This window comes from Ictidomys tridecemlineatus, chromosome Y (genome assembly GCF_052094955.1).
Source record: "Ictidomys tridecemlineatus isolate mIctTri1 chromosome Y, mIctTri1.hap1, whole genome shotgun sequence".
Lineage (NCBI taxonomy): Eukaryota > Metazoa > Chordata > Mammalia > Rodentia > Sciuridae > Ictidomys > Ictidomys tridecemlineatus.
This window is the reverse complement of record NC_135494.1, coordinates 15230503-15371957: the sequence shown is the minus strand read 5'-3', so window position 1 is coordinate 15371957 and position 141455 is coordinate 15230503. Positions and strand designations below refer to the sequence as shown.

The window sequence follows — 141455 nt, the reverse complement described above, 5'->3', positions numbered from 1 at the left end:
AGCCCTTGCCTGGCAGGCACTGGCCACCTATTTCCCAGGGAAACTTGGTGCTGTCTGGCGCTGGCCTCTGCGGACAGCTGCAGCACCGTGGTCAGCATCCAGGTGAAGTACGGAAAGTGGGCAGTGGCTGAGGGGAAGCACGGGGGCAGCACGCTTGATAAACCTTCTGCCTTGGGCTAGGAACGGACGCGAATGACCGAGCTGTCCACAAGCCGGCAGCCCCAGGAGCCGCCACCCACTCCTCAGGATGGGTCCTGTCCGTGGTCACTGCGGTGCAACCCTCCAGGCATGGACAGAAGCTTCAGGCTGCTCAGCGGCACCGCCGAGCCAGACGGCCTGTCTGGATGAGACGCGAGGGCCATGCTCCTCCGTGGCCCCATGCTCTTCATAACCAGCTCCTTGCAGAAAGGAGCTGCGGTGGTGGCCACTGGCTGTGGCTGTGCTGGAGAACGGCATCGTTGCCAGGATGGCTCCGTTGAGCTGCCCCCTCTGGCACCCAGCCCAGGCCCTGGGCTCCCCTGGCCCTTGGCCAGCACCCCACACTGGGGACAGGCCCCTGCCCAGGGCTCCTGCCTTCCTGCCAGCACCTGGTCGGGGCGGAAGCCCGCACACTGCCTCCCCACCCACCTGCTGAGCCCCTGCCTTCCCTGTCCCCATCGCTGTGTACCTGGGGCTGACAGGCACAGAGGGAAGGAGCAGGAGCCCTGATGCCAGAGCAGCTGGCCACACCCAACCCCAGGTGTCCCACGGGGAGCCAGGCAGGTAGCCCTCCCCTCGGGGAAACACTCTGCATCCCAAAGCAGCCAGGCTTTCGCCTGTGGAAGGAGGGGGAGGCTGCTCTCCAGAGGTGGCAATGACACCAAATGTCCCACTCAACGCTATTTCAACTCTGTCTCAAGCTGTTTTTTATTAAGCTCTTTAACATTTAAAATGTTCCCTATTTAAAATCAAGGAAAGGGCTCTGTGGACTGGGCAGCTGGTGATGCTCACCCACGGGACGCAGCTGGGCTCAGTGGGAAGGGTGGCTGGCTCCAGCCGGGTGCCTGTCCCTGGCCTGAGGTGCACAGTCTGCGTCCCACACACTCCTCTGCTCTCCTGGCTCGTCTGGCTCAGAGGTCACCAACCGTGGCTGCTGCCAAGCCCAGCTCACTGCCTGTGTTGTTGGACGGGCTGCCAACTAAGAACAGCTTTTACATTTTTAAAAGGTTGAAAAAGACATCCAAAGAAGGAAAATAGTTTACGACATGTGAAATGACACGAGCATTGAATTTCAGGTCCACAGAGTGTCCTTGGGTTTGCAGCCGCACTTGCACACACATGCATGGCCTGCGGCTGGATTTCAGAACCAGGCAGAAGCATCTGTGGCTGTGATCGAGGCTGCACAGCACAAGGCCTGACACCTGCACCAGCCTGACTTGCCCTGACCGCGGCTTTAGCAAGGGTCCTCTATGGGAGGAGAGTGGTGGGAGGAGGAGCCAGGGCCTGGCAGGAAGGCTGCTGGAGGTCTTGGTTTATCGCCTCACAGCTCCGGAGCCCAGGGGCCAATGGCGGGTGACTGCAGGGTCCCCTCCAAAGTCTCAGTACATCGCGCCACCTCTTCCAGCTTCAGGTAGCTATAGGTGTCCTTGGCTGGTAGCTGCATTGCTCCAGTCTCTGCCTCCTGGCCATAGGGCTGTCCCCTCTGCAACTCCATATTCTCCTGTCTTCTCCTAGGGGATGGGACATGGGCTCCAGGACCCTCGTGGATACCCAAATCCAAAGATGCCCTAGCCCCTTGCACACTATGGTGCAGGGTCTGCATGTAACCTGCGGACAGCCGCCGTGTTCTGGAAACCATCTCCAGATTACTTAGCACAATGCACATGCCGCGTGAGTAGCTGCTACACTGTGCGCGAGGGGAGTAGTGACAAGAGAGGAGTCTGAACCTGTTCAGAGCGGCTGCAGTTTTTTCCAGCACATTTTCAATCTGTGGTTGGCTGGATCCACAGCTGTGGGAGGCCAGCTGTACTGTCATTGGATTGGGGACCTGCCCTCTCTCCAGGATGATCACACTTCAAGATCTTTACTTAATTCTCCCTGCAGAAACTTTTATCTCCAACAGAAGTCGCCTTCACAGTCCTGGGTGGAGGGCTTGGGCCTCTCTTGTTGGGGCCATGGGGCTCGGGGTGGACAGCGTAGTGCCAGCAGCTCTTGGGAGCTTCTCCTTCAAGTCGGTGTGCAGGCACATTCTCCCAGGCACAGCCCTTCCGCTGTGGCCGTCCGTGGCCCTCCATTGCTTCTGTGACTGAGGACCACACTCCATCCTGGGTACCAGTGCCCACTAGGATAGAGACCTGTGGGCCAAGTCCCACCAACACCTTCTCTCTGAGTCCACTGCACATGACACTCCCACATTTTCCAAGCCCAGAATGGCCCTGGACTTCCTGCTCTCAGCACCCAATGGCACCATTTCCTCCTGGCACCATGAGGTGCAGCAGAGACACCCAGGTAGAAAGGGAAGCTCTCCCAAGGCTAATGCCTACCTGTCCACTACACACCTGGCCACAGCTCTTCTGGGGCCAGTGAAGCTGACAATGAGGACATACTGACCTGGGAACTGTCACAGAGGGGGGCAGATCTGAGTCCCAACCTGCCCTCCAGGGTCCCGCCCCGTGTGTGAGTGCACACACACAGACACACACACACACAGACGCACACAGACACACAGAGAGACACACAGCACACCCCAGATCTTGGGACAGCCCCCAACCCCTCATTTGGAGAGCATCACAGAGGTTCCAGTTTAGACCCATTTCCCCAAGGCAATGCCCACCCAGGACAGACACCAAGCCCTCTGCTCTGGTCACCCCAGAGCACACAGGCAGCAGGAGCAGCCCTGCCTCGATGGGGAGGGAGGGGCAGATTCTGTTTTATCCACTCTTCCAGAAGGAGCCACCCTGCTACCCGAGAGGCCAGCCCAAGCCAGGCCCAGCGTGTGCAGAGGGCCCTCCTGCAGCCTTGCTGGAGCCCGGCCCGCATCCCGGGCAGCGGGCAGTGGGTCCGACACCTCACACTAACAGCTCAGGCCGCTGAGATCTTAGAGATGCCTCCCCATGTCCTGGCGGCCACGTCCAAGGTCAAGGTGTGGCCGGGTGGTTCCTTCCAGGCCTCTCCTTGGCTTGGGCCCTCTTCCCTTGTGAGTCTGTGTCCTGATCTCTCCTTCTAAGGACACGCTGGGATGGCGTTAGGACCCCCTATAGTCCCCCTTCTGCAAATGACAGCCTAAAAGGCCCTTTCTCTGCCTGGAGCCCCGTTCTGAGCATATGAACTGGGGGGACACGGGCCAGCCCTAACAACTTGTGGATGGCTGTGGCTTGCACTGATTACTGCCCAGGTGGCCGCAGAGCCCTCCTGTCCTGACGCGCTTCTCCTGGCAGTCTTTGCTCCCCAGGGGCAGTCCCTCTGCCACCCCACTGGGCACTTTTGGGAACCACCGATGGACATTTGGATTGTCTAGTGGCAGCACCGTCACCCTCACCACCACTATTCCTCCTCACGCACCTGCCCACACGGGCCAGCAGGGCTCCCCAGGCTGGTCCCCGTGTCCCTCCCACTTGCCTCGTTCTCTTACTCCCTGGAAAAGCAAGGTGATGGGGTCCCTCTGCCTTTGCCCTCCGTGCCCTGGGCCTGGAATCCGCTCTCTCCAAAGAGCCTGGTGCTGTTAGTGGGAAACAGTATTCAGAAGCCTGCCCCTGGGAATGGGTCTGTTTGCTTGGATTTACTTATTCATCTTTGCTTCTGGGGCCATCCGGGGCCACACGGTTTTGAGAATCGGTGGAGAGAATCTAGACCTGCTCGGCTCTTTCAACTGGGTTTGTAACAAGGCTGTCACAACAGAATTAAAATGTCCTTGAGGCATCGTTCTGTCACACACAGAGAATCACTTTCAGGCAGAAGAGAAGCCATCTCTGCGGAGAAGAGCCGAACTCTGGCCTCCCAGGGCTCGAATGAGACTAAGAGGATTCAGAACTTCACACGTTTCCCCAAACAGCCGCTGCTCGGCAACCTCTTCTGTTTAGAAGTGACTACACATTTGTCTTGAAGGGCGACCTCCAAGTCCGCCGGGCGAGCAGAGAGAAGGTTTCACCAGGGGACCTGTGGCGGAGAAGGACCTGGATTTAGGTGTGGGGAGCGCGAGGCCCACTTCCGGGGAAAGCAACCCCAGGGCAGTGGGCGACTGTAGAGCATGAGGCAGGGCCAAGACAGTGAGGCAGAGGGGCTGCAAGGACCCCCCCACTCGGGTGAGGCTGGAGCTGGGGTCAGGCAGGAAGGTAAGGACCAGGGATGCAAGGCCACTAGAAGGCACTGGTGGCTCTGGGCCTCTGCCTGGCTGTGGGGACCCCGCCTGGAGAACCCCAGGGTGGGCTGTCGCTCCTCCCAGTGGCCCGTCCTGCTCGTCTGCCTGACGGGGGACCTGTGCCTGTCAGGGGTCCACTTCCTGTTGTGAATTAGCACTGGTGCTATTTGCTGCTCAAGCACTGGCGGCTATTTTGAAACCAGTGTTTTTCTCCCTCCCCCTTCCCCCCTCCCCTAACAGTGGGGGAAACAGGACCCACCTGCTCCCCATCCCAGGATAAGGGACCGTGGCCCTCACTGCCCGCTAGAGGAAAGGCACCCCAAACCTGGAGCTGGTGCAGGGCTCCCTCCAGGACACAGTGGGACCTTGGCCACACCCATGGGTAATGATACTTGGAGTCCAGCCTTATGTCCCCTTTTGGAAGCCCTCTGTCCCCCCTGGGAGCTAGGATCCCAGGCTGTGGCTTTAGGCTGCTGCTTTTCTTATCTGCCAGCAAGTCAGTTAAACCTCTTTCTTCCTGCAAACCTGCCCTGGCTCTTGAGCTCCCAGGCCCTGCTGTGGGCAGGGTGCTGGGAGCACGGTGCGAGGACACTTGTGTGGCCTTCTCCTGGAGAGGACACATAGAAAACAGGAGCGAGTCAGGAGGCAACCTGGCCCCGGCGCCAGCCACTGTTTGGTGGGACAGCAAAGGCCAGTCTGCGTCTGCACGTGCGGAGCCTACCTGAGGAACCCTTGTGGCCCAGGGGAGGCCAGGCCCCGCCTGCAGGTCGTGGCTGTCCTTCACTGGCCAGACTCGCTGAGTTCGGGGCAGAGTCAACCAGGTGAGGGCAGCCTTCCTGGAGGGGACCCATCACCAAGGAAGCGACACCCCGGACACAGCCCAGTTACAAGGACGTCTTCTTCAGAGGGGTCGAGGGCAGTTAGGACGCCAAGGGAGGAGACTTTGTGCATTCTCTCTGGTCACTCTACATGGAGGGCATGGACCCATGCTCCTCTGCAGGAAGACAGGGGGACTTTGCTTTGTCCTTTGTGCATGGTTTCCCTGAAGGACCCTCTGGGTCAAGAAGGAGGGTGGGAGTCGGAGCTGGTGCTCCTCTCCCCTGCAGCGGAGAGCCACAGGAACGCACAGTCACGGGGCGCTAGGTCTTCAAAAATTGACTTGTAAAATTGACATGCGAGACGGCGGTCATTGTCCTGATTTCCAGGTGGGAAACGGAGGTGCCGAGACAGGAAGTGGCTTGCTGGGGTGGCTCACCTGGCAGGAGGGAGTCCTGGGACACCCTGTTTCAGCCGGTGGCTGCAGAGCCCTCACTGTCCCTCATCCTGCTTCTCTAAACACCAAGCCGCTGACCACGACCTTGGCTTGAGCACCGAGGTCACCGAGGACACCGCCCTGCCCCTGCCGCCCCAAAGCCTGTCAGCTTCCTGCTCACGGCCCTCCCTCGTGGGGCCCCAGGCCGCTCATGACCTTGGAGGTGCACCTGCTGGCCCCCACTTGGCTGGCTCGGAAGGTGAGGAGAGCTCTGGCATCGAGACCTGGGGAGGCGGCGCTGCGTGTGTTCCACCCTGGGTTGCATGCCCAGGTGTGGCGTCTGCAGTGGGTTTTCCTAATGGTCTCCGTTTTCTCACACGTCCCCTGGACTTTCCAGCTGGGTCAGAATGAAGGCCAGGGCCTTCCCGAGGGCTTTCTGAGCACCACGAGTTTGGAGGACAGCCACACTTTCTAACAAAGCCCTCACCTAACAAGTTCTCCTGGGATGTCACGAAAGGCCGACTTCCCATCTCTGCCCATCGCCTGGCTAGGAGCTGACGCCTGGGGTCGCTCCTTCATGCAGCACAGGTGACAGCAGCGATCTGAGTAGCGTGTAGCTGCACCGGCTGCAGCAGAGGCCACCAGAAGCAAAGCAAGCAGAGCTGAGCTCGGGCCACTTCTGCTCCACGTGGGGGCTGGTGGCACCAGTTAGAGGCCCATGGTGACCAAGGCCTAGAAAGAGAGGAGCCTGCTGGGGTGGTGGGCACAGGGTGGCGTGGTGAGCACAGGGTGGCATGGCAGGCACGGGGCTGTTCAGGCGAGGAAGGTCATCCTGTGGGCATGCCTGACATCGAACACGCACCCCTGAGCTCTGTGGATGCTTCCAGGTTCCTGGAGGCCGTGTGTGTGCTGAGGTCAGTGAGTGGTGGGGCGGGGGGGGGGCTGTGATGGGAAGGGGAGCACCCAGGAGGCTGTGGAGGAGAAACTGAGTCAAGCCTGCTCCTAGTACCTCTGCCCGAAGGCGGTGACCGCAGTGGTGACCGTGGGGGTGACCGTGGTGGTGACCACAGTGGTGGGTGGCATTCCTTTCAGTGGACCCCTGCAGAAGCAGCCAGACTGTGAGACATCACCTTGGGTGGTGACCCCCACTTCTTTGAGTCCTCCTGCCACTTGGGGCTGAGGGATCGAGTGTGGCGCATCTCAGGACGGGGTGGGTCTGCTACTGAACAGGTCAGGCTGGATAAGACGCTCGGGGAGTGGATTTGGTGGATGTGTCGCACAGTTTCCAAACACTGTTTCCATGTTAAGTGTTGAGTTCGTCAGTCGTGTTCCTAACAAGGTCATAAAAACATGGGCTGTCCTTGTCCCTGGCTCCTGAGGGAGCCCCTGAGGCCTTGGAGCACCCCGTAATGGCTTCTGTTATTCACGAGCCTCTGGGCTGCAGCTTATGCTAACAAGAGGGCAGACTCAGGAGGGGGCTGAAGGTGGGGATGGGGGGATTCTGGTCTGTGGTCAGTGGTCGCACTCCAGGTGCAGCTTCAGGGACCCCCACATAGACTCTGCTGTGCAGGGAGGGCATGGAGCTGCCTGGACTCCTCCCAGCCTTGTCCTCCGTGACTGCCTGCTGCAGCTCCCGAGCGCCTTGATTCTAAAGCTGCCTTTGGAGCCTGGAGCTTTGAGTTCTGAGATTCATTCTGTGAACAGCGGAGCTGTAGGCGGTATGGGGACTGCTGAGTCTGTGGCCACTGGGCCAGAAGGGCAGCAGCTGGGGGCCCCTAAGGTGCAGCATCGTCCAACGCGAGGGCAGTCCTCTGAGCTCTGCCCCTCCCCACCGTGGGTCTGTGGTCAGAGCACCGGGGTGGACACAGGATCGGGGCGGCGTGTGGCAGCCAGCTGCGGGTCCTGCTGTCTGGGTTGTGATTTAGTCCTTGGGCCAACTTCGTCCAAGGGCTGGCTAGGCTCCAGGCTCGTGATGGAGCGATGATGGTGAGCAGGGCATCAGAGAAGAGCAATCACCTCCAAATCAGAGCCAATTCATCTTGTCATCATCAAGGCCGCGGCAGGACAGGGCCGTCACAGCGGGCAGTCACAGCGTGCCACGACATCCCAGGACAGAAATGGGACACGCCTGGTGAGCCACGTCCCAGCTGTGGGAGGGCACAAACCTACCAGGGGAGTGGCCCCCACACAGGGGGCTGGGAGGACTTTGTTGGGGGGCCTGGCCTCTCCTTTGCATCAGCATCTCTGTGTGGACCTGGCTCGGGTGGTCACTAAGCCCAGGGGCCAGCAGAGCCACCTCCAGGTCCCTCTGCACACCACAGGCAGAGTTGTGAGATCTCAGAGCACGTCAATGCACATCTGCAGCTGGAGGGTGTGGAAGGGTGGGCGTGAGAGAGCACGTGCAGCCTTCTAGTGAGTGTGCGTGGCATTGTGTGAGCACATGCATGCATGTGTGGATCTGCTGTGTGTGTGTGAGCCCGTGTGGGAGTGCACGTGTTTGGTACACACGTGTTTGGTACACACGTGTTAGAGTTTGTAGTGTGGGTGTGACTGTGTGTGATCACGTGAGCCATTTGTCTTAGATGTGAGTGTATGTGTGTGTGATGTGTGTGCACGTGTGTGCCTATGTGTGCGAGTGTGCACACTGGTGTCTCACCCCAGGGCAGCCCTCCTCTCTGCAGTGCGGAGCACAGGGCCGCTCCTCATCTTGCTCGGGGGACACCTTCCCCCAGGTACCCTCTGGAGCCTTGTTCCGACAGCGCAGGGTGGAAGTGCCCCTGCCTGGCAGGTGTGGAGACGAGCTTCCACTGGGGACGCTGTCCCACCTGCGCAGTCTGGCCCAGAGACGCAGCCCTGCTCCGGGTGGAGGCAGCTCTGTGAGCGAAGCGTCCCCTGCTCACCATCCAGGTGGCTTTCCACACATCCACATTCTCTCAATGTCCCTGCAGCTGCCAGGCACAGATCCGGTGAGTGACAAGTCCCGGCAATTTATCATGAGTTCTGTGACCTCCAGAGCAATCCATCAGCCACCAAGGAAGTCAGCAGAGTGGTGGCAATTTGCTGTTTACCCACACTGTCTGTTTGATCACCTTCCCAGTGTCTGGCCCCAATATCAACATCCACTTTTGTTCATGCATCTCATTTAAAAGGTGTTTGTTGAGTATCCAGCGCATGAGCACGCACTTATGATGAGGTATAGCCGCTGTGTTCTCTCTTAGAACAGAAGCCATCTTCTCTTGCTTTACATGTACAATATATCCCAATTATACGAAAGTGTGTGTAGGTATAGCCATCCCTTAGTGTCCTTCAGGGTGCTGGGCCCAGGAGCTCCTGGGATGCCAAAGTCCACAGTGCTTGAGTTGCTCATAAAACAGTGGTGATTTGCAGATGGCCGTGCATGGCCTCCCGATGCTTTGAACCTTCTCTGGATTCTTTACAAGCCCCAATGTGTGTAAACGCTACGTAAATAGTCCCTGCCCTGGGTTCTGCTTAGGGAGAGACAAGATGTTTTTCTGAGTACTTTCCGTCTGCGGTTTTGAAGTCCATGAAAGAGGACCTGCAGAGGTGGAGAGGGGCTGCCAGGGACCACGAGCATCCCTCTCAGGGCACTGGTTGGTTAGGGGCACACACACTGACTACACCCTCTCCTTTCCCCTGGGTTCTCCCACCATCATGGAGCACCCCACCACCAGGACAGGAGGAGGAAAAGGTGCCTACGGCCTTGCCCCGCCTGCCCCGCGAGGAGCCCGAGCAGGGAGCGGCAGGGACTCTCTTGGGCTTTGTGCATGGACAGGCATTCATTCCCAGTGGGCAGAAGCAGGCAAGGGTCACCCACTCTCACTGGAAGGCTGGAGAGGGGCAGGAGCCCAGGGATGGGGCTGCCCGAGCGGGAGGCGAGAAGGAGCTCCGAGCAGAGACAGCGTGCATGGGTGCTGCCCCCGGCTCCTGCCCCCAGCCTCCCACCTTCATCCTTGGAGTTGAGGTGTCTCCCGTGGCAGAGGCAAGGAAGGGAGAAGGAAACCTGAGTCACCCATCTTGGTGTCACGCCTGCTGTGTCCCCAAACTGAGCAGAGAAGGAATGAGACGCTGGGGAGGGGCGGATGGGGCACCCCAAGGGCTCCATCGCCACCTGGTGCTGGGTGCTCCCCCTGGCCCAGTTCTGACTGCCCCAGAGGCCCAGGAGAGCTCTCCTGCCTGTTGGACAAGGAGGCCAGCGTTGGGCCTGAAAGGACAGACATCCCATCCTCTGGATGTCAGACCCTGGACACGGAGGACGGGGGGAGCTGTCACAAAGGCCAGGGCTGCTGGATGCCCACCACCAGGGTGGGACCTGCAATGTCCCCCACCCCCAGCCCACCAGGACGCGGGGACTCCCAGCATGAGATGTCATGACCCCCGACCCCTGCAACCCCACGTTACCTGTGTTGGTGGCAGACTGGGTGGCCCCAGGCACCGGCCGGGCTGCCTCTGTGGGGCATTCTGTGGCCATCCTCAACAAGCCAGCAGACCACCATGCAGAGGGCATCAAGGGCAGCAAATGCCACCAACTGGCATTGGAACAAACCTGTACAGGAACACGACCCCTGGTCAGTGGTCACAGGGCACTGGGTCCCCTCCCACCAGCATGAGGCCTGAGCCCCCTACCCCACCCACAGGAGCCCACACCCCAGGGACACTTCCAGGCTCCAAGCAGACCCTCCCCTTGAGCCCTGGTCTGGGTGCCCAGCGCTGTCCTGTGCTTTCTTGTCCACCTCTGCCCGCTGCCCGGGCCCCTTCCCAGCTGCCTGTGTGGGTCTCATCTTGGTCAGAAACCACCTCGCTGGACGTGGGAGGGGGACCTCCATTCAGACGGTCCCAGGAGGAATCAGCACATTGCCGTGCCACAGAGAGGGCCACTTCCAGGGTGAGCCTTAGCAGGGACTGGACCAGCAAATCAAGGTGACAGCAGTGTGCCAGCCGGTCCCCAGGAAAAGCTGGTGGGCAGTTCCCCTCCTGGGGCTCTGGCTGGGGCTGATGCTGTGGGAAGGAGGCGAGCCTGAGAGAGCGCAGCCGAGAAATGCTCACTCTACAGAAATGCTCTCAGGGCCTCCCACAGAGGGGCAGGCAGTGGACCAAGAGGACACTGACACAGGACTGGTGCAGCCCTTGATGGAAATAGTCCAGGAGAGAGGCCAGGGGACCTGTCACAATGGGGAAGGAGAGGGTGAGGCCACAGAAAAGAGAGAAGCAATACAGAGGAGGAGGGGAGGGGCCTAGGATCCGGGCAAGGGGTGCCTGGGCTGGAGCTGCTGGCCGTCCTGGACAGAGTGGGCCGACAGCTCCACCTCACACCTCAGAATGGGCCTCATTGGGAAATAGGTTCTTTGCAGGTGGATTAGTCAAAATGGAGTCATCTTTGATATCGGGGGACGCAGCTGTTCTCACTGCCGTCCTATGAGAAAAGGAGGGACACACAGGGAGGAGGTGGCCTGTGGAGACCGACACAAAGACTGGGGTGAGGTGGCCACAAGCCCAGGGCTACCTGGGCCACGGGGAGCTGCGGGGAGGATGAGCTCTCTCAGCCAGGGTGACCTGTGGCCGCAGAGCTGGGAGGGGACAAACGTGTCTATATGAAGCCACCTGGTGTCTGGTCATGTTTATACAGATGACCCTGCGGGAGGTGTGTGTGGAATGGAAGGTGCGGGGAGGAGCGGAAAACGTGGAGGGGGAGTTGAGGCAGAGGGACCGTTTTGCAGATGAGTCTTGACTGTCAGGGAGACAGAGGGAGAGAGACAGGCCGCGGGGCCCCCAAACATGACCAGGTGAAGGGGACACTGATGCTTTACAGACAGAAAGACTCTCATTCATTCATTCAACAAACAAAGTGCACCTACTAAGTGCCAGAAACTGATCCGGGCTACAGGGGTCAATAAGAACACAAGCCCTGGCCGCCTGGCGTTTATTTTTTGCATTACAGATAGATAATAAATACAAACAAATTCAAAAAGTTAAAACAAGTTAAAGACCAAGGAGCGTTGGGCAGAGGGGAGGAGGGATGGGATGCTGGTGAACTCATGGACTTCGACACAGCACGTCCCAAGGCCCCTTGTCAGCTGCGGCTCCATGGCCCCTGGCCCAGGGTCAGCCTGGTCTCTGAGGTTCTTCCACTTGACACAACATGCCATGGCCACAGGGACTCCTGGTCCTCCCAGGGTCTTGCTGGGCTCTGCTTCCTCCCCACTGAGGACACCAGGGGTCGGGGGCCACCAAGCTGTCCACTGGCCTTGCCAAGGCCCTCAGTCTTCCAGGCTGGTGGCCAGCCTGCCTCTGCCTCCTGGCTCCGTGCTGCACCTCTGAGGCCAAGTGACCACCTGCTCTGGCACCTGGTTCTCCCTGTTCCCTGAGCCAGGAGCATGGCCGCAGGCTGCCCCCCCAGAGGCCGCAGCAGACAGCACCTGGGCACGTGAACACGGGTGAGGACCCAGGCAGCCGAGGTTCCAAGGCCACGGCCCAGGAGTCCCCGAGGTCTTCACCCAACACAGAGCCAGGGTGGTCCCCGCGCCCCAGCACCCGCAGGCAAGAGAACCTGCGCCTCACACCCCACCCAGCAGCTGCCCTGTCCCCAGCTGGCCTGGGGACCCCTCGTCCTGCCTTGTCCTGCCTCGTCCTGCTGCCTGTGCCCAGAAAGGAGGCGGGAGGGCTCCTGGCAGCCACACGCGCTGGGCACTGGACCCCTCCAGCTCGCTGCTGTGCTCCCGTGACCCCTGGGTGTGAGGAGCTGGGCGAGGACACAGAGGGAGGAGGTCTGAGGGCCACCTGGCTGCTCCTGCCCCGTCCTGGCAGCTGCTGGAAGGATCAGTGGATGCGACATGACCTTGAGTGCTGAAGGACACCAGAGGTGGCAGGGGCATCCTCGCTGGGGTGAGCGCTCGGTGGCCCTGGTCCTCACCCACATGAGCCCGTGAGGGTGGACGCCAGCTCCAGGGGCCACATCTCCTGGACAGCCTGCGTTGCCACCAGGCCTTGCCCACTTTGTGTGCCCAGGGGGCTGGGGCAGAGGTGGCCTTGGGAAAAGACCCCACACACAGATGTGTTGGGGGGACAGGAGTGTCGCAGGGCAGGGTCAGTCCAAGGCTCCTGCAGCTCCAGGTCCTCCTACTGAGACCTTCTTCCTGCCTGTCCCCAGGGACCCAAAGCTGGCCCTTCACCCCGGGGACCCCAGCATCATCCTCCCTCCATCCACACGGAGTCCAGTGGACATCCCCCTAGGGCTCTCAGACCTGCCCCATTGCACTGGGTGCTGGGTGGCATCCCTGTGCCCGCTCTCCTGTGATGCCCTCGGCAGCGTCCCCTGCCTCCATGCTGGCCCATTCCTGACCCCACAGCTCCCTACCATGTGGTCCCTCCTCCTGCACCCCACAGCTCCCCACTGTGCACCCCTCCTGCACCCTACAGCTCCCCACTGTGCACCCCCTCCTGCACCCCACAGCACCCCACTTACACCCCCCTCCTGCACCACACAGCTCCCCACTGTGGGAACAGGGACTGCAGAGGTCCCCACACCTGGCCCACAGCCCTGCTCAGAGGCTGGCAGGAGCAACTGTAAGTTCCCATTTGAGTCCAGGCCAAGACCCCGTCCCCTCACTGTCCTTGAGCCTGCCTGGTGCTGCCGTGGGTAAGGGTCCCCCACCAGCCATTGACCAGTTGCACACGTGCAGATCCATGTGGTCTGAGCTCTCTGCAGGGTGACCTCTGCCTCCCAGCACCTCCCTCGCTGCCTGGGCTGACCCCCTCTGGAGACGCAGGGCCATGTGTTGCCATAACAACCCTCCCGCTCCAGGAGGTCCCTGTGCAGCTCTCCTCTGGGGACTCTGCGGAGTGGCTTCCGTGAAGGAGACTGGAGGCCAGACCCTGCCCTCTGTTCTTGGGGTGTGGAGCCCCTGTTCACCCGAGAGAGGGCCAGCAGTGCCCTGGGCCTTCTGGGCACTGGTCAGCACTCAGCTGGGCCACTGGCGCTGGGCTCAGGCATCTGCACGTCCACTCAGGACATTGCGCCATAAAGCCTGGGGGAGAGAAGCGAGCCCAGGGCCCTTTCTCCTGGGAGCCCAAAGCCCCCCAGGGTGGGGTCGTGGCCCTGGGGTGTGGACCCAGGCCTGCTCTTGGTGGTGGTCCTCGGATCTTGGGTGGGCACCCTGCCCGTGGATTAGATGTGACTTGAGCATGTCCCCAAGGGCTCATGTGTCAGGAGTGGCCCTCAGCATGGGGATGTTGGGAGGTGGGATCTGTGGGGGACAAACCAAGGACAATGACAGGAAGAAGCAAGGCCGCTGTCCAGTGAGCCCCTGGTGGTAGGGCAGCCAGTCCCCTGAAGGTCCTCTGACCCCGTCTCAGGAGGCAGCCTCTTCCTCTCTTACATGGCCCCTGTCGTGCCACCGTCTGCCACCGGCTCCTCCCCAGAGGCCCAACTGTTGCCCCCCACTCCATCTCGGATGCGGAACCTCCAGATCCAGGAGCGAAATGAAGCTTGATTCGTCGCGACCTCCGCCTGCCAGGGTGACTCACCCAGGAAACGGTGATGACCAGCTCAGCTCTCCAGGGGCCATAGCCATCCAGCTCCCAGAACCCGGGATCGCTGGGAGAAGCTCACACATCCGCCATATGCCGGGGGAGGCTCAGGGTGTGAGAAAGACTGGGCCTAGGTCAGGAGGGGCCCCAGAGGACCCTCCCCTGCTGCAGCTCAAAGCCCCAGAAAACAGGGGACGATGCTCGGGCTTCCTTGTCCTGCAGAATCCTGTGGACAGGACGCATAACTCTGGACAATCCTAGGGACACAGAAGTCTCTCTCCACGCACGTAGCCTTCCTGCCCCAGGGATAAGGCCCCGGAAATACATTTACTCTGGGAAACCCTCTTTTGGCAGCTGGGTCTAGTCAACCCTGACTTTCAAACAGGGGCTGTTAAATGCCAATCGCTTTGATTTTACATTTAAACCCAGTTGAAAGCTTTCCAGGCTCCTAAGAGAAAACGCTGGTCAGAGGACTTGGCTTTTCAACCGGTTTCTTTCAGAAACTCTTTTAAAACCGTAACCGCCACTCATAAATTATAGATTCTGTCCCTGGCCTCTCATGTTCGGTTACATAACCTTGTTATGTTAACATAAAAATTAAACACGAGAGATGAATCAGCTAAATTGGATTCACTTATATAGATCAAACGCTGAGCCCAACCGGGAGCCAGAGGCCCTAAGTGCAGCCAGGGAGGAATTGGTTCTTGGGTGGGTCTTGATTGGGTGGAGAAGGAGGGGAGGTCTGAGGACTAAGCGCCAGCCTTCAGGGTCGGCCGGTTCTGACCCTGCAGCCTGACAAGTTCTCACAAAGTGAGGAAGGGGCTGCCGGGGTCGACGGGGAGACCTGGGGGGTGTGCCAGGCACCTGGGCAGTTCTGGGTGCCCTCCCTCCCCGCTAGGCCATTTCCAAGCCTCTTTTCGTATATTATCTCCTCTGATGCTCCCAGAGCAGAGCGGGGTGGGGGAAAGCAAGTTCCGTCGTCCCAGTTCTGCTAATTGAAGTGCAGAGGCTGAAAGGCTTCCAGGCCCTCTGTAAACAGGGGCCTCCTCCAACGGAAGAGAATTCAATCAAGCCACCCAATTGTTACTAGTCTAGATGTGGCTTGGCCTGAGTGTCCAAGTCCTGGTCTAGCCCACCGTCTGGATGCCAGTCCCCACACCCATCCACCCCACACTCAGAGCTCCAGCACCCTGGAGCCATCCCTCGTCCATCCCAGGACTCCCTGCTCCTCAGCCCTGTCCTCAGCCTTTGGGGCTCAGGTTGGACACTACCCCAGAGCCCTGGGTTCAGGGTTCTCCTTTGTGCTCAACAAGTCCTTGCCCTCTGCCCCTCGTAGCTCCATCGTTCCATTTGAGCAGCCTGTCTCCCTGCCTGCGACCCCTGGACTCCAGCCCTGGAGGCAGGCGCCTCCGTTTGGGCATCTGCAGGTGGCTGCACAGCAGGACTGTGTGTGTGTCAGCTGCGAGGCCTGGACACACGGCTCAGGCAGGACCTCCGCCACAGGTGTGGTGGTTGTTCCTCAGCAGTGTCCCCAAGACTGTCTGTCCTCTCCGAGCGGCCTTCTCCCTGGGGGCGCACGGTGTGTGCTCGGCTGGACTCGGGCCTCATGGACACTGGCCCACGTGCTCTCCAGAGCCAGCGCCCGAGGCTCCGACCTGACTCCACAGTGTCCCTCTGACCCCTACGGGCACCTGGCACCTTTTGCAGGAGGGGGAAGCACCATTGCCTTGGACGGTGCTGGGGTTCCCAGGAGGGCCAGAGCAGGGGCCAGGCTGGGGAGTCTCCTGGGAGTGCCTCTGGGGACCGTGGCAGTGGGAGGAAGCTCTCCGGGCATCACAGGGTGGGGGCCTGCCACGGTCAACACTGGGGAGTCTACACCAGCTCCGAAGCCCAGTGGTTAGTGTCAGGAGCTCAGGTGGGGGTCGGAGAAGGTCTGATGTGGCATTCCCAGGGGGAGCTTACCAAGTTCTCACGTGCAGAATCCCATCAAAAGCCGCATCAAAGGCAGGGTGCCCTCTGCAGCCAGCACTGCGTGGCCAATCAGCAGGTCGTGCAATGGTTTTAAAGCTACCTGCCAGCGTGGAAATGAGAAGGCAGGCCCAGGGGTTCTCGCAGGTGGCAGGTGACGGGAGGTGGCACGTGAGGGCAGGCCCCACTCTGCCCTCCACACATGGCCGTGGTCTGCAGGAACCTCTGGGAGCCGCCCCTCTGTGGTGGAAAGTAGTGTTCACGTCCCGATAGACTGAAGCTGACCGAGGACTTCGGTGGCTTCGGCTGACCGCAATCTGGTCCCTGCCCTTGGCTCTGGGCAGGCCCTGCTGCCCCACGTGGTGGTTGACACAGCCCCAGGGATACTTTGGGTCTTCCAAGGGAGGGTCATGAGAAGCTCACAGCAGCCACCTGGGCCTTGTGGAAGATGGGCTCTTGGGATTCCTGCTGGGCAGGGAGTCAGACACCCTGTAACAGACCTGACACCCAGGTTCAGCCACACCGTGAAAGCCAAGCCCGGGGAGGATGCTGACCCTGCAGAGAGAGCACATGCAGATCCCAGAGCTGGGGCCCAGTGCCCGAGCCAGCCAGGAAGCCATCATCCAGGAACAAACCCCAATGTCGAGTCTTCCTCACATCTCAAATGCAAAACCAACGAGATCGTGAGCACAAGAACCTGGCTGTTCCCAGCCCGTGAGCTTCAGAGTGGTCTGTGCTACAGCAAGAGATCCCCAGAGCCAGAGCCCAGACTCCCACCGAGTTCAGGATTCGAGCCCGAGTCCTGAAGACAAGCATGATTAGCACCAGCTCCACAAACCCCCCACTTAGTCTCCATTTTTTTTTCCAGTAAATGTCATGCTCTAAGGGAGAATAACCAAGGAAAGTTCAAAGTAATAATATCAAAAATCTGCTTCCATTTTTCTCTTTTGACATTTTATTGTGATATGAAGGCAGATGATGAAGGCCCTGATGGGTATATTTAGTTCCTTTTGTTGGTGAGTGTTCAAAGGTAGGTTCTGTGTTGCCCTGATTAGCACCAAGGATGCAAATACCTGAGCTGCTCCTTCACCACACTGAGTCACGCTGCAGACACGGGGCCCGTCCACCTCCAGGACCAAGCATCTCATTAATGGGTCCCTTTTCATGAGCCCAGGAGCTTGGCTCCATCAGAAACTCCCCTGGCTCTGGCTGGGGCACAGCCCAGATGGCCCCACACCTGCCCCCCAGCAAGTGCGCCATTTTCCTCAAGGTCTCTAGAGCGCAAGGGATTGCCTCCCCAGTCACATGCCACTCTGGGATTCAGTGAGCACTCTCTTCTGTCACATGTCACCTCTGGGAGCCAATGGGGGCTGTCACTTCAGTCACATGTCACTTTCAGGATCCTTGGGAGCCCCTGGGAGGCCCTGCTCTGTCCAAGGGGCGGCATGGCCTGGTCAGGGGCAGGACTACCACCTTCCACCTTGGCAGACACCCTCCTGTCTTGGTCAGTGCCAGCAGGTGGCCCCTGCCCCTGTTGTGCGGCTCAGCCTCTCCCTGGCAGGGCTGCTTGCTCAGCCTCGGGGGCCAGGTGGTCTGCACACCGAGGCCTGGCCCTCTGCTGGTGGCCGTTTGGGTGTTGCTGTTGTTTTTAGGAGCAGGCTCCTTGGTATTACCTCTTCCTTCCTCACACGGGGCTCTCAGGATCCCCGTGCAGAGGGAGTGTGACTGGCCTTCGGATGCTCCACGTCCACCCAGGTGCTGCCCCGCCGCCCAGGAAGCCATTGGGAGCAAACCTGCTTGGGGTCCCCATCCACGCGCGTAATCTCCAGCAGCCCGCTGGTCAGGGGTTTTCCAGATGAGATCCACGGGCATCGCTGGGGCTTGCGCTGGTGGGGAAAGAGAGGAGGTCACCCTCCCGTGTGGCTTAAGTCCTAGGCCAGACAGCCCAAAGCCATCAACCCATGGGCAGGTAAGTGCAGGTACTGAGAGTGACAAGAGGAGACGGGGTGACAGGGTGCCCTGCGTGGGCCAGGGCCTCCGGATGGGGAGGTGGGGAAGGCTCTGCTGGGACAAGGAGGGACCTGGAAATCCAGCCAGAGGGACAGCAAGGGCAAGGACCAGGAAGCAAGGACCTCGGAGCTTCGAGGAGCACCAGGAGGTCAGGATGGAAAGCGCAGGGTGGCCCTCACCCTCCATCAGCCCCCGCGCCATCGGAGGCCAGCTCCCCCCGACCGCTCTGCTAAGAGGTGGCTCCCACTGGGCACCTTTCTGTGTCTAAGCAGCTTTCTGGGCCTCTAGTCCCTCAGCTCCGTCTGCTGGCCACGTCCCCTGCAGGAGCGCAGGGGGGAAGGGTGGTCTCTGCCTTCAGGGCACAGCCCATGCCTCCTGCTGCTCCCGGAGCACGGTGGGTGCCCAAGGAGTCACCGCTGAGTGGCTGAGTGAGCGACTCACCCACATGAGCCACCTCGCCCTCGGGGACTTCGTTCCAAGCTTCCCAGGGACGCCGGGAACTGCAGATGGGACCAAACCCTATAAGTGCTGTGGTTTTCTTTTCCTGCCTGCGCCTGGCTGTGGTGACGTTGAGTTATAAAATAGGCACAGGAAGAGATGAGCGAGGACGGCTGATCATAAAATAGAACAGCTGGGGCAAGAGACGGCCGTGACGCTCCGAGTTGGCACTTCCTCTGTCCCTCCTTCACTGTGCCATGCTGACCACAGGTGACGGCAGGGAGCAGACACCATGGACACTGGGGATCTGCTGCAGCTGGGGAGGATTTAGCACGTGGGTGTCCATCTTCGGGCCTGGAGGACAGGCCTCCTGCTGTCCTCGCACACACCATTGTGACAACAGCACAGCCCCACTTGCTGCGGGCTCCTGTTCACCAGGTTTGTCTGAGAAGTTAGTCACCTCCAGGGTGGGATTGTGGTGGTGTCTGTTCTGTGGATGAGGTGACGAGAGCGTGAGAGGTCACACCTCACCCAGTGTCACGCAGATGCTAAGGGACAGGAATGGGACTCTCTGGAATCTGCAGCCTGCAGAGCTCGGACACCCGGCATGGAGCAGGACTGGGTGCAGGGCCTCTTCCCCCTGGCTTCTGCCTCCTGTCTACACCCTCTCTGTCACCGAGCAGCACATCAGCTTCTGTCCCCCAGGTGGAGTGTCGTGGGGCCGTGAGACCCTCTGGAGCCAAACTGGGCTCTACCTCCCGGGAGCCGCTCATCTCGGGCAAGTGAGTGTGCTTCCCTGTGCCTGGGTCTTGCCATCTGTAAGACAGAAGTCATCAGGACTGCGGCCTCGCATATCTCTCAGGAGGCTGAACACACTCATCCTGGAGAAGCTCCGTGTGACAGTGGGGCCAGCCTTGCTGGCACCCTAGAGACCAGGCAAGGTGGGGAATCCAGCAAGGTCCCACCCTTCCCGGTGGCCATGGGAGTGGGGCAGCCAGACAGCCAGGGAGCTGGGTCCCCAAGGGTGACAGCTCCTCTGCTAAGAGAGGGGACCTGTGAGCTGCCTGTCTGGAGACACACCGGAGGATAAGGTGGCCCCAGGCAGAGAAGGGAGCAGAAAAGCCCTGAACTTTTAGCAAGTTCTGAAGACGGCACGAGGGCAGTGTGGCAAGGCGCTGTGTCCACCCACAGTCACCAGCTCTTCCCAGGTCCTCAGGGAGGACAGTCACAAGACACAACAAACACCAGGGCAGACAGAGACCAGGAGGGCCCCCTTGGTGGCACCCAGCCCCCACTCCACTCCCAGGAGGAAAACTCCCCCAGCCAGTCCAGGGAAGTGCAGAACAGCATGGGGGTCGGGGGACTGAAGCCGTCCACTCTGGGTGGAGGCAGAGAGGCCCCAGGCTGGACCCAGGGTCCAGAAGAGGTAATGAACAGATGCCTGCTGCCCCTAGGGAGTGGGGACGCTCTCCTCTCCCAGGTCCCCATGGAGGGACATGCTGTGCAGGGACTGAGCTAAACCTGCTCGGGACCAGGCTCAGGGGGCCTTGGACAAGGCCACAGCAGGAGACGAGGCATCTCCCACGCCCACACTTTCATAGGGTCAGGTCAGGGTCAGGGTTAGGGTTAGGGTTAGGGTTAGGGTCAGGGTTAGGGTCAGGGTTAGGGTTAGGGTCAGGGGTTATGTTTAGGGTTAGGGTCAGGGTCAGGGTCAGGGTCACAGTTAGGGTCAGGGTCAGGGTCAGGGTCAGGGGTTAGGGTCAGGGTTAGGGTTAGGGTTAGGATTAGGGTCAGGGTCAGGGCCAGGAGTTAGGGTTAGGGTTAGAATCAGGGTCAGGGTAAGGGTCAGGGTTAGGGGTTAGGGTTAGGGTTAGGGCAGCAACCGCCCTCTGTCTTGGGGGGCAGCCAGAGTAGGGAAAGAGACACCCCAGCCCATGACACAGGGGACAGAGGCTGCTGAGGTGGCTGGAGCCCGGGGATGGGGTGTGGAGTCTCTGGTGCACTGTGATGACCTTGGTGGCCCCCACCCCTCCACACCAGATGGGGCTTCCTCTGTCTCTGCCACTCACCTCACAGACAGATAAGGAAGATCACCATTTCTGAGTGTTGGCCCTGTTTACTCTGTTCCTACTTCCTCTCTGGCATTTAATTTACAGGGCCATGAACCACATACAGAGTGAGAATAAGGCAATCTGTTGTCAAGAGGTAAAGGAGTCAACAGAAGAAGGCCCCAGACGTCCGCGCTGTGGACACTGGTGCTGTGGGAAGGTCAGGCTTGAACGATGCCCTGGTCACAGGCTTGTGCTTGATAGAAGGTAGACAGCTGAATGAACAGGAGGAAATGCCAGCAGAGGGTGGACCACAACCATCCAACGGAGTCAGAAGTAGCTGAGACGAGGTCGCGGATGGGCAGCAACTGCTCAGCCTTTGCCCAGTGTCCGCGGCTTTCATCTGTGGCAGGCCCTGCCCTGCCCCACCTCCACAGGCGTTTGGGGGTTCCAGGCTGTGGTCTGTTGGCCCCCTTGTTTCCAGGCCTGTGACAGAGCGAGGCCACTCACCTCACAGACAGGAAGCAAGAGAAGAGGGGGATAGTGTCCACAGTGCACCCCAGGGCACACTCCAAAGACCCGGAGACACCCTGGGCCCCGCCGCCCCCAGGTCCCACCACCTCCAATGCTCCACCTCCAACAGCATCGCCCAGGTACCAAGTCTAGCACACGGGCCTTTGGGTCATTAGGATCCATTTTGGAGGATGAGGACCGTGTGTCTCTTGCTTCCTCTGCTGGGCCCGGCATTCAGGGCAGGACCAGGCTCACAGTAAACCCACAGCCAGGAAGGTGCCCGGGACTTGCTGGTGGGAACATGGGCAGCTGAGTGCACTTCTTCCCTCTAAGTGGCCCTGATAGGACTGCTGGGCTCCTACTTCACACGAGGGGCAGCTTTAGATTCCTCCCAGTGAGGCTGCGTCACTCCCTCGCCTTCTCTGCCTCCCAGGTGGACACTCAGCCACTCCCTCGCCTTCTCTGCCTCCGAGGTGGACACTCAGCTATGGAGACACCGAGGCCACAGCCTGGGGAGAGGCCAGCATGGGCCATCCAAGGCCAGAGAGCCTGCCCTGGCAGCCACATCTCAGCCCCTGCACTGGACCGTGTCCATACCACAAAACAGCAGTCAGTGTGAGTGTCCTGGGGGAGCCCTGCCCTCTCCGGTTGCTGAAGAGCAGAGTCCAGAAGACCCAGCCTGCAGCACCAGTGGGGAGAGAAGGGCCGGCCGCTGTGGGCCTCTAGAGCAGCGCAGGCCCTGCACAGCGCCTCCTGCCCATTAATCCCCCAATTGTGCTGGAGGGAGACCCCACGGTGCCCCTTCATGCTGACGGGAGGCTGAGGCTCAGAGAGGCTGTCAGGGTTTTCTCACAGGCCCCAGTGGAGTGTGGGACAGGTTTCCCGCTCCTACCCTCCTGCTGAGATGAGAGGGCAAGTGCTCCCAGGGAGACACAGCACCCCCACAGGGGAAGGTTGGGGACAGCAGGGACGCAGGCCAAGCAGGGCCACTGCACTGCCGGAGCCTTAAAGCCAGCATCACGGTCCCATGTAAGAGCCCAGACCTCTGAAGAGGTCCCTGCAGCGGCTGCCTGTGGCCCCTGGTCCTCGGCTGGAAACAGAGTGTCCTGAAGGGAGAGGAGGTGCCCTGCCACCGCAGAGGGAGCCTTGGGACGGGAGAAGACTGGCTTCCTGTGTGGGGCCCGTTCCTCCCCAAACCCCGGGGGCTGATCTAACTGTAAAATGAGCCTGCAAGGCTGCCTGCCCTTGTCACTGTGCTTTTGACGTCACCACCATCACCTTGAATTCAGTTTCTAAGTTACGCGTAGAGTCAGTTGGGTCTTTCGTGGCCAGACAACCCTAGAAGGCAGGTCACAAGACAGACATTGAGGGCACTCGGCCTGGGGTCCCTTCCGCAGTTGACTCCAAATCCAGCTGGCCCTGAACCTCACAGGCACTGTTCGCCCGCCCAGTGGTTCCAAGGACGCTTCACCTGGACTGAGAACGGGGGTCCTCTCTTCCTGGAGCAGGTAACGACACCCAGGTTTGAGTTGAACCCCATTTCCCACTTGTCCCCAATGACCTCCCTCCTGGGTAGTCATCTGGCCTCTTGGCTTTGGGTCTTCTCTCTAAGAGGGAAGAGTGAATGGTCCCCACACTTCACAGGGACTGTGAGAGGTGACCGGGGTCTGAGGAGGGTGCTGCCGTCTGGGAGGTCTTGATTTTGGAGGAGGAAAGGGACTGTGTGTGGCTGGATCTGGACTGTCCCCAGAGGCTCATGTGTCAGGTGACACAGCAAGGTTCAGGTGGAATGACTCACCTCATAAGTGGATTAATCCAGTGCATGAGTTAATAGTCTGAATGGACCCCTGGGTTGTAACTGTGGGTGGTGGGTGTGGATGGAAGATAGGTCACTGGGGGCCAGGCCTCTCTTGAGGGTCATGTCTTGTTCCCTGGTGCGCTCTCTCTCTCTCTCTCTCTCTCTCCTTCCATCTGCCTGGAGTTGAGCGCGCCCTCCACCAGGCCCCTCCACCATGCTGGTCTGCTCCCCTCAGACCCTAGGCAAGGGAGCCAGCTGACCATGGACTCCGAAGCTGTGAGCCCAAGTTAACATTTCCTGCTCTCGGCTCTTCTTGCCGGTGACTTGGTCACAGTGGGGACCAGCTGAATAACAGGTTTTCTCAACAAAGCGTCCTGAGCTGAAGCTTGGCAGCTGGCATTTATCTCTCCCTGTAGGAGGCCAGGAGTCCAAGGTCGAGCTGTCAGCGGGGCCATGCACTGTTCAAGGCTCTGGGGAGGGGTCTTCCTGGTCTCTGCCGGCTCCCGGTGGCTCTGCCATCCCGTGTTCCTGGGGTTGGCTGCCTTGCTCTCATCTCTGCTCTGTCTTATCACAGCCTCCTCCCTCCCTGTGTCCTCTCCTCCTTTTACAAGGACAGGATTTGGGGTGCTCCCTGGTCCAGGATGACCCCATCTTCACTTCGTCACATCTGCGGAGACCCTAAGTGAAACCACATTCATGGACTCGGCAGTTACAGCTGAACCACAGCAGCAAGGTGGCCTCGCCAGCACCCTGGAGCAAGAGCTCACCTGGCTGCAGGTGTGCCAGTCACTCGGTCTCAGCACTGGGTCTACAACACCTGGAGGCTCAGAATTAAGGGACCCGTGCCTCCCCTGACCCCACAGGCCCTTCCTGCACTTGAAACACAGCTCCAATTAGGTGACGCGAGTGCGTAGCGGGAGGCTATCCCCAGGGACAGCTGGTCTAACGGGCAGATGAGAATGATGTGCAATAAGTACAGGGATCATGAGCGAGCACGTGGTCTCCCCAGGCTGGAGAAAGTTTCCCCCGCTGACCTGGCCTGCTACACGCCTTGGCTTGGGCGGGCTCTTGCTGCCAACGGAGTACGGACAGATCCTCTCCACGAGGGAGCTACAGAGGCACACCCTTCCCCAGCACGGACCCTCTGTCCACCACATCCATCTTCTTGATGCACAGGCAGGCCCTCGACCCCCCGCAGACCCCCATAGCACCCCATAAAGCATCACGCTTTCCTTGGAAGCCTGCGTGCATTTTCACACCGCGTTGTGGACCGTGAGGGTCGTGAATGGAGGCACCCCTGCCCCCGGGCCTGGCTGGGTGAAGGTGGTGGGCTGTGCCCTCCTGTGCCCCCTGCACTCTCCTACGCGGCTCTAGCCTGGTTTGGGTGTGAATGACTCCACCTGCACTGCCTGAGGAGGCCTAGGGGGAGGTCGTGGGCTGCATGTTTAATTCACAGTGCGAGCGCGAGCAGTGGATTCATAATTCAGACGCTGCTGCCCTAAATTAGGTGCACCTTCTGAGCTGAGTGAGATGGGAGATGGGAGCCCTTTAAAGAAAACCCATAAAGTCCCCGTTTCCCTCCCTCCAACAGAGTTCTGCTCTCCTGGGCGACTCTTCAGCTCCTAGAGAATAGCATCTTGTGAGTAAAAGGAGGCAGTGAAAATGGAAGAAGAAATTTAAATATGAAACTTTAATTAAATCCCTCTTTGATCATTCTCCCCAGAACCAGCCGAGGGGCTGCGCCGGTCAGCCATGAATTCCATCACCCCTCGGGCTAATTAGGGAAGGGATGGCCTGCCGGCTGGGGGCGGGGAGCCTCCTGACCCCACAACAGCTCAGGGAAGCCCTTCTGACGGGGGCGAAGCCAGCCTCCACCATCTGCCCGTCCTTGCGTCCTTGCGAGTCTCACAGATGAAGTGCTCTTTGTGCCCCCTCAGGTCTCCCAGCCCAGGGACTCCCCAGAGAGGGCCAGGCATCCAGGGGTGAAGGTCCCAATACCTCTGGTCCTGATTTTGCAGTTTTTAAAAGTGCTTCTCATTGACATGCACTAATTGTGCGTGTGTCTGAGGCTTGGTGTGATAATGCCATTCGCATGTTTGATGCGTAAAGGTCAGATCAGGGTAATTAAGGATTTTCCTATTTTAAATCAGCTCCCTGCATCCTGTTGCAGGCACCTGCATTCCTGGGGGGGGTGACACAGTGGACAACCAACAGGTCACAAACGGCCCCACAGCCACACCATCTGGTCTGGGACATTAGCCCAGCCCCCATGCTATGTCACCTCATTGGTCTGAGCCTGCTGCCCAACAGACAGAGCTCAGGCTGTTTAGAGGGAGCGCACACATGGGACACACATACACACGTACACATGGGACATGCATATACATGGGACAGGCATACACACGTACACTTGGGACATGCATATGTACTGCACGCGCGCACACACACACACACAGATACATGTGCGTGGATATTTGCACAGAGGTACACACACACCCAGTGACACACGTATACAGATGCCCCACACACATGTGCACCCACCATGGATTAGGTGCCAGCAGCATCTTCAGGAAGTGCCACCAACCCCCCTCGTTTGGGTGTCGTGGTCAACCTCATCGGACGTGACCCTGGGAAGTGTGTGGCTCTGCCTCGGAGAGGGCGGGTCCCCACAGGGGAAGGGAGCTCTGCAGGGCAGGAGCAGTGGGGGAATTGGTGATGTTACCAATTTGTGGGAGACCAAAGACTTTCCTTAAATGATTTAAGAGAAAGTATTTTGCTAAGTAAACCATGTTGCAAAGAATTTCAGGAGCATTGTTTAAATTATTAAAAGAATCCATTGTTTCCCAGCCCTGGAAGCACCATTTGGATATGATTAATAAGACATCACAAATTATTCCACACCATTACTGCAGGGCCCTGTGTTCCTAAGCAATTTTGTTGGACGATGTCTTTGTTCCATTAGTTTGGGGATAAAAAGAATATAACTAGAATTTTTTATTTGAATCCTGGAAGTTCAACTTTCCTCAGGTTGAGGTCTGCTCTCCGTCTTCATCGACTGACTGGAAGAGCTCCCGCCTCCGTCAGCTCTCCGCTGCTGGGACAAAGAGCCTGAGAGAGCAAAGTGAAAGGAGGAAAGGTTTACTTACTGTCGCCACCCCTTGCCCGCAAGGAAGACGCAACTCGGGAATCTTCTTTCAGCGGTTTATTCAGGCCCTTGATATTTCTTCTACTGATCCCTCGGATGCCCCTCCCAGCCTTAATATAGCATCTCAAGCCCCAATGCGAAGCTGACACGTGGAACTTTCTCATAGGGTGCTGAAAAGCCATGTGCCAACTCTCCCAAATAAGGAGTTGTTTGTCACAAACCACAGCGGAGCCAGCGCCATCTTGAAATGGCGACCATAATCTGCATAAGCGGCAGAGGTGGCTCACCACAATTTACCACGGCTCCTGGCTTCTGAGGTTCCGCTGTGGCCGGTTGGGCCTGCGGGTTTCTGCTGCGTGGGGCAGAACATCATGGCTGGAGTGTGCCGTGGAGCAAGGCTGCTGGCCTCACAGGGGCCAGGAAGCCAAGAGACAGAGGGAGCGGCTGGGGCCCCCAAGCCCCCAGAGAGGCGCACCCCAGAGCCTCACTCCTCCCTCCTGCCGGTCCCCACCTCCTTGGACCAGCCACCAGCTGGGACTCTGGCCTCCACACATGGGCCTGGGGGGACGTCTGTGGATCCACTGTAGCCATCTGTGTGCACACCAGCCCCAGAGAGTGGCGTGAAGCTGTGGTGGCTGTATGTCCCTGGGACGCTCTGGGCTGACCAGGCATCCTGGGCTGGCCTTGCTGGCCTCCTGCGGGATGGCTCCTCCAGGGTCAGCAGGGCTGGGCTGGGCTGGGCAGCACCACCTGGGCTTCTTTCTCCAGTCCTCCTGGGCAAGGTGGTCTCAGGAAGCACTCAGGGCGAAGGCCGAGGCTCCTTCCTCGTGGTCACGTCACTGGTCAGCGGGGCTGGGCCACAGTGGCCAGGGGTCTGGCTAAGCCTTCTTTCTGGGTGAACCTGTGGGTGTTTCCAGATGACCTGCCCTGAGCGGGGGAAGGCGCCATCGCTCTCTCGAGGGCTGGAGCTGGACATCAGTCTTCTCCTGGCCTTGGACTGCCAAGACCCAGACTGCAGCTGCCCCCCTAGACCGGGGCACCAGCTCGCAGACAGAGGGGCTCTATCCCCATGGCTCATGTCCACGGCTCCAGGGCTGCAGGGACCGTGACCTCTGCATGCGCATGTGTGTATGTACGTGTGCGTGTGTGTACGTGTGCGTGTACGTGTGTGTACGTGTGCGTGTGTACGTGTGTGTATGTGTGTGTACATGTGGGTGTGTGTATGTGTGTGCGTGTGTGTGTACGTGTGTGTACGTGTGTGTGCGCGTGTGCGTGTATGTGTGCGCGTGTCCTGTGGGTTGTTTTTCTGTGGATCCCCGACTTAGGTAGCTCCTAAATCCACTTGTCATTTCCCCACACCCCCCAGGTTCAAGGTGAGGGGAAACGGACTGCACCTCTTAAAGGGGACTGGTGGTTATATTTAATCCCCCACAAGCATTAGCCCACACCTGCGGTTCCTTGGTGAGCAGAGAGCGCTGTGGTCTCTCCAGACTTGATACTGCCCAAGCTCCTCTTGGAAACCACCACAGAGGAGTCTTTGGATAAGTCCCCCCAGCAGTCCAGAATGTGCAGGTTTGGAAGAAAACTTCAAGGAAAATTACTTTTTTTTTTTAAAGGATCCTTTTTGCATGAAATGAGGCTCTGGTCAGGTTTTGCTCAGAACTCCTTCCCCGGGTGCTGTCAGGTGAGCCCAGAGGACAGAGGAGCCGAGCCCTTACCGCAGCATCTCCTGGCTGTGCGCTGGGCCGGCTGACCTCGAGCCCCAGCTCACCATCTCAGAGCACCGCGGAGGGCCAGGTGGGCTCCCCCGCGGCCTTTGTTAGCACGGCAGCCAGACGGGGTGGTTGGAGCAGCAGAGACTTAGGGCCTCACAGTTCCAGAGGCTGAACCTCAGGATCACAGGCTGGTTCTCCCCCGGCTCCTGTCTGTTGTGGGGTCCCCATCCTGTGAGTGCAGGAACATTCAGAGGCAAAGTGACGGGACTGTGCGGGCTGCACTCTGATCTGTCCACCCAGTCTGAAGGGCCTGACTGGGGCAGGTGGGAGGGGCTGGAGGAGGAGGCTGGCGGGGGCTGCCTTGGAAGTGTCCTCGGCCCCTTCCCCTCTCTGCTTCCCAGTCGCCCTGAGCAGAGAAGAGCTCCTCAGCCTGCCATCCCCCATGATGGGCTGCCTCACCGAGCCCAGGGCAATGGGGCTGCCCTGCTACTAACTGGATCTCTGAAACCTTGGCGCAGAACAAACTTCTCTGAGTCACCCTTGTCCGGACCTGTGGTCCCAGGGACAGACCACGGCTAACACAGCAGCGTCTTCTCCCTGTGTCCTGACTCTGCCGACTACTTTTCTTTTCTTTTACATTTTACACACATTACCGGGGTGCAACCCCCACAGCCCAACACCCCCACGTGCACACACCGCAGAGTAGTTCAACCATCTCCCCATCTTGAACGCTCACTCCCAAACCAGCCTGGCACCCTGGTGGCCACTTCTCCATCCCATCCCCGGCCCCAGCCCAGGCAGCCTCCGGTCCATTTCTGGCCATGTAGACCTGCCTATTCCGGCCACTTCACGTACACACAGCCGCACACCAGGCTGCCGTCCAGGCCCCTGTTTCCTCTAGCTTCCCCCCTGCACTGGGCCAGGACTCCTTCTCTGGATGGCCAAGTGACAGTCCACAGTGCACACTGGGCACAAGGACTCGCAAGCTCCCTGCCCTTTCTGTCACCAACGGGTTCTCCCCTAGCTCCCTCCTTCCCTGCGGGCTGGGACAGTAGACCCCGCATTCCTCCCTGTTCATCATTTTGTCCTCACAGGCCCCGGGCCAGGGTCAAGGACACAGCTATGAACAGCCCAGTCCCTCCTCCAAGCCTGGTTGCCCAGTGGGCAGGAGAAGCCGTGAGGGGCTGTCACAGTGGGCTTGGGAACGCGGGCTTGTGTCCTTGGATCCCATGGGCGAGCTGGGTCCCTCACCCTGGCCTTCCTCCCTGTCCTGGAGGACAGCTGGTGGGCACAGGCTTGCTGTCCATCTCCTTCCTGTCCTGGACAGACTCTCTTCCTGTGCAACAGATCTGACCACCGCCTCCGCTCCAAGCTATTGGTGGGGGCAGGACTCCCACCTGATGCTGGAGTGGCAGTGGGATCAGCAGCTTGTGAGTCACCAGACTCACAGCCAGGGAGGAGCACGGGCTGGCCATGCAGAGCCACACGGGGTGCAGTTGGGGCAGAGTGACCAGGCAGGGCATGGGAGGCAGGCCTCGCAGTGACAGGGAGGTAGGATGTCCCTGGTCTTGGGGGAGCATGTGATTGGCTTGTTGATCAACTTTGAGGGCTCGAGGGGAGGGGGAAGCTCCCTGGCTGAGGACCAGGGAGGTGTAGCTGGTCAGCTGACCAGGGGACCAGCCGGGTGGGAGGGGATCTCAGGTCAGGCCATGGGCTCAGCCTACCAGGCACCTACTGGGGACAGTCCAGCCCCCACCCCAGCCTGCCAGGGAGGGCCTGATTGATGTGGCCGATGGGTGGGAGACAGGACCAAGGAGACCCAAAACTTGAAGATCTCACTCCCTGCAGGTACACCAGAGCTCCGGGCAGCTGGTGGTGGGCATTCCATCCAGCCCTCGAGTCCCCCTTGCTTGGACATTGGTTTTGCAGCCTCTGCGTTCGGCTTGCCGTGGGCTTCGCCCACGGTGCTCATGTGCACCTCCAAAATCCCCAGCTGGCCTCTTCCACCCTGAGGTCAGCACCAAGCCCCAGATCTGGCTGTCCCACCCACGGGGCTGGCTCGGCCTTTCTGATCCCCACCCAACATGGCCCTAGTAGCCCTGGATGTGCAGGAGGTGCCCAGCTGAGTCACAGCAGGGACCTGGGCTAGAAGGGGAGAACCAGGTGCAAGAAGAGGGCTCCCCTTCCCACTAGGCCAGGGCGCAGTCCCCAGAGCCATCCTGAGTCTGCCTGGAGGAGACACTCAGTAGACAGAGCAAGGGGAGTTACTGAAGTGAGAGTACACTGCTTTAGAAAGGGCCAATGGGCTCATCCATGAGAATGGGAGGCCCTGAGGCAAAGAAAAAGCTGGGAAGCTGGCTGTGAGAAATAAAACACACCAGATCTGGGATGCTAAAGTTAGTAATGGGATATGGAATATTGCTCCATAAGAGCAAAGAATGTTGATAGAAATTTTTTTCTGTAGCTTCATTTGGAAACTTTAGAAACTTGAGAGGAAGTTGAAGAGTTTGTTTCTCAACTCATTGTTTCCAGAGTCTCTGTAAAAACTGGTTTTGGTCTGGTTTCAGAAGGGCAGAGCCAAGAAGAGGAGAGATTAAAGGCTTTAGTCACTGCTCATACTTGGAGAAGTTGTCCTAAGGCAAACGTGAAGTAGCAAAGAGAGCAAGCAAACTTCACTTAATAATTATGAAGTACATATCTGATTTTGAGGAGTTATAATGCCAGAACAGTAAGCAGAGGTCTTCAAGAAATTCACAGCACATAGGATGAATTTTTGAAGCTTGTGTGAGCCTGGAATATCTTTAGGATCCTGAGGGAGTGTTTTTGCTGCCCAGTGCAAGCTCTGGGTCACCCATGGGCTCCTACACACGGTCACTCATCAGGAAAAGGGGGCCCCTGCATCCCTTCCTGCACAAACCCGCCAAGTTCGGGCCAAGTTGCTTGAGGCTGAGGCTCGGGCTTTTCCAGAGAGCTCAGGTCAACCAGCTCCAGACTCCACCTTTTCAAGGCGCCATCTGGGAGCTGGGGGTGGGTCCCTGAGAGGCAGGCGGGTGTGGGAACCCAGGACACAGGGGAGCAAGCGCTCACGTCACGGTCATCCTGCACCTACCAAAGGTGAAGAAGAGCAAGGTTAGTGTTGGGAGCGCAAGTCCCAGGGCGTTCAGGACTCTGGGGGAGTTTCTCTCAGCACCTAGTGTGTGCCAGGCACAGTCCTAGGTCCCGGGAAGAAAGAGTTCACGGAAAGACGGGGAGGGGAGGGGAACTGCTGTTCACTCAGAGCTGACATTTTGTCAGGGAGACAGACCACAGCAGAGTAAATGGCTAGAGAATGTCATGTTTAAAAGGTGCTAGGGACAAAGGTGAGGGAGGTGGGGTGGGCGCTGCCATCGTGGAGGCCAGCCCAGGCAGAACCCCAGAAGGGGCTTCTCACAGGAGCCCTGGAGGCCGAAGGAGCAGAGCCCTGTGGTCCTGCCCGCCACAGGACGGTGAGTCCTCTGCCCTTTGCAGTTGGGCTCAGGAGAGGTGGTGCCCCAGCCACCAAAGACACCCTTTCCAGAGACTTCCAGGAGAAGATGGAGGTGGCTGGACTGTGCCCTGTGGCAGGAATGTGTAGGGGACCCTGGCGCTCTCCCTGGCCATAGGAGAAGGAGGGTGCTGGGGGCCAGAGAGTTAAAATACCCAGCATGTCCCGGTCCTGCGCTCATGAGCCCTGTCCCGTGCCTGCCCCCAGGGGGACTGTAGGCTGGGCCACTCCTGCTGTCCCAGGCTGTGGTCACTGTTGCCGAGTCTATGACAAACACACATCTCCCGTACATCTGGGTTGTTTTTCCCCTTCTTGGGGAAAAGAAATTTCTTATTTCTTTTAAAAGTCTATTAATATCGATTTGGTAGTTTTCTCTGTCCCATGTGGAGCGACGCATTTTCTCCCAGGTGTCAACGTGCAAACCCTCGCTCGCCGTGTGTCTGTGGTCTCAGCCTGGCTGACCCACAGCCTCCTCCTGCCTCCCCCTCCTTCCTCCTTCAGGCCGGCTGACTGCAGAGGGCTGGCTCTCAGCAACAGAACTTCCCGGCATCTGGTGCCTGCCCTCGGGAACATTCTGCCCTTCCTGGGAACAGGCCTCTGTGCTTGCCGCAGTCTGCTTTGCCTCCCACACGCCCCGAGGCTCCCCCAGGCTCAGCAGGGTGAGGACCATAGGCCAAGTGGGGCGGCAGCACCTGCCCCTGGCTCCCCAGGTCTGGAAGAGACTTCCCCTGCATGCAGGATGCGGAGACGGCGGACCACACCGGTGAGGGCCGCTCTTCTTGGGAGAGGAAGGTAATTCCTGCCCCTCAGTCAGGTTCACCACCTGTCCTTCCCCTGGTTTCATTTTTCTGAAGCTCTCAATCACATTAAGCTACTAGCTGCAAGCACATTTTAATTTTCCTGCTTTACACTCCGTAATAAATAGTGACAGGGTGATCGTGTGGCCTCGCCCTCGGCCTTCTCCTCCTCCTCGCCTCATTTCTCTTCATCGTGTTGCCAAGTGTCCTGAGGACTTCAATGCAAGCACAAGGCCAGGCGGCAGACTGGAGGGACCTTGCTGCATCCGCTTTGCTGGCCACAGTGTCCCCAGGCAGGGGCGTGGTGGGTGAGAACCCAGGACAGCGATGTCTCCCTGCTGATCTGTGGGCAGGGGCTTACTTGGCCCTGGCTCCTGAGCTCTGCACACCCACGCCTCTTCTCAGGACAGCTCAGTCCAGCTCAGGCCGCCCACAGGGCCAGCTCCCACCCAGTGCAAGCCAGTGGGGGCCCAGGGCCAGGCGCCAAGACCCACTGGGAGGTATGGGGAGCACCCAGGGCTTAGCTGTGGGGAGCACCAGGCTGGGTGTCTGCTTGATGGAAAAGTGTCCCCAGGCCCCGCCTGTGTGGCTTCACCCAACTTGAATCCAACACATTGTGGAAACGTAGCATCGGCAGTGAACACGCATGTCACCCAGACCAGGAGGCCCTGCAGCTGTCGACCCTGCCATCACTTTGAATCAGACACGGTAACCAACTCTGGGAGGTTTTGAAATGCACAGCAGGGGGTCTGTCAGCAGGTGCCACGCAAACATGGCTAACGAGGGGCCAGAGCTCGGTGGACGTGGTGTCCTTGGGGGTCCTGCAGTCTGATCCCCCAGGGATACCGAGGGTGAAGGTCTCACAAAATTAAAATGTCCATTGGAGAACCATTTCTGTATCTCAGGTTTTGCTCCAAACCTCGGAGCTGTCTTCCGTGTTCACCCTCCATAGAGAGGAGACTGAGATGTACACGTTGTCACCTTTTCAAAGGGGCCACATTTGGTGATGCCCTGAGGAACCCCCCAGTGTCCCTGGCAGGTGATGGCAACAGAACTCAGGCACAGGCTTGTGGCATCTGGGTCCTGCTTCCTTCCCCAAGGAGTATTCCAGAAGGACTGTTCTAAAGTGGCCAGGGTTTGGCCAGCCTTCGCATCTGTTTCTCTCTGAAGTTCTGGGCACGAGGCTGGGGGTGAGCAAGCCCCTCCCGGAGTCTGGAGGGGCTCTGCCCGCCCCTGCTTGGTCACGGGCTCTTGGCCTCAGTTACTGGTCTCGGAGGCACATTGTTTTGCTCGGCGAGACCCAAAACTGCACTGAGATGAATGCTTGCCTCTTCTCACCTAACCACACACAGGCAGGTGGCCTCATTCTGTGAGCTCAATGAGACCAGGGTTTCTCCCATGCTGGTTTTTGTAGTGTCCCATCACCGGGAACTGTCCTCTCTGCATGGTGGAGGCCAGCCCGCCATGTCCTCCTCACAATCCAGAGAATGGAGGGCAAGGGGGGGAGTAGAGGGTCTTGAGAACTCACATCCCCTTTCCAGAAGGGTTGGTGACCACTTTGTCCAGCAGCCACTTCCACCAGCAAGGGAAACTGGGACAAGGGTCTCTGACCAGCACAGGCACTGTCCACACACAACAAGGCTGGGCTCTGCTGGGCAAGGCAGGCAGAAGGGACAGGCGGTCTGTGTTGAAGGCCATTCTGCCACCCCCCTGCTTCCTGGGAGGAGCAAATGAGGAGCACAGTAAAGTGCTGAGCGTGTCAGGCTGCCTTACTGTCCACACAGATGTACTGCCGTCACCACCACCTTCGTCATCGTCACCATCTTACTCTCAGATAATCCCCTCTGGACTCTGGCTAACCTGTGAGTCCTGCCGCTGGTTTGTTTTACGACCTGCCGTACCCTCCATTTGTGTTCAGAATTCCAGTGTGAATAGAACCTAACTCCTTGTTCCACGGGGGTTGGCAAATGGTATTTTGATACATTAATTCTCACAGGTTTTAAAAACAGTTTTGATCATCGAAATTCACAAATTCACATTTGCAAATGTGTGTATAGTTTTAAATTGGCAAACTCTGTGGTCCAACCACGTTGCTTTTGAGATTTTTCTGCAGAGGAAACAACCACAGAGAAGGAAGGAGATTTATCTGTGAGGGTGCTTCTCGCAGTGATATTTATAACCATTGAAAAATTGGAAACAACCTAAATGTTGAAGAATGGAGACCTGGTAAGATGAATTACACTCCATCCATGCCATGAAATACTATATGGCTTAAAAATTATGTTGTCGAAGAATATTCAAATATATGGAAAAGTAGTCGTGATGTATCTGTTAAATGAAAACGCAAATTTCAGAACCGTGTGTGAAATTGTAACCATGGTCTGTGGGGGGATCACCACTGTCGGTGAAGAACGTGGCTCTGAAGCCAAGATTCCACCCCTGCTCAGCCTGGCTCCCCGCCTAGGGCCCTGGCCACAGGACTTCCTGCCTCCGTTTGTGCCTTTGCAGAGCATGGACTCTGACACTGCCCTCCTCAGGGGCTCCAGGCCAAACCCCGCCCCCTGCTCACACATGGCACAACTGCCGGGGTGCAGGACCTCCACCCCGACACCTCCTGCATGGGGCCTGGGCGCCTCCTGTGGCTCTCCATGAGGGGGCGCCTCTGAGGCACACCGGGCTTTAAGTGCACTGAGCCCTTTGGGATGAGCAGAGCAGGGGCGGTGGTGATGGGGCCCGTGTGCGGTGGTGGCGGACTGGGTTTCTTGTCTGGATTTCTAGAAGATTCCTGTTCATTGTTTGTGGAGCCCTGCAGTAGGCAGGTGTCTGTCCCAGGATGCAGGGGGCTGGGGGAAATGGGCTCTGCTCATGCAACAGGTGATCTCTGAGCACCTACTGCAGCTGCTGGGCCGACTCCACGCTGCACACTGGGGCTTCAGAGGGGAGGAGAGTCACCTGAGGCCAGGTGTAGCCTAACTGCAGAATTAGGTCATCCCAGAGCAACTTCCTGGGGATCCCTGAGCAGAGCTGGGGTGTCCCTGAGGGGCGGGCTTCCCACAGGGCTACCTGCCAGGCTGCCACTTGAAGGAGGGCAGAGCCCTCACCGCCCACCTCGTCCAAGTCATCCACACCAAGACATGAGGGGAAGGGCCCCTTGTCCTTCCCTAGCCCTCAATCCACATGTGGGTGAAGGCCCTGAGCTGGAGAGTGGACACTGGGGAGCCAGAAGCCAACACTGGAGCTCTCGCAGATCTATGCCACCCGCTGGAGTGCTCCAGGAGACCAGTGAGGAGTGGAGCCCGCAGGCCAGGCCAGCCTCTTCCCCCAGCCGCCATGTCCCTGCTGCATGCCATGAGCCTTTCAAGAGGAGCCAAGGTGCCACCACGGAGACAGGGCAGTCACCTGACCAGGTTGTGCTTCAGGGGGATCCCCCACCCACAGCTGGGTGACAAGTCTGAAGGGGAGGGGTCTGGGCAGGGAGAGCAGCAGCCCCAGAAAGGTGATTTGGGTTTCTGAACAGTGAGAGGCAGGGGCAAGGGGCTGTGGTCAGGAGATACTTGGGAGGAGGGGTCAGCAGGGCCCGGGGTTGGATGACCTGGCTGGGGGAGGCCTGGGAGGGAGGAAGGGGACTTGCCCTGGGCAGGGGACAGGTGGCAAGCCTCTTACTGCGCCGTGGACTCCGAGGCTCAGCAGTGTGGCTGAAGGTACAAAGACCAGTCCGCTCGTGGAGGGAGAGTTCCGACCCACTCAGTGCCCAGGTCACCAGCTGCACCCTCTGTGGCAAGCAGCCTCCAGCAGCCGGGACGTCCTCATCGCTGACACCTGCCCCTTTGTTCCTGCTTCCAACTCAGGAACCCCAGAGACAGTCATGCTCCCAGCCAGCCCCTCAGGACACCCTGTCTCCCTGTGTCACCTCCAGTGGCCCAGGGCAGCAGTCTCCCACGGGGCTCCTCCCCTGCCACCCCTGGGTATCTCCAAATGCCAGTGAGGCCAGTGGCCCCTCCCTGCAAGCTCTGAGCAAATGGCCTCTGCCTCACTCAGTCTGTCAACGTCCACACGGGGCCGTGTCCGAGGTAGGACTGAAGCCTGGGAGTGGTGGGGGCCATGGGCAGCGTGTCACAGAGAATCCTGTAGGTCAGAGCCCCAGGCTGGAACTCCGGGGACCCCTGACCCTGAGCAGGTGGTGAAGGTCCAAAGGAAGGAAGATCAGACTCTGGGGGGAGGCCTGGGCCATGGAGGGTGTGTGGCTGGGGCCCTCCCACTCTTCACCTCGGAGGCCTTGTCAAGCCACATGGCAGCTGGTGGAGGTTGCTGGCAGCTCCAGCTGAGCACTGACCTAAGGGAGCCCCCATTCTCTGCCCACATCCGTCCCCACTGCACACTGATGATGTGAACCTAATTTAATAATCGCCCTGCAAGCATGTGCTTGGTGCCCAGATAGACAGGGTCCAGGCACAAACACAGGACTAAAGACCATGTCCTCCCCTCACCAAGGGCCAGTGGCCTCTCTCTGTACTCTGGACAGCTGGGAACAATGAGAGTTTTTCTTGATTGAAACAAACGTGCCCAGGGAGCATCCATTTCAGTCTTTGGAGGGTTCAGAGTCAGGGCCGCCTGTGCCAGTTGAGGTTGGAGGGTGGTGGGGAGTGTGGGTCATTGTAGTTAGAAGAGCAGGTTCAACAGCATGTGGGGACCACAATGTGTCCTTAACTGAAGCCTCAAATGCAGAGTCAACGCTGCTCACCACCATGCACCTGGTCATCAGTTCACTTGGCCGTCCCTCGTATTTCAAACTCGGCTCCACGTACCATAAACATATATAATTTTTATTTGTCACTTTACAAAAGAAATTTAGAAAAGAGAAATAATGCCACTTGGATTTACAGGAACCAACCAGTGCCTCTCAAAAACACTTTGATCCCGTAGAGACGTAGGATAAAAGCAAATGACCAGAAGGCCAATAGGGTGGCCGGCCCAACAGCAGCACTGCAAGGTCATCACCGAGCTTCCTGAAGGCCTGCGGGGGCGAGGCTCAGGGCTCCAGGGACCCAGGCTGCAGGGCGCCCCCCCGCCCCCCACACCCTCTCATGTTGTGCGAGGGAGGGAACAGGCACAGGGCAGCTGGTAACTCACAAAGCTCTCGTTACCAGGAAGTGGGTTCAAGTCCATGTCGGGTACCCCTAGTCGGGCACACCGGTTCACCCATGGCGCTGGCCCTTGGGGGCCGTGGGAGGAAAGTGTAGTCCACGGGCTTCAAAGAACCTGTCGAGGAGGAGCCGCAAGACCCGGCTGAAGGGAGGCGATGTTCTGTGTGGCTCCACTCTGCGAGTGATCGAGGACCCCCACAGCTGCTCCTGGGCAGGAACCATGGCTGCCATGCGGACAGGGGTCCAGGCCTCAGCGACAGTGCAGGACCCCGGGTGCCCCAGCAGGACTACCGGGATCAGCATCCGAGCAGGGCTCCCGGCTACCCACCGGAGCAGGAATCCCGGCACGACTCCCACACAGGACACCCGCCACTGCCCCTGTGCAGGAACCCTGGCTGCCACCCCCATGTGGACCCCCATCCACCAAAGTGGGGCTCCTCCGGTCACCTCCATCTTGGGACTCTGCAGCCACTACCATAGTCCCCTACACGCTATAGGTTGCCTGCAACTGAGGACATCGCACAGGCACCCACATCTGGAGACAGCCGACAGTCACAACACTGCATGCCACAGAGCCACGTCTATGACACATTGCCCAACACCATGTCCACCACAACCCTCTCCTCATCGCTGAAAGCAGCCACCTCCATCTTGGGACACCTTCATCACCATCTTTAGTTGGGACAACTCCCAGCTTGGAACTCTGGCTGGGCAGGTCCTGACAGTATCCAGCCTCCCCGTCTGCCCGGCACCTGCCACCTGGCACAGTGACTGCCCGATACAAAACAGCTCTCCGGTGACAGGTGCACAGTCCCCAGGGCTCAGCCCACAAGACCTCTAGGAGAGAAAGGTCCCCAGTTAGGAAGTAGAGAGGGAGGGGTGAGTGGGATACAGATTAGAGACTAAACTAGAGACCGGGAACCGTGAGGCCTACAGGTGATATAAGGAGAAAGACCAGGCGCCCACATCAGACCAGCGGGCCCCAGAGGAGATCCTTGGGGTGCCGTCTCCCATCAGGAAGGGCAAGTGCCATCCCCCACCTCCAGGAGCCCCGCACCTGAGACCGGCTCTCCCACCCGAATAACCTGCACCATCCTGAGGGTAGAGAAACCAGCTAAGGACAGACAACCCCCCTGTAGGATGAGAAGGGAAGCGGGAGAGATACTGATTTCCAACAAAAATAATCCTGGTTTCCTCATTCGAGGTTTTTCCTCTTGCTCTTTCTTCTCCTGCCCTCACGTCCCCAACATTTGTGAAACCAACTGCTTTTCATGAACCAGGCTACCGAGGACTGGGAGGTCTGAATAGTGCATTCCGGTGGTGTTGTCTCTTCTTTTATCTCCTATTTTTACATTTTTATTCTTCTTGATATTGGTGTGTGTTTGTTTCATGTGCTCTACTAACCTCCTGCTCACTTGTCTACCCCAATCACTTCCGCTCTCTTCTCCTGCTACTAACCAACTCCCTTAGATTCCTTTTTCAGGCTTTCTAAGATGTAATAACTCTATCCTCACCTCCTTCCCCCTCAACATCTCATCCTAACCCCCACCCCGGGTTCTTTGTTCACATCAGAAACTGTAGACCCTTTTTCAAACCTACTGTTTATATTGAAGATAATAATTGAACTATTTCCGAACATTGTGACCAAACTGTATACGTCTTCATAGCAGCTATTTGGTTTCAGGTTGTACTGGTTGTATTGGGGTCTGTTAAGATTATCCTCCCCCTCAAAGGACAGGTATTAAACCCTGCAAGGACACTATAAGCCTGTAGGGTGAAAACTATAAACCATCAGATTGCAGTACTAGAAGGGAAGGCACACAGACAACATAAAAAAAAAACAAGGGAAGAAAGTGTCCCCAAACCAACCAAGGTTCTACATTATTAGACTCCAGGCCACTTCAGCAGAAGGAATTACAGAGAAGGAGTGCAGGGTTACGGTTACGTGATTAAAATGTTCTGTGAATTAAAGGATGACATAAGAGAGCGAATCCAGGCAGCAAAAGACCATTTTAATAAAGAGCTACATAAGCAAATACAGGAAGCAAAAGATTACTTCAATAAGGAGACAAAGGTTCTGAAAAAACAAAAAACAGACAAATCCTTGAAATGAAAGAAACAATAAACCAAATTAAAAGCTCAATAGACAACACCACCAACAGGTTAGATCACTTGGAAGACAGGAGCTCAGACAATTCTTGTCAAAATATATCATCTTGACAAGAACGTTGACCACACAGAGAGGACAGTAAGAAACCATGAGCAGAACACTCAAGAATTGTGGGGTAACATTAAAAGACCAAAGTTAAGAATCATTGGGATAGAGGAAGGCATAGAGATCCAAACCAAAGGAAGGAGCCATCTATTCGATGAAATAATATTAGAAAATTTCCAAACATGAAGAATAAATTGGAAAATCCAATACAAGATGCTTATAGGATGCCAAATGTACAAAATCACAACAGATCTCTCCTCATACTGTATGTCTTGCATTTTCATTATGATATGCCTTGGGGTGGATCTGTTAGTTCCAAAAACAGCATGGTATTGGCAACAAAATAGATTTATAGACGAGGGGTACAGAATAGAGGACACGGAGACTAACCAATATAATTACAGTTATCTTACATTAGACAAAGGAGCCAAAAGCATACATTGGGGAAAAGACAACCTCTTCAACAAATGGTGCTGGGAAAACTGGAAATCCACATGCAATAAAATGAAATTAAACCCCTGTCTCTCACCATGCACAAAACTCAACTCAAAGTGGATCAAGAACCTAGGAATTAGACCAGAGACCCTGCACCTAACAAAGGAAAAGTAGGCCCAAGTCTCCATTAGGTAGGATTAGACCCTGACTTCCTTAATAAGACTCCTATAGCTCAAGAATTAAAAACAAAAATCAATAAATGGGATGGATTCAAACTTAAAATCTTCTTCTCAGCAAAAGAAACCACCAATGAGGTGAATAGAGAGCCTAAGGATGGGAGCAAAGTTTTACCAACACACATCACACAGAGCACCAATCTCCAGGGTCTATAAAGAACTCAAAAATCTTAACGCCACAAAAACAAACAACCCAATCAACAAATGGACCAAGGACCTGAACAGACACTTCTCAGAAGAGGATATACAATCAACCAACAAATACATGAAAAAATGTTTATCATCTGTGGCAATTAGAGAAATGCAAATCAAAACTACTCTAAGACATCATCTCACTCCAGTCAGAACGGCAGCTATTGTGAGGACAAACAACAGTAAGTGTTGGCGAGGGTGTAGTGGGACCGCAAATTGGTGCAGCCAGTATGGAAAGCAGTAAGGAGATTCCTTGGAAAACTGGGAATGGAACCACCATCTGACCCAGCTATCCCTCTCCTCGGTTTATACCCAAAGGACTTAAGAACAGCATCCTACAGGGACACAGCCACATCAATGTTTATAGCAGCACCATTCACAATAGCTAACCTGTGGAACCAACCTAGATACACCTCAATAGTTGAATGCATAAAGAAAATGTGGTACATATACACAATGGAAAATTACTCAGCATTTAAAAAGAATAAAATCCAGGCATTCGCAGGTAAATGGATGGAGTTGGAGAATATTATGCTAAGAGAAGAAAGTCAATCCCCAAAAAACCAAAAGATGCTGATCCATTAAGGGGATGATTGGAGAGCATGGGGGGATGGAGGAGCTTCAGATAGGGCAAAGGGTAGGGAGGGTAAGGGAGAGGACAGGGTGGTAGGAAAGATGGTGGAATGAGATGGCCATCATTACCCCGAGTACATGCATGAAGACATGGATGGTGACTCTGCGATGTGTACAACCAGAGACGTGAAAAGTTGTGCTTTATATGGGTAATATGAATTATAATGCACTCTGCTGTCAGGTATAACAAATTACAATAAATAAAAAACAACAACAACAACAAAAGAACTTGTGAGGCCCGATTATGTCATGGCCCAGGCTATGTGGGCAGTGACCAAACAGACTCCATTTTGCCCTGAGCCTCCACGTCATGTTAGAAAGCCTTCTCCCAGGGAAAACCCTGCCTCTGCGCCTGTCAACAGTTGCCTAGCATAGCATGTTTGCCAACACAAAATGGCGATTCTTACACAATGTAAAAGTGTTCTCTCTTGGGTTCCCGTCTTCCCTGGACCATGTGCCCTGGCAGAGACTGACTCTCTAGACGTTGGTGACCATTCTGTAACTTGTACACAACTAGGGACCTTTTGGCCACTCCCTTTTCTGCTTATGATTCTAGATCTCATGACGTTTGTTTATGGTTTTGAATCATATCAACAGCCACTTCTACTTTAAGATGGTTTTGGACTATAAAAGGTGTACTCAGACCCCGAGAGGGTCAAAGGGTGTAGAGCTGCAGCCTGACCTTGGCCTGCCTGCTGGTGGATCTGGACCACAGGCTGGTGAATAAAGTTTCCATTCCCGGCTTAGAGATTGACTGAGTGATTTATTGCAATCCCACCTCAACATTTACAGGTCCCTTTGAAAGGATAAAAGAAACTGAATTTAAAATGTAAAGGACCAGGTATTGTAGAGTTTCTAAGCTGCAAAGCCTGAGTTAAAATGTAAAGAACCAGGTATTGTTAAGTTTCTATGCTACACTCAAAGCCTGAAATTCCTGTAGCTGTTAGGACAATTCCCGGGACTGCCCATTAAATAATCCTCCTTGACCACTTAGTTGTTTAACAACTTGGACCCTGTGCAGCTAGGCACGTAGGCACCTCAGGGCCCAAACCAATCAGCTTGAATGTATCCCCCTCCTTAGGAGTGACTTATCACTCCCGCCCTACCTGTTCCCGCCAATGAATGTACTAATCATGTTTGAGAGTCGTTGTTTGATTTTCCCGCACCTCATGATTATTTGCTCTGATGTATGCAAAGCCCCCACCCTCCCCAAAAAGTGTACTTAAGCACTGCTCAACCCCTGCTCCGGGCTCTTGGTCGCTGTCCCTTCTTGAGTGAGCCTGGAGCCTCAGTGCACTGGATCCTCAATAAATCCCCTTTTGCTGTTGCATGAGTCGGTCTCTTGGTGGTCTCTTCCTCCATCGTTCGCCAGACCCTTACACCTTTGTAGGAGTGGGAGTGGGTCACACCTGGTTATGGAAGGGGACAAAGCACCCCACCAGCCAGTGCTTCATTCCAAGGTTCCGAGGTTCTCCACCTTAAACAGAGCTGATGACTTTTTAAAAAATCGAATAAATTAAAAGAGATGGACCAAGGCTTAATCAAGCAACTCATTTCAACCTCTCCAGAAATGGAAGGCACTAGAGTATGCAAATCCAGTGTTAATCTGCGTAAAGCATCATCGGCAGCTTGCTTTCTATGCAAATAGGACCCAGAGTGAACAGAACCGGTGACTTTCCGTGGCTGGGCTTGTTTTCTTTGTAAATTGATTTTTACCTCAAAAGACTTGAAATTTCTCACAAATAGCTCACGTGCACACCCCCGCACTGCAGTATTTTTGGTCTGGATTTATTTCATCCATTTCTGAATCAAGAATTCCCTTTAGACCTGCCCAGGACCCTGGGATGCCAGACATGGCGTCCCCCCAGCCCCAGCATGACCATGGTGGCAGGGTGGGAAATTGCGGGAGATGGCACCAAGAGCCACGGAGGCTTAAAAGCCACCTCCCCAAGAGTACTCAAGCACGAGACTGTACATTTTATATGCAGATCTGCCTCGTCTTTGAGAGTAAGTGGACACTTAACTCCAGAGCCTTTTTGCAATTCCCTGTTACCCGCAGGGAATCAGCCGTCAATAAAGTCAAACCCACTTCCTGAACAAAGAGTTCCGGAAAACTTTGCTTTTAGCAAGGCAGTGGACTCACCAGGCTCCTAAGCGCTGCTGAAAGATTCCAGTTTGGACCCAGCTCTTGGGAGGCTGAGCGCCCCCTCCCTGGGCCCCGCAGGGCTGTGCTGCAGAACCTGGGAAAGCAGGCACACCCTGGCCTCCAGCTCAGCGGCCAGGGGCTGGTGGTGTGAAGGAGGAAAGAACCAAAGGAAAAGGGGGCCATGCTTCCAGACGCTGGTGCAGAAAGAGACCTTCTGGGTAGGACCCAAAGCACAGGCAACAAGCAAAACTCGACAAATGGTGCTATGTCCAACTAAAAGGCTCCCGCACCACACAGGACACAGTCAGCAGTGAGAAGAAATGACCTGGAAAACGAGAGGAAGTCTTGCCTGCCATGATCGGCCAGCGGGTCAGTGACAGAATCTGCAAGGAACCCAGGGCCTCGTGACAGAAACCCAGGCAGTCCCATTTAAAAAAAGGGGAAATGATCTGAGTGGACCTCTTCTCCAAAAAAGAAACACAAACAGCGACTTGTGCACAGAAAAGTGATGGGTGTGGTTGTCCACAGGGAATGCAAAATGAAATTCCAACCAGGACAGGGCCATGGAAATACAGCACCCGAAAAGGCCCTAGGTCCATGTATGAAGGCATGAATGGTGTGGTTGGACTTCGTGTCCAACCAGAGAAATGAAAACTTGGGCTCCGTTTGTGTACTACGAGTTGAAAGACATCCTGTCCTCATGTAGAACCAGCTGGAACAAGTAAATGAATGCATTTTAAAATGTGAATTTTTTTAAAAAAAAAAAAAAACAACAAATACTGGCAAGGGTGTGGAGAAGAGGGACCCTCGGGCACTGCTGATAGGAGTAGCAGTCGGCACAGCCTGGAGTTTCCTGGGAACTCTAAGACAGCCTGCCTCCTGGTTCAGCCAACCCACGCCTGGGTGGGAATCTAAAGGAAAGAAAAATCAGAATGCAAAAGAAACACTTGCCTGTGTTTATGGCAGCCTCATCCGCGGTTGCTAAGTTAAGGAACTGGTCCAGGTTTCCGTCAACAGATGGATAGACAGGAAAATTCAGGGGATACATGCACAATGGAGTACTATTCAGCCACAAAGAAGAACAAAGTCCTGTCATTTACAGCAAACTCGATGGAGCTGGAGGACATTAAGTGAAGTGAGCCATAACAGAAAGGTGAACACTGAAGAAGCGTCGGCCTCCAAGTGGGAAAGTGGTGGCCAGGGCCTGGGAAGGGTGCTAGGGTGGGGTGGAAAGAGTGTGGCTGGCTTTGATCAGTGCACACTGTACACATGTCTGGAAATGTCACCCAGAGCCCCAGTCACCAGAACTCAGTCATCCAGAACCCAGAACCCAGCCATGTAGAACCCCAGTCACCAGAACCCAGTCACCCACAACCCCAGTCACCCAGAACCCCAGTCCACAGAACCCAGTCACCTAGAACCCAGTCACCCAGAACCCAGAACCCAGAACCCAGCCACCAGAACCCAGTCACTTGGTACCCAGAACCAAGCCACGTAGAACCCCAGTCACCCAGAACCCAGTCACCCAGAACTTCAGTCACCAGAACCCAGTCACCCAGAACCCCAGTCACTAGAACCCCAGTCACCCAGAATTTAGTCACCCAGAACCCAGTCACCCAGAACCCAGAACCCAGTCACCCAGAACCAAGAACCCAGTCACCAGAACCCATTCACACAGAACCCAGAACCCAGCCATGTAGAACCCCAGTCACCAGAACCCAGTCACCCAGAACCCAGTCACCCAGAACCCAGTCACCCAGAACCCAATCACCCAGAACCCAGTCACCCAGAATCCCAGTCCACAGAACCCAGTCACCTAGAACCCAGTCACCCAGAACCCAGAACCCAGAACCCAGCCACCAGAACCCAGTCACCTGGAACCCAGAACCAAGCCACGTAGAACCCCAGGCACCCAGAACCCAGTCACCCAGAACCTCAGTCACCAGAACCCAGTCACCCAGAACCTCAGTCACCAGAACCCAGTCACCCAGAACCTCAGTCACCAGAACCCAGTCACCCAGAACCCAGTCACCTAGAACCCAGTCACCCAGAACCCAGAACCCAGAACCCAGCCACCAGAACCCAGTCACCTGGAACCCAGAACCAAGCCACGTAGAACCCCAGGCACCCAGAACCCAGTCACCCAGAACCTCAGTCACCAGAACCCAGTCACCCAGAACCTCAGTCACCAGAACCCAGTCACCCAGAACCTCAGTCACCAGAACCCAGTCACCCAGAACCCAGTCACCTAGAACCCAGTCACCCAGAACCCAGAACCCAGAACCCAGCCACCAGAACCCAGTCACCTGGAACCCAGAACCAAGCCACGTAGAACCACAGGCACTCAGAACCCAGTCACCCAGAACCTCAGTCACCAGAACCCAGTCACCCAGAACCTCAGTCACCAGAACCCAGTCACCCAGAACCCCAGTCACCCAGAACCCCAGTTACCCAGAACCCAGAACCCAGTCACCCAGAACCTAGAACCCAGTCACCCAGAACCCAGTCACCAGAACCCAGAACCCAGTCACCCAGTCACCCAGTCACCCAGAACCCAGAACCCAGTCACCAGAACCCAGTCACACAGAACCCAGAACCCAGTCACCAGAACCCAGTCACCCAGAACCCAGTCACACAGAACCTAGAACCCAGGCACCCAGAACCCAGTCACACAGAACCCAGTCACCCAGAACCCAGAACCCAGTCACCCAGAACCCAGTCACCAGAACCCAGAACCCAGTCACCCAGAATCCCAGTCACCCAGAACCCAGTCACCCAGAACCCAGAACCCAGTCACCAGAACCCAAAACCCAGAACCCAGTCACCCAGAACCCAGAACCCAGTCCACAGAACCCAGTCACAAGAACCCAGTCACCCAGAATCCCAGTCCACAGAACCCAGATCCCAGTCACCCAGAACCCAGTCACCAGAACCCAGTCACACAGAACCCAGAACCCAGTCACCAGAACCCAGTCACCCAGAACCCAGTCACACAGAACCTAGAACCCAGGCACCCAGAACCCAGTCACCCAGAACCCAGTCACCCAGAATCCCAGTCACCCAGAACCCAGTCACCCAGAACCCAGAACCCAGTAACCAGAACCCAGTCACCCAGAACCCAGAACCCAGTCCACAGAACCCAGTCACAAGAACCCAGTCACCCAGAATCCCAGTCCACAGAACCCAGATCCCAGTCACCCAGAACCCAGTCACCCAGAACCCAGTCACCCAGAACCCAGAACCCAGAACCCAGTCACCTAGAACCCAGTCACCCAGAATTCCAGTCCACAGAACCCAGTCACAAGAACTCAGTCACCCAGAATCCCAGTCCACAGAACCCAGAACCCAGTCACCCAGAACCCAGTCACCCAGAACCCAGTCACCCAGAACCCAGAACCCAGAACCCAGTCACCCAGAACCCAGAAGCCAGCCACGTAGAACCTCAGTCACCCAGAACCCAGTCACCCAGAACCCAGCCAGGTAGAACCCCAGTGACCAGAACCTAGTCACCCAGAACCCAGAACCCAGAACCCAGAACCCAGTCACATAGCGCCCCAATTGTGGACACCGCACCGCCCAGCTTCCCGTGCCAGCCTCTGCGCTGTGTGCCACCCGCAGCGCCAGGCTCCGGAGACGCAGGGCCAGGCAGAGGTGCACCGTGCGGGGTGCGGTTGTCTCTGCCTCTGGCCCAGAGTGGAGGTCACAGCCCTGGGCAGGAAGGCTCCTGGGGCAGGAGAGCGGGTCATTGAAGGAGGCAGCCCCTGGGCAGAGCCTTACGGGTGCCGAAGAGGCGGTGAGGAGAGGGAACAGGTCAGGACAGCCCTTGCCAGCAGGGGACGGCAGTGACAGTGTGGGAAGCAGCGCGCGCACAGTGCCAGCTTGCCCGGGCGCTGGGGAGCAGGGCCCCTCCAGGGAGAAATATGCATCATACAGCCCTTCCTCCTGCTCCCGGACTCCTCACAAAGGCCTGACCTGGGCCCTGGGGACGTGGAGGCCAGGGCAACAGGGGCAGAGCTGGGAGAAGGCCGGGTAGGCCGGGGCCAGGGCGATGGAACAGCTCACAGGCCTGGGCAGTCTGAGGGCAGAGCCACGGGACACTGCTGGCAGGAGAAGGGCACAGTCGGACTGTGCTGGACCCATAGTCCTGGAAGGCCTGGCTCCCCCAAATCGTCCCTGACCTGCCAGACATGGTGCCACCAAAGGCTGTGGCAGGCACTCAGCTCCCAGGGAGGGAGGCAGGCCCTGGCCTGACCACGAGAGAGAACTGGGGCTGCCAGAGCCGAGGCTTGGTGAGGTGGGCGGGTGAGGTGGGCAGCTAAGGGAGGCAGGGGAGGCAGGCAGGTGAGTGAGTGGGTGAGTGGAGTGGTGAGGAAGCAGGGAGCTGGCAGGGAGGTGAGTGAGGCTGGCAGGGGAGGCTGGCAGGGGAGGTGAGTGGTGAGGAGGCAGGGAGCTGGCAGGGAGGTGTCAGGGAGCTGGACTTTGCGAGACAACAGCAGGCGTGACAGAACCCACCCAGTGGATAGAGTGTGGCCCTGACGTGGCACACCTGGGGTGGGAGGAGGATGCCCAGCACCATGCTGGGTCTGGGAGAGAAGCATCTGCCTTGGCAACAGGCGCCCACAGTGCACCTCACGTCCTGCAGGTGCACAGCGGGGCCCCTGCTGTCCTCCTGGCCAAGGGACTCCTCTGGATGTGATGGCCACAGACCCAGACCTGCCCTACCCATCAGGGCCCTCCCAGGGAGCAGGAGTGTCCAGTCGTCCCCACCAAGGTAGGAGAGGACGAGGACCGTGAGGGCTCAGGACAGAGGGGACCAGCGGAGCCACGGGAGGCGCCAGGCAGCCCAGCGGATTAAAGTCACGGCTGACGGGAAGGAGCTGATCTGGGCCTCTCCTGCACCCCCCGGGGGCCTGGCGGGAATCTCAAGCTCTGGAGCCCCCAACCCCGACCCAGGGACCCGGAGTCCCCCACCCGGCCTCCCAGCCTTCCCAGCGGGTCCACTCGTGACTGAATCACAACACACTCCCTGGCAGAAGGACTTCCCCAGACCACGAAGCCCAGTTGCTGTGTCCTCAGATCCTGCACCTGGGGCCAAGAGAGGGGACCTCACAGAACTCAGCACATTTCGCAGCAGAGCCGGCGGGCTGGGGCGGAGAGTAGGGCAGTAGGCCAGACATGTCTCCTGTGGCTCCTGTCAGGACACGCGGCAGCGTCTGCTGCTGTCATGCGGCACTGTGTCTTGCTGCGGTGAAGGCCACTGTGGTCATGTCTCTGCTCAGAACATGCGTCAAGCACGACGTTCTGGGGGCCATGGTCATGGTCGAGTCAGGACGGAGAGGGACGTGCTTTCGTCCCCAGCCCTGGCTGGAGGTCTGCCCAGACTGCGCACGGAGAAGCAGACCACCAATGCAGCGTTGGAGAGGCAGCAGCGAAGGTCAGCGCTGTCCATGGTGGCCTGGCAGCCACAGGGAAAGCCCAGGGAAACGGCGGTCAACTCTGGCCCAGATGAGAGGGCCTATCCAGGTAGCGACCCGAGCCCAGCACCGATGCCTTCTGTCCAGAGATGAAGGACACCAAACCCAGCGCTTGGAACACCCATCCTCGGCAACAGGGGACAAGCCCAGGTGCGGACAGTAAGCCCCCAGAGACCGCGACAGGGCCATGCACAGAGCTCCACAGAGACAAAGACGCAGTCTCTGGGCATCGCCCGCCGCGTGCATGGCCAGAGCCCACGCACTTCAGTAAAGACCCAAACAGGGCTCTTCACGGAATCAACGATCCTGCTCTGAGAGCCACGAGGAAGAAGGGAGAGTTGAGAACACGGAGGTCCTCCGAACACCAGGCAACGAAGAGGGGTGCTCCCTGGGACAGGTGGACAGGTGGTCCAGTCCTCAGGCACAGAAGGAACGCAGACCGCCACCCCCAGGACAGGGACTGCCACGGAGCAGCGAGGAGGCCACGGACACACCAGGTCAGGGTGAATGGCGACAATAGAGAAAATGATGGAATTTCATTGACGGGTCACTGCTGCATGTCACCTCCTGGGGACAGAACGAGACAACGAGCCCTTCACTGCCCTGACTCACGTGGATCAGGAAAACAGCCGCAGAACAAAGCTCTGCAAAAGCCAAACGTCACTTTATTTCTGGGGAGCACGGAGCTGGAGGGCCGGCTGGTGTGGCCTGAGGGTGTCCCCAGGACCCCAGGTCCTGGACTCTGGCTTCCTCTCACGCCATGGGATGTCCCTCTGACACACGCTACCCCCATGAAGTCACACACTCCTAAGTCACCTGATGGACTGCCCAGCCTTGGGCTTTCCTCCTCCAAACCTGAGAACGGAATAGACTTTCTTCTCTGATACTTTGTTACAGCTGCAGGAAATGGGCTAAGCCAGCGCAGGAATGAGCAATCCTCTAACGGCCTTCTCAAGGTGGCCGGGCCTCTTGTCCAGTCCCAGATACGCTGGCAGGCAGCCTCCCTCTGGTAGAGCATGGACCACCCTGGAGGACCAGGGAGTGCTCAGAGAGCCGCTCCTGAGAGCAAAGGAAGTTACCAGACAGGGCTGCTCTCCAAACCTGCGATCAGACGGCCCCAAACTTACAGAGGGGACAGGGGTGGCAAAGCGACCCAACCCAGGGGGCAGTGGGCAGAAACAGTGGGAGAAGAGCCCCTCTGTCACATGCACATGTGAGCGCACACACACACGCGCGCGCACACACACACACACACACACACACACACCCCTCAGGCAGATCCCAGAGGTATGAGAGTTGGTAGCAGAATCTCTAGTGAAACACAGAGGGTCATGCCACACAGAGAAGAAGTGTTTTTAAATGAGACGCAAGAGGAAAATCATTGAGAAGAAATGGATACGTTGACGACATTAGAATACGAGGCTTCTGGAAAGATTCTCTTACAAAACGAGACAGTGTAATAAAAAAACCACAGCTTGACCTTTGTCTCTGTCTGTCCACTCCAGCTGCCATGACTGGGGCTGCGGACCCATGCCCAGACCTCAGGCGGTCACAGTCCTGTCTCTTCTCTGTGCTTGACCTGGGGAGACAGGAAGTCCCTCTCGTAAGGACACAGTGCTGTCATGCAGGCCCACTGTCACATCCTCATTCCACTTCAGTCTTTCCTCAGAGGCCTCATCTCCAAACACGGCCATCCTGGAGGTCCCAGCTTCACCATGTGGCCTTGGGGACAGGGGCACTTGGTCCATGACACAGGTAACCATCTCCCAGCCAATATCCAGGCTGAGTAGGAGGCCACGTTGGCAAGGCCTGAAGAGGGGTCCACTCTGGGGCAAGGGAGATACGGGGTCAAGGGAAACCCCAGGTCTCTGGCACAAGCCACTGTGGACGGTGGTGCCCTTCCCCCCACGTGTGCAGTCACACGCTCTTACACACCATGTATATTAAAATACACGTTTACACTCACATGTGCACCACATGTGCACACCTAGATAACACGTGGGTTTCACGCACACCGATATGTGCGTACATGTCACACATGTGCATTCACTCACAGTGCGTGTCCACACACTCATAAGGCATGTTTATACTCGCCCTCCACACACCCCACGTTGACCCACAGTCCACATGTATATACATGTATGTCCTGCACATGGCCACACACACCTTTCCCCTCCCTAGGGACAGAGGCAGGCCTCCTGTGGGGGTGGGGGACGCTGACTGTTTTGGACGTGGTGACATGTTGAGACACAGAGTATCTGTGGGTCACCCTGGAGAGGTTAGGGACAGGCCACAGAGACGCTGGGGGCCAGAAGCCCACCCAGTGCTTTGGAGCTGAGGTCGGGGATGGTCGGCCTCCGGGTATATGACACCATCCAGGAAAGAGGTGGAGGGACTCTGAGGCCCAGGCAGCTGGCAGGGATTCCTTTGTCCCCCAGCCATGTGACCGCTGGCCAGGAATCTCTGTGGGCTGGAGCCCCGGGCAGTGGCTCTTGTTCCCTGTGCTTCCCTGGCTCCAGGCTCCAGGTGCACCCCCTAGGACTCAGCCTCGGCCCACTTGGCTCTGTTCTGGGTGATGTTGGGCACAGTTGGTCACAGGCCTTCCCCCTCTGCTCCCTGCCCCGCGGACCTCCCGAGGCTGCTGTGAAACACGGGAGGACACGGGCAGTGAAAGGCCGACCCTGTCCCGGGCTCAGCCTCCGTATGAGCGCCTGCTGGGGGCAGGGATCTCCCTGGGCCTGAGAGGGGAGGCCCCGGGTGAGGATGGCACTCCAGGCCTCACAGCCCTAAGGGACTGAGGCAGAGCTGTTGGCACCTGTCTACACCTGGGCCAGCGAGTGCCTTGTAAAATGCAGACCCGAGAGCTGTAGTGGTGATTTTATCCCGGGGCTCTCAGATTTCTGACCTCTTTCTCACACCATTCTGTGGACACCGTCCTTTGCTCCTCCCTTGGTGTGCAGACCCCACGGTCACTGGATTCTGTATTCCACCAGAGCTCTCATACCGTCCATCATCCCGCAGACGGTGTGGGTATTAGACTGGGGCTTGGTGGAGGATCCCGGAGCTTCTGAGCAAATGAGTGGTGGGATCCAGGACAATGCAGCAGAACGGGGGGCACTGACGCGTCCCCCTCAGCCTCCAGCTGGCTGGATGCCTGGCAAAGAAGCCGACTCCCACGGGGGCCAGCTGCTCAGGACCCTCCCGTCATCGGGGCCTTACAAAACCACGGTGGCCCAGCTGGCCCCGGGCTGGGCTGGCTGAAGGCTGGACTCGCCAGGACGTCCATGGAAATGAAGCTGGGCGTCCTCACAGCTGGCCTCTTCCACTGAGTCTTCTGTCAACAGAACCTTGACCCTGGGCCTGGGGGTTGGTGGAGGAGGCCACTGGGCCTGGGGGTTGGTGGAGAGGCCACAGGCCCTGGGGACCCGGCCAGAAGGAAGCTGAGCCTGGGCTCACTCTTGTGTTAATGGGCGATTCCACAATTACAGCCACTTCTCCACCTGGTTTGGTTACGGCTGGTGCCACAGAAGCCACAGTCCAGGGGACTTCGACCACGCATCTGGGGGCTGGAGGTTTGGTATCGAGGTGCAGCAGACGGGCGTCTCCGGGGTCCCTCCTGGGCTTGCGGTGCCGTCTTCTCCCTGGGTCCTCACGTGGTCTTTCCCGTGTGTGCTAATCCCGTCTTTTAAGGTCATCGGTCCTGCAGGAGAGGGCCACACCACAGACCTCCTTACCGTTTGTGGCCCTGGCCTCCAAACACAGTCACGTTCTGAGAATAAGGAGAGGGCGCTATGGGGACCAGCTGCCCGGGTCAGAGCTGCTCTCAGAACCAGGGACTCGGGCCTCTCGTCCTCCTCCCCATACCCTGCCCGGCCCCTCCACGTCAATGACTGAAGACATGCTGCGGTGGGGCCGGCCTGCGTGCGCCTCTCCCGGGGCTGGGGCTAAGGGGCAGCTCGGCCATTTCTCTTCCCCTCCGTCCTCTAACCCCAGAGACTGCAGATGCAGCAAGTCTGAAGGTGCTTGGAATATTTGAAAAATGGCCCCCTGGAAGCCATGGGGGGGAAAGGCCAGGGAGTGGCGGGTAGAAGGAGCACAAATTTCGATAGGTCACCCTTCATGCGCTCTGAGTTATTGGGCTGCTCCTTCTGTAATTTCCTCCCTGGCGACAGCCGGAGCCTTTCCCGGGGTGAGGCTTTCCCATAAATCTGGGTGGCGCAGACTCTGGTCCCATCACGCCAGGACCTGGGGCACCACCCTTGCTGGCCGCCTGGAGTCCCGGAGACCTGTCCTAAGACAGGACCCTTGTGGGAGAAGGCAGGAACTGGCCTGCCCCCCAGTTCTCCCAAAGTGAGCCGAGCGCCTGTCGCCACCTCAGCCTGGAAACCCACACGTCACCCACCAGCGACCTGGGAACCCACCAGAATGGTCCTTCCCCTTGATCCAGTGGGCCCCTGATGGCTCCAGGCTTCTAGCCACGGCTGGGCTCTTGTGGTGGCCGGCTACGCCCGGGAGGGCCAGCCAAAGCCCAGGAGCCCAGGAGCCCTGTTTCACGGGGATGGAAAATGTTCCCTGCACTCGGCAACCAGCACGGGGTCGGGAGCTCTGCTGCAGGAACCAGGGCAGAGACCAACTATCCAACAAAAGGCTCGCCTGGCCCCTGACACTCAGGGAGTGACAAGTGAGGTGCAGTGTGACAGGAACTGGGGACAGAGATGTATGCACAGATGCATTTCTTATTTCACAGAGATCTTGTGAGATTAAAAGCTGAAAACCCAACTCGACACCAGACTGCAAAGCTCCCAGTCCCTTCCTGGCTGGTGTCACAATTCTCTGCCAGAGATGATCCCTGGAACGTCCTCAGCCGTCCCCAGGCTGCACGATACAGGCAGGACCTGCTCCTCTAAAGGGTGCACCCAGCACAGAGGGCACAGAGGGCTCAGAGGACTCAGAGGACTCAGAGGGCTCAGAGGGCACAGAGGGTGCAGAGGTGGCCCTGTCTGCAGAGCCGCGCCGTGCACATCCTGACTGCAGAGAGCACAGCATGTCAAGGGGCAGCCCCTGCTCTGCAGCGTGGGGACCGGGCAAGGACCACAGGGCACTCGCCAGTGCACCAGTGCAAAAGGCTGGACTTTTTCAACATAACTAAATAGTACCGAATGTGGACAGTTGGTTTTGCTCACAAGGCACAATTGCTGTGTCTACTGTGAAGTTCCTGGAAACAAAGGCACACGACAGCCCGCGGCTCTCTCAGCATCCAGAGAAGCCACATCAGGACTGCCCAGCCCACCCTGCCACGGGCCCAGCACCGGGCACACAGCACGGAACTCCAGGCACAAGGCTCTCCGGCACCACTGCTCCTCTGCAGGGGCAGGAGTGAGACGTCTGTGCATCGAGCAGCAGGGTCTCCCACACACACCAGGTGTGTGCACAAGTGTATCATGTGGTGTTTACACGTGTGCAGTCACACATACTTACACACCATGTGTATTAAAATACAAGTTTATGCTCATACACACCACGTGTGCACACCTAGATAACACGTGGGTTGCACACACACTGATGTGTGCACACATTTCACACATGTACATTCACACACAGCATGTGCCCACACATGCATAAGGCATGTTTATATGCACACTGCACATACACCCCACGTTTATCCACAGACCACATATGCATACCTGTATATCCTACCCATGGCCACACGCACTGTACGCACCTGTGCACACACGTGTGTAACACAATGCACACACATCGACACCCACACCATGTGCACACTCACACTGCAGGGTATTGTTTTACACACACACATCATGGCAGGATGCACACCATGCTGGGTGAACACTCACCGTGCACGTTGGCACAGTGCACACACCCACCTTACACGCACTTTCACACCTTCCTCACACCTCCATTATCACACCCAGCATCTCTCACTCCTACCGACACACCAGGCTGTCACACACACATACACTGCCTCACACCCACCCACACTTCACTCCACACACGCCCTCATTGACACTTCCCAAGATTGCCGAGACCCAGAGGGCCTGCACACCCGCCTGCTCACCCACAGCCCTCACACCTGGCACTCTCCTCTCCTCCCATTCCTGCTGCACACACTCACGCCGGCTCTCACACATGCTCACGGCCTCTCACCATCACACGTGCAGAGCTGAGCCGTGTGTGCAGATCAAAGAAGTGATCATGGCTGACGGACGGGGTCAGGTGAACAGGGTCACCCTGAGCAGGGGACACGCACTGTCTAGGCTTCGGTTTGGGGGGACAATGATGCCAGAGGCCAATTGGGTAGAGGCCTTTTGGTTCAGGAGCCCAGAGTGTCGATCCCTGTGCCCTTGTTCCTAGGGCTGGTCAGGGGACAGACCCGGGACCAGAGCGGGCCGGCTGCCCTTCTGATAGCAGGGCATCTGCTCTTCTCGTGGACGAAGCTTAGGGCTCTTGGTAAGACCTAAGTCCTCTGGAGCAGCCAGGTCACATCGTCACAGGGTCCTGTCCTCCACTGAGGCCCCCAGGATGGCTTTTCCTGCAGAGGACCTATGAGCAGCTCCCGTGGGTGCCAGCTCTGCTCCAGTCCTTGACCCAGGGCCAAGTCCCCCCACCCCTCCAGGGTGTTCCAGCATGTGCAGAAAATCAGTGCACAGGAGACGGGTGCAAACCACATCTGGGGTGACTCCCGACAGCAGAGAGCTGTGGGATGGAGCTCAGGGAGGCTGTCTCTGAGGGACAATGGACACTGACCAAGCCAACAAGGGAGGAGCCATGGAGCCTTCCGGGGATGGTGCACAGGGAGGAGGGTAGAGCAAGGGCAAAGGCCCAGGGGCAGACCTCAGGAGATACCGCGCTGGAAGGGGGCAGGTGAAGCCTCTGGCTGGCTGGGGGCAACTCGGGTGATCACCGGGGGATTGGTAACTACTAGAGGCTCTAGTCACGGTCACCAGCACAGCCCAACACTGGAGCGGACGGCTCTGGAGGGGAAGGTGTGGGGTCTGCTCAGCAAGGGGTCCCTGCAGGGGTTAAGAGGGGTCCACAGAGCCTTCAGTGGGTTCCTGGCTTGGGACACACAGGAAATGGGGGGTAGACGCACACGTTGAAATATTCTCACTACACAGGACACTCCTGGCTGGGCTTGAGTCCCTGCGGCCAATCGCTGATGTCTGAGTGCCACTTCTCCGTTTTCCTGTGACTTCCCGTAACCCTCTTCCAGAGGCACCCTGCCCAGGACCGTGGCCCCTCAGCCATGAGTCTCGACGCTGAGGTGGCCAGACGCCCAATGGCCCGCGCTGTCGACTTCTTGCCCAATCCTGGGCCAGCAGCATGGAAACAATTCCCTCAACAAAGATCAAATATTCAAAACCAGAGCGAAGGAGGAAAGGCAGGCTTTATTAAAATGCCTCCATCATCCAAACAGGCGCCTGCAGGATCTCTTTAGTAACTCATCCTCCTAGATGGAAATTATCACCCAAGGAAGAAGGCTAATAAAACTGGCGTCCCCATCAGTCAGCTTAATTCACAGCGTAGCGCTTTCCCTGGCCCATCACGGGCCGCGACTGACAGCCAGCTGAGCATCGCCGTTCCCCTGGAGAAGTGCCTCCAAGGGCGGGCAGCGCAGTGCAGCACTGGGCGCTGTCTCTTTCAAGTCGAGGAAGTGCCTTGAGGAGCAGTCGGCAGGGAAGGCACCCTCCCGCCCTTCCTTCCAGACAGACTCGGGCTGCACATGGTTTCTCAAGGTCTCCCCAGGTGAGTGCTCCTCGCACACCTGCAGAGGGGGAGATGGGCTTTATAACGAGGCCCCTCTGCACACAGCCGGCAGCCCCTTCTTCCCAGTGGAGCCCTCCAACAGCCTGGGCTCCCTGAGCATCCTGCTGCCCCCCACCCACATCCTGCGGGGATGCAGCTCTGGGCACTGATGACCCGGGGCTCAGAGTTACCCAAGAAGGGCCAAGGTTGGGAGCCAGGCATGATGCCCGGGATGCACAGGCCAGAAGAAAGACACAGTCCCAGGCTCGAGCAAGAAACAGCAACGTCGACGCCCAGAGAAGCGTCTTCAGGACCAGGCTCAGACCCAGGCCTGGCCTGGGGTGACGTGAGAGTCGGGTGGAACCTGAGGTCTCTGACGAATGGGACCCGAGGCCAGAGCGCGGGTCCCCGGGGGGATAAGAAGGGGGTGTCGTCAACAGCTGCAGAGGGACCCTAAGTAGCCCCAGTCCCACCACAGTGGCACACTGGGCACCGACCTCCTGCTGCGGGGATGGACGGCTCCCAGGACTCCTGTTCAAACCACTCACTCCCCTCCCCATGTGTCAGTTCCTCCACCACCAGCCGAGAGGGAGGCGGCCCCAGTGTTCCCCCCTCCTGTGTCAGCCTTCAATGAAAGTTCTTTCTTTGTGCAGAACCGAGTGCTGCAGGCATCCTGCAGGCGTCTGGTGCCTTGGGCAGCAGGCAAGCCCTGCTCCATATCAAAGGTACCCCAGGCTGGGGGCTTCACCAGAAGAATGGGTCCTCGCCAGGCTCTGGAGCCCTGTGGTCCCTGGTCAAGGTGTAGGCAGGCTGGGCCCTGTGAGCCCACGAGAAAGCGCCTGTCCCCGAGCCCCCCAGCTCTGCGTGTTGCTGGCCCTGCTACCTGTAGGGCTGCCACCCAGCCATGGCTGTCTTTACATGGTGTCCTCCCCGGGTGTGTGAGGGTCCTTCTCCCTCTGTGCCCTTTCCGTGTCAGAGGAGAATTGTGGACAGGAGAGAAGAAGACCCCAGGTGCCCACACAGAGGGGCTGCGCCCCACCCAGGGCAGCAGAACCCTTCAGGGAGGGGGAGCGAGAGGCTCAGGGGGTTGGTGGATGGAGACTTCTAGAAAGCACACAGCAGGGTGGGCGGGCAGGCTGCAGGCAAGGCAGAGCCACGGTCAAGGTCAGGGTGACCAGGACTCATGGAAGGAGTGTGACTGGCGGCTGGTGGAGGATGGAGGCCTTGACCAAGACACTGGGTCCTCCTGGGCTGAGGCCACCCTAGACGGGCCCAACCTGACATTACCAAGACCCTGTTTCCTTCTCCGAACAGCTGCAGGTCCAGGGAGCCAGGACTTCCGCCTCACGGGGGCTGCAAGCCACCCCACCCAAGAGAGAGCTCCTTTACCTTTAAAATACCCATGGGGAGGACCTCTGCAGGTCAGGGCTGGACTCAGTCAGGGGCTGCTGTCCAGGGAAGCCATGCCCTTGTCCTGGGCCAGGGGGACTCAGAGGAGCGTGGCCCTGGCCTGGTCCCAGGGAAAAGCCGGAGCACACCTCTGCAGGGCTGTCCTCCCTGCAAGGAGCGGCTTCCACCAGTGACGGCTGGGCCTGGAGGGATGACCTCATGGCCTGGCTGCTGGGCTCTGCTCCTGTCTGCCGGCCCGGCCCCCCACGCCTGTGCCAAGCACGAGATCCAAGGAAACCAAGGGACAGGGACGAAAGCCCTGGCTCCACGTCTTCCTGACCCTCCAGCTCGACGCCCTGAAGAGGCCTCCGCTGACCAAGCGCAGTTGACCTCAACTGAACTGGGCTGCGCAAGGCAGGGTGCCCCGGGCCGTGAGGGAGCCCCTGCTTCTCCGTGTCACCTGCCTCCCATGACCCATTCAGAGCTGGAGGCCAGGTTCCCTTCCTTGATGGACAGTTTCCCAGTGACCTAACCCGGGCGAGGCCAAGCTCTGAAACGGGAGGAGTGACACATCTCTTCCCATTCTGCCTTCCGAGTCTGGGGAGGGAGAGTTCTATCTCAAAAGGGCTTTTTCCCAGCTCCTGAGGGGTGAGTTGGAAACCTCAGGAAGTGACATTTTGTGGCTCCTCTAAAATGGAACAAAACCAGTGTGTGAGAGTGCAGGAGAAACGGAGAGGACAAGGGCACTTTATCAATTCCTTTTAAAAGACCTTCTGTAAGCAGCCAAGGGTTCTTCCAAATTGTGAGACAGAATGACCCTGAATCTTTGGAGGATAAAATTTTGGGCTCATTTGAGAAAAAATCCTCCACATGTTTGCACTGCCTGGTTTCTATGGGAACCTGCGAGGAGCCCCACGATGCCCGGGAGGGCTATTTTTATATGAAGCCCGCCCTTCACGAAGGAAACGGACAGGGCAGGCGGGAGGCCGGGACGACCCTGGGATGAGGCTGAAAGATGGCGCATCTGCGCTCCAACGAGAGGCCAGCGTCCCGGATCCTGCATGGGCAGGCAGACGGGGCGTCCCTTCTGTTTGCAAGAAGACTCTGAGCTGTGGTCACTGTGTGCCATTGCCCCTCAGGGAGGACCGCAGTGCCTAAGCTGCACCTCCAAACTGGGATCTGCAGGTGGACAGAGACCCTGACTGCGGACAGGGACAGGTGAGGGCAGGAGGTTAGTTGTGGGCTCAGAGCCCTCAGGGAGGGTGCCCAGCTGACTGGGAACAAAGGGTCCCGTTTTAGGAACTGGTGCAACTCTTCCACACACAGCAGCCTGCCCTGGGCCTGCCCTGGTCACCTGACCTGGAGATGTCAACGCAGGCCCTTCCCTCTGAGAAAGGAAGAGAAGGAACTTGTGCAGACAGACAAAGGACACCAGCGGCGGCCAGTGTGTGTGGCCAGCTGCAGCTGGCTCCCTGGTTCCTCCTACCCCCGCCGGGAACACGCCCTCCCGCAGCAGCCCAGCAGCCGCTGGAGTAAATACTGTGGGTCTCTTCCAGGTCACATTTCCTCCAAAATAGACCTATTTTAAAAATAATAAGTGAATCAAACAGTAACAGGAAGCTGATGAGGCTAAATGTGAGCACCTGTTTTTTTTCTCTCCTACACAAGAAACGAAAATAAACTCACTTTAATGAGAATCAAGTGCAGAAAATGGTGCCTCATTAATGGAGTGCCTGGCTGATTAGCCGCGCTCCCTAGATGTCTCTGTGTCTTCTCTACTGATTGACAGCGCAGGGAGAAGAAGGAAGGGGTTCCAGTCAGGGGCGACCGGCCAGGTGCTGGGCTCCATGGAGCACTGCCCCTGCTCAGCTCCCAGCACCCGGGACCCGTGGCCTCCAGCCCCGACTCTGCCCACCTGCTGTGGCCAGCAAGGGAAGGTGGCCGGGTGGGGCCGCAGTGTCTCAGTGACTGCTGCATGGCTGGGACCACAGAAGACTCCCCACGCCCTAATCCAGCACACATCCCTCCCAGATGTCCCACTACGTGCTGGACACGGTCTTCCGGTGGCACCGTGAGCTCCACACAGGCGGGGGCTCAGAGCCTGGCCCCGGCCCCTTCCTCCCACGAATTCAGCAGCTGCTACGGCGGCTGCTATAGCAAGCACTTGGCCAGTTTTGGCTGGACATAGGGAACTTGTGTCAGATTCCCAGTGGGTTCGTGTCTATGGCTGCTGTAACCAAGTGCCCCAAAACAGTGGCACAAAGCAGCCCAAAGCTCTGGAGGTCAGAGGTCAGAGGTGGGTCCTGGTGGGCTACATTAGAGTGGGGCAGGCAGCCTCTCCTGGGGGCTCCGGGGCAGGACACAGCCCCCAGCCCTTGCAACGTCCAGTGGTGCCCACACCCTGGGCTCAGGGCCCTTCCTCCATCCAAAGGCAGCACACCCGCCCGTCTCTCCTGCCGCCCTCTTTCTTAGACTTTCTCCGGTTCCCTATTTCACTGTGAGCACCCTGAGATTCCGCCGGACCACCCAGAGAATCCTGGATCATCTCCAGTTGCCGCATGAGTCAAGGTAGTCCTAGAATTAGGACTTGGGCGTCTTTGGAGGATCATTATCTACCGAGCAAATTTCTATCATCAGACCCAACTGGAGATTTTTGAGAGAAAGAAGAAGAGGACAATGTTGGCTTGGTGGCGTGGGCACCCTGTGCTGTCCCCACGAAGCAGGTATTTTATCAATAAATGTTTGTGACGGAGCCTTCCTCACCAACAGGACCTGCACAAAGTGACAGCACTGTGTCATCCCAGTGACCCCCCGTGGTAGCCGCCACCAGAGCTGCCATCGCCGGCCAGCATTCAGGGACACTGTCAAACCCGCAAGGTGCTCTGCAACCGTGAGCTTCGGGGTCCGTGTTCCCTTTTGCAGAAGAGGAAATGGAAGGTCAAAGACCTGAGGCACACAGTCGAGCTCTACCCTCAATTGCCACGGTGTGTCACATGATCTACAGGGAAAGCCGTACCCGCTCAGCCAGAAGCTCCCAGGGCTCCGAGAGGAGGTCAGCCACCTCGTGCTGCCTGACCCGGACTCAAAGTCTGCAGGTAAGAGCAGCAGCTCTGGTGCATTGGCGGCCCATAGAAGGGCATCGTGCAAAGAAGGGCCAAAGGAGTTACCCATGGGGACAGAGGGTGCGGACTCAAGAATTTCCACCCTCTGTCCCCTGTGCTGTCTCTAAGTCACTCCTTGACATGGCCCGCAGCTGCCACATGCTCTGTCTCACGTCCACTGATGAGACCCCGTCTACCGGAAAGTGCTGTAGAAAGTCCCTCCAGGCCTGGGGCCCTGACTTGCCAGTGGAGGTCAGTGACTGCAGGTACAGGTGGAGGTCAGAGTGCAACCTGGGGCGTCCTCTCCTGCATTGTTCCATCGGGGGCTGATCATCCCCCGGGGGGGGGGAGGGGGAAGGAGAGGGCTGAGCAGGAGCTGCACCGCGCCTTTGGGTCCTGTTCTTCTGAGCCTGATGAGAACAACGGCTGGGCTTCCTGGGAGACGGAGAGAAGCCTTCTCCTCCTGCTTTCTCAGGGGCCCAGATTTTCTGATGGCACCTGCAGGAGGGAGATCAGGGAGGGAACCCCAGATGAGGAAGCCGGCCTGGCTTGCCCACCCCAACATGAGGTGGCACTGCCCGGAACTGGGGGTTTCAGGCACCCACACAGAAGCCGCTATCTCACTGCAGAGGGAGCAACGCACTTCCAAGACAACGGCAGCCTGTGCTGACGCGGGCGTCCAGGGCATCGCAGTGGATGATGACCCACAAGACAGCCCGACCTCGGGAAGTGGCCCCTGCGGGGCAGATCCTGAGGGTACATGAAAGGAGCAGGAGACATTGCAGGTCGATTCCCCAGGGTAATGGCTGAGGTCATTTCAAAGTCACCACCAAACCAGGCAATTGACAACCCACTGATTCATCGATTTGCTCATTTGCAGATGTGACCTGCTGGGGCCAGGCTTGATGCCAAGTGACCAGAGCACCAGCGCGTCAGGCCTGTCGAGCATATCTTAGAACACAGAACCCAGGTTCAGCATCATTTCCTGAGAGGATGAGCTCCAGCTGCAGGTATGCTCCAGGGGACGGGTCCTCGTCCACCAGAGTCGGTGCAGGTAGGACTTCGCAGGGGGCAAGTGGCTGGGCTTTGGCTGAGGCAGCCTCTACCTTTTTCCCTAAGTCAGATTCGCGGCTCAGCACAGCCTAACGCCGTTCAGTTGCCTGCAGAACCTCCCAGGATGGGGTTTGGGTTAAATGAGATTAAACTGATGGGATTTTTAGAAGGCCAAGGTGTGGCCACTGTTTCACTGGCCACTGACTCAGCCTCCGCTTGCTGCACGTATGCCTGTCAGTCCCCTTGGCATGGAGAACGGATGTCACACTGTGCTGAGCATGCATGGTGCAGGTACCTGGTGCCCGTGCTGCTATCCCCCCTCCCACGTCCCCTGAAGTCAGGGCAGCACTGCCCCATGGCAGACTGTCTCCATAGGGCACTCAGCAGGGGCCCCTTGGCACAAATATTTCACCAATTTCCACGAAGTCCTGGGTTTGTCTCTAAGCAGGTGGGACACGCTGATCTGTAACTGCAACCTCTACCAAGAGGGGCAGCATGCCCGGCTTGGGGATCCACCTCTCCCTGCCATGGCGGACACCCTCAGCCATCCGGCCGCTTCTGGCCAGCCCACAGCACTGACAGATCAAGTGTTTCTTTACCAGGCAGCAGCTGATTCGTGGACTTCAAGACGGGAATTGGCTGACCACCTCTTCAGGTCATTGCAGTCGGTCTGGTCAGCTTCACTGTGCCCCATGGGAAAGGCGGCCTGGCTGGCCTGTCCATGCAGCCTCGCTGGGTCCCACTGCAGCAGAGCCTCACACCCCATCTTCATTAGGCTGCCCAGCAGCCTGCTCTCAAGACGCAGGCAGGAAACCCCGTCCTGTACTCCTGGTGGCCTCGGGGTTGGACATGCACCATGCCCTGGTCCCCTCTGGCACCGGAGGCTGGCTCTCTGCAGCCTCAACCTCAGAGGGAGTCGACCCAGAGCCTCTGGAGTCAGGGGCTTGGAGAAGTGGCTCCTCCGCATTCATTCAGCCCAGACACCTCCAGTGAGCAGGCCTAGGGTCATGGGGCTGGACTCCATGACACTCGGCATCCAGTTCAGACTTGGAACTGTGCCTCCTCTCCAACGCTGCTCCCTCCTCGTCTGCACGCCCGTCGCTGCTCTTTGGAACACCTTTCCTTTGCCATATGTTACATGTATATCATTTACACACATCAGGGATTATCGACACTCAGACGGCGAAGACGGCCCTCCCCGGACCGGAAGAAGAAGCACGTGGTGGAGAGGAGACAAGGGCTCCGACAAAAGTCCACCTGAAGCCGAGAGTGACCCAGCACCAGGAGTGAGGGCCAGGGACTGACCGCCCAGTGCGCTTTCTGGATCTCTTCACCCCCACGTCTTGAGGTTTGCCTCCAGGTATTTTATTCAGAATGAGCTTCAGGGGCCGCTTTCCGTTCACAAATTCTTTCACTTCCACTTGGGGTTTAAAAAATGATTTTCCAATGATTCTATTTTTTATTCCTAGGATCCTTAATTTGGCTTCTTAAAATAATGGATCTATATTTAGTTCATATCTAATTGATGATTTTTTTTTTTAACTTCAAATAGAGAAGAGATACAGAAAATGAAATGAGCTTCCAACGTACACACGGAAAAGAATAAGAACATAGCAAAGGAGCGACATTTGAAGACAGGTGGCCAGAAATCCTCAAGGTTGGACAAAGAATCAGGAGCTCTGAGTTAATGAGCAGACCAAGTGCTAGGCAGGAAGTGTGTCGGTCACGATGACAGTTACAGTGCAGAAAGGAGGAAGAAAAGGCATTCCAAAAGAAGAGCAACGAGACTGCAACACAGCGTCCTCAGCTGCGATGTGTGTGTGAGGACAAGGAGTGAGCAGCCTCGACGTGCCAGGAGGACTGTGGATATGGTCCTCGGAGTTCCCTGAAACTGCTGTTCAGGGGCAAGGGCAGAGGAGGTCCTCAGAGTTCAGAGAGGGGAACAAGCTTCCCCCTTGGAGATCATTAAGGAGAAAGCTGCTAGGGGACATAGTCCAGCCAGAAGATAAGTGACCGCAGGGGACAGAGCAGCCTGCTACAGACAATCCCAGGCAGAGGAATGGAGAAAAGGGTTGTGGCCAATCTATTGAACCCCTGACGAGAATTATTTATTTAAGAAAATTGAGTCAAAATATGGGGTGAGAGCAGCGAGAGAAGGAGGTAAAGATGAAATAACTTGAGACTGAATTAGGAAAATAAAACATTGTCATATCAACAGCTTGTGTTTATTGTGGTTTAGGTAAGAGGTGCCCCCCAAAAGCTCATGGAAGAGACAGTGAGGCCGGTTCCCAGGTGAGATGACTGGGTCAGGAGAGCCTTGACCCGTCAGTGGTTGATCCCCCATAGGATGGACTGGGTGTGGCTGAGCGAGGTGGGTCCCTGGGGGTGGCTTTGGGGTTTCTATATGGGTGAGCTGAGCTCAGTCTCTGTTTCCCCATCACCCTGGGAGCACTTCCCTCCGCCCCGCTCTCCGTCATGACGTGCCCAAGCCCTGAGGAGCAGAGCTGGCCACCTGTGGGCGGAACCTCTGAAAAGGCGAGCCTCAAATAGATGTTTCCTCCTCTAAAATGGCCCTTGTCAGAATTCTCAGTCACAGTCGTGAAAACGCTGGGTAGAACCCTGTGTTGTAGTTGACTGAATACACGGGGAGAGGTAGTTCAATGGCTCCCAAACCAGAGCCAGACAGGATCACTAAAACTGCATCCCCGCGGCCAGAGCCATGGCAGGGAGACAACATGAGCAAGTACTGGGTAGAGCAGGGTCAATGCGGCCAAATGACCTTCCAAAGCCTCTGGAGTCTGTGTTACCTACTTAGATAATGCACGAACCTTCTATGTGCCCCTGGAGGGAGAAATGCTGGAATCCAAGTAGCCGAGAAAGTTGACAATAATTAGAAAAAGATTCACTAAACCATACTTCATGGATCACAGAACCAATCAGGGTGTCAATAACCAAATATCTAAAACTGCTGGGATGAAGTGCCACTTGGCATTAGAACTCCTGAGACATAGCTAAAGCAGCCCTTAAAAGTAAACTCATAGCTCTTGATGCATTTTTAAAATAAGGCTATAAAGCCGACCAGTTAATTATTTGATTTCAGAACCTTCTAAAACAGAGTGATCCATTAGAGAGAAAAAGGAAATAATAAATAAGGGCAGAAATTAACAAAACAAAAAGTCAGACAAACTGTGGACGATCCATAAAATCAAAGCTATTTCTTTGGAAACAAATGGAAAAAAAAATCGACTGAGTAGGAAGGTCAAGGTCAAGGGAATAAAATAGGAAGCGCAGGAACAGGAGGAGTATAGAAAGGGTTCACAGACGCATCAGGAACGCTAGGCATCGAGAACGTCATCAGTAGCTGTTTCTGGTAGTAAAATTGAAAACTTACACAGCATTGTAAGCAAAACCAAATTTATAAAAATCATTCGGATGCCAGGTTCTGGTGATTTTTTCAAAGAGAATTTTATGAAAGCTTCAATGAACAGAGAATTGTTTCCCTTACACAGCTTGTACCTGAGAATAGATAAAACAAACAAAATATCTGACTCGGTTCGACACTGGCATGATTTGAGATCAGGATTGAACAAGGACACTGTGAGACTAGAAAATCCCAGACCAACCTCACCAATAATCTAGGTGCAAAAAGACAAAAAAAAGTAAACCCTATTTCACAACGTAGTAACAAGTCCGGAGTCAAGCTTGTTTCTCCAGGTAGGTGACAGAGAACTGAGGGCACTGGGACTCTTGTTGATGAGGAGAATACAGGTGGCAAGTCCTCTGCAGGATTCAGTGTCCAGCACATGTAAGAAGCCAAGCAGGACAACAGCCAGGAACCAGAATCCGCTGGAAAACCCATAACAGAAGGGTGAAACCCTTCACTTAATAAAAAGGAACCAAATTGGCAAAGATGAGCTTGGTGATGGGACGTACATAATTTCTTCTCCTTACTGGATTCTACCTCTCGCCCTGTACAAAAGTAAACTCAAAATGGATCAAAGACCTTCATGTAAGACCTGACACTTTGAAATTGCTGGAAGAAAACAGGGGTAGCCTTTCAAGATGTAGGCACAGTAAACAATTTCCTGACTAGGACTCCAACAGCTCAGGATCTAAAAGCAAGAATTGACAAATGGAATCGTGTCAAATTAAAAAGCTTCTGCAGAGCCAGGGAGACAGTCCAAAGAGTACAGAGAGAGCCTGCACGGGGAGGAAATCTCGCCAGCCCTTCGTCTGACAGAGGGTTGCTATCCAGAGGATACAAAGGATTCAAAAAGGCTGAAAAGAATGAGAGCGTGTAAGTGATCTGAGCGCCCATCTCAAAGGAGTACAAATGGCCAATAAATATCAATCAATCAATCAATCAATCAATTAATCGTGTCCATCTACAACTAAAAAAAAATTTACAAAAGAGACACTTACACACCCATGTCCATTGCAGCACAATTCACAATAGCCAAGATATGGAATCAGCCTAATGCCCATCAACAGATGGATGGCTTTAAAAAAATATGGTATGCCGAGCACAGTGACCCACACCTGTAATCCCAGAGGCTCAGGAGGCTGATGCAGGAGGATCGAAAGTTCAAAACCAGCCTCAGCAACTTAGCGAGGCCCTAAGCAGCTCAGCAAGACCTTGTCTGTAAATAGAATTTTAAAAAGGGTTATGGATGCCACTCCATGGCTAAGCATACCTGGCATCAACTCCCAGTATCATATATATATGTATATGATGGGAATTGAACGAATACACACACACACACACAGTCACACACACACTCACATTTATATATATATGGAAACCTGCTGTTCGGGTCCCCTCTCACCCTGCGAGAGTCTTGCTCCTATTTCTATTCTTAAATAAATCTTACTCTTTTAACTCTTGCAAAAAAAATGGTAAATGTACAAAATAGAGTATGATACAGCCACAAAGAATGAAATCCTGTCATTTTTTCAGAAAAACGGATAGGACTGGAGGAAGTCATATTAAGAAAAATTAACCTGAAACAGCCAAATATCACATATTTTCTCTCATATGTGGGGAAAATAGAAGAGAGAGTCTTGGGGAAGAGTGAGGGGACGGGAGGGGGTGAGAGGGCTGGAGGGAGGGTCATATACAGCTGTGGAAGCCACTGATTTGTGCAATCAATGTGGCTGAATAATTGTAAGAAAAATAAGTATCTGTAAGGGAAAATGCTACTGTGTTTATTTATATTTAAAATCAGATTCACACTGAATCTAATTAAAACTGATTTGTATGGAGAGTTAAATCTTGATAGAAAAATTGTGTGAGAATCGTCGGCGCTAGATATACTAAAGGTTATATTTTGAAATAAAATATCAGAAACTTATCCCAATGTTGTCACAGTGCCAGTAACAGTTGTACCACTAGGAAAATCCATCCTAAAATGAAAAATTATCAGAAATCATTGTGAACTTCTGACTGATGGTGCTTTTTGTTTTATCAGCTAAAATTTTAAATTTAAATTTAAACAGTAGTTAAATTTGAAGAAAAGTGAGCCAGAAAAATCTTAGAATTGAGATTACGTATCTAATATGTTGTGTAAGATCATGACCAAATAGTATTCTGCAGTCTTCAGGGGTATGTCAGTATCAGGCATCATTATTACCCCAGTATGTCATATATGCAATGAAATATTTTAAAAAAGGAAAACTGAAGGATATTTGTTTTGTGAAGATGTTTTCTTAACTTATTTTTTTAAGTCAGACAAATTTAGTTATTTCATATAGAACAGCAATTTCTTATGCAAAGTATTTTATTATATGATCAAATTAAATTCACTATAATATATTGCATAATATATTAATGTTATTAATATATTAATATATTGCATAATATCTTAAATGTGTTGCATATAGATATTAAGTGTTAAGTATTTATTTTATGTGTTCTAACAGATCATCATTTGTAGCAATATTGAAGGTCATTCCTAACCACAGATCTAATAACTGTTTATCATTGTGAAGTTCTTTATTTGCACTTTTTTGAGACGTTTATGTACAACTTAATTGTTTTGCCTCTTTTATCCAAAGCAGAGTTGGGGCTTCAGCTTTGCCAGCTTCCTTTCACTTGGACTCCAACTGCACTAAACTAACGTAAAGCACTAACAGCCCAGCACCCAGCAGCCTGCAGTGGGGAGCAGGCCGGCTGTGGCAGACGGCAACCCGGGGACTGGGCTTGGATTGGCAGGAGGCTGAAAGGCAGGAAGGAGCTGGCTGCTGTGGCCAAGGCCCTGGGCAGGGTCTCCACCCATGGGAAACTCCCTGGAGAGCACCCTTCTAGTCTTGGGGCAGAGCAGCGGGAATTGGGACCTGAGCTGTGGGTCCCCACCGGGGCCAGGGCTCTGTGTCCTCCAGCTCTGCAGAGTCCTGACGTGGTCCAGTAGGTGTGGCCAGTGGGGGCGTCCACTGCGTGGTGTGAGCCAGGGCTCCCTGGTCTCCTGGGCTGCTCTCTGCACGCAGCGGGGACTCCAAGCCTGTGGTTTTGACGGCGGCCAGCACCACCCCGGCTCCACTCTCGGCTCTCGCCTCCTATCCAGTGGCCCTCTCCTCTTGTCCAAACCCTACCCACCCTGGGCCAGCGTGTGCCCTGTGCTGGCAGTGCCAGGAGCCTCTGCTCATCCCCGAGAGCCACCTGGGCCCGCCCTCATCCCTGCCGGGGCTTCCCTCGGCTGACGGTGGAGACAGCCCAGCGACAGCCACCCCTGATGGGAGAGTGAGGGCAGAGGCCACGTCCCGACCCACTTCTGGGGTCTTCAAACCCCACCTACAAAGTGGAGCCAAGTGTCCAAACCTCAGGCCACTTGCCTGTGACAGTGCGGAGCACTGAGTAGCCTCTCCATTAACAGCCGGCTCGTCTCTGGTGTGCTTTAATGGCCTCCCGTCTTCTGCGCACAGACGTGGAGCGGGGCAGAACTGTGCTCACCTCCTTCCACGCCCACCGTGTGCACAACAGGGGCTGGTAGAGTGAACCGCATCACCACGCCCCGTGAGCTCCAATGACTGGATACCTGAGTGGATCCCACAGCCTCCACCAATGCCCTTGATGGGGAGGCAGAAGGGCCCGTGTCCAGGCCAAGCTGGGCCAGCTGGGGTGCTCCAGAAATGACCCCATCCATCACTGACTCCAAGAGCTGCCTTCTGGATGCTGGCTCGTCTCTGTGGGATGGAAGCCCTGTGCCCGCAGCCACATCAAAGGAGGCCCCAAAAATCCCGCAGAAGAAAGCAGCCTGACTGGAGGCAGCACTTACGGTGTCAGAGGTGGCTGACCTGACCTCGTTTGGGCTACCAGTCTGCACATCTGCTCTACATGGAGGTGGGTGCCCAGGGCGGCTGACATCCAGACACTCAGCTTGTGTGGTGAAGGGGGAAATCTCAGCAATTGCCGGGGTCGAAGCCCCCAGGGAGACCTGCAGCATGGGCCTGGCTGACTTTGATGTCTGTTTTCTCTCAGGGCAGTGTGGACAGAGATCGGCCACTCAGGACCTGGACTTCAGGTCCCTCATTAGCTGAAATGCCCTGAAAGGGCCTTTTGTGTCAACTGCTGGGGATTTTTAAAGTCCCAGGTCCTTTCCTGACTCCGGGGACAGATGGAATCGATGGGCCACTGCTGTGGCCTCAAGCAGGACGCAGCTGGCCCAGGGTCCTGCACAGGCCAGAGGCAGGGCCACAAAGATGAGGACTTGTGGCCCTGCCTGCCCTAGAAGCAGCCCAGCAGCCTCTGTCCACCGTCTCTATTCGGGGTTCTGTTTGGAGCTTGCGTGTCCCTCTGAGTCCTATGAGGGGGAAGGAAGCCAGGGCTCAGCGCCCCCCAGGGAGATGGACTTGTGCAGCCCGCAGCCCTGGGTGACGAGGCAGTCCTTAGTGCCAGAGACTGGGCAGTGGCTCCACTGAGCCACCTCGGATGGGCCGTGCCCAGGGGGACGACACTTCTGCAGCTCTTGATGTCCAAGGCCAGGAGAGGACGAGGGCCCCAACTCTGCCATTCCCTTCTATCCCGACCCCAGCAATGGCAGGGCAAGACCCAGGCCCTGCTCAGGGCACAACTTCCGGGCCACCCTCCTGGGGACGCGCCCTCACTGAGGCTCCTGGAAGTAGTGTTCCAACAGCTCTCTGGGTGTCCTCGTGCCCCGAGATGGCCTGCCGTCAACCCCTACCGCCCGCTGGAGCTCCCCTCCTCTTCTTCTCATGCCCACCCCAGCCCCTTCCCCCACCCTGCCCTCTCTGGACCCTCCAAGGACCTCAGGTCCCACCCCGAGCCTGCCCCCAGCAGCCCTCTCTGCCGCTCACCCCGGGAAGGCCCGGCTGGCGGACTGCTGCAGCCTCTGCTGGCCCCACCCCGGCAGGGCTCATCCTGGACCCCAGCGTGGACAGGTGTGGGCTGCAGGGCCAGGAGGGACCTGGGTGTGCTGCCCTGCCAGGTCCTCCTCTGTATCCAGGCCCAGGGAGGACTGGGAGGGGAGAGGAGTTGGACGGGCACAGGGATCGGGCAGAGCTTGCACTTTCTCCTTCCCCTCCCACGTCTGGTGAGACAGGAAAGGGCTTGTTGTCCCTTGCTGAGGGGGACAAGATGGGGAGCAGCTGACAGCCAGGCACCTGAGAAGGGAGATGAGCTTGACCGCCCCAGGTCGCTGCTCTGTGACCTCACCTGGCTGCCCTTGGTGACCCTGCCTTTCAAGCCACAGATCCTGGCAGTCCCGCCTCCCACCCCAAGCACCTGCCCCAGAGCAGAGGAGACCAAGACCTGGACGTGGGTTTTGTGAACATTCCCTGGGAACTTAGGGGTGCCACGCCCAGTCACCACAGGTACACAGTCAGGGACAGAAAGAGCAGTCCTTGCCCCTCAGTGGCTGGGTGAGCCCTGTGTCCTAGGCCACCCCCGAGGCAGCTCCCACCCCTCCCAGTGCACCCAGCCCCATCCCCGCCTGCCCCCAGGCGCTGCCCCTGCTCACTGAAGGCTCCTTGTCACTGGGCTGTTTGTTTAAAGGCACAGAACCCCTGATCACCACCAGCAACATCTCAGGTCTGCATGGCCCTCTGGGGACCAGTCTGAGTCTCCTTTCACTGTTTGGCTGCTTTTTATTGGCTGTGGGGCTGTTGGAAAGACAATGAGGATGAATTATCACACCGGGAGGAAGCCTGCCACCAGCAGTGAACGGCTGTCACCAGAGGGGAGGGGACGTTGGGTGGGAAAGACACCGTGAAAGCAGGAAAGGGAAACTGTGAGGAAAACGGTCTCCGCACTCTGTGGCAGGAATGGAGAGGCCCAGAGCAGAGTCCCCCAGCAGAGTCCCCCCATGAAGGTCCTGAAGAAGCCACCATCAACCACAGGCAGCCACATACCTACCTATTGGATGCTCCGCAGGACACTGGGAGGCTGTGAAGCTGTGGCCAGCAGCAAGTGCAGCACCAGGCTGGGTCCACGGGGTGCTGACCTGCAGACAGGGGTGCAGACACCTGGCCGGCACGTGCCTTCCCAGCACAAGACAGCACTGGATGTAGACGCTCGTTCCTGAGCTGGGCACCCCAAGGACCCCAGGGCTTGGAGGACAGATGCCAGCCAGCGGGTTTCCAGAATAGCCCATAACACAGGGTGGGACTGCAACAGCGGGAGGAAGGAGGGAATTAAAAACCATCAATCACGGCACACACACACACACACACACACACACACACACACACACACACACACGAGTGCAGCAGGCCACCTCGGCCAAGGCTGCCTGCACAGCTCAGCGGCATCCAGCAGGCCCAGCTGCTGTGCCCCGTCCCCACACTCCACCCACAGCACTCCTCCGTCCCCATCAGACCCTAGCTCTCGGTGCCCCTTCCCCAGCCCCTGGCAGCCACTGCCCTACGTCTGCGTCTATGAATTTGAACACTCTAGATAAACGGAGGGAGATTTGTAAGAAACGCTTTATTTCGGAGCAGTCATGAACTTACAGAAAATCTGCACAGTGACCAGCGATTCCCCTGCACCTCACAGCCTGTGTCCCCTGCCGTTAGCATCAGGAGTCGGCTGCCGATCTGCGATACAGAAGGGGCCCTTCAGATGGGATACCATCCACTGAGGCCCAGGCTGAACCGGGACCTCCTCAGGCCTCACCTGATCCTCCCAGGTCCACATGACCTTCGGCTCTCAGACCTCCCTAGGATTCTTGAGGCTGGGACAGTTTCTCAGAGTTTCCTTGTCTCTTGTGACCTTGACAATGTTGAGGAGGGCTGGTCAGGTCCTTGCCGGGCACTGATTTTCCCACCTCAAAAAAAGAATCTCATTTTATTCCTTCCAATTGTTGGCTCTGTTGACACCTTGTCCCTTGCCCCCCACATTTACAGAACCCCCATCTCAAGCACATGTCCAGGGTTCCCCAGAGGAGCAGTGAGTGGACACAAGGAGCAGGCCTGAGGACTGCCCCATGTGTCCACCCTTTCAGCATCCCAGCTACTGGGTTCTGCCCTCTGGCTGCCCTCGAGGGTGCTGTGACTGGACATCTTCCCCTCCACATCTCTTCTCGAGAAGGTGCCCTGAGCCACCAGGGTCCCCTCCCTCCCATTGACCATTCCTACATTCACCTCAGAGGGGCCAGCATCTCTTTTGGGGCTGAGCTCCCGGATTCAACCAGGGACGGGAAGTCACACCAACCTCTCAAGAGCTTGTCAATCCTGCCCGCCTTCTCCCTGCTTAGCCCTCCCATGAGCAAGAGCTGGGTTTTCCCCCTGAGTCCACACAGTTCACACTTCTAAGTTTCCAGTTGGCTATGGCAAAGTGGATGGCTAATTAACCGTGCTGCCCAGCATGCCCTGTCCATGAGCCTGGCTACTGGTGAGCCAAGCCGTGCGTCACCTCACCTACTAAGCAGCAGTAGCCAGTTCTTCGCCTCTGCTCTGCTGAGACTCTAAGAACCAGCATTCCACAGGAAGCCTTGACTCTAGAATGGTTTTGAGATCAGACACAAGAGGGGGGGGATTCCCCTTCTCACGTCTTCTGTAACATCACATGGGAGGCCTACACACTGCAAGGAAACAAGAAAGGGATTAAAGGTACACAGTTTGGAAAGGGAGAAATAAAACTATCCTTGTGTACAGAAGATATGATCATTTATGTAGAAAACCCCAAATAATTGACAAAAGTTCCTGGAGTGAATACTTGATTATATAGAGACATTGCACAACACAAAGTTAATTTGCAAAAGCCAATTGGTTTTCTATATTCCAGCAAAGAACACATGGATTTTAAAATTAAAAACACATTACCATGTATATGAGCACTCGCAAAGGGAAATATTTTGTGATAAATCTAAGCCCATTTTTACATGAGCCGTATGAGGAACGCTATGTGACTCTAGAGAAGGACATCTCCTGAGAACTAAATCAGTGGACATCCCATTTTCATGGATAGGAAGATTCGATGTGGCCAAGACATCAGTTCTTCCCAACTTGATCTACGGATTTGAACAATCACAATTCAAACCTCAGTGTTGTGGCTTGAATCTCTAATGACTCCCAAAGGCTTGGTCCCCAGTGCAGCAGAGTTCAGAAGAGGGGCTTTGGGGAATGATGACATCATGAGGGTTCTAACATCATCAATGAATTGACCCATTGATGGACCCATAACCTGATGGGATACAGGGAGGTGACGGAAGCTACAGGAGGTGGGGCTCAGTGGAGGGGAGAGAGTCCTGGGGACTGTGCCCTTGGGAACCACACTTTGTCCCTGGACACTCCCTTAATCTCTCCTTCTTTTCCTCTCTGTTTCCTAGCTGCCGGGAGGTGAGCTCATCTCTTCTGCTGCACACTCCCCGCCATGAAGTGCTGCTTCCCCAAAGGCCTGCAGCGTGGAGCCAAGTGTGGGCTGAGACCTCTGGAGCTGTGAGCCAACAAACCTTTCTCCTTTAAGATGGTTTTCTCCCGTATTTTTGTCACAGTCATGGAAATGTGATGGCACACTCAGCAAGTTATTTTGTAGTCATCAACACACTGATCCTAGAGTTTAGCTGGAGAGGCAACAGGGACACAGTCTGAGGACTGTCCATACCTAGCTCCAAGGTTGACCATAAAGCTACAAGACGGTGTGGGATTGGAAAAACAAAAGACAAATGATAAATGGAACAGAATAGAGAGTCCACAGTGGACCCCCCATAGATACAGTTAGCTCATCTTTAACAAAAGGGTAGAGTTGAAATAGGAGCAAAGATTGTCTTTTCAAAATGGTGCTGGCACAGCTGGATGTGAACACAGACCTTCCCCCCACAGAAATCAACCCCAAATGGATCAGGGGTCGAGGTGTGCAATGTAAAACTACAGAATTCCCCACAGATAACAGGAGGAGACCCAGGTGACTTGGGTGTGGTGGTAACTTTTTAAACAGCAATATCGAAGGTACGATCCGTGGAAGAGAGAACCGATAAGCTGACTTCATCAAGATTAAAAACCTGTGCAAGATTAAAAACATGTCAAAAAACGAGAAAACCATCTATAGACCGGGAGAAAATGTTTGCAAAAAAATGCATCTGATAAAAGACCGTTACCCACGTCGTGCCCAGGACTCTAATTCAGCAGTAAGAAAATGAGGAGAGAACAAGAAAACTGCACAACGCCTCACCAGACATGCAGGGCACCAAGGAAGTGCCGGTGCGATGCCAGCACAGCCCCATCAGGGCGACCAGATCCAAGACACCGCCGCTCCAGGGCCAGCGAGGATGTGGAGCGGCAGGACCCTCACGCACTGCAGGAGAGAGTGGGAAAGGGGCGGACCCTTGCGTCATCAGGTACCAATCACAAGGCCAGGAGCAGGCCCTGCGAGGCTCACCCTCTGCTCAGCTCAGGCTGGGCCAGTGGACCTGGGTTCCTGGGTCATGGCTGAGCCCAGCTACGCAGACCCTGTGCCCAGGCCTGCGGGAGGGGAATGAGAACCCACTGAGGGATGAGAACCCTCCCAAGGGCGTACGTGGTCTGTGAGTGAACAGCTGCAGCAGTGATCTGTACCCGGGAGCCCCTTTCAGCCTCTGTGCTTGGGGTGTGGAGACGGTGGCTGGACATCTCACCAGGGAGCTCCCGTCGGTAGCACCGCTAAAGACCGTCACTGGGTCTAGACATTGGGCAGCGTATCATCAGTGTTTGTTGCTATAACTAAATACTTGAGGCGGGCTGCTGATAAAAGGAGATTGTTCAGCTCACAGTTTGGGAGGTTCAAATGGGGTTCCTGCGTGGGCCCAGCTCTGGGAGGGCCTTCTTGGCTGTGCCACCTCTCGGCAATGGCAATGGCGGAGCCATCACATCTGGAAATGGGAGGCCTGGGAGGCTGGGTAGGGCCAGGCACAGGCTTCTACCAGTAACCTGGTCTCGCAAGGGTCAAGCACACCACAGCGACCTGAGGACCCCCCACCAGTTCCACATCCACCCGGGGGGCCACTCCATCCAACCCCAACAGGCAGGTTTCACAGGTGACGATACGGGAAGAGCAGACCAGGAGAACAGCAGTGGGCGGGTGTGAGGGCCACTACGGCCCCTCAGCATGTGCAGCCCTGACCCCACGCAGGGGTGAAGCAGGTGGGGCTCTGGGGGTGGCTCAGGAGTCTCACAGGAGGGCTCGGCACCCTGATAAAAGAGGCCCGAGAGACCCTCGTCCTTGCACCACATGAGGAGGCAGCGGGAGCCGGAGGAAGAAGAAAGGGGGCCGCTTGCATGTGGGGTGGACGCAGAGGGCCCCATGGGGAAAGCCAGGAGGTGCTGGAGGGGAAAGAGGGAGCCCTGGGGTGCAGGGCCCCTGCACAGGCCACACGGTGTCCAGAGGCAAGACTGGGTGCCAGGGCAGGGGAGCCAGGGCAGCTGGACTGGGGGAAGTGGTCACCCTGCTGCTGAGCTGCCCTCTGGAAAGCAGGAGCACCTCATTGTGCTTTGGGTCTTCAACCCTCTCGGCTGATGGACTGATGACGGCTGTGCACGGTTGGCAAGGAGAGGCCTGGCTCTCAGGAGCTGAGGTGGCTCCCTGTCTCCGTGGGACCTGGGTTCTCGACTCTTTCACGGGAGTAGAAGATGCCGGCCCGAGACGTTCCGAGGCATCCCCCACTGTGAGCCTCCTCTGCGGGTCCGTGGAGGGCACCCACCCTCGGTCTCCATTGTCCTGACGAAAGCAGGGCTTGCCTTGCCCCAGGCCCTGGGGCCAGCGCAGGGCAGGTGGCAGGCAGCCCGTAGCCCCCACCCCTGCACCCGGCTCCTGGCGCTCCCTCCTTCCCTGTGCAGCGGCGGATGATACTTGACTAGTTGCCAAACATTCTATTTTGGTCTCTGAGCTCATGTGACTGAGCCGTGACAAGGAGGCCGTCTTTCACACCAGCCGAGTCACGGGTAAGGCTCTGATGTGGGTATTTTTGGTGTGGGTCAGAACTGTGCTGTTTCTAAATGTTCTCTTTCTCCTCCCCTAAAACCAGCAGGAGGCCCGGAGGGGAGGCAGCTGAACTTCGGAAAGGGGGTCACAGAGGAGCCTGAGGCAGGGTCTGGGGGCCCCCTGCAGGGTCGGGGCGTCCTGGCTTCCCTCCAGCCCTCCTCCAACACAGGCTCCCCACACACTGACTTTGTGAGCTAAGCGTTCCTCATGCCGCAGTCCCTGGTCTTCTAAGTGACATTGATTGAGAAACCTGAATGGGCGGCGGTGTTTATGAAGGACACTCAGCACTGACCGGGCACTGAGGTTGGGGCTTGCATATTGAGGAGGAGCATCCTGAATAATTAACCTCTGAGGCCTGGGGACCCCAAAATAGTCGGCAGGGAGGCCTCCAGGAAGAGCAGCGAAGTCAATGCGGTCAATTATTTGTCATTTACAATTTAAATAAACCCCCGTGATCCCACTAACATCTCAGTCAGAATCGGGTAAGCTGCTGTGTGAGGTGTGAGGTGTGCAGTTGTTTTTCTGGGACCAGGCCAGCTCCTTCCTGGACTTCACCCGGAAGGACTGGGAGGACTGGGGCTTCTCAGCTGTGGGCTGTGTCCGGAGTGGACTGGACCCGGGAAAGGAATCCAGGAAGTTAGGGTGGAGCGGAGGATGCCAGGGGGTGCAGACAGGGAGGAGGCGGCTCAGGGGGGCAGCTGCAGGGCAGGTGGGGCAGCAGGTGAGGAGGAGGGTGTTAGAGGACCCCCCCTCCCCCCAGCCGGCCAAGCACAGGCCCCAGCAGGAGCGCGTAGGACTCTCCTTTTACCACAGTCCAACCTCCACCTTCTGTCACCTGCCTGGAGTAAGGTGATGAGCCCTGAAGGTGCACTTTGGGCAGGGCGTGGTGAGAGAGGAGTGGCCCCTCATGGGCCACTGATCGGCTTGGGCTGTCCAGGGAAAACTTTCTGAAAAGTCTCATGTGCTTTTTTTTTCATTTTTTTTTCAGTATTATTTTCAAAGGACCAGCTGGCAGTTGACAGCTATTGAAAGGAGAAAAGATGATTACCAAATCAAAGTGGGACGCCAGCCGTGTGCTGTGGGGACCGGAAGAAGGAATCGGAGCCTTTCCACCTCTGTGAGTTGGCATTCCACCCCTCTGTGTGTGTGCATATGGGCGTGTGCATCCGTGTGTGTACGTGTGGGTGTGTGCGTGTGCTCTGGGGACCCACAGCCTCAGGGGTCGAGGAAGGCCTGTTCACACAGAGAGGCTGCTGAGAGGGGCCCCCGCATGGACCCCTTGGGTGGTTTGCACCCCGAGAGGAAAGCCCTGGACAGCGTTTGTGAGCGCTGATGGGGCTGCCCACTGTGCCTCCTGCCCCACCGCCTCTTGGCTGAGCATGTAAGGTCTCAGCTCCATCTGTGGCATCTCCTGACCTCACGTCCAGCTTAGCAGCAGCCTGTGCTCCAGGCAGACCCTCACCCAGCCCGACCTCAAGAGCTTGATAAGCTCTCCATTATTGGACTTCCGGAGCTCTCTTCTGGTGGAGAGGGAAGAGAGAGGCTTACCCCACACAGGGGCCTCTGCTCCCCAACACCTGAGCTGTATTTCTCCCAGGAGGGCTGTGGGACCAGAAGACACCCCTTCAAGTCCACCAAGAGTTGGCAAGAAAGACCCTTGATCACCAAGGGACATAGGGGACTCCCCTCCAGGCTCCCCTGGCCTTCCATCAGGAGTCTGACCTCTTTATCAGGAGTCAGGACTTTTCCAAAGCCTTGCTCTCGTTCTCCATGGTGAGAGTCAGAGATGGCCCAGTAGCTTGGTGCTGACACCCAGGTGTCCCCAGGAGAGTCCTTCCTGGCCTGCCTCTGGGTCACACAGCATGGGGCCAGCTCTGATGGTGCTGGATCTTCCACCTGGGGATGCCCTTGGGTAGCTGGAGATGACCGTGGACTCCCTGGATGGCTACCCAGGAGGGCTACCCCATGCACACTCACAGAATTCTGCAGCTAAGTCAGTGGCACCGTTGGGCCATCCAGGGCTGGGCTGCCCAGTAGAACTTCCTGTGGTGTGGAACCACCTAGGTGGCCACTGTCCAACATGGCGGCACCAGCCACACATGGCTGTGAACACTTGAAGTACAGCCAGTGCAGGTGACCAAAGGCACCCCGAGAAGTCCACTTGGGGAGTCACAGCACATCTGTTAGGACCACAGCATCACGGAGCCTTGTGGCTCCTGGGTGCAGGACACACCCTCTTGTGAGGATTTGTTAGACAACCACCCCCCAGAGAGGGCCAAGCACAGGGCCCAGCAGGAGCGCTGGCGACTCTCCTCTTTCCACAGTCTGTCACCTGCCTGGAGTGAGGTGCTGAGCCCCCTGAAGGCACACTTCGGGAAGGGGGTGGTGAGAGAGGAGTGGCCCTCATGGGCCCACGGGGAGCCCTCGGCTCTAGCTGACCACACAGCTGGAGAGGGGTGGGCTTGGGGGCAGCAGGTGTAGCATGGAATATTCTGGACGAGCTTTGGTCATGGGTAGAAGGAGGCCAGAAGGAGAAAGCAGTCAGGGCGGGTCCCAGGCCGGGGCAGCTCGCACTGGGAGGTGATGAGGAAGGCCACCACCCTCTCCTCCTCCTCCCAGGCACCCACCTGCAGCCCCAGGGCCACCAGATCACGTGGCCTTTCCAGCGTCGGCAGGGGATGGCCTCTTCTGAAGCCAGTCGACTGCCCAGCCTTGCTGTTGGCACTGAGTTCTAGGCTGTACCGGTGACCTGCCCAGCCCAGGTGCAAAGCCATGAACAGCTGGTGGCTCCAGGTGGCCTGCTGGTGGCTGGGCAGGAGGGGCTTCTAGCTGGGGGAGCGAGGAAGCCAAAGCCAACCCCAGCCTTCTCAGAGGCAGGTCCACTTGGAGAGGCCAGGAGCGGCCCCCAGCCCCAGTGAAGAGGAGCACTGCAGCCTGGAGCAGGTGGCTTGTGGGCAGCTTGACTCGCATGGTCAACACAGCAAGCCCACGGGGACAAGGACACCAAGGCCCAGGAGGCTCAAGGGAAGGTGGGGCTCACAGCCTCACTCCTGGGACAGAGGATCCAGGCTCCGACCAGGCTCCAGCCCACACAGCCAGTGACCCAGGCGAGTCCCTAACCTCACCGTGCCTCAGTTTCCACGGCTGTAAATTGCTCAAGCCTGGGCCTCGTCAGACCCTGGGGATGGCCCTCCTGGGCCGGACCAGCCTTCCCGGGTCAGTCTAAGCACAGGCGCTCAGGCGACTGCTCCGCAGCACAGCAGGGAAGATCCGCTGCCCAAGGGCCTTGACCCAGAGGGGGCTGTCCCTCCTCTCTCCCCAAGGGCAGGGTCGAGGCCAAGGGGCTGGGCACGGGGCTTCCAGCCTCCTGTTTGAGGTCACCAGCTAAGTCAGTGGGTGTTCACCAACTTCATCTGGACCCCAGGTGACATCCTTGTTCAGAGAAGAAAAGCCAGGAGCCATGAGGGAGGAGGGACCCCCCTCCAGGCCAGAACCCCAGTGCTCTCAGGGGACAAAGCCAAAACGCATCCAGGAGAGCCCTGCCTGCCAAGCAGAAGGCCCAGGGGACTGTCCACGGGAGTCCTGGCTTCTCCGAGTGGAAGGGGGTTCTCCCTACAGGGGCGTGGGGCAAAGTGCCTGCTGTCCCCTCCCACTGCATGTTCAAGTCCTGGGGCCTGGTGACCAGGGCGAGCCATCATGTCAGTTGGAGTTCTTCCTGGGATCTGGCCTGTGGTAGGGACTGAGCTGCATTCCCCCAAAGTCCACCATTGACGTCCTCGCCCGCCCCTGCCGCCTCTGAATGTTCCTCTGTTTGGAAATAGGGTCCTCACAGATGTCACTGACCAGGACAAGGTCACAGAGGAGTGATGCAGACTTCCTTCCTCAAAGGCTCACGGGACACAGCCCATCACCCAGGAGAAGCCGGGGGAAGACCAAGGCGAGGGCAGGCTGCTTGTCCCTCCAGCCAGGCATCCTGGGGACTGCAGCAGACCGCCAGAAGCTGGGAGAGAAGCTGGGAGAGAAGGCGGGACGCGCTCTCCTCCCACGGAGGGAACGCGCCCTGCCGACACCTCCGCTCACACCTCTGCCCTCCAGACAGTGAGAGCAGACGCTGCCTGTGAGCCACCATCTGGCATGGAGCAGGCACAGCTTCCTGCAGCTCAGGCAGAGCCAAAGCTCCAGGGCCTGGGGGCCGCCAGGGACAGTTGTGCAGCTCAAGCTGGAGCACTGAGCAGCCAGCTGTGCTGAGGGGGAGCCCGGGCACCCTGGTGGCCCCCAAATCCTGTCCCCTTCCCCACAGCTCCAGGGACCAGCCCTGCCCTCCCCTGGACTCCCTCATGTCCAGCCAGCTCCCTTCTCCATCTGCTGGGCGTGGGCACCCTCTGAGGGTGGAAGTGGCAGGGGACAGCAGGAGCTCACTGTGGGAGCGTTTTGATGAGGCTCGTCTTCAGCGGTGGACTCCTGAAGGCCAGGGCAGGCTCCCAGAGCTGAGCACTTTCCCGGGGTTTCTGGCCCCAGGCAGCCCCCGAGACGTCCACCAGGGCAGACACACTGCCGTGTCCTGTCCCCAGGCCACTCCTGTTTCCTCCTGGGCAGAAGCTCTGCAGCTAGGGCACAGGACTGCGCCCCGGTGGAATGGACGTGGACCCAGGTCTGCCTGGGAACACCACAGGTGGCCTCTGTCCCTGGATGGTGACATTCCTGCTGTGCAGTTGGTGGAAGAAGGAAAATGGAAGCCTGCGGGCCTTAGACCACACGATGGTGATGCTGAAACGGCAGACCCTGGACCCAGCCTTGACTGCTGGCTCCTGGGACGTGACGCGCCTGTCCTGGGTGCTCCCCCAGTGGGTCTCTGTGAGGAGTGAGAGCCTCCCAGCCTCCAGGTGCACAAAAGGGACAGGCCTGCCCTGAGGGAGCTGCTGGGATGCTCTCCGTGGTCCTGACCTACGGGCAAGGGAGAGCCCACAGCAGACCCTAAGGAGGGGCAGGAGGAAAACAGGAAGTCACCTCCCTCGTCACCCCGAGTCCTGTTCTGCAGCTCCCCACCCCAAGCCTGGCCCGGCAGTTCTGGGGAACCTGGCCCCCGGGGTGCAGAGCCCACCACTCCACCTCGCAACCCTGGAGTGAGTCTGTTAGAACTCTCAGCCACGCAGAAGTGACACTGAGGTGGTAACCGTGCCTGCTACGTCATCTTTCTTGGTCACCTAGGAGCAGCCTGAGCCATGGCTTCCCCCTCTGGCTGGGGAGGCTCCTGGTCTTCCATGGTGGGGAGATGGACCACAGTGCTGCCCAGCAGGGACACCTCAGGGGTCCAGCTCTTGGTGCCAGCAGGACCTGGGAGTCACCTGAAGGGTGGGAGGTTTTCAGAAGACACACACCCGCTCCTTCACCCCTGTAGGGATGCCCCAGCAAACATGGCAGAGTGGGTGGCTTAGGTGACAGAAGGTATTGTCCCACGGCTCTGGAGACAAGGAGTCCAAGACAAAGGGCCAGCAGGCAACAGCTCTAGGGATCGTCTGACCCAGGCCCCTCCCCATCTCCTGGTGGTGACTGGTGATTTGGTAGCAGAACCCTCACCCCCACCTCTGCCCTTGGCTTCACACAGCCTGGTCCCTGCGTGGGTCTGGGTCCAAATTCCCCTTTTCATAAGGACAGTCACATGGGATGAAGGCCCACCCTGATGACTTCAATTCAGCTTGACTTCTTCTCCAGGGAAGGTTATGGGGGGTCAGGAACAACCTGTCTTACTGGGGACACCCTCCCACCCACCCCCAACTTAGGAACAAGTGGATGGTTTGGCAGGAAAATACGAGTCAGAGAGAAAGAACAGAACGGGAGCCCTGGCAGCTGGGGGGGTCCACCAGGATCCTGACTTAGAGCCACAGCCAAGGTGGGGCCCGAGTTGAACACGCCCCGAGGCCCCCGGGTAACCCAGAGCCTGATGGCCTCACTGGTGGTCAGGCAGGTGCAGGGACAGCAGCCGCCCGGCCCTTAGAGAATCCCTGACCCTGGGGCTCCTGCTGGCAGCCCTCAAGACCCACCTGCCCATCCTCCACTCGCTCCTCCCCCCCAGCCCCTAGCCGCCCAGCAAGGCCGGGACAGGGAGGGGCGCCTCAGCTCGGAGAGGAGCCTGGTCCCCCCGCCCCCCACACATCTGAGCACAGCACCATAAATTGGGAGCCCATGACAGATGGGTAAAGCCGTGCAGCTCAAAATAAATGACACCATAATGTCTGTTCAGAGACTGAGTGACAGAAACGTGCTCTCAAGTCCCCCGCGGGGCCCTGCCTCCTGCCCACTGGCCTTGACCCCCACCTACCGACCAGCGTGCCTGAGTAGGCACCTGCTGAATACTGTTGGACGACACAGGCGGATCAGAGGCCAGTCTGGCCTTGAAATTAAACATTCTTTTCTTATGTTTCATAATTAAAACGTTTTTGGTTTTATGAACCTGAGTATGAATGGTAACAAGTGTGTGAATAAATTTTTTAAAATGAATTCTGTGAAGAGGCATCTCAAGGGACTGAGGCCAGCTGCGCAGTCTGAGGGAAGAGTCCTCCGTGGCCACCTTGCTTCACAGGCCAGCTACAAAGCAGGGGTCCCTGGGCACCCTCACTGCAGACCCCTGGCTGAAGATGTGAAAGTGTCCCCAAAAGCACTATCATGTAACTCCCCAGAACACTCAAAGCACAGGACAGCAATGCCTGCATTTAGGGTTTTGTGACAGCAAAAAATACCGTCTAGAAGCACTTGGGGGAGAGGTGGTGGAGAGGGAGGGTGGGAGAGTGCCCAGTGCGAAGCCCTGTGTCCCCCGGGCTTCTCGCCCCAGTACCAAGGTGTGACCCTCCACACCAGTGCCACCCATCGGGGAAGCCTGCCTGAGCATCACAGAGTTCCCGAGCACTCAATGGGCTGGTCACCAGCCACGTGGCCACTCTGACTCCTGCCGTTCCCCTCCAGGAAGTCAGCTGAAGCCCCTGTCCCCTACCCCCAGCCTCCATCCTGGTCTTTCTGGCCTGACCAGTGGCCTTCCTGAGTCTTTTCATCAGCATGGAGTAGCCAGGGGCCTGCCACAGGTCAGGCTGTCAGCACAGGACATGACAAGGGGCCGAGGCCACTTCCCAGGACTAGGACAACGGGCAGACCTGTGTTCAGGTGGGTCGCAGTCTTCGCAACACTGTGACCTCAGCTTGCGTTTCCCGTGTGAAGGGTGCGTGTGTTCTGGACACCTAAGGAGACGCGTGGGAGAATTTGTGGCAGAGTTATTGGACACCATGGAGGTGTGGACATGGGTGACCACACACGGCTGCCCGAGACATTCTGTCTCCAACAGTCTCCTTCGACAGAGAGCTACCCCCACAGCATAGGGCCTCAGTCCCGGTGAATGGCAGCCACAGGCCGCAGGGAGGGGTGAGCCTCGTGACGACCCCTTCCCTTCAGAATCCAGGGTCGGTTATCAAACATTGCTCCCGATGAGAGCTCCTCCTCCCCAGCCTTGTGCAGGAACCTGAAGACTCGCAAATCCATTTTTAAATATTCAAAAGGCGCTGTTATCTACCTAAGTAGATGGGCTGAAGCGCCAGGAGCCGTTGCTGAACAATCAAAACACGCTCAGTGGGGGTTACAGGTTGAATTGTGCCCCCCCCAATTCTTAGGCTGAGTTCCCAACCCCCAGGCCCTGCTGGGTGTAGGGTCGTGTAGAGGAGATTAGTTTAAGCAAGGTCATGTGGACTAGGGTGGCCCCCACCAGTCCACCTGGAGCCCTTATCAGAAGAGGAGACCAGGACCCAGGCTCACGGAGGGACGGCCCTGGGGTTCAGGGTGAGCCCCTGTCTGTGGCTGAGGAGAGAGGCCCAGGGATGAAGCACCCCCCACATCCTGGACTTGGCCTCCAGGTGGTAGGAAGCAAACGGTACTGCCCAGGCCGCCCCCCAGTGTGCCAGGGCAGCGGGGTCAGGGGCACTGGCCTCGGGTGGAGGGAAAACACGTCCCACAAACACACCATGCCCTGTTGGCACGAACCTGGCTTCTCCCAGAGAGATTGGCAGAAAGAGCACTGAGCCCCCATCCAGGGTGAGCCCCCAGAGGCCCTGGCCCGACCCTCTATGCTCCACCTGTTGATTTAGGAGGTGGGGCATCACTCACCTGAGTTCTGCCCGCAGCCTCATCTTGGCATTTTGACCAATGCCAACTCTGGGGTGTACCTGGGCAGCCCACCCCACCCCAAGTCCTGGAGGCCATGATGAAATCACTACACCCAGCCCAGGGACCACCCAGAGAAGAGGGTTCTGAAAAGTGGGAAAAGAGAGGAATTGACCATCCGTCACTTGGAGAATCAGGCACCGAGGGATCGCGTCCATTCCAAGGATCATTGTTTCAACTGACCGTGTGTTTCCAGCCCTCAAACAGGGAGGCCGGAGAGGCCAGCTTGGAGACCAGGCAGCCCGGCCTGATGGGTGCCACCCCACAGTGTCTCTGACTACAGAAGCAGCGCGCAGGCTCATAGGAGACGGGCGGGTGCTGGGAAGTCCATCCACCCTCATGGAGATGAGCTTAGGGCACTAGTGCAGGACGGTGAGCTGGTGAGCTAGACGTGCTGTGGGGAGGTCTCTCTGCCAGGAAAAGGAGGAAGGAGCCGGTTGATGGAATCAGCTTCTCACTTCTGCCCTTGGTTTAAGGGACGCTGCTCTGACCCTGTTCCCATCCAAAGCTTGGTTCGCCTCTAGGTTCATGTCAGCGGGAGAGATCCCCAGAAGGGGAGTCACCAATCTCAAGCCAGTCGCTCAGCGGGAAGACTGCCCTGCTCCCAGAGAGCAGCAGTGCCCAGGAGGGCCCCCCACTGACCCAGGCTAGAGCAAGGTAACAGTAGACCGGAGAGTTTCCCACTCGTCTCTGAAAGTAGTCACACCTGGGCGGCTGCCAAGGGCCGGAGCTGGGGATCGGCTCAGGACGCCTCCAGTCCTCGTCTGCACCTCTGGAGGTCATCTGAAGGGTCTGTGCACTTGACAGCCCATTCACTGGCCTGTGCTGGCCCTTCAACTACAGCCTGGTCAGTGCCCACCTGGACCCAGCCCTGGGAAGAGACCCCTCGGCCCCCGTGCTGTCCAGAGCTGTGTGTAAGCGCGATCCGGGCGAACAGAAACGCGTTTCCTCTCTCCACTGGCTCCTCTCCTCTTTGCCAGGAGACAGACTTTGCTCTCCGCAGGCAAATGCATTTGGCTCCTGAGTAAAGACGGGAGATTCCAGGTGTTTCCAGGCATGTGGGCACCCCCGACAATGGCCCCATTCACTGCCATTGCGGCCTCTTGCCTGGCTCCACGTCCTTGGTCACACATGGTGGGGATCGAGTCTCTCTGCTCTTTGACCAACAGCAGGTTTCTGCTGAGCTTCCAGAAACCAACCCTGGTTGTGAGACTCAAAAGAGGCTGGGCACAGGGGACGGTCAGCCTGGCCAGAGCTCCAGGTGCTTTCAAAGGAGCAGGTTTTCCTCCAGGAGGCCACCGTCCATTAGAAGGAAAGATGGGCAGGTGTCATTCATATAGCCAGGGGCACGGCCAGCTCAGTGGTCTCCTGTGGCAGCCTCCAGGGACACCACTATGTCCACATGGTTTCTCATGCCCATGATTTTGGGCCAGGATAAAACACAGTGTCTGAGACAGACCTGGGCCTTGTGTGACCTGGATTTATGTTCCAGCCCTGCCACTTGCTGCAGTGTGACCTCACGGTGTCCTTGAGCATATGAACTCACAGCTTCCCATCAGGTTGAGGGACAAATGAGACGCATAGCCCACAGATGTCTCCAGTGGCCCCGCCACACACAGCCCTTGGTCCACCAGATCCCACTCACTGAGGACCTCACCCACTGGGGACCTCCTCTGGAATGGGCCCTGTTCTAGGTGCTGTGGTCACTGCAGTGAATAAGAGACCAACATCCCTCCAGCAGTGGTCAGCAGCACCCATCATTCCTCAGGTCAAAGGCCTGAGGATCATCTGCTGTCCCTTCGTCCTGGCACCAGGGCTGACTAGTCATTTGGGGAACATTAGGTAAGACCTGCAGACAATTTTTGTTGTCATAACTGGGGAGGAAAGGATGCTACTGGTTGGGAAAGGGTAGATGCCAGGGTTTCTAGACGGCCCACAGGGCACAGGACAGACCCCCACGACAGAGATCCAGCCCCGAGTGTGGACAGTGCCGAGGCTGAGAGCCCTGCCTACTCCAGACCATCAACACAACCACAGGTCACCTCCAGCATGTACCCCAGCCCCACAACTCATCCCCAAACCATAGTTACCACCATCATTACTGTCACCACCATCACTATCACCATCGTCATCATCACCAACATCACTGTCACCACCATCATCATTACCACCATCACCATCATCATCACTGTCACCACCAGCATCACCATCATCATCTTATCACCATAAACATCACCGCCATCATCACTGTCAGCATCGTCATCATCACCATCATCATCACCATCACCACCATCATCATCACTGTCATCATCAGCATCACCATCACTATCATCACCATCATTGCCATCAATGTCACCACCATCATCACTGTCACCACCATCATCATCACCACCATCACCACAACCATCATTACCACTACCACCATCATCATCACTGTCACTACCAGCATCACCATCATCACCATTATCACCATAAACATCACCGCCATCATCAGTGTCACCACCGTCATCATCACCATCATCAATATCATCACTGTCACCACCAGCATCATCACTGTCACTACCAGCATTACCATCATCACCTTACCACCATAAACATCACCACCATCATCACTGTCACCATCACCACCATCACCTGTCACGACCCCCCTTGCCCGCAAGGAAGACGCGACTCAGGAATCTTCTTTCAGCAGTTTATTCAGGCCCCTGATATTCTTCTAATAATTCTTCTACTACCCGGAATAATAATTGGATGCCCCTTCCAGCCTTAATAAAGCACCTCGAACCCCAATGCAAAGCTGCCACGTGTACCCTCCTCACAGGGTGCTAGAAAATGACACGCCAACTTTCTCTGATAAGGAGCTGGGAACACGCCAACTCTCTTTGATATGGAGTTGTCCTTCACAGACCACAATGGAGCCAGCGCCATCATGTAATGGCGACCACAGTCCGCAGGAACGGCTCACCACAGCTCCCCCTTTTTGTTTCACTAAGACAATACAGGCGAGAGTAGAGGTCCTATCCCACTGTGCAAAAGTGGCTGCATAGTATGGGCCAGCCCCAGGGGGCGCCTTCCCCAGACCTGACACCATATCAGCCGACGCCTTTTTTTGTGGGGCGGGGCGGAGACACGTCAAACCCGCATGCAATAGGACATGCTCCCCTTGAGGTCCCTCTTCTCAATGGATCACTCAAGTGCAGTGCCTTGCCTCGCATCCTGTATCGTGACGATGGTGAGTAAGAGGGAATAGCTGAGGTTGAACTGTGGCCATGCAGAAGTACAACTACAAACAAGTTGGCAGCACCCTGAAAGAAAGGCACGGACTTTAAAGTGATAGATAAAGACCAGTGTGGAAACCCTTCTGCGTGCAATGGCAATAAGACCTGCAGAGTGCAAGGGCTTTCCAGCACTAAGAGAAAGACAAAAGAAGGACATGTCGTACCCAGTGCAATGTTATAATAACTTGGGGTGCAACGACCATGTCAAAGGCACTAGTGTAGAAACCCATCTGCGTGCAATGGTAGCTAAGGACAGGCGTTCTTTAGGAGTGTGGTCAACTCCTATTCCCCCTTTTTGTTTTTCCAAGGTTTTTTTTAAGGTGCGGTGGGCACGTTCAACAATGCCTTGTCCTTGAGGATTGTAAGGCAACCCATGAGCAAGTTGTACTCCCATAGTAGAACAAAAAGATGTAAACTGTCTGCCAGTATAAGCAGGTCCATTATCAGTCTTAAGGGATGCAGGTGCCCCATGCTGCCCATGCCTCTAAGCAATGAGTAATAACATTACGTGCCTTTTCTCCCGATAGAGCAGAAGCATGAATAATTCCAGAGTATGTGTCAATAAAAACATGTACATATTTGAGGTTACCAAAGTCAGGCACGTGAGTTACGTCCATTTGTCAGACGACCAATGGCTTTAATCCTCATGGGTTTACACCATAAGTAGGAGGATGAAGAAATGTGACACAATGGGGACATTGTAATACTATCTGACGAGCATCTGCTCTGGAGATGGAAAAACATCTACGCAGCGTCATAGCATTGACATGAAAGTTGTGGTGAAACAATTTAGCTTCTTCTAAGGAGGAGGCCAAGCATACCAACTGGCTTCTAGTTGCCGAGTCAGCACAGGCATTACCCTGTGATAACGGGCCAGGAAGAGAGGTGTGAGCCCGAATGTGCATTGGATAGAAGGGCGCAGTACGGCTACGGATAAGTTGTTGAAGCTGATTAAAGTAAGCAGACACAGTATGGGTGTCATTAATAGCTCCTGCAGCCTCCAGAATTTTGAGCGCCTGCACCACATAGATGGAGTCTGAAATGAGATTGAAAGGAAAAGAACACTGTTTAAAAACTTCAGTGACAATTTGTAGTTCTACCCATTGCGGATTTCCAGGAGCAAATTGATGCTGGACAGGGGGAGAGTCATTAATCACATAAGCTCCCATTCCAGACTTAGAGCCATCAGTAAAAATATTAACAGCCCCTGGAATTGGAGTGGGTGAAGTTACTTTAGGGAAAATGATAGGATGCTCTTTAACAAAATGGAGTAATGGATGAGAAGGGTAATGATTATCAATATCCCCTTGAAACGAGCAACATAGAATAGCCCAGTTGTCTAGAGTAGCACACAAAACATTAAGTTGAACTTTAGAATAGGGTATGATAAGAGAAGAAGGTGCTTGTCCAAAAAATTGAATGCTCTGTTAAATCCCTCTAAGTGCTAATGCTGCAACAGCATCAGGATAGTATTCTAAATATTTTCCTGGGGATACATGTGGGTGGATCCATAGTAAAGGCCCATTTTGCCACAGTACTCCAGTAGGCTGCTGCATAGTGGCAAGCACACATAACTGGAAAGGTTTATCACTCTGGAGCCTGCATAGAGTGGCATGTTGTATAGCTTCTTCTACTTTTATAAGGGCTGCTCTGGCCTCTTTAGTGAGGGTACGAGGGGAAGTAAGATCTGGATCACCCTTAAGAATAGCATACAAAGGCTGGAGCACGATATTAGGAATATGTAAATAACCTCTTATCCAATTAATATCTCCCAACAGTTTTTGAAAGTCATTTAAAGTTTGGAGATCTTGAGTTCTTATAGTAAATTTTTGTGGTTTTAATATGTCATATCCAATCGTTGCTCCCAAATACTGAATAGAATCCCCTGTTTGAACCTTCTCAGGTGCAATATGTAATCCATACTGAGCTAACAACTTCACCAAGTCTTTATAGGCCTCATAAACTGACTGTTGTAATTTGGCTGCCAATAATACATCATCCATATAATGAATAATCTTAATGGAAGGATATTGTTGTCTGAGAGGTGCGAGTGCCTTCCCTACATACATCTGGCAAATCGTAGGACTGTTAGACATTCCCTGTGATAAAACAACCCACTCAAACCTTTGATCTGGTTCCTCGTGATTACACGAGGGAAGGGTGAAGGCAAAACGCTGTGAGTCTTTAGGATGCAAAGGAATAGAAAAGAAACAGTCCTTAATGTCAATAGCAATGATATGCCAGCCCTGAGGAACAGAGGAAAGCAGCGGCAGCCCTCTTTGAATGGGCGTGGAAACTTCGTCCTGAAACACCCCCGCCATACGGAGGCGGATCGGGAGGCTGTCTGTTCTTGAGCCCTTGCTTATCTCTGTTCCCTCTACCTAAACTCCCTAACTGCCGGAACAGCGTTCTTATCTCCTCCTCCTCAGCGTCTTCTGCCTCTGACCCACTTTCGCATGGGGGCGTGCGCAGCACACTGAGATCTGGATACAGTCTCCTCCCGTTCTCCATGCCCCGCACACTCCCCTCTTCCTGAGACACTTCGCTCTCTGTTGTTTCTGATTTTTCCTCATGTAATTGTTCTAAAACTTCTTGCCCTTTAACAAGCGCTTCTTGGCATCGGCCATCCGTAAGACAACTACGGACCATCTTCCAGAGGGGTATCACCCCGCCCTCTAGCATGCCCTGCTCACGAGCAAAGTCAAGGTCTTTGCCTAATTTATCCCAGCTGGGTGTAGTGAGGCTGCCTGAAAATGCAAACCACGGTGCAGCGACATCTACTCTCTGTAAAAATTTCTCTAAGGTACTGCGTTTCACCTCCAGTCCCTTGGAACGTAAAAGGCCATCGAGGGCCAGAAGGAGTGGACTTGAAGTCACAGCTCCCATAACGCAACACAAGAAAACACAGAAATCGAAAGTGAAAGTACACAAAACAAAACGAACATACACAGAAAACAAAAACGAAAATACAGAGTGCAATTGCTATGAGATGTAACGCCCTCTCTTTTTACAGAGGAGCAGGTACCTTTTAATGCTCCCTCTTTATGTATAGAGGAGCCTCCGCTTTTTAACAGCGGGTCTCACCTTACCTGGGACTTACCGGCACGCCTCCCTGACTGCTGAAAGTTCTGGTTCCTGGGTGTTTCTTTGTTTCTTTTCTCCCGGGTCTCGGCACCACTTGTCACGACCCCCCTTGCCCGCAAGGAAGACGCGACTCAGGAATCTTCTTTCAGCAGTTTATTCAGGCCCCTGATATTCTTCTAATAATTCTTCTACTACTCGGAATAATAATTGGATGCCCCTCCCAGCCTTAATAAAGCACCTCGAACCCCAATGCAAAGCTGCCACGTGTACCCTCCTCACAGGGTGCTAGAAAGTGACACGCCAACTTTCTCTGATAAGGAGCTGGGAACACGCCAACTCTCTTTGATATGGAGTTGTCCTTCACAGACCACAATGGAGCCAGCGCCATCATGTAATGGCGACCACAGTCCGCAGGAACGGCTCACCACAACCATCACCACCATCATCATCACTGTCATCATCAGCATCACCATCACTATCATCACCATCATTGCCATCAATGTCACCACCATCATCACTGTCACCACCATCATCATCACCACCATCACCACAACCATCATTACCACTACCACCATCATCATCACTGTCACTACCAGCATCACCATCATCACCATTATCACCATAAACATCACCGCCATCATCAGTGTCACCACCGTCATCATCACCATCACCAATATCATCACTGTCACCACCAGCATCATCACTGTCACTACCAGCATTACCATCATCACCTTACCACCATAAACATCACCACCATTATCACTGTCACCATCACCACCATCACCACCATCATCATCACCACCATCACCAGCATCATCACTGTCACCACCAGCATCACCATCATCACCTTATCACCATAAACATCACCGCCATTATCAGTGTCACCACCGTCATCATCACCATCACCACCATCATCATCACTGTCACCACCAGCATCATCACTGTCACTACCAGCATTACCATCATCACCTTACCACCATAAACGTCACCGCCATCATCACTATCACCATCACCACCATTACCACCATCATCATCACCACCACCACCAGCATCATCACTGTCACCACCAGCATCACCATCATCACCTTACCACCATAAACATCACCGCCATCATCACTATCACCATCACCACCATCACCACCATCATCATCACCACCACCACCAGCATCATCACTGTCACCACCAGCATCACCATCATCACCTTATCACCATAAACATCACCGCCATCATCACTGTCACCATCACCACCATCATCATTACCATCACCACCAGCATCATCATTGTCACCACCAGCATCACCATAAACATCCCACCATCACCACCATGTCTCAAGGGGTGACCCTGCCCCAGACTCTGGGCTGGGTACTGCTTGAGTCAGCTTTTTTGCTGCTGGGACTAGGAGACCCGACCAGCCCAGCTGCAGAGGAGGAACAGTTCATTTGAGGGCTCATGGTTTCCACGACCTCAATCCACGGATAGCAGGCTCCATTCCTCGGGGCTCCAGGTGAGGCTGCACATCATGGCAGAAGAGTGTGGTGGAGAGGAGTGGCTCCCATGGTGACCAGTACACAAGCAGAGAGGGGACCCACTCACCAGATAAAAGTCAGACACCCCCCAGCCGCAGCCCAGTGCCCGCCTCCTCCAGCCACACCCGCCAGCCTTCGACAACCACTCAGCTCATCCCTCTCGGGGATGAGGTCACCGACTGGGGCAAGGCTCCCACAGCCCAGTGATGTCTCCTGAACCTTCTTGCGTTGTGTCACCCGTGAGCTTGGGAGGACACCTCAGATCCAAACCATAACAGGTGCTTTCCACACATCCCCCCATCGCATGTAACCCCCACTCCTGGCCACACACACACACACACATACACACACGCACACGCGCACACACACGCACACGCACATAAACATGCACACGCACGCACACGCACACGCACACACACGCATGCACACACACGCACACACACGCACACGTGCACATGCACACGCACACACGCACACGCACACACACGCACCCCTCTGTGAGGAGGACATTGCTGCCCTGACTGCACAACCCACGTCCCACCAGCTCCGAGTGAACCTGCCTAAACTCTGCAATAGGCTTCCTGGCCGTCAGAGGACCTGTGGGACCTGAGGGTGAGTCACTGGCCTCCCTGTCCCCCAGCTTCCCCCCCTGAACGTGGGGACATAATGGCACCCGCTTCGCTGATTCGGAAGGACCCCATGAGTGGGCCCATGAAGCAACTGGAGTAGAACCTGGCAGAGTGAGTCCTGGACACGGGTCAGCCAGGCCCTGGGCTGGTTTTAACGAGGACACTGAGGCCTTCAGGGGCGAGCACCTCCCTCCGGGTCCTCTGGGAAGGGCTTGGCCCCGCCCACCACTGCACGAGGCGAACCACCAAGACCTGGCTCCCGGCTCTTGTTCCAGGCGACCTCAGAGAGGAGGAAGACCTTCTGGTTTCTGTCCATGCTCTAGAAGCGGCAGACGCCCTACACGAGGCTCCTGTGATCCCCACGGCTTGTCCTTTCGGGAACCCCATCCTCCTCTCCAGCCTGCCGAGGCCATGTCCAGGAAATGTGAGACTTCTCGCCACCCCTCCCCGCCCGCCTCCCGGCCAGTATCCTAATCACCACCCCCCGGCCAGCTTGCTGCTTGCCCAGCGAGTGTGGTCTACGCGGTCTACGAGACCAGCCTTCCAAGAGCAGCCACCAAGGCTCTGGTGGCATTTGCTCCTCTGTAAATCAGCCTGTCTGCAGGCTGGGAAGTGCTCTGAAGTAGTTCAGATTAAAGTTCTGATTACAGTGGAGAGGCAGTGCAGCCAGGGCCTGGGCGGCTGAGGGAGACGGAGAGAGAGAAAGCCATTATCCCCCATTGAGGGGATCCCCGGCCCTGAGGAGGGAGGGAGCCCGAAGTCTGTCCTCCACCCTGGAGGCAGGGGCTGGCCTCGGAGGTGCTCAGAAACCTCCGGCACAGAGCCCTGGGAACCGGCTGCAGGGAGACAGACTCCCGCCTCCCGCGGCCCTCCCACCCCCCAGAGCCCAGCATGGGCCGTCTCACCACGCTGGCCCTGGACCGCTCTTTCCTCCTCCCCCACACGCCTGTGGCCCTCAGCAGAGCTGCCCCCTCAGGAACCCTTCCCTGGACGGGGCAGCCAAGCGGCCACCTCTATATGGGCCTTTGTGTCCACTCACATCCTCCCGGGGATCACCCTGCTGGTTCCCTGGGGCATGCCATGCCTGTGTCCTGGACACAGCTCTGGGCATCTGGGGTCCCTGGAACACCCCAAAGAACCCCAGGAGAACAGCTGAGTCCTCGGTGCCTTCAAGCCCAGAGGTGGGGAGGCCAGAGCACTCCCTGGCCCTTTGGAGAAGCCCCAGGGACACAGCCATCCTCGGGGACTAAGCAGGAGGAGGAATGTGATGTCCCAGAATCTCAGAGACAGATGGGTGGGTCCTGCCCACCTCCCAGCTCTCCTCTTTCTCTCCTGCTTTGGGTCCTCCTCGCCCGGCGTGGGGTGATGGCCGCTCCCACCTGGATTCTTGGAATGGTCCCTGGTTTATTCTTAAATTCTTCCACAGGGCAAAGCCAGACACGTTTGCCAAAACTGACCCTGAACCTGGCACCAGCTGGGCAGGGCCTCGTACTGTGGGTCACCCTGTGGGCCGTCCCAGCAGGCCCTGAGTTGAGAACTGCTGGCCACTTGTACCTGGGAGGGGACGGAACCCGCTGGGCCCTCCTCTTATCTGTCTGTGTGCCAGCCCCTGGCCAGCACCTGGCCACACGTCCCAAGGAGAAAGCTGCTAGAACCTCACTTTACAAAGTCCTCAGCCTGAGCCGCACTGGCCAAGCGGCCCTCCTGGCCTGGGCAGGCGCAGATGGTTCCAGAACTCAATTTGCAGAAACCAGACCCTGAAGACCCCAGCTACGTCCAGCGCAGCATCAGCGTGGAGCGGAACCCAGAGCTGGACAGCAATGCCTGCCCTGCCCAGGGCCTCTGTCAACAGGGCGTGTGGCAAGAGGCGTCCCTAGCTGAGGGGAAGCCATGTCCCGTGGAGAACTGGCGTCATCTTCCAGACCTGTCACCTGACGGTGCCATATGGCGGGGGGAGGGGACGCTCCTTCTGCCAGTGGTGCTCCAAGTGACTCCTGTGCTTGGAAAAGATGAGCAGGGCTCCCAGAGTGTCCCAGACACAGCTGCCCACGCTGGCCAGTAGCCCAGAGACCGCAGATGGCCTCAGCAGCCACTGGAGGTGGGGACAGGGACACGTGGGCCATGGAGCCCCTCTCCCTCACCAAGGGCAGCTTCCGCTGTGTCCTGTCATTCACCTTGAACTAAAGGCCGTGACGGGGGAAGCCCAGAGCGGTCCGTCCTGCATTTCTTGACGTCCTGCGGGCTCCCGGCTGGCTGAGGATGGAACCCTCCCAGGTGTCCCTGTGAGTTTCCAGGGCCAGAGAAACCAGTGCCACAGACCAGGGGCTTGACCTCAGGAACTTCTCCTGTCCTAGCCTGGAGGGCAGAGGTCCAAGGCCAAGATGCAGGGGGAGGTCCATCTGGGGCCGTAGTGGCCTGGGCCCTGACAGTGGCCATGGCTGAAGTCCTTCTTCCCCAGTCGTCTGTGTCCAAATGTCCCTTTGTATTGGCACTCGTTCATGTGGGAGGAGGGCCACCCTCACGGGCCTGATGAGTTTCCCACAGAGGGGACTGGCTGACCTCTGTATGGTGTCCCCAGTAGGTCAGAGTCACAGGGACTTCCAGATGCGGAATCCCCTGGGGACACTGTCTCTTAGGGTCTGATCTGGAACCGCTTGGTCCCCAGTGTGGTGCTGCTGGAGGCCAGAACCTTCAGGGGGGACCTGGTGGGAGGAAGAAGGTCACAGGAGTCATGGGGCCCCAGCCTTGGCTAACACCGTCCAGCCACAGCACAGCCCGTGGGACACCCAGCGGATGCCCCCAGAGCAGCTCAGAGGAGGGAGCTATCCCAGGACCTGGAGATCGGGACAGGCCAGCTGATGGGCTGGCGGGAGGGGCCAGGAGATACCCCCATTCCCCAGTGGCCAGGGAGCTGCATCCCAGAGTCCAGAATGCGTCCTGACCAGAGCCGCCCTGGACGGACCTGTGAGGTCAGTTCCCCTCTCAGGGCCACAAGCCACCCTCACGATGCTCACGGGGATCCAGCTTCCGTGACCCGGTGTTTGTCACACACAGAGGCAAAATGAGCCCAGCGGAAATATCCCCGGTGGTTAGACGGCAGCACCTGACGCTGTGCACTCCTTCACTGATCCAAGAAGTATTCTGAGACCCTACTGCATGCAGCCTAGCTCTGAGGGCTGAGGACGCTCATGATTTTAGGTCCTGGGAGCCCCCGATGTCCAGCACAAACAGCAGAGGCTGCACAGGGACAGCTTTACTTCTGCTGCCCAGGTTGTTTGGCAGCCTTGCTGCATGAGGTCCCGGGGTGACCCTCCTTGCCTGCTGCTGCTCTGCTCGCCACAGTCTTGTCTCCCAAGAGAGCCCTGTGGTTCAAGATGGCTGCTCTAGCTCGAGCCATTTCAGCTGCATCTAAGCCAGCATGAAGAAGGCACAAAGGAAGAATGTGTGCCTCTCCCTTAGAGTCACTTCCTGGGAGGTTCCACCCACATGCACTAATGTTCCACAGGCTCTAACACAGCCCTGGGGCCACATCAGCTGCAAGGGGAGCTGGCACCCAAGTCACCCCCTAACTAAGCAAAACCCCACGGGAGCAGGGCCAGCTCACATGGCCAGAGGGCAGCTCTTCACAGCCTGAGAGACACCCAGGCTCACAAGCCCCCACCCATGCTTGTTCCGAAGCATGGCAGGGTCCAAGTCCAGAGCTCACAGTGTCACCACCCCATGACGAGAAAGGCGGGACATGCGGTCACCTCCATTCAGACCTCTCTCCTGTCCCGTCCTGTGATGTTAGGGGCAGCTGAAATGCCTCTCCAGGCCCTCTCCAGAGCCTCCTCTGAAATCTGCCCCTCCCAGCGTCACTCAGGGCTTGTCCTGGCCAAAGCAGCACAGAGCCCCGTCAGCGTCCTGAGGCTGCTGCACCACATCACACCAACGTGTCGCCTTTGGTCGGCACAGAGCCCTCCTCTGGTGCCTGGAGGCCGGAAGTCTGAAATCAAGGTGTCACAGGGCCATGCTCCCTCCAGACACTCCAGGGACGAGTCCCCTGCCTCTTCCAGCTCCTGGGGGTCCAGGCCTGGCATAGCCTGTGGCCACCTCACTCTGTCTCCGCCTCCATCTTCTTGGCCTCTCCTCTGTGTCTGTGTCCCTTCTGTCTCTTTAAGGACATGCGCCATCCACTGTGCCCTCTGCTCACTTCCACCCAGACTCGGTTCTGCAGGGGAAGCAGGGGCGGAGAGCCAGAGGGACCCCCTACAGCAGGGCACATGGTGGTCTGAGCCTGAGCCGAGAGCAATGGAGAGCTCGCAGGAGCTGGAACACAGCTCTGACGAGGCCAGCCGGGGGCCGGCTAAGGCCCTGACGAACACAGTTACGAGAAAGTTCTAGATGAGCCCAAACTGGGATTAAGCAGGAGGGGTCAGCTTGTCTCTGAGGGACCCCGGGAGGAGCCACAGCCCATCCAGGCACTGCCCAGAGCCCTTCTCAGCCGTGGCTACCAGCCCAGGTCATGTCCAGGGCCCTGACTCTGATGTGTCCCCATGACCTTGTGGCGTTGACAGGAAGAGCCCGCACACCTGGTCCAGGTGTGTCTAGAACAGGTGAGGAGAGTCCTGCCACTCGATCCCTGCAGGAGCACTCTGACCCAGGGCTTGGACAGGGCAGGCCTGGGAGCCTGCATTGCTCCCCCGTCCCTGAGAGAACCAAGCCGCTGGGCCCCAGAACGACACCAGGAGAGGACTGCGGAGGGCAGTGAGCATGCGGAGCCTGCTGGGAAGGTGCTGGGCTCGCCCTCTGGCCCAGGCCCTGGGCCACAGGGTCGGAGGGCAGCCGGGTTCCAGGGCCCTCCACCGCCCACCCTTGTTTAGCGCCCACCAGAGGCCCCGGGCCTGAGTCTCCTGGGTGGACCTTGCCCTGTCAGTCCTCCAACCCATATGGAGTCGTCCCTCCAGGTTGCCAGGAAGACCCTCAGACTGGAGCAGGGGTGCAGGAACCTCCTCCAAGCCCCGCGGTTGTCCTGGGCAGGCACCTCCCGCCCCGCGTGCTGACTGACGGCCCCTTGTGTTTTCTTTACAGTGGGGCCGTGTCCAACCACCAAGTACACAGTGCTATTTCAATGATAATCACAGGCTCCCGAGCCTGCGCAAGCTCCACTATCAGCGGGTGCCTGGGCCACCTGGCAGGGGAGGACGCGGCCCCCCACCTTGGGGCACCTCACAGGGCATCCCTGCAAAACAGACTGTGACTCTGTAGGCCCACTCGATCCTCACGGACAGTCGACTCACAGCCCTGCCTGTGACCCGTGGCAGTGGGGGACTCGCAGCCGACGATCCAACAGCTCCCCGCAGCCTGTGTGCCAAGCCAAGCTGGTGGCCAGGGTGGATGGCCGGGGCCCGCCTGCACCTCCCTGCGTCTCCTCAGCCTCGAAGAAGATAAGAAAACAGCCTGCAGACTGCGCACAGGACCCAGCGAGGTCAAAGGAGACGAAGAGCCCGACAGCAGTACCCAAAGCACAGGGCAGGGTCCTCCGGTGGCTGTGACCAGCCAGGTGGCCCTGTCAGTGCCTGCACTGGGCGGGTGGGGGGTCTAAAAACAGCGAAGCTCCGCCCTGCATCCTGGGGGGCCTCTGACGTCCAGGGCCAGCAGGGCCGGCTCCCCTGACAGCTCTGGGCAGGACTCTTCCCGCCCTGTCCATGGGCCTCACTGCAGCCCCTGCCCCCGTCTCTATACCGCCTTCTCCCTCTGCGCCCCTTCCTCTCTCTTAAAGGGGCACCAGTCGCTGGATTAGGGCCCCTCTCATCCAGTGTGACCCCCCTTCCTAAGGACGTTTGCAAAGACACAGAGTAGCCAGCAAACTCAGGTGTCCAAGAAACGCCTCCAGAGTCCTCCTCCAGGTCCCGGCAGCGATGCTGGGCAGGCAGAGGTGGTGGCTGCCATGGTGCGTGGAATGGGGCTTTCTGTTACTTGCCAGCCTCCCGGTGTCACCTGGGCGCAGGTTTGAGAGCCTCTATCCAAGCCATCTCAACAGCTCATGGCCAGGTTTCTGACTCCTTTGTCACCTAAAAGCATAGCTCTGCTCTTCCCCTGCTCCATCACTTCCCACAGCTCCCTACTGCCTGTACCAGCCACTAGCATTAGCTCTCCCTGCTTCTCTGGACACTGTCCACTCCCACCAGGTCCAAGCATACCTGTAGCAGCCCAGCTTGGCCTGTGGGGGCGGCTTGTCACTCCCCTTCTCCACCCATTCGTTGGCTTGGTCAGCTGACATTTAGGATGATTCACCACGCGTGTCCCAGGTGCTGTTCTAGGTGCTAGACACAGAGTAGCCAGTAAACCATCCCTGCCTCCCTGTCCTTGTGGAGTTCTGGGGAACTACCCACCCCTCCAGACCCACCGCTCTCAGCATCGGCCCCAAGGCTCTGGCCCACACTGGCTGCCCTGCTGAGTCCCACCTCCCCTAATCTGTCCAGCGCCCACACACACCTGGACCCCAGTTCCAGCCAGGGCCTTGGTCCTGCTCACCTCTGACCCCAGGTGCTTAAACTCTCCTGAGACTGGAGGAAGTTGATCAACGTGTCCAAGGGAGCACTTGGTGGCTGGCCCAGACTGTACCCCAGCTCAGGGGGCCCTGGAGAAAGGAACAGGACCCAAAAATGTCATGGACACGGAGAGGGAGGGTGCGACAGACTGAGAGGAGCCTCCTGTGGGAGAGGCCAGGGGCTGGCCGGTCGGCTCCTCCCGAGCCTGACCCAACCTGCTGCAGGGGGCTCCTGTGTGGAGCTCCCAACCTGGCCCCTCGGCCAGCGCTGAGCCGTCCCTCCCCTTCCCTCCCATTCTCTCCCTCCCATTCTCTCCCTCCCTCCCTCCCTCCCTCTCCTTCCCTCCCTCCCTCCCTTCCTCCTCATCTCCTTGCTCTCTAGCTGCTCTCTGCTCTCCACACCCCTTGTCCTTCTCAAGAGCTGGCCAAGAGGACCCGAAGGACAGCTAAGTCACCTCCGGGTTCCGTGAGCCCCTCCCTGCTCTGCACACTTGGGTCATTTCTGGGCAGATGAAGGATCCACAAGACTCAGACCCACAGGGAAGAGGCCCAGGGAAGAGGCCCTGCACAGGACAGAGGAGGCAGAGAGCAGAGCGGCGCAGCTCCTCACCAAGAGCAACAGGGAATGGCCACTGAAGCTGGGCAGGGCAGGAGGACCCTCCAGTGCCTGCAGCGGGAGCTGGCCCTGCACACCTGGACTCCGGACTTCTGGGCCTCTGAAAGAAGAGCCTTCTGTGGTTCAGAGTCCCCTGGTGTGGACGTTGGTTCCAGCAGCTGCAGGACACGAGCAGAATAAACCCTAAAATGCCAATCTCCCCCTGGCCCTTGTGCTCCCGTTTTCATCACACACAAAATAAAGATCAAATCCTCAAGGCGCTGAGTCTCCAGGGCCCTGCGTGGCCGCCGTCCACAGCCCGGTCCCTCTCCTGCTGGCCCCAGCCATGGAGGCAGTGCTGACTCGGCCCCTCTGCTGGATGGCTCTCCCCTCCCTGCTGCCCACAAACTCCCCTTCAACTCTGTCCCTTTCTCTCTAACAGGGTTTCAGCTTGGAAAGACTTAAACACATGAAAGAGAACCCCCTGCCTCAGACCCCGCCCGGGACCCCAGTGCAGCACAGGGAGCCCTGAGGCCAGCCTCTGCCCCCTCTGCCTCCTTCCTGCCCCTGTTTCCACCTCTCACTCTCCTCCTGCCTCTTCCTTCTGCCCCGTGGGGTGTCAGGAGTACTCAGCAAGTTTCACAAACAGCACCCTATCCTGCGACTACTCAGCAAGCTGCTTTGTTGTCAGGGTCTGACTGTGGCCCATCCACCTTGATAAACGTCCATGGGTTCGTGTGTTTTCCCGGGCGGACACTGTCTCTCCTGTCTCTCATGCCCCTCCCTCTCCTCGCCCAGCCCCCAGCCCCCACCGTCTCCACTCCCCGCCTGCAGAGGTGCAGCCCGGCCTGGCACCCCGGCTCTCCCTAGACGGGGCTGCCAGGCTGCTCTTTGCGGGTCTCTAAGCAGGCGTGTGGATGTGCCTCTGGTCACTGTCCCAGGAGAGAGGCCAAGGGTGGCAGTAAGTGAGCGGTTTCAGTTTTACTGCCCATAATCCAGTTACTCTCCTGGGAGCTGCATCAACTCCACGCCCCAGAGTGGAGAGTCCGCCCGCCTTCCTGCCTCCGCTCGTCCAGCAAGTGCTTACTTAACTCCTACCAGCAGGAGATGACCCGCAGGTGCTGAGCAGCCCAGCACAGGACAGGCAGAGTGGACACCGGGCTGTCCTCCTGGACCACAGGCCCACAGCTGACCGGTTTGCCCTGGGGAGAGCCAGGCACAGCTCTGTGCCTCAGTGTCCCCATCTAAGGTATTTGATAAATTCTAAAACACACATGTAAGTAGAGATACCTGCACAGGTGTGCGTACACCTGCACAGGTACGAACACAGACGTGGACACTGGAACAGACACACAACCAAAGAAAGGTGCGAACACAGGTGCAGACACAGGTGACCCAGCACAGATACAGACAGCCATGTAGATGTGGGCACGAGTGGCCCAGGTGGCCTTGAGCACACACAGGCCCTGTGTGAGTGGCCCCTGTGCCTCGGGTTCCCACCTACATCACCCACCAGAAGCCCGTGGAGGAGGATCCCGCAAGATGGTGATGCAGGACATGGGTCAGCGTCGAGGCAGCGCAGGGCCCACATGGCCATCTCCCCAGGTCTAGGTCCTGCCAGCACAGACCAGCAGGAACTCACCATGGTCAGCGTGGGCTTATGGCTCCTGGCAACAGAAGGATCACACACCGTGGGGAGCCCTGGGGCACGTCCCTGAGAGTCAGGAGAGAGCCTTCTAGATTTAAGGTCACATTAGGAGATCTGAGGGTTTGGGGGACACAGGGCTTTGCTCTGGATTAGGTGCTGCCGGAGAGTGGGGGTAATTTGGTGTCTGCTGTCTTCATTGTTTGAATGTAGAAGGTTGGGACAGTGGGTGAGGGTGAAGCTTTGATTGGTGAAGAATGTGCTGTCACTCCTACTGGTCAGGCTGGGGCAACTGGTCCTTCTGTGACCTGTGTTCAAAGTGGTCATGGAGTGACCGTTTACGCATTAGAGCAGGAGAACTCTGAGGCCCCTCCCTCCCATAGACCCTGCTGCTGTAGTCACTGGGGTCTCTGGAGGGTCCCCCACCCACTAAACAGGCTTCTGACTTGGATCCTTGCTCAGCGACCCTGTGGTCCCAGGGGTGGCTGGCCAGCCTCCCCCCACCAGCCTGCGTGTCCCGCCACGGGGCAGACCCTGTGGTCCCAGGGGTGGCTGGCCAGCCTCCCCCCCACCAGCCTGTGTGTCCCCCCACGGGGCAGACCCTGTGGTCCCAGGGGTGGCTGGCCAGCCTCTCCCCTCCCCAGCCTGTGTGTCTGGTCTTCCCAGAAATCCTCAAGGGAGGAGGTTCCCAGCCTCCTCAAAATCCAGAGGACCTGGACTCAGGCAAGAGGGACGGACACTGGGAGGGCCTCCCTCCACTATGTCCACCCCGTGTGACAAACAGAGCAAACCACCAGCTCATGTGGCCGGCAATGGTGCCCACGTGGACAGGTGAACGTCTTTTAACTCAGTGATGGTAGTGGGCAGCGCAGTGTCCCACAAAATCATGTCCACCCAGATCCCAGGATGTGGCTTTATTTGAAAACAGGGTCTTTGTGGATGTCATCAAGCTGAGTCCATAAAGGATTTCGTGGCCCTTGGCCCAATGACTGGCATCCTCAGAAGAAGAAAGGACACAGAGACCCAGGAAAGCAGGCCACACGAGGACAGAAGCAGAGGAGGAGTGACACTCTTCAAGCCCAGGTCTCCAAGATGTCAGCAGCCACCTGAAACCCGGAGAGAGGCTGGGAAAGGGCTCCATCCTCCCTCCCAGCCTCGGCAGCACCACCCCAGCCCACACCGGGGCTTCAGGTCCTGAGAATGGGTTCTGCTGGTGTGAGCTGCCCAGTGCACGGGTACTTGACATGGCAGCTCAGGAAACCTGCATAGGGACCTTGGTGGCCGTTCCCCTGCCTACTCCCCATCTGTCCCCGAGGGTGGAGGACAGGGACCCTCCCTGGCATGGCCAAGCCCCCTCATCCCCGGGCTCTTGCTCAGGCACCCATCCTGCCTTGGCTAGGTGGCGGCTCCTGCTGCTTGGCCCATGGAGCCGCCCTTGGGTAATGACCGTCATCATGTGACTGTGGTGTTGCTGGCACTGGTGATCTGTCATTGTTAACGTTTATGAAGTGACTGGTCCGTCTGCAGCAAATGATAATAATAAAAAAATAGGAATTGCTCCCCTCTGATGGCCACGACCCGCAGGGAACCAAGCGTCCGGGAAGGAAGAAGGGCCCCAATGCCCGGGTAGTGCCGGGACAGGACCAGCAGGTCACTAAAGACCCCAGGCTCCTCTTCTCAGCCCTAAGAGCCCCTGGAAGTTGTTGGCTGATGCTGACCTGTAGCCGTTCCAGGGAGGCAGGAGAAGGTGGCCATCCATTGGCCATCGGTCAGTGCCCGTGACAAGCCCAGATGGGTCAGGCAGACCCAGAAGGAGGAAGGAGTTGAACCCAGACCTGTGTCTGCCTCAAGTAAGACCAGGGCTCAGGGCCAGATACTCACGACTTCTACGTGGGGTCCTGGAGCCAGGGAAGGGGTAGGGTGACCGCATCCCCCAAGGCAGGCACAGGGAAATCACAAGTGCACGTCACTCCTGGATGACCAGTCCACCGCCATCTTCACTGCCTCCATGCTATGAGAGAGTCAAAATGACCAGTGTCAACAGGGAGCCTCACCCACTGCTGTTGGGTGACAGAAGCCCTGTCCCCCCACCCCCCTGGGGACCCCTCACAGGATGCGCAAGTCTCCATATGGGTTTCAGAGGCTGCACAGACTGCCCTTCTGGGAAGCAGCAGGTGGCCTCTGCAGCGCTCCACTGTTGGGGTCAGGGCAGTGTCCCTCAGCTGTCCCTCATCTCAGGAAGCACCTCCTGCCAGCCCCTGAGGCTTCAGAGGCCAGCCCCTGTCTCAGGCCAGCCCCCATCACAGCAGAGGCCATCCCCTGTCCCAGGCCAGCCCCCATCACAGCGGAGGCCATCCCCTGTCCTAGGCCAGCCCCCGTCACAGCGGAGGCCATCCCCTGTCCCAGGCCAGCCCCCATCACAGCGGAGACCCTGATGGAATCCACACAGACTGGATTTGGGCTGGAGTCAGTGGGTCAGGAGGAAACAGGGGGCTGGGGACAGGGCAGCTGAGGAAGCCAGGCCAAGGCCTACAGGACGAACCGCCCAGGACCGTGCACACATTGGGTGGCTAATTCAAGGACATGCTGCCCTCAGTGTCTTTGATCAGGACCTAAAAGTTCCTGTGATGACCAGGTCCCTCCAGGGGCCAGGCCCTGGGGACAAGCTTCTGTGTTCACATTTGAGATCAAGACTCAGACAGCAGGTTCCGTTCCCGGTTTGACAGGTTCCAGTTGGATGGGGAGAGCCCCTGGCCCAACCCCTCCATCCGGCCAGCTGCTGTCCCAGTGTGGACCTCCCAGGGGGCCGGGCCTGGCTGAGGGAGGGCACACCTGGAGGTACAGCATAAACAGTGACCAGGCGGGGCCAGCAGCCTAGGACACACCTGCCGTGACACACCTGCCCAGGGAAACCATCTTTGCCTGGAAGGAGCAACTCGCTTCAGAGGATGATTGTAAGAGAGAAAGGGGCAACTTTGCAGTGGGAGGGGCCGTTGCCATGGGAGGGGCCATGCAAGAGGGAGGGGCCGTTGCCATGGGGAGGAGAGAAATCTGGGTGCCTGTGACCAAGTCCCTCTCTCAGGGGAAGGTGCGCTGCAAGGGGCCTGAGCAGGAAGAGGCCGTGACTGGAGGCTGGAGTGGGAGCTGCCCACACTGGCCACACCCCGAGGTGCAATGCTGGCCCTTTGACACAGGCCACAGAGTCAGCCACCGGTCAACGGGGATGTACCCTGCAGGGGGGCTGCAGCCAGGCAGCTCCCACCCCAGGAGCAGTGCTCCAGGCCCGCACAGCTCAGCCTGGAGACAGCTGCCAGCCTGAAGGGGCAGGAGCAGCATCTATTTCAGAAACATTTTTCTGCCAAAGCATCACAGGATCCCCAGTGAGCTGCAGCTCCCCGACCTCGTCTCTGTGACAGCATCCACCCTCTGTGGCCACCTCCCCCCGGGGCCGCACCACAAGCAATTATCCCGGTCTCTGCTGCTGAACCCTGTCACTTCCTGTGTAGGGCCATCGAAGACAGATCCCCAGGGGCCGGCCAGGTGCCAGCTGGCGGATCAGAGAAGGTAACAAACAGGATTGATATGTTTAATCTAACGCCAGGACTGTTCACACTGGGAAGGACGGGGCTCCGTTTATCAAGATTAGACAGCTCTCAGCAGACAGAGCCGTCCAGACCTCACCTCTCCTGTGTGAAGGCTCCATTATTAAACCCAGGCCCGGCCCCTGAGCGCTTCCTCAAAGGAAAACGTGTGCTTTGTCAAAGGTCTCCAGAGATAACAGCCCCCTGTCCCCTGTCTGACCCCTCCGTCAACAAACAAGGGTCTCCGTGTGGGATTGCGCCTAGCATGGCTCTCTCACCCCTTCCTGCTTTCTGACTTTACAAAGTGTCCTGAGGGAGAGAGAAAGCTGCTCCCTCCACCGCATCCTCAGCCCGTGGCTTGCTGGCCACAGCATCCCCTGTCCCTGCCCGGGGCCCTGCAGGCAAAACCAACAGAGTCTAAAGACACTCAGCCTCACCGTTTTGAAGTTGAGATGGCAGGAGCCGGCAGGACTGTGGGGACCAGGGACATGAGGGTGGCCCGGCAAGTCCCTGTCGTCCCATGTCAGGGTATCCCACCCGAGGTCCAGTGTCAGCATCAGTAGCATGCACCAGTGAGCATGCAGGTTTTGGCCATGCCCCAGGCCCCTGCATCTGCCCTTTAAGTAAGCCTCCAGGTGATTATGGTGTCGACCAGAGATTGAGAGCTAATGGCCTCAACCTGTGGGGGTTGGGGGGGGTGGAAAGCCCATCTGCTTGGGCCACATGACCAAGTGCCCTCGTCTGGATGACTTCAACAACCCAGTCCTGGAGGCTGGGAGTCTGAGATCAAGGTTTGGCTGGTTTCATCTGAGGCCCCTCCGTGGACATCCCCTCCTGAGCCCTCACATGGCTGTCCCTCTTAGGACACCAGTCTTGTAGGGTGAGGCCACCTGGTGACCGCTTAATCATTTCTGGAAAGACACCAAATACAGAAGCCCTTTGACGTATGAAGGGGTCACCCCCAATAAGTCCATTGTAAGTTGAAAATACACTGAGTCGAAATGCATCAAATGCCCCGGATCCACCCAAGAGCCTGCTCAGCAGCACGGCACGCTGGAGAGGGTCACTTGCTCCCCTGGTGGTGGCAGGGCTGAGAAAACTGCCCAGCTGTGCAAAACAGGACCTCACCCATGCCACCAACCCAGGAAGGATCAGATTCAATGTTCCAAGTGCAGCTTCTACCGAATGATTCCAACTCTGCAGCATGACGGAGTTTAATGTGTAAATTGCACCTTCCGAGGTTGGGTCCTTCTGCAGTCCAGTCTGAGCTCCAGGGTTAAGACTCAGCATGTGAACTCTGGTGGACACATTGGCCCTAACAAGAAGCCAGAAAGAAATAGATCAAGCCACAGCTCCCTCTTAGCTTGGTACGATGACACTGGCACCACAAATTTTGGTCCCAGAACCCAGTTCTGCATATGCCAGGTCTCTCAGCAGCAGCTCAGGGCTGACAGCAAGTGGGAAGGCAAAATTTGCAAGACTGGGTCCATGGGGCGGGGAGGGGGTGGGGTCAGGGAGAGAAAGACACGCCTCTCCCCCATCACACCCTTCCTTGCTCACAGAGGTGCTTCTAGAGGAAGAGAAACCCCAGCTCCTGTGCTCAGCTGCATGGCTCACCCTTTGCTCCAGGAGAGAGCAGTTTCCTGGCTCCCTTAACCCCTCCCCCGCCCCAGACAAGACCCTCGTCTCCACGTGCTCCATGGCTGCCCCTGGGAGCCTCTGCTACTCAGCCTCCATCTTCTTGGGTCTTTTCAGCTTCCCCAAACTCCTGCACGTGGTCACACAAGTCCCAAGCTTGGGGGAGAGAAAAAATGGGCCAGCTGACCACACGAGCAGACCCACACTCACCACCAGTGAGTTCAGGACTGAGGCCAGAATTTCATCCTCATTCGCTGGAGTCTCCTCTGGGGTGGGTTTCCTGGGTCTACCCCCTCAGTTTACCCCAGGCCTGGAGGGGCAGGAGGTGGGCATATCAGGGCCCACCTTTGACTTGAGGGTCCCTGTCAGTCATCTTTCTATCACAGGATGTCTGAGATAATCCACTTAAAGGAAGAAAGAGTCATTCTGGCCCCTGGTCCCTGAGGTTCACACCCCGGTGGCTTGTCTGTCACCCTGGGCCTCAGGTGAACCAGAACAGAATGGCAGGGAGCAAGTGGTAGAGCAAAGTCACCTCGTGGTGACCAGGAAGCAAGGAGAATGAAAAGAAGGATCCAGGGTCCCTTCAAGGGCACACCTCCAGTGACGACTTCTGCCAGTAAGTTCCCCTCCTGAAATTACCAGCACGTCCCAAGAACATCATTGGCTGGAGGCCAAGTCTAATTCATGAGCCTTTGGGTGACATTTAAAATCCAACCCATAACTTCCCAGCCCTGGTCCCCCAAAGACTCATTTCTATTTCAAAATGCAAAAGGCATTCCGTCCACCTCCAAGAGTTCCCACGTTATTAACTGTTCCAGCATTCTCTGAAGTTCAAACTCAATTTCTCTTCTGAGACTCAAGGAAAACTCTGAGCTACAAGCCTCAATAAATATTAAAAAAAAAAACAAGTTACATGCCCAATGGGACAAAGTGAACATTCCCATTCCAAAGAGAGGAATGGGGCATAGAGAGAAAGGGTGGGACTGAAACCCAGCGGGCGAATGTTGAATCCTGTCGCTCCACATCTGTCACCCATGGCACACAGTGGTGTCATGTGAGCGCCAAGGGGCTTAGAGACCCCCACCACAACCTTCTGGCTCTTTCTCAGGTTGCTCTGCTCGTGCCCACTGTCTCCCTTGGCAGATGTCACATGTTCCTGCATCTCTAACTTCTCGTGGTCCCTGCTTTGGCCTCACTCCCATAGCTGCATGCATGTCCCTGCCTGGAACTGCCCACAGGCACTCCAACCCCATCACATACTGCCTGGTTTTCCAGAATTGCCTTTGAAATCTCGGTGGAAATCTCCATGACCCTACAACTCCTGCATTCCTCATTCATGCAAAACAATTATCAAATAGATGACACGAATGTCCAGCACCAGTGGGAGCAGTAGCCAGGTCTCTGTGGATCACAGGTGCAGCAAACTCTGAATGCCCAGGTGGCTGAGCAAAGCCAAGCACACCAGAGTCACAAGGGCTTCCTAGTAACCCCATGCACGCAGGGTGCCCCAGAGCTCTCTGTTCAAACAAGTTTTTGAGCCTACTGTTTGTCTCGATGATTCCTGAGACACCCTCCAAGCTTCTTTCCTATTGTCCTGATGTAAATTAATCACTTTCCTTTTAATGGTGCTAATATACTTAGTACCACATTCTCCTTATCTGCAACTATATATACACTTTGTGTGTGTGTGTGTGCACACGTGTGCAAAAATGAAAGTTTTTCAAATCTTTCTGCTTTTCTTTTTGTTCCTGATTCTCATTGTAAATATGGCCAAATGATATCATCAATATCCATGTCACTGCCTGAATGCCGGGCTGCCTTGAAATTTCATCCAGCAAATAAACTAGTCCATCACCTTTAAATTTAGCTTCACCCAAAGTCTCAGGGTTTGGACGACATGTAGACAAGTTCTTTGCCAGAAGGTAATGAAGATGGCCTCTAATCTAATTCTTAGTAGATTCTGCCTTTCCATAGGAGACCTCATGAGCACAGTCTTTATTGTCCACATTTCGGTCAGCATCCTGGTCTTCTGAGCTCCCACAGACATGACCATTAAGCTCTGCTTCCAGCATCTAAGACTTTTCCTAGGACACTTTCCAATATTTCCTAATTCCTCCTGAGAACCACTTCCAACACTTTCTGAAACACATGATCAGGCCACAGACCCACTCCTGGCACTGATTTTCTGTTAGTCGGCTTCCAACACTCGGATAAAATATCAGAGAAAATTAACTTACAAAGAGGAAATGTTTATTTTGGCTCATGATTTCCAAAGTTTTAGTCCAGTGGGTTACTTGGCCCCATTGCCTTGGGTCTCTAGAGAATCAGGACATCATTGTGGGGAGCATGTGGTGGGGAAAGGCTTCTCATCTCATGGCGGGCAGGAAGAAAAGAGAGCAGGAGAGGAAGAGGGACTGGCACACAATAGCCCCTTCAAGTGCACTCTCCCAATGGCCTAATTTCCTCAAGTTTCCAACATGTGAACAGCACCTTCTATTGAGGACCAAGCCTTCTACACATGCACTTTGGGATACATGTGAGATGCAAACCCCAACAGTCATCTATTTCAATAAAGGCCCCTGAGCATTTTCTGGCTCCACACGTCTCTACTTTCAACCTGGCTACTTACTGAAGACAATGTGTTGGTTTTTCTTTGCATTCAAAATTTATCAACAGGATTCCTGTCAGAGCCAACCCATGAGGTGTTTTCTACTCCAAGGAGCAGACTCGAGAAGAACAAGGGATCTTGTGGGGGTTTTCAGGTACCCTGCCCGAGTCCCAGATTGATCAAAAGTGAAACAGGATGAATAATTCCTGAGGCACATGGTGGAACAATAGGGGGGGGGACTCTTGCTAAGTCTGAGATAGCCCACTGAGCATTGTACATAGATTTAAAAAAAAATCTGTTTAACCCTCAAAATGACTCAGTGATATGGATCCTGCATCTCACAGGCAGGAAGTGAGACACAGAGTTAGGGTTGGGTATCCTTCTGGAGAGAAGCACAGCTCGTATGCAGTGTACCCCAAGTAGGATGCTGGCCATCCTCGGCGCCCTGTGCTATAGGCACAGCACCTCCACCTCTGCTTTCATCTCTCATGCCTTCCGCTGTGGTCTCTTCTCTAGCTTTTATGGGGACACTAGTTATTGGATTTAAGGACCACTTAATCTGGCATGATGTAATCTCAAGCCTTGCCGTAATTGCCTCTGCAAAGACCTTCTTTCCAAATAAAACCGCATTCTGAGGTTCCAGTGTCTAGAGGGACACCCTTCAGTCTAATACAAACCCTGTTTCTTCTGCCCTAACAAAATCCTGTAATCTAGGTAGTTATTTCTCAGAGTTCTGGAATTTAAAAGCCCAATATCAAGACATGATTCCTACATCTGCTGAGGGCTGCTCTCCTTCGCGGTGGCCCCTCTGCTACGTGCTCACGTGGCAGGAGGCGCAAACGCTGTTCCTCACATGGAGAGTTAGAAGGGCCAAGTGCCTCTCTGAGCCACTTCAGTGAGGGCATAAATCCCCTTCACAAAGGCAGGACCCACCTCTTAACACCAGCTCAGTGGGCATTAGGCTCTACATGAGCTTGGAGAGAGAAACATTCAAACCCCAGCACGTGCTAAGAGCAAAGCCTCTGGACTCTGGAGACGGTTAGCAGCACTCAATCCCTTCCCCTCCCCTCTGGCTCCCGTGGCACAGTTTCCTCCACAGTCACTGGCACAGGCTCCTCCTCTCTTACCTGCTCTCCCAAATTCTGTCCCCCCATACCTCTCTCAACAGGCACCCTCTCATCCCCTGCCAGTCCCAGGTCCCTACTAAGGGAGCCCCCTGGACAGCTACCTACCCGTCCCACTGCCCATCTGCCCAGAGTCTCCTTACCCTTGCCACCAGCCCCAACAAGCACTCCCCCTGCAGGCAGAGGTAGAAGCCTCGGGAGAACCTTCAGGGTGAGGGCAGAGAAGAGATGGAGAGAGGAGGGGGCAACGTGGCTCAGGAGAATCACAGTTCTGCCTGCCAGTGCCTGACCACAGTGGGGGGGAGACAAAGATGTCAAGCTCCAAGGCCCTGTGGCTCCCAGCCCAGAGTCTCTGGAGACCCATCCTACTGACCTCACCCAGGAGATGGCCCCTGGCATGTGGCCTCAGAGGAACAGCAGGAGTGTCTGGAGGTCAGGAGTGGCCAGTCTCTGCCCTGCCCTCCCTGAGCACACGCTCTGAGCTTCCTGTCTCCATTCCCAGGAGGAGACCCCAGGCCCAGGCTTCTCTCTGCAGGGCTGCCTGGTTTCGGCTCCTGCAGGACCAGCTGGTGGCTCTGCTTTCCTGACCTGGACAGCCGGCTGGTACCAACCCTCCCCCGTAGCTTGTCCTTCAGGACTCCCCTTGTGTTTTAAGGTGTGGTCCCTCCAGTTAGAGGTAGGAGTCCCTGTGCCTGGATTCAGGCACCTCGGAGAGGAATGGTGGGGGGCACATCTTCAGAGGAGCCTGCCCCGACAGCTCTGTGGCCCTGGGAAGCTGCTGAAGCTCTCTGGGCCCAGCGTCCTCTTCTGTAGAGCGGACGTGATGCTCATGTCCCTCACAGGATTGCTCTGAGGCACCAGGAATAGTCTGACGCAGCAGGGCTCTCCAAGCCAGTGAACTCAGGTGAGGAATAAATTAAAACGAGTGCTTTTCTGGTGGTGACAGTTTCAAGTGAGTTTTTCCCGAAATCGTTGAGGTTTCTAGTGTCCGGGGGCAGCCCCTCCCCTCCCCCCTCCATGCCCAGCACTGTTGTGATGCTTACCTTGACACATGCTTGTCAACGTGGGCACGGGAAGGTGCCCATGGCATTTAGCAAAGCAAAATAAATGGTTCCTCTTGTCCGACTCAGAAGTCCTCCTGTCCCCAGGGACGGAGAGGCTAAAGCGTCCCTCAGTCACCTCTCCAGGACACAGGAAGATAAATACAAACCAGAAGCCCGCGTCTGAGAGCCCCAGGAAGGCTGGCAGGGTGGGCCGGGCCTACTGGGGTAAAGGTGCCCCTGGTGAAGTTCACTACTGCTGCCGCCGTGCCACCCAGGGAGCCCTCCCCTCCCTGGGTTCCCGCATGTGCACTCGCCCTTCCTGCTGCCCCAGCCTCACGGTCTGCCCTCTTGTACAGGCACAAGCCACCATCTTCTGCTCCCCAACGCCCCCCTTCTGCTCCACCCCTCTGGTCAAGATCGCCCCTGTTCCTGTGACACATACGCAGGAAGGCACCCCCACAGCCTGGTGGGGTGCAAGAGTGGGCGGGACACTGGCACCCCAGATGAGCAGAAAGAAGATCTGGCCACCAAAGATACACATCACGCTTCCCGGTGTCAGAAGGTGGACAGGGTCAGCCTGAGTAAGTGCCCGTGGGTGACAGGCCATCAGAGCAGGGAGTCAGATGAATATGGGCAGTCACCTCTACAGGTCTCTGTGTCCTCACCTGTAAAACAGGAATAATATGAGGATTAAGTGAGGTCTTACACAGAACGCCTGGTAAGCACAGTGTCAGGGATTTAGTAGTGTAATTATTATCATCTTCTTCACCATCACCACCATCATCATCTTCATCACCACCACCACCACCACCATCATCATTACCAGCACCATCATCACCACCATCATCTTCATCATCAGCATCACCACCACCACCATCATCATCACCACCACCACCTCCTTCATCACCACCACCACCACCATCATCATTACCAGCACCATCATCACCACCATCATCTTCATCATCAGCATCACCACTACCACCATCATCATCACCACCATCATCTTCATCACCACCACCACCACCACCACCATTATCACCACCATCATCTTCATCATCACCATCACCATCATCACCACCATCACCACCATCATCTTCATCACCACCACCACCATCATCACCACCATCATCTTTATCATCAGCATCACCACCACCACCATCATCACCACCATCATCTTCATGACCACCACTTTGATTGACATCATCACCTCCATCATCTTCATCATCACCATCACCACAACCACCACCATCACCACCACCATCATCTTCATGACCACCACTTTGATTGACATCATCACCTCCATCACTATCATCTTCAGTATTATCATAATTGCTGTATCCTGGAAGATAGAAATTGAGCTAGTCTCTGGGAGACGGGCTACACTGGGATTGGAGAGAGGGATGGGGAGGCCCATGAGGCAGGTGGAGAGAGACATGGAGAACAGTAGAAGTCAGAGGACTCTGGGGACCAACTGGATAAAGACCCTGGGGTCAAGGTGAGCTGAAGTCGACTTGCCCTTAGAGGAGAACAGAGGCCCCTCCTCCCCGCCCAGGCTCCCTGCCTCCACCCTGCTCTTCCTCAGACCCCACACTCCCGCCATGTCACCCTCTACCTCCAGGGCCCCCCACCACCACCTGGAAATGACGTGTGGGACACCACAGCAGAGGTCCCAACCTCTGCACCGGGCACCCCAATGACCCTCCCTTTCAGAGGCACATGCCCCCCAAGGACTTCCGGCCTCACCCTCTGGCTTGGCAGAGAGTCATCCTGGGCTTCTGGAGAGTGACGACAAAGCCTTCCAGGGCTGGAAATGAGAGTCGTGTGATAATGAGCTGGCAGGGCGCAGCTGCCAGGCCGCCAGCTTTGGACTGCCGCAGTCGGAACAGCCTGGGAGTTGATTTGTTCTCCCCAAATGAGCCATTATGGTGAGATTTCCCACAGGCTCGCTTTGGCAATAGCCATTTATGTCTCCTTCCCATCTGGGGGACTCCTGATCCTGTCCCGGGAGGGGGCCCTGCTTCGCCGGCTGGGCTGTAATTGCCTCGTCGCGGCTCTCGGCCGCACATTTGTTCTTGTTTCTCACTCTGGGTCACATTTCATTTTGGTTTAAATAATGAAACCAACAGACTGGAGATTAGAGCCGTTAGATGATTCTGCTCCTAGGAAGTGGACGTCGTCTGTCCAAGATCAAAACTCACCCACAGCTCAGTGGACCCTCTGTGCCAGCGAGGCAGAAGACCACGGCCCCTCACTGCCAGGCTGCGTGGGGGACAGACCTGGGAGGCACATCGGGGTGAGCTCCATATGAAGCCAGCAGAAAGTGGGGCTCTTGGGGAGGAGAGGCCTTTGGCCTTGGAGGGATGACCTATGCCGTGGTCAGAGATTCCTGGGGATGGTCACACTGCAGCCCGTCTGCCCTTCCCCGCCCCCTCAAAGCCCTTTCCCTCTTCCTGCAGGGAAACCAGGAGTCCAGGGAGGCCGGTGACAAGTCCCCAGCTGAGTGCACCCCCTCCCTGAAGGCATGGATCTTCTGCGGGAAGCCATGGAAGTGAATCTCAGGCACAGTCTGGACCCTTGAGCCTCAATTTCCTAATCTAAAATGACCTCGGCCCTACAGGACTGCCGCTGTGCCCGGGCAGAAGCCCCCAGGCCTGGCTGTGCGCAGGGCGGCAGTGGGCGGGGCAGCCAGGCCTGCCTCTCCTTTAGCGCTCTTGGGAGCTTGTCCAATCAACTGGGCTCCTTGTGTGGCTGGAGCAGGCCTGACCGCCTGAGAAGTGGACGCAGCGCTGGCCCCTGCTGCCCACAGCCTGCCCCAGGCTCGATTTTGGCTGCTTGGTGTCACGCCTCCCCAGCCCACTGGGTGGATGCGGTCTCCTTTACACACGGGTTTGCTAGCCATCGCCCGGCTCCGGGGAGCTTCGTCCCCCACAGCACAGGACTGTTGGCTTCCTGCAGCACTGTTGTCCAGTACATGCCAGACCCCTCGAGGGTGACAGGGACAGGCCATCCCCACCAGGAGAGCTCAGGCCTCTTGAAGCCACCTGCCTGGAGCAGCCTGGCTTCCACAGGCCTCAGTTTGGCAAAGGTCCTCACCAGGGACCCGGGAATCCCGGACTCTCGCTGCTGCCCCAGGCCCACCTGTTGGCCACCTCGTCACGCACCTAAGCCCACAGCTTCCGTCCACCTCCCCCACCCTTTGCCCCCTGCTGCACCTGGGCCCACCTCCCTCCTTCCTCTGCCAGAGCCACTCCTGGAGTGGCCACTGGACTAGTCACAGATCAGCCTTCTGGGGTGGTCACTATGGATGACTGGCCTCCTGGGATGGTCACTGGGCATGTCTGGCCTCCTGGGATGGTCACTGCAGATGGGCTGGCCTCCAGGGCTGGTCACTGTGGATAGGCTGGCCTTCAGAGCTGGTCATCATAGGCAGATGGCCTCCTGGGCTGGTCACTGTGGATAGCACCCCAGGCTGCTCCTGTCCCTCTGGCCCCAGAGCCTGCCACCACTCAGATAGCAGGGCTCTTCCAGGCGTGTACCGGGGGTCTGCTGTGGGGGTCGTCACCAATGCCTGGGCCGGTCCCGCAGCTGTGACATGTGGACTGGGCAGGAGGTGCACCATGCCAGGCCTCCAGCTGCTCCTGGGAAAGTCCCCTGCCCCCCAGTCCCAAAGACCACCTGGGCCCTTGAGGAGTGGTGCAGAGAGGGGGGTCCTGGGGGCCGTGTGCTGTGGAGGAGGCCGGAAGGGACGGGAGGCCCTGCTCCCGGCTCCTCTGCAGGGCCGTCGCCTGCCGACCAGTGCTGTCCCTCCTCCTGACAGAAGGATGACTGAGACTAGACACACTGAAGGGAGCCTCAGCTACGAGGCCCTCGTGGAACGGGAGGATGCACTCTGTATCCTGTGGCCATTACCCACTGGCTGGCTCCTCTCTGGGAAGGCAAAGGAACAGAACCATCCCCAAACCAGTCTCCGCCCTGCCCGCAGGCTGGCCGCTGCGCTGCCGCCGGGGGGACAAAGGCTCTTGTCCTTGTTGTCTCCTCCGGAGCTCCGTGTTCTGCTCTCCTGCTTCACCCTCCTTCTCCAATGGTGCTGGGGGGCCGGCTCTTCCCCAAGAAGAGCAGCTTCCCCGTCCTGTCGGGCCTTCCCCATGGCCTGAGGGTGGACCTGCTCCCCCGCCCCCCTCAGCAGCCATGGCCCAGAGACACCGAGCCCACAACAGAGCGGGCACAGCCATCCCTTGGTGGGCTGCAGGGCTGGTCCCAGGACCCCTGTGGACGCCAAAGTCCACGAGGCGCAGGCCCGTCACGTAAAGAGGCACAGCGCTGGCTTAGAAGCTCCGCAAGAGTAGGCCATCTCTGATGACTTGCACCACCCCACGCAGCGGGGGTCGTGAAGAGCTGAGGTGCCGCGCGGTCTGGGAAACAGTGGCCGGAAGATGTCCACGCGTTCAGTTGAGACGCGTTGTTAAAATGCTTTCCCCTATACACTGTACTCACAGAAAGAGCTACGGGAGCCTCGGGCTCCATGTTACAGAGGCAGGCACACCCGGGATCTGGAGAGGGACTCGGCCATCACTGATCCAGGAGGGACAGTGATAGTGTGAGTGTTTTTCAGCCAGCGTCTTCGGAACCTGTAAGAGCTATTGTTCATTTCGAGTCTGAGGCAGGAAAACATCTGATGACCTAGTCTGGAGGCTCTTAGGCATAGGAGAATCCCCTCTTATTTAGGGGAGGTTCACCCTTTAGGTTTCTTCAGGCTTTCAACTGATTGGGTGAGGCCCACCAAGAGAGAGTTCAAGAGCTGATCCCCTAAAATAAGACCTCACAGACACCCAAAGCCATGTGCTACCAAATGCACGGCACCCCCAGGGACACGCAGAGTGAACCCCCACTCCCACCCCGTGTGCCCTCCTTGTCACCTGTCTCATATCCCATCTGGAATAAGGTGCTCTTCGCATCACTGTTTCCTCAGCTGGTCTCGCAGACCCTGCCACTCAGCCGGTCCCCTTCCTGTTTCTCTGCTGTCCCCCTCGTTCTCGTCCCCTTCTCTTCCTGCCCGTTTTCTCTCCTCAGAGGCAGGCTCTGCACAACGTGCCTCAGCCCTGGCTGCGAGGCCCCTGCTCTGTGTGGCCGCCCCTCCCCGGGCTGTTGGCTTTGCAGGATTAAAATACCCTTTAGGGGGACAAGGAGTCTCCCTGCGTGCCCCTGGGTGACTTCTGCTGACGTGCCTTCAGACCACAGAGACAGGCTGGCTCGGCTGACCACAGGAGTGGGCTGGAGACTGGATGAGGCCAGGCTGGCCCTGCGGTGGCCAACGTGGGGCCCACTGGAATCACCTCCACAGATGGCCTTTATCAGCCTGTGTCTTGCTGGCAGAAGAGCCGCGTGGCCAGGACAGTCCTTAATCACTGCACATTTCAAAACTGATCCTCGGAAACGCCGTGGAGCAGCCCTGTTGAAGGAGAAGGACGGCACTGCCCTCCCGCCGCCCAGCACAGCAGCAGGGCCCCTCTAAGCCCTGCCCACAGTGGACACGCAGACTCCAGAGGGAAATGACACGACCCTGCTCCTGCAGCCGGCAGAGCGCGCTCAGTCCCGAGTCACCACCCGCCCCACGGAGCAGAATGTCCCTCCAGCCCCAGAAAGCACGTCACTTGGACAGGCCCAGGAGGGCCTCAGGGTCTTTCCCACTGAAGGGACTTTGGGGGTGGGCTGTACGATCCCTGCAGAGGCTAAAGTGGGGTTCAGTCCTCTGGAAGGAGCTCTCCTCAGGGTCAGAAACAAGAGGCAGCCGTGGGCCCCCAGGAGCCAGAGCCGTGGTTCCGCAGGGCCCTCAGAGAGGCACCCTGGGCCTCGGCCAGCAACTGGGCTCCCTGCCTGCTTCAGGCCAGCCCCAGACCGGAGATGTGGCTTCCAATTCCTCAGCTTCCCTGAGTACTCCTTCCCGGACCCTGGTCACAGGAGGCCAGTCTTCCCTCTTAGACGTTCCCAGGTCCTTCTCGACCTCCATGTCCCCTGCCCTGCTCACCTGGGGCTGCCCAAAGCCCTGGCCGCTATCTCCTGCCCCCTCCTCTGACCTCACCCCTGCAGCCCAGAGCTATCTAACCAAACAACATCCCAGCCTTCCACCCCACTGGGAATGTAACAGGTGACATTCACATCAGGACACCCCCAGGTGTGCAGCGAGCTGCTAGGCGCAGATGAGACAGGCAGGTGAGGGTGGGGGCCGCCACCAGGGTTCCCCTCCCACAACCTCTGGGAAACAGCTGTGGCCTGCCTTGCTCTCAAAGCCTCTGCTCCGCCCACTTGAGCCACCGCTGTCACTTGGCACAGCCCCACACCTGCTCTGTTAGGGACCAGGCCTTCCCACACGCCCAGCGCTTCCCGCACACGGAACCCACCCTGGAAACCGCTGACCTGTCTCCGGCCCCAGCTGGAGCAGCCTGTCCTTGGAACCGTTGTGTCCAGTGCTTCTGCCTCAGCACCTGTCCCAGCACATGAACGTGACCTGGTCTGGGTGGGCAGCCTTCTGAGTGTGCCCCCACCCCCCAGCAGGGCCCCCAGACAGCAGTACAGGCTCAACCGGGAGCCTCAGGTCCCTCTTCCAAGGCCAGAGGGACTATCTGCCAGGAAGAGGGCACACAGGTGGGCACCGCACACACTGTGGCTTAGACTGGCAGCCGGGGCTCTGCCTGAGCTGGAGGGTGACCACAAGCACAGACCCCCTTGGCGTCTGAAGTTGTGCCATGTGGAAGCTGCTGTCAGACCGTGGAAGAGGTCCTGAGGGGTGCTCTTGTCCACCTGGGTCTGCACCGCCCCGTGGGCCTGGACTCCGGAGAAGGAACGTGGCAGTATCCTGCCGCCCGGTGTGGTCAGGCCATGGCCAACAGCCTCCTGAGACAAGGGCTTCTTCGGACCGATGCTGTCACTTCCCGACACATTGTCACCCCACGCCCCTCAACACCCCAACTGCTGGGGTGAATCAGAGCCTGGAAGATGGCGGGAGGGAATGGGGCGCAGGTTGGCGCCTGGAGGGGGTCCTAACGGGAACGGGGGTGAGGCCCTTCACCTGCGCATGGTGAATGCTCTCCTACTCACTGCATGTGTCACCTTGTCCCAAGAAGGGTACAGTTGGAGAGGGAGTGGCCCAGGTGTCGTGGAAGAGTAAGAAGGCTGCAGAATACCGGGTATCCAGAATGTTCCGTCTAAGTGCAACAGACCAGCAGGGCGTTATCGTCCCAGCCAACCATCTGCTGTTCACTGGCAGAGGGACAGATCACCCCTGACTGGCGTCACAAGCCTTGGTGGTTCCACGTGCTGGGCCATGGCTGCCCAGGGCCTTGGTCCTGACTGTCCCCACCCTGTGCCACCGGCCCTCCCTCTGTTCATCTCACCCTCTCGCTGGGAAACAACCTCAGTAAACGCTTCTAGAAATAGGAAGCTCTGGCTCTCCTCTAATTAGATAATTTGAAATTGGGCCAAATTGACAGAACCATTTTTATGTGTCTCCTCGTCTTTATTCCTTGTTTGAAAAGTTATGAGCAGGACTAGTGCTTTGGAGTGTGAAGGCTTGTATTTATCTCCCGCTGAGTCGGACAACTCTGTCTGGCTGGAAACAGATGGTCCCACAGCACCCGCTTTCCTTCCTGAGGTGGAAGTGCTCAGTTTAGGCCCCCCGTGGTCACCAGGGCCGCCCACCCACCACACTGGCCTGTCCTGGAGGTTGGTTCCATATGCTCTCCCACTCCCCGGGAGCCATGTCTCCAGGTGGCATCTCACACACCAGCCTCCACTTCGTTACGCTGTTGTGATGCCCATCAACATGTGGGTGACCCCTCCACGTCCCCTCTGGGAGTGGACCATGAAAGATACGGGGCAGGTCTCAGGGCACAGAGATGGACAGTCTCGTCAGCCAGGACTGCAGAGCTGGGCAGTTCCAAACACCGAGGGAGCCAAGCAAAGGTGGGTGGGCACAAGCCGCCTCACCCAGAGGGACCTCGGTGTCCTGCTGGAGGACTTCTTTCTCCTGTGTGCCCAGGGGAGGGTGCACTTGGCCCCTGGAAGCAGAAGGCTGCACAGGTGGGGCACATCAGTGACGGTGTCTCTGGGTAGCAGGGGTGGGCCTGAGTGCCTCCAAAGACCAGGCCCCGGCTTTGCCCAGGGCATCACTGAGGGCTGGACACAGGACAGGATGCAACCCCACATTTCGTGTCCCTTGCCAGCTGCCAAGCGGCACCCTGGCTTGCCTGCACCAGCTCCGGAAGGCCCCAGTCCTTAGCTCCAGCGCAGGGCACGGAGCTTGACACTGCTGAGAGGAACCAGTCGCCTCACGGGGGCGAGGGCAGGGGGAGGCAGAGAGCCAAGCGGCAGCCTGGGGCCTCATCCCACAGCTCAGGCCTGTGGCAGAGGTTGATCTTCTGCTTTCCTAAGTTGGTGCCTTTTCTTTAGGAAGTAATTTCTTCTTTAAGACTAGAAAGCACCACAGCCTGCGGCCCCATAACTCACCTGCTGCCCCTTCTAGGTCTCCTGGGGCTAAATCCTCCTCCTCTTCCCCTGAGCTCCTTATTCACACAGCGCCCTCCCACCAGGCGCTCCCATTTAAACACATAATAGGTTAAAGACTCAAGTCTAGCTTTGCTGTATCAGTCAGCAACAGCCACATAAATGCTGTGTAACAAACCCCCCTGGGTTCTCAGCTCAGCACATACCCTGAGCTCATGACCTCACAGGGTGACTGGTCTGGCTGACCCAGCCAGGAACCAGGAGATGGCTCCACTTCTCTGCTTCATGCAGCTGGAGACTGCGGGTCAGGTGCAAGTTCAAAGCTCTTCTCCTGAGATCCTAGACCACAGAGGCCTAACTGCACAAGTGCATTTCTGGCCTCAGCTTGCCTCAGGTCCACTCTATTCTGTCAGCCAGAATAGGTCCTGTGGCCAAGCCCAAGTCCAGCTGGGCAGGGAGGTCCTCTTCTCTCTCAGTGCCTGGAGGAGGGGTGAAGGTTTGCCAACAGCATCCCACAAAGCCGAGGCACGAGGACTGGCAATGTCTTGCTAAACTGCCCTCCTGCCCAGATGATTGATGGAATACACAGAACCCAGAGAATTTGCTAAAATCAAGGTGTAAATTCAGTAAAGTTGCAAGATATAAGACTAATATACAAAAACTGCCATTTCTATAACTTACAGCAATTACTGGAAATGAACTAAAATGAACCATTTATAATAACACTAGACGTAGCAAAAGGTGTGTAGGGCTCATCACTGGAATCCACAGAACTGTGCAAAGAGAGACGGAACTAGAACCAGATCAGTGTGTGAGCAGAGGCCTGAATTTAGAAGAAATCAGAGAATCTTCTGAACACTGGCTGGGCAGTGCGGGGGGTCAGGGACTGTAAAGCAGGTGGGGAGGAAGGTTAGGACGCAGCGCTGTTGCCAGACGACCTGGCCACTGAGCCCCGAGCATCACCAGAGTGGCTGAGGAGTTTAATTTTGACTTAATTCATTCATCTAAATTCTTGTGCTAGTGGCCACCATATTGGACGGCAGGGCCCTGGAGCCCTGTCCAGAAAGCCCAGAGGGACCTGTATCCCTAGTTCTGTACTGAACCGCGAGAGACAAGGTCAGACACACTCTCCCCGTCCCTCCCTGTCGAGCCCCCTTGTGGTGTGAGCTCTGGGGAAGGGCTGCGTCTCTGTCCCTGAGGACACCCGCCCAGGCGGTGACAGCCTGGCTAGGCCCTGTCTGCTGGGGCCTTTCCAGCCCATGTTTCAAAGGCCTCCAGCTGGCTCATGTCCCCTCTGCCACCGGCTCCCCGCAGCAGGCTCCACTCAGGAATGGAAAGGCGTGGTCTCCGCTGTGTCCCTCCCCGGCACTGACCCTGTCAATGGGAGGCACAGGACGGTCTCTCAGATCCAGGAAAGTCACAGAAAGTGGAGTTGTTCCCCAGGGAGGCCCCCCAGCCTCTCCCCCAGGCGCACCTGCCCTGAGACACAGGATGCTCCCATCTAAAGCTGCACCCCCACCAAAGGAGAGGGGACAGCAGGGGCTGGGGACACGTCACCCTGTCCCTCCACCCTAAAGACGCTGTAGCAGCTGCAGCAGGAGGAACCTTTCTCCTGTGGGCCACTGAAGGGTCCCCACGCTGCTGAGAGAGCAGCTGGCTCCCACCGGCCCCTGCCTCCTCCAGTCATGGCCCGGGTTGACGCTGGCACTTGGCTTCCGAGCGGGCAACTTGCATGTGGGGTCCCTTTTACCAGATGAACACCCCTCAACCCCCAGGCCACGTGCTGCCATCACCAAAGGCCTGTCACCTCCTCCATGGGGACAGGAAGCAGCCTGGGCCGCATCCGTAAGGGCCAGGGAGGCTCTTCCTTGGCTCCCACATCAGAGGGGCCCAGTGTCCACATTCTACAGAAAGGTCCAGATGGTTGCTGAGAGGACTTGGAGGGAAGGTGAGAGAGACGCAGGTTCCAGTGGGTTCTGGTAGGTTCTACCAAGGTCTCGCAGCTCTTGAAGAGACTACAGAGAAAGGCCCTCCTTTAAACCACCCCCCAGACAAGCGATGCCCAAGGGCCTTGGCACAGCCACCAGGGGCCATGGAGGAACAGGACCAGATTTAAGAGAAGCACGTCACTTGGAGAAAGGCTGGCGGAAGCCCTGGAAGGGCACGAGGAGGGAGCTGGAGAAGCCGGCCACGCCACTGGAGGACCTGAGGCCCACGCTGTCCTCCCAGCACCAGGTCCTTCCCCCGGCAGCCCTGCGCGAAGGCCTGCGGCTCTGGGAGGGTGCAGGCTGCACGGAGCCCCCCAGCAGCTCCTGAGCCAGCAGAAGCAGAGCGCCCGTGTCCACTCCCATTCTGGGTCTGCTCTGGCCAGCGCTGTCTCCGTTCTCTGCCCCAGACTCCCAGCAGCCGGATTCTGCCACAGTAATGATGGCTGTCTGTGCTGTGTTCCGGAGCTCACCCCGGGGGCCAGGAGTGCCCAATGGCACTTGATTCTCTGTCCCTCTCGCCCTCCCCGCCGTAGGAGGGAGCCTGAAGGTTGCATTCTGCATGTGGCTTGGAGGCCAGCTGAGACCTCCCGGTGCTGCAGGCTCAGGGGCCTGTCTGGGCCTCAGTTGCTCACTCCAGTCCAGGGACACCAGGGCTGCCTGCTCTGCCCTCCTGTGTGCCCAAGGGCCACATGCCATCGGGTGTTCCAGGTGCTGAGAGCTGAGACTTTGCTGTGTGGACATGGCCTACTGGCTGCTGCAGAGTCCACTGTGCCTACAAGCCAGAAAGGCTAGTGCGATGCAGCACCCCTTGCAGGTGAGAGCTCAGGTGGGCCTCCTGTGGTCTGCAGTCAGTGCCGAGGGCCAGGGGCTGCTGCAGACAGCAGCAGAGAGGGACACCGGGGAGCGGAGGTGTGGACCCACTCTGACCATGCTAGACAGCAGTGGGCTTGGCCGTCCCTCTGCAGTACGACTGTGCAGACGGGCCTGGAAGCTCCCCCTGGAGCCAGCCTTCCTGTGATCCTGGAAGTTGTTTGACCCTGGTTGGGTCAAGGGACCCTTCTCTGCAGCTGGCCTCTACCCCTTAGCAAAATGAGAGTTGGGGTTACTGTCGGTCAGCCCAGCGGCACCCCAGGGCAGCACTTACTTTGCCAACTGTGGCCCCTGCCTGGCTCTGGGTCCACACACAGCAGGCCCCCACGCCTCCTCTTCCTTGCCTATCTTTCCTGCTCAGACTGAAGCCCAGGCCACCACTCATGGGCACCATGATGAGTGACATGCATCCAGCCCCCTTCTTCCCTCCAAGCCGGAGCCAGAGATGGAGGCCACAGGCCGGGCTGGCCAGGCTGACCACCAGGAGAGACTGCACTTCTGCGGGGTCAGGGAGGGAGAGACCTAGCTCACCAGCTCCACTGTGTCCTCCACGCCTGGCTTTGATCAGAGCCCGGGACATTGTGGGGCCATGCTCAGGGAGCAGCAGACCCCCATCTTGTGGGGAAAGTCACCCTTGTGTTGCGCAGCCAGAGCCATGCGACATGTAGGTAGTCACCATTCTAGTCTGTGACTGCCCTGCCCATGTCCTGATTCTAGACTGAGCTACATGCACATGTGTGCACACTCACACACACACATGCACACACACACACACACACACACACACACACACTCGTGCCTGCAGGAACATGGGATTTGCTATACATAGGAAGTAACAGCCCATGAGGGTCCAGCATACAGCAGGCTCCGGGACCAGGGCCCCCTCCTGAGAGGGGGCACCTTGGTGGGCGCAGAGAATCCACTATGCCCTGTAATCTGCCAACCCAGTGACAACGTCCAGGCAGTGTGGGAGAGATGAGCCTTTGCTCTCACCTCCAGACAGACCTCGGGGGGCACCCTGGGGGAAGTAGCCCACCACCCTCAGGCCCTCAGCCCATGAGACCCGGGGAGCTGATCCATCCCTGGAGGTTGGCCTGAGCCTGGGTCCACCTGCTGGAGCTGGCCTCCCCGAGCAGGCTGCCTCTGTCCTTGCTATAGCACCCCACCCCCTGGAGCCCTCTCTGGGCGCTCCCACCTGGGGGACTTCGGATGTCCCCCAGCTCTGGCAGCTCGTGAACTCTATAGAGCAAATCCCCTGTCCCCCATGTGCCTGTGGGCCATGCCCTGCCCTGGACCATGATGGTCTAGGAGAACCTAGTGCCCATCACTCAGGAGTAAGCCAGCATGGCCACAGGGGGACCCTCACTCCCAGGTGGACATCGATGCTGACGGCTGGCCCCAGGCGGGGAGGTTTAGCTGCGGATGGGACAGTGTGTGATGGCCTCCCGGCACAGCAGAGGAAGAGAGAAACCACACCTGAGGACAGAGACTGTTTCCTGGTCTCTCGATGGGAGCCGAGCCAGCCTGGGAGACGCGGGCACACCACTGCTGGCCTTGAGGACGCACTGGTGTCCTTGGGGGCTGCAGATCAGGCGGGAGGCGCGTCCCCTTTGGACCTCCAGAAGGCACTGGCCCTGCCAACGCTTTGGTCTTGGGACTTCTGCCCTCCAGAACTGTAAAGTAAGCCCCCGTGACTTCAAGTCCCTCAGCCTGTGGCAGCTTGTGACAGCAGCTGTGGCACATGCTATGGGGCCCTGCTGGCCACGTGGGGATTCTGGCCTTTGCTTAGAGAGAAACAGGAGTCATTTCAAATGCCTCGTGTGGAGAGGGATCCCACGAGGGCACCCTGCCTGTCCTGTGTGGCTGGGGCCCTAGAGCGAGCCTTTGGTCAGTGGCCTGCACCCTGGGCTATTTTGGGGTGTGGGCTCCAGGGCTGGGAGGCAGAGCCACCAGGGCAGCCAGCTCAGGCCGAAGCTGTGACCTGCCCACAGGCCTGGAGGTCAGTGGAGACGGTGGCCTTGGGCTGCAGGAAGCCCCTCCAGGTGACCTAAGCAGCCAGGCCCCCTCACCACGCGTGGCAGACACAAGACCTTGACCGCTCATAGGCCCCCAGGGTGCAGCTCTTCAGGTGACAGGACCAGAGGTCTCAGAAGGAGCTGGGTGGCCCTGACCTCCTGTGTTTGTTCTCCTGTGACCCAGCCAGTGACAAGGGCCAAGCCAGGGCCATTGAAGGGATCAGAGCTGGTCCCGTGGGTCCACCCCACTGGCATTGACCTTGCTGTCCCTCTACCCTCAGTTTCTGTTTCAATGGAGGGCAGTGAGGACGTCACCATTGGGGGACTCTGTGGGGACTGGAGAGGCAACCAGGGGCCACTCCCAGACACAGGGCCTGTGACGTCCAGAACCATCGGTGCCATTGGGCTCTGCAGCTGCTCCTGAGGACAAGGGAAGCCCAAGCAGCAAAGACGTGGTCAGAGGAGAGGGTCCAGTCTCCAGCTGCCTCTTTGGACAGGGAGGTGGCAGACTCATGGCCCCCGGGTCCCTGGGTCACCCCTCCTTCCTCCAGGGTGGGGCTGCAGTGCGGGGAGTGGGGGGCCAGGGCTAGGGCTCTACATGCGGCCAGGAGGGGAAGCGGCCCCACGTCCTACGTCCCTGGGCTTCCTGGACAAGTGTCAGCTGCTGCCCTGCTTCTCCCCGAGGGTGGGGGCGCCTATGGAGAAACCAGCGAGCACCAGGCACACAGGAGGCTGCGCTTTTGCGGAGGTGGTGAATGGAGGAGCCTGGAAATGAAGTTCAGGTGGTGGCTCAGGTGCTCCATGCCCTGGAGGCCTGCTGTGCCTTTGTCCAGACGCAGCCCATCCATCTGTGCAATTCCAGGCACAGGAACCGAGCGAGCCTGGGAAAAATGAGCATCTCATCCTCACCAGGATCCCCGGGAGCAACGAGTCCCACTCCCTTGCACTTAAAAGGCCACATCTATCTAACAGCGAGGTATTTGTTTCTGTGGGACGCGCCTCGTGCTTCTCCCAGCCCAGGTCCCTGCTGGCACCGGCAGCCCCAGATCCTACTCGACAAGCAGTGGCTCTGCTTCCCAGCGCCTGAACCTGGGGGCCACTCGGAGCCCTTCTGCAGAGGGGACCAAGCTGTCAATCAGCTTAGCACAACCCCGACTCTGGTGGGATGGGAAGGGGTGGAGCAGGGGGGGAGGTGGACTCCCCGTCCAGGACCTTGGTGAAGGTCACTGGCGGGGACTCCAGGCAGGGGACAGGGACCAACAATAGACCTGAGGGGCCACTTGTAGCAATATGACTGTGGACAGCCCACTGACAGCGTCTTCCTCGGCACAGGGCACAATGCTACCCACACCCCATGAGCCACCGTGTGCAGACCCCAGTGCAGCTTGTGCCCAGGAAGGGAGGGGGCCTGGGGAGCTGCCCCTGCCAGGGTGGCTGCCAGGGTTTTAGTCCTAGTTCCCTCCCGACCTGCGGGAGAGATGGGGAGAGCACGTCCCGGCCAGGACGAGCCCAGAAAGGAGAGGGCCGACTGACCGCCCACACCCAGCCCTCCCTGGCTGAAGGACAATCATATGCATCAGGGAGACCCGTCAAGGCTGGAGCTCGTTTATTGAGGAAGCACACACAGCTGATATAAGGCCCAGGAGCCAATCAGGATAAAGGTCAGCAGGGTGGGGAGAGCTCACGTGTTCACCCATCCTACAGGCAGTGAGGGAGACGGAGCTGCCCACGAGGGCGGAAGGGTTCTGAGCCTATCCTGGAGGTGGTCTGATTTTTCATCACAACCCATGATGACGCCTTCTGGCTGGTCACCAGGCGCCATCTTAGCCATGTGTGGCCCCAGGACTGGGAAGTGAGCATCAGTCTGCAAGTCAGGTTTCCTCTTCCCCATCTCTGATGTGACGTGCCCTACATCTCCCCGTTTTGTTTTATTGGCCGGTGTCTACCTTTCACTGGAGAGTGTGCCTGTCTTAGGTTGTCCCCCTCTGGGGCTCTTACCTGTCACTGACTACCACTCTGGCTCTTCAGGCAGTTCATCTGCAGGATCGGCAGACCCAGTGGGAAACCTCAAGGAGGGGAGGTGACTTAGGCCTATGAAGAAGACCCTCTTGCCTCTGACTTAGACCTGCACATCCTGGTAGGGCCCACGGCCAACCTCACAGGGCTCCCAGTCAGTATCTCGTAAGACGGCCTATCGCTGCCAGACCACCATCAATTGAACAGCTTTGGCTCGATCCTTGAGCAACTGGAGGTGCCTGTTGATTACACAAGGTCCAAATGTCAACACAAGCATTATAGTGACCAAGGGGCCTACCAAGGGGAGAAGGTAAGGGGGCCACCCATTTAGCCCAGTCCACAGAAAGCTTTATTGCAGCTCATTCCGACGGTTTTCAAGGTCTTTTTAACCTTTTAATCTTATCTTGAACAATACCAGAGCGACTGGCATAGAAACAGCACTTCTCCTGAAGGAACAGGCACAGTCCTCCCTCTCTGGCCATAAGCAGGTCCAGGCCATGATGGTTTTGGAGGACTACTGCAGCCAAGGAGTCGAGTTGAGATTGCAGGTCCAAGATAGGGCTGCAACATGGGGCATGTCACCTATCATCCGCTGAGAAACCTTATTGTACATCTGCGAAGAAGTACCGAGGCCAGAGGTCCAGTACCCATCCCTGTGGCCACCCGCAGGCCCAACAGCAAAGGAACAGCATGAATGGCTCTTTGGGGCCTGGAAAGGGAATCATCACCAGCAGTATAGGCAGGGACTGGTCATTAGGGAAGATCCCAGTGTCAGGAGGAGGAGGACCACAGTGCAGACCCCCTCCAATTACCCAGTAGGACACCGTGCGCCATATCCCCACAGAGGAAGGCAGTACCCTTAGGAGGACAGAGCATACCACCTACTGATCCGTCAAAAAACCTATTGCCTCCACACCAGAGGGGATTCAACGTCCCCACATCTAGAGTGCTGTCTCTAGTGAGACAGGTGACATTAGGCATGGTCACCAAGGGCAAAAGGACTTCTGAGTGGGGTGGGAGTATAGGGCATCTACTAGGGAGAGGTGAGGTTATATTCCACCAAACAGGAATGGCAGTAGCCTTTAAGGGTCCATTCTTTCCTGGGGGCAGGGGCATATAAGGACCAACAAATTGGCTTACCACCACTTACAGCATCAAAGTGTGCCTCCCCACAGCATGTATCCCCCAACAAACATGAATGCCACGAGGGAGACAATGAGGAGTCCAGTCACAACCAGGCAAAGCGTCCAGAATGGTCTTTTCATTTCAAATGAGAAAATAAAGAATCATACCTCAAGAGGGGGTGCTCTTGGGAAATCACTTTTGTTCTGGCAAACAGTATTTTAGATCTCTAGCGGGGACCCAAATTGGACTTGGCTCCCCAATCGGGAATCACATCCAAATCCCCTCCCTACACTAATGAGGGGATCAGCACCGTGCTATGATCCAGTAAGGGGTCCCTCCATCGGACCTATACCTTTAAATAAGGTGTCTGATTAGACCAATGTCTCTGGAAAGCAGTCAGAGGTTGCTCTTTGGAAAAATTTGAAATAATGTAAGCATGGCTGAACTTAATCGCTCATGGGGGTTGCTTCCGCCTTTTTGTTTTATTAGTTGGTCCTTTAAGGTAATCTCCCTCTTCCTCACCAATTGTTCTGCTCGGTCCCAGGTGGCCAATCCAAAAGACTGGCATCCACCAACCTGGGTGCAGTGTGTGCCAAGGTTTCCCAGTCCTTTCGGCCTGGGCATCTGAGATCACTAAACCTCACCTTTTGAGCCTGAATCTCAGCGCTTTAAGAGCCGGAGCACCATGCTTAGTGTGAGATTTCCCCATCTCTTCAGGGAGACCCTGACCTCGGAACTCGCTTGGCTTGGCTCCCCGATACTTTCACTTTGGTGAACCGACTTCTCCATGTCCCTGTTCGGGCGCCAGATGTCGGGGGTTTTAGCCCTTGTTCCCTCCCGACCTGAGGGAGAGATGGGAAGAACATGCCCTGGCCAGGATGAGCCAAGAAAGGAGAGGGCCGACTGACCACCCGCACTCAGCCCTCCCTCGCCAGAGGACAATCAGACGCATCAGGGATACCCATCAAGGCTGGAGCTCGTTTATTGAGGAAGCACACACAGCTAATATGAGGCCCAGGAGCCAATCAGGATAAAGGTCAGCAGGGTGGGGAGAGCTCACATGTACACCCATCCTACAGGCAGTGAGGGAGACGGAGCTGCCCAAGAGGGCGGAAGGGTTCTGAGCCTATCCTAGAGGTGGTCCGATTTTTCGTCATAACCCACGATAACGCCATCTTAGCCATGTGTGGCCCCAGGACTGGGAAGTGAGCATCAGTCTGCAAGTCAGGTTTCCTCTTCTCCATCGTAGGTTTCTATTTCTTTGATGTGACGTGCCCTACATGCAGCCAATACCTAGAGACAGCGAAGGCCTTTGGCAATGGCACCTGTCCCTGGCACCTGCTCTCTCCTCCCTGCCGCCAGGGGCTGGTGGCCTTCCTCTGCCATGCCCTGAGGCCAGCAGAGTGGAGTGGCCCTGCATGATGGGAGACCTCAGAAACCAGGAGCCCCTGGAGGCCTTTCCCAAGAGCCCACCCCCACCTGCTCTGCTGACTTACAGCCAAGGTCCACCTGTCCTGGGCGTACCAGGCCAGATACAGAAACAACCCTGTCCCACACAGGATCCTTAACCTCAGTACAGGTGGCTCTGTCCTCGTCCCTCCCAGCATGTCCGTATGCGAGGTGCCCTGCCTGCGTCTCTGTGTGTGACGGGTTCTCTCCTCAGTCTTCTCCTTGTCAGTCTCACATCTGAGTAAACCAGACCGAGGCCAGCCCAGCGGCTGCCCTCCCTCCCACACGTCCACAGGCAGATGCCGGCAGGAAGATCTGCAAAGGGCACGGCTCCGCATAAGCTTCCTCCTGGGAGGCCGAGGGGCAGGGACAGAAGAGGAACCCTTGCCTGGTCCTCCTCCAGGGAACGTGGCACTCTCCCGCTGGACCACAGCAACCTGGCAAGGGCTGCTTTACACCCTCTGGCGGGTCCACCTGGCCTTTTTCCTTCCCCCTGTAGGAGGCTGATTCAAACACGGAGCCCCAGGCGAAGGGCTCACCAGGCTCATGCAGAACCAAACACTCCGAGTGGACGTGACATGGGCAGGGCTGGGCGAGCCACTTGGGGACATGGTGTTCCCACAGAGGGAGAGCTCAGTCTCTGTCCTCAGTTAGAGTGAGAGGTGCCCCCAGGAGGAGGGTCACTGGGGGCCTTTGGCGTTGGCACCTGTCCCTGGCACCTGCTCTCGCCTCCCTGCCACCAGGGGCTGGTGGCCTTCCTCTGCCATGCTCTCAGGCCAGTGGCGTGGAGTGGCCCTGCATGGTGGGAGATCTCAGAAACCAGGAGCCCCAAGTCAGCCTGTCTCCTGTGAGCTGCTCCCGTCAGGAGTCTTGGCCACAGTGGGGGAAAGCCAGCTGCCAGCCACCAGCCTGTCTGAGCCCCAGGACTCCAGGCTGTAGCCCAAGTCCTGCAGCCTGGGGCTTCCCTGTGACTGCCCCAGCTTTGAAACTGAAAGTCCCATAGCCTAAAGTCCCCTGAGGACTGGGCACACTAGGATGCCGGTCACTCTGCTGCAGGCCTTCCTGGAGAAGGGCTTCGGGTCACAAGGTGCTGGTGAGCAGAGGGCCTGTGTCCAGGAAGCCTATGCCCCTGTCCTGCAAGAAACCCAGAGCTCACTTCCCTCAGCCTCACTTCCCTCCCCCAGGCCAGTGTCTCAAGTCCCTCTGCTCCTTGGACTACCATCCTGGCTGATGGGCCTGGACTCAGCACTGTCCTGGGTCCCAGGAGACAGACGGGGGCAGCTTGAATGCTCTCCGGGGCTCTCACGGCTGGTTTTCTCTTTATTAGTCGCAGACGTTTTTCTCTGCACTCCCTGAAGCAATTGCTGATGATCTCCTCTGAGACCCTGAAGGCTTTTCCCTTTGACTCCCAGGTCAGGGAGCTTGGCCCTGACCAGGGCTGGTGGCTGCACACTGGTAGCTCCACATTGGCAGCGGAGGCTGGCTGGGGACACTGGGCCCCGCCTGGCCTGGCCTCCAGGTGGCCAGGCCTTGTTGCTGCATGGCTGGTGAGCAGCACAGGATTGACCTGGTCCTCAGCACACTCGCTCACGCCCCAGGTCATGACCCAGCTCCCACCAGTGAGCAAGTGCTGGCCGGCCTGTCCTGCGACCACTGACTCAGACCCAGGGAGATGGATGCCTGCCTGGGAGGACTGCCCTCCCGGGCACTTTGAAACCTCAGGTAGATGGCAAATAGGGTGTCAGCAGAGATTTCCATCAGGGGCCCTTCAAAGGGCACCCCAAGGCCCTGGAGAGGGGTTTCAGGGTCACAAGGTGCTGGTGAGCAGAGGGCCTGTGTTCAGGAAGCCCTGTCCCCTGGGGGTACCTCGTCATCTCTCACTCTGACCCTGGCCTCTGGGAAAACCAGCACATTTCAGACATGCCCAGAGCCCACGCAGGTAGATCAAGGGAGGCTGGACATCCACAAGACCAACATTTGCTCCGATCTTTGGATGTATTTGTGTCTTCTCATATTGGCAGTTCTTTAAGAATTTCACAGAGTCTCTTGTTTGGGCTTTCAATAGCCAAGCATTGAGTCTGTGGAGTCAGCAGTCCCACCTAAACCCACATGTTTTAACTCGTACAAGAGAGATTTTTAGTACCACCACCACCACCATTACCACCACCTCCATCACCACCACCATCACCATCATCACTATCACCATCACCATCATCACCATTACCACCACCACCAACACCAACATTATCACCACCACCACCACCAACATTACCACCACCACCACCACCACCATCAACATCACCATCGCTATCACCATCATCACCATCACCATCATCACCACCACCATCATCACCACCACCACCATTACCACCACCACCACCTCCACCACCACCACCATCATCAACACCACCACCACCACCACCACCACCACCACCACCAACATTACCACCACCACCACCTCCACCACCACCACCACCTCCACCACCACCACCATCATCAACACCACCACCACCACCATCATCATCATCACCATCATCACCACCATCACCATTACCATCATCACCACCACCATCACCACCACCACCACCATCATCACCATCACCATGACCATCACTATCATCACCATCACCATGTTCACCACAACCCCATCATCATCTCCACCACATTCATCACCATCATCACCACCACATTCACCACCACCACCACCACCATCATCACCATCACCATCACCGTCATCACCATCACCATCATCACCACCATCACCACCACCATCACCACCACCACCATCACCACCAACATTACCACCACCACCACCATCAACACCACCACCACCACCACCACCATCACCATCACCGTCATCACCATCACCATGTTCACCACAACCCCATCATCATCTCCACCACATTCATCAGCATCATCACCATCACCATCATCACCACCACCACCACTACCATCACCATCACCACCATAATCACCACTATCACCATTACCACCATCATTACTACCATCACTCCCACCACCACCACCTTCACCACCACACGTCTTCTTGGCCATCATAGTACACCACCTTATCAGCATTTGGCTCCATTTCCACAGGCCCCCTGTGGGGTTAAGCTCTGGACACCACAGTGGGGACTGGCTTGCTATGTCCCTTCCAAATGCTCTGTTCCCCTCTGCCTTCCTCCTACCCTCTCAAATAAGCAAGTGCTCTGGGATAGGCCACTCAGGGCCTGCTCTGGGGACAGCCCAAGAGCCCCCCAGGTTGCCGTCAGGGTCGAGTGCGCTCGCTTGAGGAGAGCTTGGCCTACGGGAAGATCGGAAGACCTGGAGTGTCGTTGGTCTGGAGAAGTCAGGAGCCCCGCACTGGGTGACACTGCGGGACGTACGGGCCGTGAGCAGAGGGCTCGGGAAGCTCTCCGCACACCGCCTCTGGTCTGATTCCTGGTGGGTTTGTCATCTCCTCCCTTCCAGCGAGTCTGTCTCGTGGATTCTGGACCCCAGCACCCTGGGGAGCTGGTGCAGTGCTAGGAAGAAGCACTGACCCTTCTCAGCGGCCCCACCTGGGTTCTCCCCGCCCAGAGTCACCCAAGAGGCCTGTGGAGCATCTCTAGGCACAGCCCTGAGCCACCTGGAGCTTGCCCTCGGCCTCCCCGGCCCTTTCCTCCTCCTCCTCACTTCCAAAATGGCATCACGGTGGCCACCCCGGGAGCCTGGGCAGCAAGCGCAGAGCCACATGCTCAGGGAACCTACCCTGCAGCAGCCACGCCACCTGCTGCGAGCTCGCTGCCTCCCACGGAGCCCTCAGCCACGGCTCAGCAGCACATAAAGGTGACAGGCTTCACAGTGAGTGGCACACAGGAGCACAGCCGCTCCCTCTGTGGGACTCCTGTGCCACGTGGGGATGCCCATCCCCCGGGTGTTCTGCTCACTGGAGAGGGCGGGTCCGCTTGGTCTCCTGGGCAGCCAGTGTCCCTGGTTCAGCAGGTGGCAGATGGTGACGGCTCCTTTCCCTGCCCCCGCTCCCCTCACCGCTCACTTCCAGAGGCTGCTGCAGCCTCCCCAGGGGCACTGAGGGCCTGGTCACAGGAGGCCTGGGCAGAGGGGGCCAGGGCCTGGGGAGGGGCGGAACCTGCCTTCACATAGAGCAGAACAATCCTCCAGAGAGAAGCCTCTGGGAGGCAGGGAGGCCTTGAGGCTGGGAGATCCTCCAGGGGTGGGCGGGGCGTGATCATGGGATGTCACCATGGACAGCACTTGAGCAACCTGCAGTCAGCAGAGGAGGTCCTCTAGGCAGGAAGCGGCCCCTCATTCGGATGTTTCCCTTCTTCACACCTGGAAACGTGCAGAATGGAGGCCGAGGTCTCCACCTGCTGGCTCTGACCTCAGCCATGTCCTGTCACTTCTCTGAGTTGTGACCTTCTTATTTGCAGGACATGATGAGTGATGTCAGCCCATGTGAGGAACAGGAGGAGCCACTGGGCTGCACGTGGCACCACACCAAGCCGCAGGTCCTAGGACACCTCTGCAGTGGCTGAACCTTCTGCTCACCAGGATCACTGTGGCTTCTCTCTTCACTGCCCCAAGACGGCTGCTCTGCCTCCAGCCAGTACTCTCTATTTTTCCGGCAGGAAGAAGAGAGAAGAGTGAAATGCAGAGCGGCTTCACCCAGTGAGCCTTTGCGTCTGATGGAGGGGTGGGGGCATGTCTTGTGTCTTGTCCAGTAACTTACATCTGGGTCCCATTGAGCAGAACTCTCAGAAGAAGCTGGGAGAGCTGTAGATTCTATGGTCACGTGTCACCTAAACAAACCCGGGTTCTGTGTGTGAGGGAGGGTGGGCCCACTAGCTGCATGTGTCCCTTCGCAGGGTGTGGGAGGTATGAATCGCTGATGTGCAGCTAGGGCCACCCAATTTCCTCCCCAACGCCACGTTGCCTGCGCTGCGTGGGCATGTAATCTTCCAGTAATAGAAATGTCCCTACAGGTGCTTAAGCGTCCCCCAGGTGCCAGTGCCATATTTAGGAGTTGAAATATTAGACAATTTCACCTAATACTGGTCGCTCCTGTCTTTGGATTTTATTTCACCAACCAGGAGGGTTTCTGCAGAGCTCTGAGCTTCATCTATCACAGCTGGAGCCCATGGCTGCCTAGAAGGATCAGAGGGAGACGCGGGCGGGGCGCTGGGGGCCTGCGGCCTGCTCGGGCAGCTGCTGATGGTGGTTTCCAAGCCTGCGCATCACAGAGGCACGTGCCCGCAAGAAACAAGAGGGCAAGGTCGCCTGGGGCCATGGCAAGGCTGGACACGGAGCCCGGTGCTGTGGATTCTCGCCATGCGCCTCTCTGTCCCATGACGTTAGGTGGCGTAGGGACGGGAGGAGGCAAGGAAGGCAGGTCAGGAAGCTGTGGTCCCTCTGAAATATGACAGCGTCGAGCAGCTCCTGGAAGTCACCAGCCGCTCCACGGAGCAGGGCGCTCAGAGCAGAGGGGCGCTGACAGCTTGGCTGGCTTTGAGGCTCAGAGCTTAGGGACAGGCACAGGTCTGCGGGTGCCAGGGAAGCTGGGTCCCGCGAGCCCTCCTGTTCCTTCAGAAGTGTCCAGCTCACTTCCTGTGGCCTCTCAGCACCCTGTGACGCTGGGCAGGACGCCGGGTGGGGTCCTGCAGCCCCGGGAAGAGCCTGCTGGGATTTGTTACGATAGTCCTCTCCTCGTTTCCTGCAGGTGAGGAAGGAAAGCGTTGGGTCCTCACCTGGAGAGAGGAGCCTGGGGCTGGGGCTGTGCACAGTAGCCCACACAGGTGCCGAGCACGGTGCCCGCACACAGCAGGACTGGGTGAAAGCACAGAGGGACAATTCCTGCAGGCCATGTGCAGTTGTCCTGGCCTGAGAATGTGCACTGTTGGGGGCCATGAGCTGGTGCTCCTGTCGGTGCTGGGCAGCTCACTGCCACACCAGGAGAGGACACTGGTGATGGACCTCCAGAGCCAGTGCCGCAGGCTGCCTCCCAGCAACAGGCCACAAGGGGTTTCTCGCCCGTCAGCCAGAGCTCCCGTGGCAGCCAAGCCCAGCTCTGCTGCTTCTCCAGCCCAGAGTATTGGAGAAGAAATACGAGTCCTGGGCATCCATGCTGGTTGCTGGCGCAGTGTGTGCAGCTCAACATGAGCCAGTTCTGGGTAGCTGCTCCGGCTCCTTCCTCACGTCCAAGCCCATTTGTAATCATACCCCAATCTGCAGGCACCAAGTCTGAGCCTCAGCTGCTACACAGGCAGAGCAGAGCAGCACCTCACACACAACCTGAGCTGGTGAGCCTGGCACCCGCCGCGCCCACAAAAGGCACATTTACCAACTTTTAAATCGTTTTCTCATTAAAATGTCTTTAATGCCTATTAAAATGTGCGTTCCAGATGCATGTTCTCCATAATTGAAGGAATCAAGTCGACTTTCCCATTCTAAGAGACACTCAGCATCTCTTCGGAAATTATTTTTCATTCCTTTAGGATTTTACAGCTGCTTTTCTCATTATCCACCACATAAAACTTTGTTCCAATGAAGTTGCCTGGAGGAAGATCAGCTCAGGTGGAGTCTCCTCGACTTTCATGGTGAAGCTCAGCGTCAGAAGCAAACGCAGGGAAGCCCTCGTGCCCATCTGGCTGCACGCCTGCAGCACAGGGGGTGGGGTCACATGAGGTCTCTGGGCCACCTAAGCCAGGTCTCTCTGCTTGTGACTTGTGGCCACCAAACTTGCCCTGAAATCTTCCCAAACCCCCAATCCCTCCTGGAGATTCTAAACCTTCCCAAGTATTCACACTTTGGAAGATAAACGTCTGCATTTCTGCCACCCTATGTTATTCATTGTGAGTCCTTTAGACTGGCTCAATTACCCAGCAGGTCTGTGAGAATGAAGTGGAATACAGACAGGTGTGCACAGTAGGACCTGTGAAAATCTACTTCCAGTTTCAGCCCAGGCAGGGTCCTTCAGCTTCAGATGGGTGTGACAGGAGCCAGCTGCCTACAGAGAAGCCAAAGCTGCAGCCAAGGCCTGTGCGTAGCCTCTGGAACAGCAAGGCAGCACCCACACGCACCCCTGCATCGAATCAGCATTTGCCAAGTGCTCCCTGTGCCCATCCCGGGGCCAGGACCTGTGGGGTAAGCAGACAGGATGACACCCTGCCAAACCCCCTTCCTGCGTTTACTCACTCATTCATCATCCTCCAAGGATCCCGGGTGCTCGGAAGCTCGGCGGCCTCCCTGCTGGCCCACAGCCCCAAGGCTGGCCTGGTGCAGAGCTCTCCTGACCTCCACCGGCTGCTTTTCCCTCTGCCAGGCCAGCAGCGCTTCCCCCTGGGAGTAGCCGATCTGTGGCTGACCCTCCTTCTTCCCAGGCCGTCCACCAGGCAGACACCAGCCCTGTCCTGACCATGACCGCTGAGCACGTGCATTGTTTAATGACAACAGCAACGAGGAGCACAGAATCCCACAGACATGCACACAGGCACACTCACATGCACACTCATACACACATACACACAAAAATGCACTCACACAAATGCACACTCATACACACATGTACACTCATACTCATGCACACTCACACACAGGCATATTCACACACAAAAATGCACATGCACACTCATTCACAGGCACACTCATACACTAACACACACATGCCACTCACATACTCACACACATGCACACTCAGACACATGCACACTCACACCCACACACATGCCAGTCACATACTCTCAGACAGATGCACACTCATGCACTCACATACACTTACACATGCACACTCACATGCCACTCACATACTCACACACATGCACACTCACACACATACCACTCACATACTCAGATGCACACTCACACACTCACATGCACACTCACACACACTCGCACACACGTGCACACAGGAGAAGCATGGCTGTCTGGAAGCAGGAGGGGTGCTCCACTCCAGGAGCGTGCTCACTGGTCTGTTAAAGACTCTTGCTGGTCTCGGTGGAGATGGAGGAGTGAAGGTGCCCTCAGGGAGGTTTGCTGATGCAGAAAACAAAGCCGTCAGCCTGGGCGACTCCCTGCCAGGCGCAGGATCCGGGGCAATGTGGGCACTGGAGGAGCCCAGCCCTGAAGCTGAGCAGCCCCCTCTCCTAGAGATCTCCCCGGTAAGTGACAACCTCTGATCCTGCCGAGGGCCGGAGTGGGCTGGGGGGCCAATCTGGGCCCCCAGGGCTGGGGTCTTGGTGCTGAGCCCAGACCCTCCTCCTCTCCCCCTGGGCCCCACCTACATCCACACAAAGGCTGACCTGGCTTCCCAGGTGAAGACAGCCCGGGCTGCCCAGCCCTGAAGGTCTGAGCCAAGGTCCAGCCCTCCAGGTGCTGTGCCAGGCTGGCCCCTCTGCCAAGGGGCGGGAGAAGCCCTGAGTCAGGAGCCTGGCACAAAACACGACTTTCCCATAGATTCCAAGACTCTCATTTGCACCCACAGCAACAAGGTGGCACTTGGAAATCACATTTGATGACGATGCCGGAGCATCAGGACCTGGGCAGACACTGTGCTGTCTCCTTCCTCCCCAGCACCTCCACCTTCTCCAATCCCACTCCAACCTCCTGGGGAGGGAGGACGTGGGCAGGGCTGGTCACTTCCAGATACCCAATCCCAATAACAGGCAGCGGGGGCACTTCCGATGCGTTCCCTGAAACCTCAGCCTCCTTAACACCAGCCTGTCTGAGGTGACCTGGCCACTCGGGCCTCTCAGGCCCGGGTATGTGCAGAGCCCTCTGGCCAACGGAGAGCGCCTCTTGCGCTGATGGTGCCACTCTGCCTTTCTAGATCAAGACTTCTGAAACCTGCAGTCTGTAAGGGAGATGATGGCCGTGAGCAGTCCATCCTGAGGACCTGGCAGCCATCAGCACTGGGGCTCTTGAGTGTCACCCCAGAGTTTTCTGCACCTGCCTCTGTGTGCCAGGAAGGCTACCTACTCTGCCCACCACAAGACTCACCACGCCCTGGGCAGCCTGGCTGGCTAGCCACAGTGAGCTCGATGGCCCTGGTGGCTAGTGCACCCTGTCTTGGTCATCTTGGGTGGCCACGCTCAGCAATGCAGATGGGACAGCCCAAACAACAGGCATTTCACGCTCAGGGTCTTGGGGTGGGAGTCCGAGACTCGATAGGGTGCCAGGGTGCTTCGGTCCTTCTCCCGGTTTGTAGATACCTTTCCCGCTGGGTCGTCACCCAGCAGAGATGGCGGGAGAGGCAGAAGGAGAGGAGAAGGCCAGAGACTCTTCTTACAAGGGCACTGATCCACCCTCATCGTCTGGTAACCTCAAGACCCCCAGGTCCAAATCCCTAGGCTCTGGGAGTCAAGATGCAGCATGTGGACCTTGGACGGACCCAGACATTCTGTTGTGAAGGCAAAAGGATGACGTGGAAAGCTCCTCCAAACCAGCGAGTGGGTCCAGAAGCAGGCAAAGGGTTAGACCCAGGGGCCGCCACAGCCACAGCAGGGGGAGGGCGAGCCCTGGTTGGCAGAGGGAGAAGTTCATCTGCAGAAGCTGCTGGGAACCAGGGCTGGGAGGACGCGTCTGTCTTTCTCCCCTGATTTCACATTTGCCCAGTGCTTAGAGATGTCCTCTGTGGGAGGTGGGCTCATGGGGAACTCACTGTACTGTACGGCCTCAGGAAACATTTAATTCTGTTAATTAATTAGTGATTAATTAGTTGGTCTTCTCTTCAGACCTCTGGGAGTTGGGCACACATGCCTCAAATCCTGCCAGGATTGGAATGAGGCAAGGAAGGGGCAGGGCTGGGAAGGACCACACAGAGAAAGTGCTCATTAATTAGCATCTGCTTCAAATGGAGCGAATTGGATTTTTTTCTGTTTTATGTATGATCACTTCAAGTATGATTTTATTGTACAAATTTCATTGGTTAAAATGTGTTTGAACTGGGTGTGGTGGTGCACGCCCATAATCCCAGTGACTCGGGAGGCTGAGGCAGGAGAATCACAAGTTCGAGGCCAAACTCAGCAACTCAGTGAGGCCCTAAGAAACTTAGTGAGACCCTCTCTCAAAATAAAAAATAAAAAGAGATAGGGGTGTGGCTCAGTGGAAGAGTGCCTCTGGGTTCAATTCCTAGGACCACATAAATAACAAAAATAAATAAATGTTCCTGAAAACCGGAAGGGGAGGGGAGGGGCGGGGAGGGAGAGGAGGAGAGGGCGGGGAGGAAAAGTGAAGTCTGGAGACTGAAGGAGAGCAATTACATTACATGCAAGAATGAATATGTCAACGTGAACCCCGGAATATGAATGACTCTAATGCACTCAGAAAAACAGTTTAAAAGTCAATTAACTTGAAAAAAGGTCAATAGAAATTACCCCCGCTAAAGAATAGAGAAAAAAATATTGCAAACAAAATGAATAGCGCCACAGGAAGTGGCTGTAAGATATGAGTAACTGGAGACCAGAAAGAGAAGGAGCAGGAAAAGCATTGGAGGAATAAGACCAGTAGCTCTCCAACTTGGAGAGAGAAATGTACAACCTCAAGAATGTCGGCCACCACAAAGAGCAGAGATACAAAGAAAACCACACCCAGTCCTACAGTGATCAACCTGCTGAATAACAGAGCTGACCTGAAAGTCTTAAAAGCAATGAGTGAAAAGAAAGAAAGACAGTCACACGGGTAAGAAAAATCATTTCGATTACTGCAGATTTCCCCACAAACTATGGCGGCCACTCAACAGTGGAAAGGCATCTTCAAAAGACTAACGGATGATCGAACCCTCCCAGGGGAGAAGGGAGGTGGACAGAGACACCGACAGCCTGCGACCAACGTGAACAGACAAATTACCGGAAAACCTAAATTCAATGACATCGATAATTACATGACATGTTCATAAATTAATTACTCTCTTTATAAGCCAGAATTTCAGAATGGGTAAAAGAGACTCAATATGTTGTCGGAAATATAAGCATTACGCGTGTGTGTGTGTACATATGCACGCGTGCACACACACACACACACTCCCCAAGGGAAGTTCCAACCAACACTAGAGGCACATCACTGTGCGCTGAGTGTGGCGCACAAGCCGGAGTGGCTGTGTGACATCACATACGATGAACTTCGAGATAAAGAATGTTGCCAAGATAGGGGGACACTTCAGAATGACCAACGGACTGACCATTGAGGAGCCATCATAATCATAAATGTTCATTCATCCAACACCAAGATTCACCAGGCACCAATTAACGAAATCACAGGGAAAAATAGAGGAGTCTACAGTAATAACAGGCTGTTATAAGGCCCTTCCTCAGCAGCTGACAGAGTGATGTAACGGACAGAAAAGACAGACAAGCCCTCGACGGAGCTCCCAGGCATAAACACTGTGTCCAGTCACTGCAAAGCACCCACCCGCTCTAGGAAGGTCCCTAGATGGACTTTATACCAGGACAGAAAACAAATCGCCATGAATCATAAAGACTGAAGTCTTAAAGGATTCTTCTCTGAGCACCAAAGATTTGTGTTAAACACAGATTCATTAAGAAATCTAGGGTGATCTAAATATTTGGAAATGAAACAAGATGATTTCTCATAGTCCACAGAGCAGAGGGAAACCCGGAGTTGGAGACATGCTGGCAGCACAGGGCCGGCCTAGCACAAGGCCGACTGGGTCCCTCACCATCCGACAGAGGAGGGAGGAGGGGAACAGGAAGTCTCTCAAATACCAGTGAAAAGCAGTGAAAATT

General features: G+C 56.9%; 5 long non-coding RNA genes across 12 annotated transcripts; 2 read left to right on the top strand and 3 right to left on the bottom strand.

Annotated features, from left to right (window-relative positions):
• The first annotated feature begins 61763 nt into the window (after positions 1 to 61763).
• LOC144371841 (uncharacterized) lies at positions 61764 to 63197 on the top strand. 2 transcript variants are annotated; one of them, XR_013431944.1, is made up of 3 exons: positions 61764 to 61823; positions 62469 to 62521; positions 63029 to 63197. It is a non-coding gene; the product is annotated as an uncharacterized LOC144371841 (long non-coding RNA). The 2 variants fall into 2 exon arrangements; XR_013431945.1 differs by having other exon boundaries at positions 61764 to 61867.
• A 12897-nt stretch (positions 63198 to 76094) lies between these two features.
• LOC144372042 (uncharacterized) lies at positions 76095 to 81003 on the top strand. Of its 4 annotated transcripts, none has more exons than XR_013432085.1 (3): positions 76095 to 76233; positions 77262 to 77390; positions 80095 to 81003. It is a non-coding gene; the product is annotated as an uncharacterized LOC144372042 (long non-coding RNA). The 4 variants fall into 4 exon arrangements; XR_013432082.1 differs by lacking the exon at positions 76095 to 76233 and adding an exon at positions 76766 to 76909; XR_013432083.1 differs by lacking the exon at positions 76095 to 76233 and adding an exon at positions 77001 to 77122.
• A 13373-nt stretch (positions 81004 to 94376) lies between these two features.
• LOC144372044 (uncharacterized) lies at positions 94377 to 96036 on the bottom strand. 2 transcript variants are annotated; one of them, XR_013432088.1, is made up of 2 exons: positions 96007 to 96036; positions 94377 to 95694 (listed from the first exon to the last, which is right to left on the bottom strand). It is a non-coding gene; the product is annotated as an uncharacterized LOC144372044 (long non-coding RNA). The 2 variants fall into 2 exon arrangements; XR_013432087.1 differs by having other exon boundaries at positions 95955 to 96031.
• A 1821-nt stretch (positions 96037 to 97857) lies between these two features.
• On the bottom strand, positions 97858 to 101616 carry LOC144372043 (uncharacterized). The gene is made up of 4 exons (XR_013432086.1): positions 101207 to 101616; positions 100135 to 100298; positions 99509 to 99614; positions 97858 to 98408 (listed from the first exon to the last, which is right to left on the bottom strand). It is a non-coding gene; the product is annotated as an uncharacterized LOC144372043 (long non-coding RNA).
• A 1047-nt stretch (positions 101617 to 102663) lies between these two features.
• Positions 102664 to 124671, bottom strand: LOC110597384 (uncharacterized). Of its 3 annotated transcripts, XR_013432081.1 has the most exons (4): positions 124592 to 124671; positions 112201 to 112423; positions 103646 to 103775; positions 102664 to 102870 (listed from the first exon to the last, which is right to left on the bottom strand). It is a non-coding gene; the product is annotated as an uncharacterized LOC110597384 (long non-coding RNA). The 3 variants fall into 3 exon arrangements; XR_013432079.1 differs by lacking the exons at positions 112201 to 112423; positions 124592 to 124671 and adding an exon at positions 105783 to 106494; XR_013432080.1 differs by lacking the exons at positions 102664 to 102870; positions 112201 to 112423; positions 124592 to 124671 and adding exons at positions 102890 to 103285; positions 105783 to 106497.
• Positions 124672 to 141455: the final 16784 nt, after the last annotated feature.